At 43.2% G+C, this 124,712-nt stretch overlaps 2 protein-coding genes across 3 annotated transcripts; one reads left to right on the top strand and one right to left on the bottom strand.

The window, feature by feature from the left end:
• The first annotated feature begins 6,415 nt into the window (after positions 1–6,415).
• On the top strand, positions 6,416–54,424 carry SLK (STE20 like kinase). Of its 2 annotated transcripts, XM_024555656.3 has the most exons (19): positions 6,416–7,184; positions 18,518–18,682; positions 20,770–20,818; positions 21,141–21,290; positions 27,504–27,576; positions 27,722–27,916; positions 28,448–28,529; positions 29,973–30,101; positions 30,439–31,806; positions 34,354–34,484; positions 34,728–34,851; positions 36,714–36,893; positions 39,700–39,792; positions 46,687–46,816; positions 47,432–47,556; positions 48,071–48,259; positions 48,812–48,937; positions 49,817–49,930; positions 52,440–54,424. In XM_024555656.3, exons 1-19 carry the CDS (start codon positions 7,035–7,037, stop codon positions 52,584–52,586), a joined length of 3,720 nt encoding a protein of 1,239 aa, XP_024411424.1. In that variant the 5' UTR covers positions 6,416–7,034; the 3' UTR covers positions 52,587–54,424. The 2 variants fall into 2 exon arrangements, with proteins under 2 accessions (XP_024411424.1, XP_053779551.1); XM_053923576.1 differs by lacking the exon at positions 39,700–39,792.
• Positions 54,425–57,503: 3,079 nt separating this feature from the next.
• On the bottom strand, positions 57,504–106,023 carry COL17A1 (collagen type XVII alpha 1 chain). The gene is made up of 53 exons (XM_024555655.4): positions 105,825–106,023; positions 101,814–101,876; positions 99,771–99,815; positions 98,639–98,743; positions 97,554–97,685; positions 95,115–95,162; positions 94,232–94,267; positions 93,085–93,132; positions 91,516–91,659; positions 90,093–90,248; positions 89,459–89,530; positions 88,116–88,187; positions 87,303–87,371; positions 86,161–86,322; positions 85,690–85,770; positions 84,324–84,368; positions 82,859–83,071; positions 82,083–82,301; positions 81,753–81,782; positions 81,357–81,383; positions 79,973–79,999; positions 79,808–79,870; positions 78,940–79,044; positions 78,139–78,201; positions 77,465–77,500; positions 76,788–76,841; positions 76,501–76,536; positions 75,987–76,022; positions 75,274–75,336; positions 74,034–74,069; positions 73,714–73,785; positions 72,863–72,889; positions 71,950–71,985; positions 70,006–70,041; positions 69,654–69,734; positions 68,229–68,264; positions 67,647–67,721; positions 66,682–66,735; positions 66,321–66,374; positions 65,565–65,624; positions 65,249–65,290; positions 64,575–64,700; positions 63,903–64,040; positions 63,361–63,420; positions 62,860–63,000; positions 61,529–61,618; positions 61,316–61,426; positions 60,643–60,789; positions 59,999–60,352; positions 59,345–59,482; positions 59,021–59,083; positions 58,796–58,876; positions 57,504–58,473 (listed from the first exon to the last, which is right to left on the bottom strand). Exons 2-53 carry the CDS (start codon positions 101,863–101,865, stop codon positions 58,421–58,423), a joined length of 4,350 nt encoding a protein of 1,449 aa, XP_024411423.2. The 5' UTR covers positions 101,866–101,876; positions 105,825–106,023; the 3' UTR covers positions 57,504–58,420.
• Between the last annotated feature and the right edge of the window lie 18,689 nt (positions 106,024–124,712).

The raw sequence follows: 124,712 nt of genomic DNA, 5'->3' as shown, positions 1-124,712 counted from the left end.
ACAGGGTTTGCCCACCTGAGCTGGATGATTCCTTGCTGGAGCTGGGGGTGGGGAACTGTCTCGTGCATTACAGGATGTTTAGCAGCATTCCTGGACCCTACCTACCATATGCCATTAACCCCTGTCCCCTCCACTTATGACAACCAAAAAAGTCTGCAGAAATTGCCAAATATCCCCTGTGGGGGGTGGGTAAGCAAAGTCACCCTCAGCTGAGAATCACTGGGCTAGAACATCTAGCCTTTTATTATTTGTCCACACCCCAGTTAACCATTGAGAATATACATTCCAAGAGGCTGCAGTTTTTTGTGTATTTGCTTGTTTTTTTAATATTTTGACACTGACTAATTCTCCAGTCATCCGTACTGGGGTATATAGTAGGATACTGCCGAGCATCCTACTATAGTACCAAATAGTACCAAAATTGAGACCATCTGTTAAGTGAAGGAGTGCATAGGAGGTGGCAGTTCTAGAAAATTGAGGAGTCAACCCTGGAATATATATTTTTTATTCAGCTGAATCTTCAATCACAAGTCATTGGTTCATTTTTGTTAGAAATGGCCATTTTATAAAGTTCACATGAATTAAAAAGTCGGAAATAGATAGGACTCTAATAGGAACCTGTATGGGTTAATTTCCTCCTGCAGCAGCATGAAACATGAGCCACAGAAATAGAAGACTGTGATTTCCCAGACAAACAGGCAGTGTTACAAACTTCGGTTTCTAATTGTGGCAGCTTTGTGAAACAGGAATGTGCAGTAATATAGTTTTCATTAAAAACCTGCTGCTCAGAAAGATTAGAAGAGTTGAAGGAGGGCACACAGTGCAATATACAGACCTTGTATCCTAGCAACACACACTTGAAACCTATATGGTCCTATTAACTAATGTCACCCTCATAATTGAATAAAAAATAGAAAAAAAGAAAAGAGTTAAGGAGGAAGATTATAAGACGGTGGTAAGAACCTGTTATTTCCTTGCAGGGAAAACTTGAACATTTCTTTTGGAAGATAGCTTCTGACATTACTCTGAAAACATCCCCCCCTCCACTCCCAAGGCATGTGTCAGGCTTTCCTATCTTAGGGTAAATTTTTGAAGGGTTATTCCAATAACAGTTTTTGGTAGAAACAGGATTCTCAGCGAATTTCAACACACAAGTCCTTCTTTTTAAATTCCTAGCTGCATTTATTTATTCTTCAGTCACAATTGCATCAGAAAAAATGGACACAGTTACTAGTATGTGTGTAAGACACCTAAAGTTAGGGGCACCATGAAAACAGAATGTTACCGTCGTGAGGGGCCTTAGAGATCATGTTGAAGAAGCAATCTACTACCAAAATTGTCCCTTATTTTCTGAGTCATTCTGAATTGTTTCGTCTCCCTGAAGCCACCTCTGTTAAAAGTGAAAGTCAGAGAGCAGTGACTTGCCCACAGAACTAGTTAATGAAGGGACAAATAATTTTGAGCCAGTGCCCAAAACTTTCACATCCAGCTTGTTTTCCTTATGAAACAAAGATAGAACTTCAATATATAAAAGTATGGACACGAATAGCACAAAATCTTCATTAACTCCAAAGGGTTGGCTGCCTGACCACTGCACCTAGTTCATGTCTGAATGAAATAAATCCAACATTGAGCACTCAAGTCCTTCAAGCTCAAAAGATCTAGATTTTTAACCTGCAGTGTGAGTGCCACTTGTAAAATAAGTGTGTCTGTACAGTTTTTGTTTTTTAATTCCTCCAGATTGGAGAATGATGTTAAGTCTTGACATTCCACCGCCAAATGTTTGTGACTCATTTCAGCTGAAGCAGCTAAGGATGAGGAGAGGGTGGGAGTGAGAGTGTAATACTTCTGTGTGACGCAGAAAGAGACATGAAGTCAAAGGGAAGGTATTTTTAGATTCTCTTTTTGAAACAAAAATAGCTTATCAGGTGATTTGTTTACTTTTAAAGTAGGAAAATAATGACTAAAAATCCGATTTGGAATTTTCTGAATGACATACAATCCTATTTCAGGAGTATAATTGTCATGATTACAGGTTACTTTTTAAAACTGCCTGAAAAAAATTCTTTCTAAAAATATGACTCCACAAGTATAGACAAATGTATTCCCACCACCGTCCTTGTACACCAGAGGAATGTGCCACTTCCATGTAACCTTCCCAGTAGCATTTAAAAACTTACTAGTAAATTTGCTGCCTAAATTAGAGATAAGGAAGGGAAAAGAATTGGCATGTAATTTGAGTTGAGTAGGTATAAAGTTCTTTCAATTTCATTCATTATTCAACACAAATTTATGGAATAGGAAGATACGTGGCTAGTTGCAGGGGTTGTAGGGATGAGCAGGACACAGCCGCTGTCCTCAAAGTGCTCCCCGTCTAGAGGGAGACACATACATGAGCTCACAATGCACTCAGATATACACATGCCTACACACGAGCGTACACTCAAATACTCGTACACACATATTCACACACACGTTCACACAAACATACATGCTCCCACACATTTACATATACTCACACATATTCACACATAAACATACACACACATATACACCTACACATACATACCCACACATACATGCCTGGGAGCTAACAAAGGGGAGACAGTGAGTACCGTATGTTTTCAGGTTAAGAAGGAAAGGAGAGAGAAACAGCCCTGGGTGGCAACAACCCTGTGAGACAGCTATTACAGCAGCTCAGCAAGGCTAAGGAGACAAACTCAGTTGTTCAGTGCTGAGGAGTTTGGGTTTGCAAGATGTGGATTCCAGTTCAAATCTGCCGTTACTGTGTCTGAGTAACTGTCTCAGTTTTCCTCTTTTATGGGGGCTATCATAGTACCTACCTCGTAAGGTTGATATGAGATTTAAATGAGCTTTAACTGAGGTGTGTGTAGGTCACTTAGCACAGTGCTGGCGTGTAGTAGAACTCAATACATATCCAGTGAAAAAATTTGTTTAAAAATCCTCACCCAAGGATATGTTTATTGATTGTTTTTTTTTTAAGAGAGAGAGGGAGAAACAATGGTTGGTCTCTTTCCATGTGTGCCCCCAACAGGTTACTGAACCTGCACCCTAGGTATGAGGCCTGACCAGGAATCAAACCCGCCACCTTTTGGTGTACGGGACAACATTCCAGCAACTGAGCCACCTGGCTAGAGCAGTACATATTCAATTTTTAATTTTTAATGGTGTCGTTATTTTTAGTGAAGGTTAGATACCTGGCAAATTGTGAAGATAGTTCTCCCCTCACTAAGCTGTTAGTGAGCATGTTTTGAGGGTGAGTGGAACCAAAAAAGTGTGTAATAAATAAATACTTTACATGGTCACTGGTTAAACTTCACTTTTACAAATAATACAAACATATATTTATCAGGGCCATTTCCCAGTGGGCTCCCAGGGCCCGCTGGGAAAATCTGTACCTGTCTAAATGATATCTCATTGGTATTATTAAATAATGTCTGTGGCTATAACATCACGGAAAAAAATGTATAGGCTACTACTAACTCCATCACCATTTCACCAAAGTATGTTAGACTTGATCACCTCATTTAGACAATACTACCAATACCATTTGATGTTATTCACTGATGAGTCAATTCATAAAATCTAGAAATAGAGGTGGCTAATATACATATGAAAAGATGTTACATCACTAATAATTAGAGAATTGTAAATGAGAGGTTATTTAGGGCTATCAGCTTGACAAAGATTAAAAAGATGAGATAATACGTTGGTGCTATTCAGGGTGTGGTGAAACTGACATTCTCATATATGGCTAGTAGGAGTATGAACTAGTATAACCTTTCTAGAGGTCAATGTGGCCATACAGGTAAAAGCATTGTGACTATGGTCTTTGACTCAGCAGCTCTACTTCTTGTATTTTATCTTAAGGAAATATAATGAGACAAATAACCAAAGATGCTTGTATACGCATGCTCACCGCAGTGTTGTTTATGATGACAAAAATTTGGAAACCACCTAAATGCCTACCAACAGGGAAATTCTTAAATAAATTATGGGACGCCCTGGGACTCCACGCACCTGTTAAAAAAGATTAGATAGATCTGTATGTAATGGCATAGAAAGAAACCCATGATCCATATTGGATACCATTTTTAAATTAAAAAAGTGTACGCATAGAAAAAATCTAGTTAAATATCTATAATATATCTCTATCTCTTTATCTAACTTTTTAAAAGCAGCTTTATTGTGGTATAATTTACACACCAAAAAATTCGGCCACTGTTAGTATACAATTCAATTATTTTTAGTAAATGTCTACAGTTGCACAGTTACTACTACTAACAAGTTTTAGAACGTTTTGGTTACCCCCAATAGTTCCCTCATGTTCATAGGCTTACCTTTCACAGTGGTTAGACTGGGGCTGAAGTTGGGTAGGGGAAGGCAGGAGGAAAAACTACAGACAGCTTCCTAGTTCATTTCTGTGTTATTTCAATTAATTTACAACAAGGATATACTATCTTTTAATTTGAGAAAACAATAAACGTTTTTTCCTATTTTGAAAACAAAAAGGAAACAGACGTAAACCCTTTGACCCAAATTTACTTCTGGTCATTTTTCTAAGGAAATAATCAAATATGTGGAAAAGGATTTGTAAACAGAGATATTTATCAGTGTTTTGTCTAAAATAATCAAAATATCTCAGGTTTGAAGAAAACAAATACTAATGGTATAATGCAAACCTTTATATGCAATGTAATTTAGTTCACATAAAAAAAAGTTAATCCACAGCCAAAAAGTCCTCTTTGGAACTATAATATAATCTTACCAATGGTAATATCTGGGTGGTAGAATTAAAGTACTTTTTATTTTATTCTTTGTGAATTTATTAGTTTTCCACAATGAGTAGGTATTACATCTAGTGCATCTACCTACATAAATGATAATAACTAAAGATAGATTATTGTTTTCACAGGTGTATACAACTGCCAAAACATAAAAGTGTATATTTTAAATATGTACAGCTTATTGTATGCCAATTATGCCTCAATAAAACTATTAAAAAATAGAGGGATCTTGAGAAACAAAATCATTCTAACCTCGTACTGGAAGAAGAGTTTTGCTAGACCATTTTGGGGCTGGAGGGCAAAATGTTTGGGCATTATGCAGATAGTAACTGGGCTTTTGCTCCAGATAACCTCCATTCATTCAAGGGATCTGCCTTCCTATTGTATGCCAGGAATGTTGTCAGGTAGTTGGATACAATGAAGAGCAACCACTGCTCTGAAAATGTTCCCTTCTGGGGGAGGACAGGAAGTCAGGTCACTATCTGATAGATTCTAGCCTACGCCCACAATGCTCAGGCAGTCTGCTGGTGTTGTCCCAATGGGCCTGGAGGCAGATCAGGAAGCCAAAGCCTTAGTAGGTGGTTCAGGTGAAGTCTCGAAGGGTAGCAAGGGATTACAGCTGTGGAAGTGGCAAGGAGGAGGTAGATTGTCCTCAAGGAGGGTCAAGAAGTGGGCTTAAACAATTGAAAAAAATTTTTTTTTTTAATGTTTAGAGAGAGGGCAACGGAGGGAGAAAGAAAGAGAAACACTAACGTGTGATTGCCTGTATTGCCTCTCGCACACGCCCTACTGGAGACCTGGCCCTTCAACCCAGGCACGTTCCTTGTCTGGGAATCAAACCAGTGACTCTTTGGTTCCCAAGCCCGCGCTCAATCCACTGAGCCACACCAGCCAGAGCCACTGGTTGCTTCTTTATGTGTTCTGGCGGAGATCTAACCTCCAATCTTAGTGAATGCCGACAGTTTTCTAACCATCTGAGCTACCTGGCCAGGGCTTAAATGATTTTTAATGTATCTGTGTCTATCTTACCTAAACATTTGTAACAACAGCAAGAACTAAAATCAAGCGTTTGCTGAGGCTGCAGGTACCGCGTAAAGGGCTTACATCCATTGCGGCATTGACTCCTCTCCATAAGGAAGAAACTGAGTTTGGGAAAGGTTACTGCCCAGGGTCACAGAGCTGGTAATCTCTGGCTCCAAAGCCCCCAGCCACCACACATAGTCCTCTCTCACTGTACTCTTGGACCCTTTTGAGAGTGAAAAATGTCCACTTTCGGGCCACAATTGGGGCAGCTCAAATTTTCCCAGATCCAGAATGGAAGCAACATCCTCTAGCAAAACCAACAGGGTCGTGCCCGCTGAGGGAACTCCACCAAAGTCGTGGGCTGATAGGATTTTAGGGCTCAAGGGGGAAAACGAGGGGCAACCCGCAAAGAACGACAAATGCCAAGCGTCCACGTCGCACCCAGCGCAGCACGTTCGTGAGCCCCTCAAAACCGTCAGCAAGCTGAGCGCAACGCGATGAGCTCAACGCGCGTGCGCGCGGCCAGAGGGCACGCCCCCGCGCCAGCGCGGTGAGTGGGGCGCGCGACCGGGGGAGCGCGCGGGCGCGCTGCGGCATTGGCGTCGGCGCGCGCTTGGGAGCCAGTGGGCTGGGGAGGGAGAGAGGAGGCGGCGGCGGCGGCGGCGGCGGCGCCCCAGAGCGGAGGGGACGCGCGGGCCTCGCGCCACGGGAGGAGACAGCTGCGGAGGGGACCCCGGGCTCGCAGTCCGAGGCGGGAGAGCTCGGTCTGTCGGCTGCGGGCTTCAGAGGTCGCCGGCCGCGTCCCTTGCTCGGAGTGGCCGCCGCCCCTGGAGACTCGTCTTGCCACGGGCCTAAGCCGCGGCGACCGCGGGCGTCCGGACCGCAGGGACCCGTCGGGCCGGGCTGGATTGAGGCAAAAATCCGGACGAGTGCCGATCCCTAGGGCCGATCGGGGGCAAGTCGCCCACTGCGCGGCCCACGGGCGGGGCTCGGCGGAGGGACCGCCCGCACAGCCCCCCCACACTCCGTGGGTCGGAGCCCGAGTCGTGCCCCGCCTTCCCCGGGGACGCCCGACCGGAGCGGCGGGAGCCGGGAGAGCCCGCGCCCGCCGCCGCCAGCCAGGCTCACGCGGGAGAGGGAGGAAAAACTTTGCCTTTTATTGTTGTTTTAGTCCTTAAGTGTCAGGAACTATTAGCAGGAAAAATGTCCTTCTTCAATTTCCGTAAGATCTTCAAGTTGGGAAGCGAGAAGAAGAAGAAGCAGTACGAACATGTGAAGAGGGACCTGAACCCCGAGGAGTTTTGGGAAATTATAGGAGAATTGGGTGACGGAGCCTTTGGGAAAGTGTACAAGGTAAGAGGGAGAAAACGGGAAGTGGCCGCTGGCCGGGAGTGGCACGAGGATCTCTGCCCCTCTCGTCCCTTGCTCGTGTCTTGCCCCGTCTTTTGACGTCGTAAACGTGCGTTGAAACTTCAGGCTATCGTCCAAGGAGTGGCTAAGACGGCAGGGTTTCGGGTAGGACAAGATGGGGCCTGGATGTAGTTTTAAAGAGCGATTGCTAAAGGGAGGCGCGGTTCCACAGGCTACACTGTCCAACTTGAAAGGAAGGAGGGGGGCGTTCTTTAATAGCCGGGGGTCAGGTTGTGGCCTTCGAGTCTTTAAGCATCGTTTTACTAATTATGAGTTACTTTTCGGTGGATTTGTATTTGTGTGCTAGCTGTCTGCAATCGTTATATATGATTGCACTAAGACAGCTTATTTTTGGGGGTCCAGGGCATGCACTTGGTTGTGTCTATAGCTAATACATAACCAGTCCCTTGGGATGAGGGCACAGTGATTGCCACTTGCAGACTGTTCTTGAGTTGGCTGCTGACAGCATACTATGAAATGGAGTGGAATTTCTGATAGAAATTTCAAGAAGACCGGCATCTGGTATTGGTTTCAGAGTAACCATTGACTAGAAGTCAATACCAGTGTTTAAGAAATTAAAAACACTCACATATTACATATACATATACAAACATATATATTTATTTCAGGGGAAAGGCTTAATGTTTCAACCTGAAGGCATCAATGTTAACTGTTTCCTACCTGATATGGGTAAATGAATGATGTCACTGGAATATTTTCATCCTGAAGGGTGAGGTTTTTATGAGACACAGGTTAGAGGGGAAGAGCCACAGGGTTGCCTAGAAGTGAAAACACAAATAATGTTTGTCCAGGACTTTGCAGTTTTCAAAGCGTTTTCACATGAGTTGGCCCCGCGAAAGTCCTGTGAGGTAGACGGGTCAGTAGTATCTACATTTCACAGAGGAAATGGAGACACTGTGAAATCGATCAGAAATCGTTCAGTCACACCAGTCATGTTCTAGATTGGAACTCAGGTCTTCTGAACCCATATTGAAGGTTTTTTACTGTAATATCCATTGGTAAAAAATGATAGAATTTTTTCCTCTTCTATAAACACCAGCACACTCCTGCCTCCGCCTTGCCTCAGATGCATCTCACGGCCCCTTGTCTTTCTGGTTCCTTTCCGGGGCTGAAATAGCCACTCCTCTGTGTGCTTTAAGAACGCATTGTTCGCGTGGCCACTGTGGCACTCGTACATGTTACAGTTAATGTTTATGTTTTTATGATAAAACCGGGAGCCAAAATAACGATATACATTGGGTTTGTCAGTTGCCTTAGCACATAGTGCATCTTTATATTTGTTGAAAGAGTGTCTGTTACCTACATGTGAGTGCTATTGGAGTTAACTGTATGCTATGAAGGTTGGCAAAGTAAACTTTGGTGCTTGTGTGGGGCGTATCAGTGCTCGTGGCGAGAATAGATGTGAGGTAGGAAGGAAGGGCTTTTAGTGCAGTGGGAAGATCACTCTTGGGAACCGCGTTTTAGTGGTGGCTGTCACAGCCAGCTCTGTGGTCTCCACAGAACACTTCTCTGGATCTCCATTGTTTTTTAATCTAGAAATCATAGGTTTCCCCAAATGTTTGTTTAGCTTTCTTCACCCATTAAAGTTCTGTTAGTGTGGATTTATCTAGGACAGGCAGCAACAAATCCTTGAGGCATCTGGAATGCCGTGGTTAGATGGCAGTCGGTAGCGATGGGCAGTTGACAGGGCACGAATGGTTTCTGGCATAGGGACACTGCCGTGTTAAGACACTGGGTCAGGAGTTGTACTCTCTCTTGGACCCTCAGGAGCGGCCTTTCAGCTTGGACACATTGATTGTTCAATGTCTCACTTCCCTCGTCAGTAAGACTGCTCCTCAGCGTGTGAAAAGTAAAGGAGATACTAAATAAAAGGCACATAAGAAGGGCTCAGTAAATGGTAGAACTCAGAAGCAAAATATAGGAGGACAGGAAAAGGGACCTACGAAAATAGTGTACTATTTTCTTTAAAAAAATATTTTAAAAACATTTACTGATTTGGGGGGAGGGTGAGAAAGAGAGAGACAGACAGAGAGAAAGAGACACATCAGTTTGTTGTTTCACCTATTTATGCTGTGTTGGCTGATTCCTGTATGTGCCCTGACCCCTGCAACCTTCGTGTGTGAGGGCAACACTGTAACCAGCTGGGCTACCTGGCCAGGGCAGTAGAGAACCGTTTTCCTATTTTCCCATGGCACAGGATGATTGTGGACATGACAGTGCTGTGTGATTTAATTATTTAATGACTCTGCAAAGTATAACATATCTTTCTATAGTAAGACATCAATTGAAAATTTTCTGAAAAAGAAGAGACACTGTGGAGTTGAGCCACCATAAAATCGTGTCGAGAATAATTTTTGTGGGCTCCATGACTGTGTCAGTGTGATATTTGAAGAGCATGAACTCTTTGCATGTTTTCATTTCACTATTCTGTGCTTCCAAGGCTCTGAGATTTCTTTAAAAGAAAATTTAAACTCACCTGGCCTGTTTTTCATGAAAGTTTTTGTTTTCCAAGATACTCTAGAAATTTTAAATTTATAAACTTCTTTCAGTGTGGGGGGAAAAGCTATTAAACCTTAATATTGTATGCAGTAGAAAACTATTTGTTAAAATTGGCTCTAACTATCATTTACTTAGGGAAAGTAGTAACTATTACAAAGATTAAATAATAAATAGGCAATCATTTTGTATACTTAGTTTATTTGAAATTTTTCTAATATATAGTTGTATTCTTTCCACTTACTTCAGCACTACAGAACTCTGTAACAGTTACTTTCTTGCCTGACAACCTTCCATATTTTGATTTATTCCTTTTTTAAGTCTGTGTTTTATCTATTTATTTTTTATTTTTAAATTTTCTCTTTTTAACGTAGTATTTATTATTCCTGGCTGGGTATCTCAGTTGGCTAGAGCAGCATCCCATTATGCCAAGGTTGCAGGTTTGATCCCTGGTCAGGGCACATATAAGAATCAACCAACAAATGTGTCGATGAGTAGAACAACAAATTGATGTCTCTCTCCCCCACCCAAATCAATAAATAAGAAAATTAAAAAAAAATTAGTATTATTTGACATGTAAATGAAGATATGTAATATCCCTCACAATTTTTTTTTTTACATTTGGATTTCTGTTGTGTTTAACAGGAAATAAAAAGGAGTGACATAAAATTAAGTATGGAGTTGAAGCTGACTTCCTGACTGTGCTGGATGCACGTGCTTCTTTTTATGGCACTGATGAGTGTGCACCTTTCAAAAAAATAGTGAAATATATAATCTTTGTTTTAAGAAGTACAAAAATGTATGTGTACATTTAGCAAATAATAATAAAGTGAACTCATGTTAATCATCCGAGTCAAGGAATTCTGCCAGAATCCCAGAATCTGTTCCACCTCCCTTCTGAATTGTTCCCTGTCTCCCTCTAAAGGAAACCACTGTTCTATCTTTAAGTTATTTATTTCTTTGCTTTTCTTTATAGCTTACCATCTAGGTATGTACCCTGAAATATTATACTTTAGTTTTGAATGCACTTGAACTTTGTGTGAATGGGATCATATTGAGTGTCTTGCCTCCATCAAAGTCAGCGTTCTGTTTGTGAGTTCATCTTTGTTCAGTCACCTAGAGCTGCAGTTACCTTCATTTTCTTTATTGCATAGAATTCCATTATATGATTATATCACCAGTTATTTATCATTGTACTGTTAATGGGTATATTAGTTGTTTCCAGTTTTTGGCTTTTATACACAGTGCTGATGCATATATGTATGAGTTTCGCTAAGACTTAACTCGGGTACAACTGATGGGTTATAGGGTGGTGTATCTTTAATTTTACTAGATGATGCCAAACTATACCAATTTACACTCCTACCAGCAGCATATGAGAATTTACTTGCTCTGCATCCTTGCTAACATTTGATATTATCAGAATTTTTCAGTTTTGACAATCTGATGTTGCTATATTTTTTATTTTGGTTTTAATTCATTTTTCTCTGACTTCTAGTAAGTAATTCTTTTTCATAGGTGTATTGGTAAGTTGGATTGCTTTTGTGTTTAAGTCTCTTGTTCATGTTCCTGTTGGATGTCTTTCTCTTGTTTATTTGTGTATTTTGGATTTTAACCATTTTGCAAATCACTTTTCTACCTTGCCAGCTGTTCACTTTTAGTGTTCACAATTATGGAGCACTAGAGGGAGGCTGTAAGAAAGAGGAGGAAGAAAGGACTTGCACCTTTCTCTTTGTTTCCTGTGGGCTTCCTGTCTGCTTTCCTGTTGCTATGATCATCATTCTAGTGGAAATTCCTCACCCCAACAACAGAAGTTGAATCCAGTTTGTAGGTTTTGTAACACACGCACACAGCTAGCCTAATCATAACCCTTCATAACACCAGCTCCAATTGGCTGGTCTCCGCTTCCTCAAAAGGTACCCTAGTCCCATTAGACCCCTCTTCCAAGTTCAGCTGACCAGCACTATCTCCTCAGGGATCTGAGTTTCAGCTCTGCAGAACCTTTCTTCCAAGCTTCTGAGTTTTAATAATTCCCGACCCTTCCTTTGGCTCCTCTGGTCCTTGGCTAGTAGCTTTTTCCCGCGGTTGTTACCTCCCAGAAGGGTAACAACTCCCTTTACCTTCTTTTTTTATCTTTTTAGTTAACTAGTTACCAACAGAGTCAGTAATTACTTATATTAAATTTTCTGTATTAAAATGGTCAGTATGATTTCTTTCTCCTGGCTGGACCCTGCTCGGTACAAAGATTAAATAAGCTAATAAATTATGCAGAGAACAGTGTTTGGCACAAGGTGATTGCTCAGTGAATAATGTCATCTCATAGCATAATGGATACTATTATATAGAACAGCATACTTGAAGCTTGAGATTTTATACCCCATTTCTTTGCAAAGTACTAAAATTTCCAATTTAACAATATAGTTCAAAAAAACACAAAAATAATCATTGGACTTTATTGATACTGATATGCTCAAATACCATCTTCTCCGGGAAGTCTAACTTAATTACCCTATTTAAATTGTAACTTCTTCCCTGTGTAACCCCATCTTTTCCTCATCTTCATTTTTTTTCCGCAGTACTAATCACTTACATACTTTTTTTTTTTTTTTTTTTTTGCCTAATGACTGCCCTCTGCCCACAGTAATAAGTATCATGAGGACAGGCATTTTGTGTATTTTTTATACCATCAACATCTGGAACAGTGCCTGACATATATAGAAGGTACTCAGTATGTATTTCTTGAAAGAATGAATTGATTTTAGCAGAGTGATTCTTGAGCATACTTTTTTTAAAAAAGAGTTTATTTATTTTTAGAGAGAGGGAAGGTAGGGAGAACGAGAGGGAGAGAAATATCAATGTGTGAGAGAAACACTGATCTCTTGCTTCTCACACAAGACCCGGGGACAAGGCCCGAAACCCAGGCATATGCCCCGACCAGGAATTGAACTGGAGACCTTTCTCTTTGCGGGATGATGCTCAACCAACTAAGCTGTGCCAGACAGGGCAAGCATAGTAGATTTTTATATTGTATTTCTTTCTGAGAACAGATTTTCGTGGGGTGTTGGGTTTGTCATTGTGTTCCCTCAGCTTCATCTAGCGCCCTGCATGTAGTAGATGTTGATGAACTGTGCTTCGGTTTGTTTAATTTTTAGATTATGGTTGGATTCATGCACTGGACAGTAAGGGACCTCTTGTCTCGGTGGGACGAAGAATACCTTTGAGCTCAAATAAATCATCCACATCAATAGAATCAGTCCCAGTGGTTATTGAAGTGATTGAGTTCATCTCTTTTCTATTACTCCTTGTCTTTTAGATTTGTTTTGTATTTATCTTACTTTTTTTCCTTCCCCTTTTGATTCACTAGTGACTTTTGGTATCAAAGTCACTTATATTTTGTGTGCTAGTCTTTCAGTTTCCAGCTGAGAATTTAATTAAAGTATATTTTCTATTACATGATGCAGTGTGCAAATGATGTTTTATTGGAACCTTTATGGTTTTGCAAACCAATGTCACCCCAATAAATTAAATTAAAAAAATGTTTCCCATTATGAAAGTATCAGATAGTCTTAGAAAATATGGAAAGAAAATAAATGAAAATGTAAAAATGACTTGTGTTCTCACCATCTAGGAAAGTAGCCACTGTTGAAACAAGAGTAATATAAGAGGATGTAGTTTTTACTCTACTTCATTTAGAACATGAAATCAGTACAGGACTCTTAATAAGCTATGTTTCTCTGTAGCTTCCTATTTGTTTATGTAAAGTGGCCAAGCCGTATTCATGATTTATGAAAATACAGTGATTTTTACTACATTTTTTTTCTTTTATTGATTCTAGAGAGGGGAAGGGAGGGAGAAAGAGAAAGAGAAGAATATCAGCCTAAGAGAGAAATGCTGACTGGTTGCCTCTCGCACATGCCCCCGCTGGGGACTGAACCTGCAGCCCAGGCGGGGCTCTGATTGGGAGTCAGCGGGCTGCCTTTCAGCTGCAGCTTGACTCCCGACCACCTGAGCCATGCTGGCCAGGGCAGCAGTGGTTTTTGAGAGACCATGACTGATCTTTGAAAATAGTTTATCAGTTTAAAGTAATGTCTCAGTATGTGTTACTCCATTCTTGTTTTTATTAACATTTGTTTAGTTATTTCATTAAGTCTTTATGTGAAGAGTTTTCATGCTTTTAGGTAGCAGTTAGATGACACTGTTTCTTTTTAACACTAATACCCATTATATTTGTTTAAAATAAAGTATCCTGTACTTATCAGTGTTTATTAGATTTGATTTTCTGAGTTTTCTAGAACTAGGTCCTTATGAAGAATCAAGTTATTTTCAAGCAATAATGTAGGAGGCACTATACTTTTCAATGTAACTTCTATTTATTATTTACATTAAACCAAATGGTACCACTGTTGGTTTAATCAGTATATCCTGGGGAATGGAATAATGAAATTTGTTACTGTAAATAACTTTAGAGGTCATCTAGTGTTATTCCCTATCCTGCCCACCCCTCCCCCCATTCATGCTATTCCATTCACAAGTAAAAGACACATCTTTAAAATCTCTCAGGACGTTAGTAGAAGCACGCAGAAGTAGGATGCTTTTAACTCCACTCAACAATAGCCTTGGTCTCCTACAAAGGCTTATATTTTATAGTGTTTGTCTTCAAAGACAGTTCTCTGGTCTCTTTTCTTCCCAAAGTGTTACGTTAGAATGGTGAGAGAAAGGCTTATCTCTCACTGGCTTATTTCCTCTCACTTAGGGGAGGGTAAGTTCTAGTTATTTTGGCTCAACTGTGGTATCTTTCTTAGAGATACAAATTAATGCTATATTTTCACCAGTTATGACAGGCTTTTTGGTTTTTAACGCCTCTGAAAATTGGGGTGTGTCCTTTATTGATTGATGCCATGGTATTAGTTTTGGCCAGGTAATCAGAGATCATGATACAGCTATTATTGAACTTAGTTGTATCCTTGTTGTCATACAGTTAAAGTCCCTTGAATTTCAATTAATAAACTGTTTAAGGACTTTTCAGAGAAAGAATGGGAGTCCTGGTTGTTACCCAAACATCATTTAGCACTTGTGGTAAGATCAAGAAAGTAGTATCATCATTATAATTGTACGGTGGGAGACAGTGGCTTTAAAGAAAATTTTGGAGACAGTAGTTAAGGAGCAGTGCTATATCAACAAAGTTGTTTTTATTTTTTTTTAAACTTGATTGATTTTTAGAGAGGAAGAGAGAGAGAGAGAGATTGATTTGTTGTTCCAGTTATTTATGCATTCACTGGTTGATCCTTGTACGTGCCCTGACGGGGGATCGAACCTGCAACCGTGACATAGCAGAACAATCCTCTAACCAGTTGAGCCATCCAGCCAGGGACACCAAAGCTTTTATTGACTGGAGAATGATACTGTGGAGAAAACACATAAAATAGGTAACTTTGAGTGAGAAAGTAAGAAGGTTCTTTGATTCAGAAGAGTAAAACCTAAATACAAGTATTTAAATTTTTATGTATGAACAAGGACAATAGATAATAATTTTTGTCTAAATATGTCCACAAGAGTTCTTAAAAAATGTATATCAAAAATTCTAAATGATAAAGTGTTGACATAGTTTAATTGGCAGTTTTTTGTCCTTAGTGGAATATAACATAATGGCATATCTTAAAGCATTGTAATTTGTTAAAATCTGGTAGTTTAGAATATTCTTCTACAGTGGTACTGATAATCAGTATGACGTTATCTTTTGTGCAAAACATATGCTCTGAACCCTAAACATTAGGGTTGCTTAATTAGTAATTAGTATTTTTGTCCCCATTTTTCCCTAGGGAAGTAAAACATAAAGCAGTAACGTACTTAGAAAATGTTAAACAAAAGACTTCACAGCCAAAGTTTTCTAAAAGAAAGATTTTATCGAGCCAAGTGCTAGCCAGGAAAGGACCGGTTCTGGGGCATGAAGTCTAAACCACCAGCATCACGGCTAGATGGAAAAGATGAGCGTGTGTGTGGTACTGTTGGTGTTGGGGACTTTTATATATTCTACTTTGAGGAAGAAAGATTGAGTTGTTTTGAAATAATTTATTTTGGCTACAGATCAGGTTGGGGGGAGGTGAAGTTGGGGCAGTTTTGTGGTAGTTACAACATCTGCAAGGAAGAAATATTTGCTAGTTTTGATTGGTTATAGGCAGCAGTCCTGAAAGTTTATGCATCTGTTGCCTTGTGGTTGGCTGATGGACCCTGGAAGTTGATTCAAAGTCTGGACGTACATTCAGGAATGTGAGCAGGCTTTTGTTAATTGGCCCACAGCTATTAATTGGTTAATTATTCCAGTCTCTTTCTCTCACTCTTTTGCCCACCTGTAATTTAATTTAGGGCATATCAGAATTTTCTCTTGATAAAAAATTCCCATATGCAGGCTGATAACTATATTCTTCATCATTGCCAAATTTAGATAATCACTAAGAAATCTCCCATGTACTGATTTTTAAAAATACTTCGTTGCCTCTGTGATAATAATAATACATGTCCATTTTTAGAAGTTCAAACAATATGATATGAAATACAAAAAAAGTAAAAAAGCACCTGAAATTCTACTGTTCTTACTAATGATATCTTTCCAGATACTTCTTGGACAGCTATCCATACCTGAACATGTATGTGTAGTTTCTGTAAAATTACATACCTCTCATATTTAATAAGTTGTCTTTTTTCCCATTCATTGATATGTGAGAAAAACTATTCTATCTTAGGAAATGTTAATTAATTAGTTAATTTTAAGGCTATATAATGGTTCATTGTAGAATTATATTGGATGATTTAAGCAGGTTCTTGTGAGTGGGCATTTAGGTTGATTCAGTTTTCCTTACTGTAAATAGTGCTTTGATGGATATTTTATAAATGCATATTTTTTATTTTGTAAATTACCTTCTTATGATAAATTCTTAAAAGTGGGGTTTGGACATTTATTATAACCCTTATTAGTAGCTTTAGTTTGATTTTTTTCTTAAAAAAAAGAGATTTTATTATTTTTAGGGAGAGGGGAAGGGAGGGAGAAAGAGAGGGAGAGAAACATCAACGTGTGGTTGCCTCTTGTGTGCTCCCTACTGGGGTCCTGGCCCTCAATCCAGGTGTGTTCCCTGACTGGGAATTGAATTGGCAACTCTTTGGTTTGCAGGTTGGTACTCAATCCACTGAGCCGTACCAACCAGGGTGCTGTTTTGTTTTTTTAAGGTTATAGATGTAGTTATGCTGATAACATATAATATTGAAATATGTCTTTAAAAAACCTAATTAGTATTTTAAGATATGATTAAGCACTTAGCATGGTGCATAACATGCATTAGTTAATATTTATGTTTAGGCTATCTTTTAAAATAAGTATGTCAAAATAATAAGACAAGCCACTAACTGGGGGAAAAAAAAAATACAGGATCTGGCACAAATAGCGCCCCTTTTTATTACAAAATCATAAGCATGTAATTCTGTAACAATATCACACTCAAGCACACCATGTGACGTTTTAGGTGAAATGTTCAAATTAAAACTATAAATTATTACACCTGTATTATTACACTACCAACCACACTCAAGCAGGCATTAATTCTGCTGGATGCTATATTTGCAATGGATATCTGATAAAGGACTATTATTCAAAATATATAAATAACTCAAAACTTAACAATTAGAAAACCAACAGTCTGATTAAAAATGAGCAAAAGATCTGGGCAGACATCTCACCAAGGAAGATTTATCGATGGTCAGTGAGTATATAAAAAAATGCTTAGCATCATATGTCATTAAGGGAATTGCAAATTGAAACAGGGAGATACCACTATACACCTGTGTTAGAATGGTGAAAATCCAAAACGCTGACAACACCAAATGCTGGTGAGGATGTGGTGCAACAGGAACTCTCATTCGTTGCTGGTGGGAATGCAAAATGGTACAGCCACTTTGGGAGACAGTTTGGCAGTTTGTTAGAAAACTAACCGTATTCTTACCATATAACCCAGTAATTGTGCTCCTTGGTATTTACCCAGAAAAATTGAAAACTTAATGTCCACACAAAAACCTGCAAATGTATGTTTACAGCAACTTTATTCACGATTGCTGAAACTTGGAAACAACCAAGATGCCTACAGTAGGTGAATGGATACATAAACTGGCACATCCGTGTAATGAATTATTATTCAGTGCTAAAAAAAAAAGAGAGAGATCCAACCATGAACAGACATGGAGGAACCTCAAATGTGTGTTACTAAGTGAAAGAAGCCAGTCTGAAAATGCTCTATGTACTACACAATTCCAACTATGTGGCATGATGGAAAAACAGAACTATGGAGTAAAAGATCAGTGGTTGCCAGGGGATAGGAAGAAGAGGGGTGAGTGGATAGAGCATAGAGGATTTTTAGGGCAGTGAAACTATTCTGTGTAATATAATGGTGGATACATGTCATACATTTGTCAAAACCCATAGAATGTGCAGCAAGAGCGAATCCAAATGTAAATATGGTTTGGTCTGTAGGTGATGATAACGTGTCAGCGTAGGTCTTCGATTGTAACAGATGTACCATTCTGGTGCAGAATCTTGGTAGTGGGGGAGGTTGTGCGTGTGTAGGAACAGGGAGTATGTGGGAACTCTTTGTATTTTCTGCTCAACTTTGCTATGAACCTAAATCTATTTTTAAAAATGAAGTTTATTAGAAAATTGAAAATAAAATTTAAAAAGCAAGTATGCATTGGGACATTTTTGATACTTGTATTTTTAGGCCCAGAATAAAGAAACCAATGTTTTAGCTGCTGCAAAGGTGATTGACACCAAATCTGAAGAAGAACTTGAAGATTACATGGTTGAAATAGATATTTTAGCATCATGTGATCACCCAAATATAGTCAAGCTTCTAGACGCCTTCTATTACGAGAACAATCTTTGGGTAAGTATTTTCTATTGATCTATAGTAGTCAAAATGAGTTAATTGTCCTAAAGAGGTTTGTAAGTTGTGAAAGCCTATTTGATGTACCGTATTTTTCAGGCTATAAGACACACTTCCCCCGCAAATTTGGGAGGAAAATGGGGGTGCATCTTATAGTCCGAATGTAGCTTACCTGGCTCTCGGGGGCGGGGCAGGGGCAGTGGAGGTCAGAGGGGTTGGCAGTGTGGCAGGTTTCTTTTTCCTAGTTTCCTCTAAAACCTGGGTGCGCCTTATGGTCCGGTGCGTCTTACAGTCTGAAAAATACGGTATAACCTCTTTTGTGTTACTTGTGTTGAAAGCTGATCTGATGAGAGGAGGGTCATTAATAACATAATTACCCTTAGCTTCAACAGATACAGGGTGGGCAAAAGTAGGCTTACAGTTGTTCATGTGGAAAAAACCATGCAGGTCGTGACTATTACAGTAGCCTGTGTGTTTGGTGTACTCACCACTGTAAACCTACCTTTGCCTATTCTTGTATTCAGATGTGTATTTCAGATTGTGCCATATTTCATGATTGTGTGCCATTGGACCCAAATGGAGAAACTTGGTCATGAATATTAAATTTCCTAAACTATGAAATTAGATGGTCTTTTCTTATTGGTAATTTAAATTTAAGCATTTACTTAAAATTTTAAGTTTCTTTTGTTTTCCTAGGAATTGTTTATAATTTTCTTACCCAAAACTTCTTCTAAATCATGTAATAAATTATAAAATGCTTACTAGAAATGTTTAATATTTATCTTATAAAATCAGGACCAGCTTTAGTACATAAGTGGTGTGAGCTGTATGTATAAATTATGTTTATTTTTTTGAAAATATTAGGTAAAAATAGATACGGGAATAAAATACTAATATTCATTATAATAGCCAGTCACTTGGTCTGCATCAACATCAATTTCATCTATAGGACTTTTTGAAATGGAGTTTTTGTTTTTCTCCTTGAAGGAAGAAGCGAAGGGTGTGAGAGACGAGTAAGTAGGACAAGTAATACCTGACTGGGAGTTAAAAGGTCTATAATTTTTAATCCTGTTCTTGCTAGGTAGGAGCTTAAATAGTCAATTAACCTTTGTAAGTCTGTGTACTCACTTAAAGGATGAGTAATGATCTACCTCCCAAGTTATTTTTCAAATGATATAATGCATTTGAAAACAGTTTGTAATTGGCATCTGTAAAAAATAAAGTGTTATCAAATAGAGGGAAAACAAACCAGGAAGCTATACAATTTGTTAAGATATGTAAAAATTGCCTGTAGTTATTTTTAGTGTGGTATCTTCTAATATAGTTATTCAGATCTCTAGCAAAATGTTTCCAGAGATTTTAATGAAAATGAATTCCTAGACAATTTAATAAATAGATAAGATCTTTACTCAAGACTGTTACAGAATAAAAAGTTAGACAGCTGTGAAGGGACAGTCTAGTGGGAGAGGTAGATATTACTTAACCAAATAGAAAATAGAAAATAGTAAATAGAAAACTACAAGTGTGATAAGGTTTAAGAAGGAAAGGTACATGGTGGTATGTAGGTACCTGGGAGGTCTGGGAAGGCATCCATCAGGAAGTGGTGATTGAGCTAGGATCTGAAGCTTTTGTGTATATTTTTCTGTTTTTTTTTTTTTTTTTAACTCAAGTCTCTATTTTTTCAGGATTTATTCTTACTGGTGAAGCTAAAAATTACATTTGCTCACTTAAATCACAGAAGTTACCTTAAAAATGAGAGTAATAAAATCATTCAGTAGTCATGAAATGGATATATAACACTGTCCTGAAGGAAAATTCTGTGCTTGGTTATTTTAGAGAAGCAGGGACACTAAGAATGGTGATTAACAAAAACGCACATACTTCCATAATGTGTTCTCTTTGTGCTTCCTCAAATGCTGTCATTAAGACTCCTAACTTTTGACCAAGAAAACTTAATGGTTAGCATAATATTGTTTCCATAGCCTAGGTTATTTGATAAACATCCTTTATCTTTTTTACTAAATTGAAGAAAAAAATACTGAAACACAATGTTGTGTTAGACACACGCTCTTTTTATTTGCCCGCAGATCCTCATTGAATTTTGCGCAGGTGGAGCTGTGGATGCTGTGATGCTTGGTAAATACCTTTCTTTGTATTTCTGTCTTAAATAATACTTAATAAAAATCAATGGATTTAAAATATCTATACATATATCTTACTGTTAAGTGGCATTCAGTTAGTTAAGAAGTCAGCTTAATTATAGTTTTATATTCTTGGGTAATTGTAATAAATTCTAAAATTAAATGTGGAGTATATTATGTTAAGAAAGTAATCTTTTAGATATTTAGTTCTAAGATAAGTTCACTCTATATGATCTTTGACAGTGATGGCAAAAGGCAAGAACCTGCCAACATGTTCGCAATGCAAAAATGCAGATTTGTTTATTTTTTCCTTACAGAACTTGAGAGACCATTAACTGAGTCCCAAATACAAGTAGTTTGTAAACAGACCTTAGAGGCTTTAAACTACTTACATGATAATAAAATCATCCACAGAGATCTGAAGGCTGGCAACATTCTTTTAACCCTAGATGGAGATATTAAGTTGGGTAAGTTTATTCTCGTAAATAAAACATTTGCATTTGTGCTATGAGATTCCCCTTTGTATGTATGTGGCTTAATACAACTTGTTTTGTTATGACTCAAATATGTGAAACGGAGTATTACTACATATTAATTTTTAATTTTAATTTTTTTATTTTATTGTTTTAAGATTTTATTTATTTATTTTTACAGAGAGGGATAGGGAGGAAGAAAGAGAGGGAAAGAAGCATCAGTGAGTGAGAGAAACATCGATCAGTTGCCTCTCACACACACATCCCAACTGGGGACCAAACCCTTAACCCAGGCATGTTCTCTGACTGGGAATTGAACCGGCGATCTTTTGATTTGAGGGACGAAACTCAACTAACTGAGCCGTGCTGGTCAGGGCTTCATATTAATTTTTTTAACTACTTCCTTGGATAAATAATAATTCATTAACTTCAAGAATTCCTAAGTGTAGTGTGGTTATCTGATATAAAGACACTTTAAAAAGAAAGAAAGGCTGGATGTTTATTTTCAAAAAGCAAGCTTTTAAAAACTGGTTCATTCTTTTTCCCTTAAATTTTTGTATGTAGACTTAATACTTATTAATATAATACATATAGAGTATGATATATTGTAGTATGTAAAATTGCTAACTTAATTTTTAATTCTAAAACTCAGGTCTAATGTTTAGTTTACTACTCTATATGTGTGGTATCTTGGCTAAACTAACAAAGTAACCAAATCTTAGGTCTGAAAAGGATGCCTAAAATAACTATAAGTATAGTTTTTACTTTTTTATGCTGAAGGAATAAATAAAACTTCATAAGGAGAAATAAATGTAGATTTAAATGGAAAATTAATTTCATATATATACACAAATGGAAGATATCTCTTTAAGTACTCCCAAGATAATACATTTTTTAAAAATCTGGTAATGGAACCTAAATTTGTGTATTTTAGAAGGACATTAAAAGGATAAAGTGTATTAAAAAAACATATTGATTCCAGTGATCATAGTCATTTTACTTTACTTTGTTATGATACTTAAACAGGTATAATTTAATATACTAAATTTTACCCTTTTTACTTTGAAATAAACGATATAGAAAACCACCACACAAACAACTTAGCTTAAGATAATGAATTGGTGCTTTCTCATCCTTAGTTGGTGACCAGTATTTTTAAAAATGCCATTACTGGCTGGTGTGGCTCAATTGGTTGAAGCATCATCCCATAGGCTGAAAGGTTGTGGGTTCAATTCCCAGTCAGCACATTCGCAGGTTGTAGGTTTGATCCTGGGTCAGTACGCATGTGAGAGGCAACCAATTGATGCTTCTCTTTCTCTTTCATGTACCCTCCCCTTCTCCTTCCCTCTCTCCCTCCCCCTCCCCTTCTCCTTCCCTCTCTCCCTCCCTCTCTCCTTCCCAAAAGCAATGAAAAAATATCCTCTGTTGAAGATTAAAAAAATACCATTACTCATTCATGAATTTAATTTTATAAGTTTCATATCTATCACAATTTTTATCCTCATTGAAGCTCACATTATACCATTTTTGCTCAAGTTGGCTTGTTAATCTTTTTGACATGAGTCTAGTCTTTGATAGCTTCCTCGTTATTTGTTAGGTTGAGATGTTTCAGGCTCTTGTTGTATATTTCCTGCTTCAGACCTGTAATTAGCCATTTCTTCAAGAAGCCCTGGTTTCTTTTATTAGGATATGGTATTTCTTTTTCTTTTTTTTTTTAAGTCACCTTTTTTTCTTTTAACAGATAAAAACGATATTTTATTAGCTTGATTTTGTAAGTTCAAATTTGTAAATTTCTTTTTTTTTTTAATTGTTGTTCAGGATATGGTATTTCAAGACCACCTTTTGAGTGTTAGGGATGTTTATAGTTTCTTGATTGGCCATTCTTGTAGGCCAAGGGTGTCCAAACTTTTGAGACACCACACTGGAAGAAGAAGAGTTGTCTTGGGCCACACATTAAATACATTGCGACACATAATCGCAAAAAAAATATCATCATGTTTTAAGTAAGTTTACGATTTTGTGTTGGGTAGCATTCACAGCCATCCTGGGTGCCTGGGACCCATGGGCTGCAGGTGGGACACCCCTGCTAGGCCTTTCCAAAGCACAGAGTTAGACTCGATGAATTCCTACATATTTTCTGTTCAAATTCAGCATAAAGGTGGGTTCCCCCTACCCACCACCACCTAACCTCTTCTGTATTACATCTCTGTCTTCTTTCTTCTGTCCTGCTTCTCAAGGACATTGATGATAGATTTAGAGTATACCATGATAACTCACTTTAATCCTCATTTCTATATTTAATGCTGATCACTAGTCCATATGTTGATGTATCTTTGTTCTTGTTTGTTGTCTGAAGTTCATTGCCTGGTAGATTCCTCTGGAAGAGCTCCCCGAGTTTCTGTATTATCATAACAGTTTCACTCTTTATACTTTGAAGGTCAGTTTTGCTGGATAGAAAATCTCTGGCTCACATTTTTTTGCTTGAGTATCTGAAATACGTTCCTCTGTTTTCTTCTGTCATAAAGTGCTGAAAAGTCTGGTGGTAATACGATTTTCTTTCTCTTACAAGTGATGTGCTCTTTTTTTCTAGATGCCAAGGAAATGCCAATACTAATAATTTGACTAGACTTTTTAAATAAAATAAGTGTTCTTATAATATTCAAGTTTTTTTAGAAAGATTTTATGAAATTACTGATTTGAGTATTTGTTCTGTTCCCTTGCATTGACTTTCTTCTTTAGGGTTTTTTATCTGCTTCTGGGATTTGCCTGTTACCAATATTTATAACTTTCTCTCAAGTTCTTTTTACCTTTATTTTTTAAAATTTTAATTTTTTTATCTTCACCTGAGGACATTTTGTCATTGCTTTTAGAGAGAGAGGGTGGGGGGGAGAGAGATAGAGACAGAGAAACACTGATGTGAGAGAGAAACATTGATTGGCTGCCTTCCTGTGCACACCACTGGGGATCAAACTCACAATCTGAGTATGTGCCCTGACCAGGAGTCGAACCCGCACCCTTTCGATCTACGGGACGACGCTCTAACCAGCTAAGCCACACCAGCCAGGGCTCTTCATTTTTTTATTATGGTGAAATATACTTAATAAAATATACTATTTATCCACTTTTAAGTGTACAGTTCTGTACCATTAAGTACATTCACATTGTTGTACAACCATCACCACTACCCAGAACTTTTTCACCTTCCCTACTGAAACTCTGTACCCTTCAAAACACCTACTCCCCACTCCCCCCCCACCCAGCCTCTGGCAACCACCGTTAACTTTCTGTTTCTAAGAATTTGACAACTCTAGGTACTTCTTATAAGTGGAATCATAAATATTTGTCCTGTGTCTGGCTTATGTTACTTGGCATATCTTTAGGGTTCGTTCATGTTGTAGCACGTGTCAATTTCCTTCCTTTTTAAAGCTGAATAATATTTTGTAGCGCGCGCGTGCACACACACACACATACACACCCTCCCACATTTTGATTATCCTTTCATTCATTCATGGACACTGTGGTTGCTTCCACCTTTTGGCTTTTGTGAAGAATGTTGCTATGGCCACAGTGTACAAATACCTGTTCGAGTCCCTGCTTTCAGTTCTTTGGGGTGTATGTCCAGAAGTGGGATTGCTGGGTTATGTGGTGATTCTCTGTTCACTTTTTTGAGGAACGAGCATATCATTGTTCCTAGCAGGCGCACCATTTTACATTCATACCAGTAATGCAGAGGGTCCCGGTTTTTTACATTGCCTTGCCCAAACAGGCTATGTTCTGTATTTTTCACGATAGCCGTCCTAATGGGTATGAAGGGTAATTAATGGGTATGAATTTGTTGTGTTTATCTGTTCTTGCATTCCTCCTAGTTTAGTCTTTTTTCTAAAATGATTTTTTATTTCTCATTTTCTCAAGTTCTGCCACCTCATTTCTGAGTTTTTGTAATTCTGGCTTAGGTTACTCTTTTATGACTTCCATCATTTTTTGAAGTCTCATAGCTCAGTTTGAAATAATATAGTTATGACCCATTTTTAATTAATGTTTTTCTGTAAATGTATTAAAATCTTATTTGAATATAGGAACATAAAGTATAAAATAATGTAGACTTTAAAAATAAGTATATATATGAAGATTTAGGAATGCCAAATAGTTTAAAGTTGGTTGACATTTAAAACAGTTTCAGTTTCTGTTTTATTAATTTGTAAATACAGCCTTGGCTGGTGTGGCTTAGTGGATTGAGTGCCATCCTGTGAACCAAAAGGTTGCCAGTTCAGTTCCTGGTCAGGGTACATGCCTGGGGTGCGAGCCAGGTCCCCAGTTGGGGGCATGCAAGATACATGAGGCCATCCACACATCTCTTGCACATCGATCTTTCTCTTTCTCTCTCCCTTCCCCTTTCTCTGAAAGTAAATAAATAAAATCTTTAATTTGTAAATACAGAGAACCTTTAATTTCAAATTTTCACACCCTGTTAAATGTACACAGAAGTGTAGAACCACGCTGTCCTCAAGAACCATACTACAGTACCGACATTTTTATTCTTACTGGATCAGGTCATTACAAATGGGTCACGTCATTACATCACGTCTTTAATAAGATTCACCAGTGTGTACATGCCACGTCATTGTAAGTAGGAATACAGAGCACAAGGCAAACTTAATTTTCCTCTTTCCACAGAAAATAAAGATGCCTTTTGTCCCTCTTTAGTTTCCCTCCTGTTCGTTAGAGTGCTTAGAGAGGTGTTGACACTGGACAGTTCTTGTTTCGGCCTCTTTCTGGACCTCCTTCCGCAGTCGTGTTGAGGGGAGAAAGTTAAAAAGGATAGTGTTAATACATTCTAGGAAAACACTAGAATAAGTACTGTGGTGACTTTACCTGAGTACAGAACCTCTTCTGGCAGGAATCTCATATTGTGATCTCAGCTCCTTCCTCCAGAGTATAAAAAGCCTCTAAGTAGAGGAGGTGGGGCAGGTACTAGGGTGAGGAGTCCTGAATAAGTCTGTGTTGCATCTTCTGTAAATAATGTGTTCCAAGTATAACGCCGTATTTTGCCATGTATAATGTGTACTTTTTTTTGCTCAAATTTTTGACGGAAAAATAAGGATGTGCCTTACACATGGGTATAATAATCCCGTGTATCATGTGCACAGAAATGTAGGTGCATGTTATACACAGGAGTACAGTTTACAGGCAAAATACGGTATGTTCTGTTTGCTTATTCCTTTAGTAGTTATAAAACATTAATTATCTCACGTAATGAAGGACTTTGTGCATTACATTAGGAAACTTGAACTTCATTCCACAGGCAATAGGTAGCTGCTTATTTATATTTAAGCAGGAGAACTGCATGGTCAAAAAAAAAATACACAAGAGCCGTATAATAAGCACATAGTTAGAATACAAAGCAGGGTTTAATGAGTTTTAAGGGTTCTGTCAACAAAATATCACAAAGGTGAGAATTATGGATATGGTTAAAATAGTAGCTACCCTTTACTGAGTGTGTATTTGGTGCCAGGCCTTGCGGCGTGAGCACTAAATGCTGCATTTTGGTATGTATTTGATTCTGAGAACTGTGTCATTTCCAGCATGAGACTAATAGGCACATGTATGTATGGTGTGAGGTAATTTAGGCGGCCGTAGCAGTTCTATGTTGCTCTTAGTGGTGGTGGTCTGAGCTGTAAGCTTCAAAGGTGGGGTTTAACAACTGATCGTGCCATATTGTTGCTTTTCTGTAATTTAAATTAGAAAACATGTCTTCGAACTTTTTTCTTTGTAATACAATTTATGAGGAAGTTAGCAAGCCACATGCTGTCATAAAGCTGCTTTGGTATAGTTTCGTTTTTCACACTACAACAAATGTGTATGTGTGTTGATTTAATTGTAACGTAGCGCGAGTGGCATTTGTTTGGAGTGGATAGGCTGGTCTATTTTAAAGTTGGTATTTTTCCTTCAGTTCTGAGAATTTGATCTGAAGGTGTATAAAGATAGTGGTATTAAGTGTATTAATGATGAACTCTTTTCTGTGGCAGTTTTTGGGGGTGGGGGTGGTAGAAAGAGGGTGGTCAAAATTAGGATGGTAACGAAGTTATTTTTCTTACCCTTTAACAAGGATGGCCTTGTGAAAGACTTGATATGCTTTCCCCTTTGTTGACTACGGTGAACTTTGCTTAAAACTGTAATTAACACTTTTGTATGATTATTTATTTCAAGCGGATTTTGGAGTATCAGCTAAAAACACAAGGACAATTCAAAGAAGAGATTCCTTTATTGGCACGCCATATTGGTATGTGTTCATTTTTATGGATTTACAGTGTTAGTGATGTCAGCAGTTACTAGATTCATTAATTTGTCCACATAATTGGTGATACTATCTCTTATGTGGCTTTCTTAAGTTAAACATCGTAACTTTCAGTTCTCTGTTTCCATAGGATGGCTCCTGAGGTAGTCATGTGTGAAACGTCGAAGGACAGACCCTATGACTACAAAGCTGATGTCTGGTCCCTGGGTATCACTTTAATAGAAATGGCTGAGATAGAACCACCTCATCATGAATTAAATCCAATGCGAGTGTTGCTAAAAATAGCAAAATCTGAACCCCCTACATTAGCACAGCCATCAAAATGGTAAAATACTCTAAACAAAGCTTTTTAAGAAGTAAAACTTGAAACTTCATTTTTCCAGCTTTCCAAGGGAATTTCAATTTGTGGTACAAAGACTATATGAAATAGAACACTGATTTTTGGTATGTTTTCAAGATTTAAGGACCATATAAATTCTTATAACTAATTTTTTCCATAAATTTGAAAATACCAGGGATTGGAGTTCCACTGAAAAAGGTGTTTTCTGTACCATGAGAAAGTGAGGCATATATTTGTTTGATCTTATTTGTGGAAGAATTTTTGTGATTTTTTTTTTTATATACTTGTGAATATGTGGTTATTTCCCAATGGTTAATACCGTGAACCAACCTACATATATGTCTAACTTGTATTTATAAATGAATAACTTACAAAATCTTAATGTTCTTATACTAGTTTTCTTATGTTGACTTGATATTGTTGGATACATAATGAAATAAGCATAATTTATTAAGTTTTGTTTGTTTTTAATAATAAAGTAAAATAGAATGTCATTGTTAAAATTTTATTTTGAAGGTCTTCAAATTTTAAGGACTTTCTAAAGAAATGCTTGGAAAAAAATGTGGATTCTAGGTGGACAACATCTCAGCTACTACTGGTAAGATAAGAGTAGTATGACAACAAGAAAGCATATAATTGTTTTAACATCTTTCAGAGAACAGTACAGTTTCTCATTCACTCATTGCGCCCTCCTCGCGCTTGAGTTTTCCCTGTGGAAACCCAGAGTACGTTGTAGTAGTAAACTTTGCTTTGCCAACATGGGTGCTGCCATTGCCAAAAGGCTTTCCTCCTGTGCTTTTTTGTTTCAGTTTGTGTTCTTTTTATTTTGTTAGTTATTTCCACTTTGTTAGTTGCTCCATTTTCTCCCTTCAGTTACTGGAAAGCAAGCAACTTGGGGGCAAGGGCACGAGCTAATGAATTTTTTTATGTCTCTTGAGGGTAAATATTTAGTAAATGTTGCTGACTTTACTAAATGGTGTTAAAGTGATTGGCTAATTTTGTTTTATAGCAGGACCTGTTTAAATATTTGAAATAAAACGTTGTCAAATAATTAATATTACAGGTGAGCAAAAAGATAGGCAAATCTTGAGGCACTTAGGCTGAGTTACTGTTTAATTCCTGCATGACAGCATTTTAGGTTGATGTATTTACATGGGAGAAAGCAGGAAAAATTGCCTTGTTCTGTGCAACAAGTGTATCCCTAGGGCACACTTTCATTCTTTTACTGCCCCCACATTTGAAGACTTTAGTCTACGACAGACACAGTTTAGTGCTGAGTACGCAGAGATAAATAAAGGGTCTTACTCTTAAGAACATTAGAATCATGTCAGAAAAGCAGGTGTCTGTAGACACTGTTAAGAGAACTTTAAATCTTTTTGTTATTCTTCTACTGAGGCTTTATACTGGATTTATATGTATTGTTACTTTTTAAGAACTGGTAATGTACAACTAATCTGAAACTACTTTAAATTTTATTTTTTTGATCTTTACCTGAGGACGTTTTTTCATTGTTTTTAGGGGGTGGGGAAGGGAGAGAGAGAGAGAGAGAGAGAGGGAAACGTTGATGTGAGAGAGAAACACCAAATTGGTTGGTTGTCTGCGTACCCCGACTGGGGTTTGAACCTGCAACCTGGGTATGTGCCCTGACCAGGAATTGAACCCTTGACCCTTTGGTCCATGGGATAACGCTCCAACCAGCTGAGCCACACTAGCCAGGGCTTTACTTTAAATTTTAGATTCTGAGATTTTAAAACATACATAAAAGTACATGTTCCTACTATCCAGATATGTTAGTATTTTTGACATATTTCCTTCAGATTCTTAAAAAAAGGTTAGAATAGGGGTTGCAGGCCTCCGCTATTCCATCCATCTCCTATACCTCCTTCCTTTCCCAGGTGTGACATTATCTGACATGTCTGTATTTTTCCTACCTGTATATTCATATTTTTGCCAAGTAATAATGTGTTTTATATTCTTGAAACTACTTTACAAGCAAGCATTTCAGGTGTTACTGAGTGTGCTCTTTTTAATGGTCCAATAGCACCCCTTCGTTACTGTGGATTCTAACAGACCAGTCCGAGAGTTGATTGCAGAGGCAAAAGCTGAAGTAACAGAAGAAGTTGAAGATGGAAAAGAGGATGATGATGATGAAGAAACAGAAAATTCTCTGGTCAGTATTTAATAGAAAGGAAGTTGTATTTAGGTAAATTTTAGAGTTGGTTTTTGAGGTATGATTGCACCTGTGTCTAAGGGTTAATTGATGAGTAGCCGAACAAAGCCTTTAATTTTGGAGGTAAAGATTAAGCAAGTTTACTCTTGCTACCTATTTTTGTCATATTTATTATGTGAAGACTTGTCAATTCTTTAAATTATCCTTATAACTTCATTAGATTTACTGAATAAAGATTATACATGAATAAAATAATTTTAAATATAAATAAGTAAATAAAATGTTGTTTTGGTCACCATTTTGTTTTAACACTAAAAATGTATAAAATCTTTTCCAGCCAATACCTGCAAGTAAGCGTGCCTCCTCTGATCTTAGTATTGCCAGCTCCGAAGAAGATAAACTTTCACAAAATGCTTGCATTTTGGGATCTGTCTCAGAAAAAATAGAATGTAATACTCCTGAAGATAAATTTAACAGCAGAGTTATTAATGAAAAACCCACTACTGATGAGCCTGATAAAGTTATGGAGGGTATTAATGAACATATTAATGATGCTCATTTAGAAGCTGTGGCTGAACTCCATAACAAAAAAGTAATAATCAAGGACAGTGAGAGAGAGGAGAAGAGGCCCAAGCTTGAAAATCCACCTGACACAGAAGACCAAGAAACAGTAGACATGAATTCAGTCAGTGAAGGAAAAGAGAATAATAGGATAACTTTAGAAACAAATGTGGAACAGAATATGAAACCTGAGGAGGAAAGAGATCAGGAAAAGCAAAAGGTATTTGAAAATAAGGTTATAAAACCTGAAGAAGAAATTAAAGATACTACTATTCAAACAATGGTTTTAGTTTCTCAAGAGACTGGAGAAAAAGAGGCAGATATTCAGGCAATTGACAATGAAGTTGAGCTTATAAAGGAGGAAGACGTCGAAGAGAATTTGGGAAAAGATGAGAAATCTCGAAAAGATGTGGTCAGCGCTGCAAGCAATGTGATGGGGCCAGATGAGGCAGTAGCTGCTGCTCAGAAGCCTGTGGGAAACGATGCCGAGGACACCCAGAGTGACGATGGGAAAGACACGGTTGAAGCAGGCCAGGACTTAGCAAGTAAGCCGACGGAGGGTCCTGAGGTTGGTGGTGCTGAGGACGTTTCTATTGGAGAAATAGTTGATACTAATGAGATAGATAAAAGATCTGTGGAAGGTAAAGGGGAAAAACAGTTAATCAACAGTTCCGAGAACACAGTGGAGACCAGGACAAATGAAGCTGAGGAAATTACTGAGTCAAGGAGCACTGAAGAAGTAGAGGTCAGAAGTCCAGTGATTCATACTGACCACAGAGCTTCAGGAAGTGAAATGCAGGATGTTCGTGAAGCCACTACTCAGACAGATACAGAACAAAAAGAAATTCCATGTGAGGTGCCAATTAAAACAGAACTTGAAGTTGCTGCTGCTTCACAGCCCAGTGAACCTCCGCCTGTTCCAATACCTAGCATTAACGTCAACTCTGAAGATGCGGAAAATAAAGGGGAAAGAGGTGCTTTATCAAAAACTGAAACCACGTTGCTACCAGAATCTGAGAATCAAAAGGAAAATGATACTGATTCAGGCACTGGTTCCACTGCTGATAATAGCAGCATTGACTTGAATTTATCCATCTCTAGCTTCCTAAGCAAAACTAAAGACAGTGGATCCATATCTTTGCAAGTAAGTGTGCATGGGTCCTTGTTTGAGTTTTTCTTTGTCATTTTGGCAATTCAGAATTTAATTGGAACTGATGTATTGAAAACAAAACAGCACTAAATCAATATAGTATTGCCCCTGTAAAGTTCTTTTCTTTTTTCCCTATAAAATTCTTAAGACCTTGAAGGAATCAGTTAAAAAGAACCAAGAAGAGAGGTTCCGAATGTGACCTTCAAATTTGTTGGTAGTACCTGCTTATTTTTGCCAACTTGCTATAAACAATATAATATAGTTGCTTATTATGATTTGGGTTCTCTTATTGTACATATCTGGATACTGTTTTAGCAAGAATCAGTAATATATGAGGTAATGATCTTTGTAAGGCATGTTTAGGGTCTGAAGAGCCCTTGATTTGCTCGGACCATACCGATGACCACTGTTGCTTCCTCAGTCATAGCTGTCACTACTGCCACGAGAACCACTGTGGGAAAACAAGCAATACTGAAACCTAACACCCAGCACACTTGCAGTTTCTAGAGAATAATTCTCAGATGTTAGTGTGCCCAAGAGTTAGCAGGTAGAGCTATGTAGAAGTATGGGGTGGGTCCCGAGAATCAGTATTTATAACATAAGATCCCATGGAATTCTGATAGAGGTGAGCCATGGACTAACTAAAGACTTCGGATTGACAGGTATCAGAAGAGAAGACTGTAAAAAGCAGAAACAACTTAGGGAAACTGACCTTAGGGACAGGACTCTAGTGCATGACTGTTCAGCCTGCCTGTCTGCCCCAAATTATTGCATGTCTTGCTTTGATTGTCTTCAGTTTACTTTGTTTCACTGGCTGAAATTTTGTTAATGTAACATCCATTCACTGACTTAGTAATAGGTACTGTAATTATATTAACTTTCAAGTTACATTATAAAAATATACTGATATTTTTTAAGATTTTATTTATTTTATTTTTAGAGAGAGGGGAAGGGAGGGAGAAAGAGAGGGACAGAAATATCAATGTGTGGTTGCCTCTTGCCTGCCCCCTACTGGGGACCTGGCCTACAACCCAGGCATGTGCCCTGAGAATCGAACTGGCAACCCTTTGGTTTGCAGGCTGGCACTCAATCCACTGAGCCATACCAGCCAGGGCAAAATATACTAATTTTTTTAAAAGATTTTATTTATTTATTTTTAGAGAGGTAAGGAAGGGAGAAAGAGAGGGAGAGGAACATCAATGTGTGGTTGCATCTTGCACAACCCCAACCAGTCCCTAGCCCACAACCCATGCCTGTGCCCTAACTGGAAATCGAACCAGTGACCTTTCACTTTGCAGGACAAGGCTCAACCAACCGAGCCATGCTAGTGAGAGCCTAATATTTATTTAAAATGCAATAACTAATGTGAGAATTAAGGTCATGTTAATTATGGATATTTTAGTAGGAACTGAAGAAATGGAAAGTTTGGAGGTTATAGGGAGGTAGGTATAGTTTGGGGGCGTGCCCACTTTAGATTTTAGAGGAAGCCTGGATAGAGTGCCGCAGTCCAGGGCTCAGGGACAAGAGTGTGAGGATACGGGAGCCTGGAGAACAGAACGATAAGAGATTGCAGAAAGGTGACTAGAAATGCTGAAGACAAACTTTAAAATTCTAATGCATTTTGAATTTAGTATTTTCACATTCCACCTTTGCTGTCTTTGCTTTCTAACCTTCCCCTCCATATCAAAACCAAGTAATTATCTGCCCTCAATATTCACATGTTTATCAAATGTAAGTGTTACACTTCTATTACTTTTATTTACATTTAAAAAGCATTTGAATACTGATTGAGGAAGAATTTGGTCTTAAAGAATTGTAGGCAATAACTAGGAGGCAAATGTGGTTCTTTTGAGGTACAAGTAAAGCTGCTTTCTAATAACTAGATGAGATCGGGCACGTTCAGGGTGGTATGGCTGTAGACTGCTTTCTAATAACTAAAATCACACATTCATCTCAGGCCTTGAGATGGAGGAGAGCTGTTGATACTGTTGCTGATGAAATAGATTTTGATTCTCAGTCCTGGAAGTGTTTAAAAATTACCTGGGAATCCTTTTCAAAATACAAATTCTTAGCTACCGTCAGCCCCGTTGATTTAGATTCTTTATGGGATGATTCCCAGGAATTTACTTTTGTTTTGTGAGTGGTTCCAAAACTGAAAAGCAGAGGTATCATCTGAGAAACCTGCAAGATGAAAAGAGGAAGAAAAAAGCGGTAGATGTGTAAAAGATTTACTAGTTGGTCATTTATGTGAATTGCTCCGTACTATTGTGCTTGATTACGATGTGGTATCATAAAAATTATATATGTACACCATCAAAAAGCATAATTTCACTTGAAAAAATTGTGATTTCGTCTGTAAAGTCATGTGAAAGTCGAATGAGGTATAAGATGGTATAGCTGGTTACACAGGTGAGCCTTACTGCTTTATATTCTTCATATGTGTAGTCTTCATGGCTGTTCAGATTTTTTTTTAAAGAAGAGAATGTATTCTATCTCTAATATTGCCCATATAAAGCCTAACTAAAATAAAATCTCACTCAGGAAACAAGAAGACAAAAGAAAACATTGAAGAAAACGCGCAAATTTGTTGTTGATGGTGTAGAAGTGAGTGTAACAACATCGAAGATAGTCACAGATAGTGACTCCAAAACGGAAGAATTGAGGTTTCTTAGGTGAGTGGAGAAACAACGTAATTAACACTGGTTTTGTGACTTCTTTTCAGTCTGTGTAAAATCTGAAGACTAGAATCTTGGCCAATTAGGGATTACTCTTTCATTATACATTCGAAAAAAATATTTTAAAAGTTTTTTTTTTTTTTAAAAAGCATTACTTCAAAATAATGCTTTAAAGGTGTAATTACTTCGGAGGTATAATTTTTGTTACTTTCCTCTATCATTGCTGTTATATTTTATTAGACGCCAGGAACTCCGGGAATTAAGATTTCTTCAAAAAGAAGAGCAAAGAGCCCAACAGCAGCTCAATAGCAAACTGCAGCAGCAACGAGAACAGATTTTCCGGCGCTTTGAGCAAGAAATGATGGTAAAGTCTTAGATATTTGTACCAATTTGTTAGTTACAAAATTTGGTGCTTTAAGAAAAACCCACTAGCGGTTACAGCGTATTCTCTGATGACTAGTTTTTTCAGACTTTGTGATATGATGGCCTTTGTCTCTTTGGTGTTCTCGATGCCTCCTCCCCCCTCCCCCGCTTTGCCCAAAAGGGTCTTCCATCCCAGTCTTCCTATCACTGGCTGATAGTGTGATGGTTGTCTTCATTTTTCTTTGATTAGCATCTGTCATGAAAACCTGGAATCATGAAGCTAGTAGACGATTTACCACGTTCTTTGGTGTGCCTGTTGCTGGGTAATTTTTCAGGGTTACAATTTGATCCTTCAGATTTGGAGTCCAAGATTTTAAGCCAGTCTAAAGCAATTGTCTTTAAACCTTGAGTATTAGAACTTTCTGGGGGCTTTTTCAAAACACAGTTAATTCTCTGGCTTCTACAGTTAAGCTTCTACATCCCTGTTCACAGCTGTTAGAGAAGTTAGTGCTAACTAGTCAAGGGTAATTGGAACTGGTTTTTTGGTTTTTACCTTGTGTCCAAAGTTAGAAAAGGAATTAGTAATATGATGTAAGTTTTTGTGGCTTATGTTGAATATGTAGCTTAATGTAGGTTAGAAAAAAGATAATTTGAAATGTTGTAGTGCCTATGTTTTGAATATAGTTCTTTTACTATTCTTGTAATTTCAAGTGCTAAGAATTCTTTTATGTGAAGAGTATATTGTTGATTACATTTGTTTAATCATAACTGAGAATTCCTAAGAAAATAATGAGCTTTTTTTCCTCACCGAGTATTTTTATGATACTTACATTCTATTTTCCAGAACCTTATAAAAGCTGGGTTTCTCCCCACCCAACCAGATAATTTTCAGAATGTTTTGCTTTTTAATTTGTTTAATGAAAACACCCTTTACAAATATTAACTCTACCGTTATCCAAAATTGCAGTATTATTCAAGTTTTATATAAGCAGCGATCTTTTGTTGAAACATAGATTTATAATTCCAAAAGACTTGTTTTAATGAAATAGGATTTTTATTTTAAGAATCTTGATGAAGAAGAGTAAATCTGAAAATGACAATGGTTCATAATTAAGATAGACTTCAGATAAGACCTTTGATTTATCAAACATTTTATTGTATAAATATTGAAATTTTTCTTTAGTACTTTATAGCAACTGGCCATTCTTCTGGATTGTGTAAAGATTTTGAACATTCTACTACTTGTACAATAGAAAAAAGTACAGTCAACTCTTGAATAATGCAGGGGGTTAGGGGCGCTGACCCCGCATCTGTGTACCCCCTCACTGCCCGCCCCCCCCCCCCCGTGCAGTTGAGAATCCATGTTTAATTTTTTAACTCCCCCAAACTTAACTACAATTGTCCCTCGGTATCTGCATGGGACTGGTTTCAGGCCTCCCCATGGATACCAACATCTGCAGATGCTCAAGTCCCACGTGTAATACGGTGTAGAATAGTGCATACAATAAGGAGGCGCTTTGCCTCCACGGATCCCAAACCGGGCATCAGAAAAAATACTGTTTCCAATTTGTGGTTGGTTGAATCCGTATGTGCAAAACCTGTATATTTATTGAAAAAATCTGTATATAAGTGGACCTGTGCAGTTCAAATCTGTTCAGGTGTCAGTTGTATTTTTTTGCCACGTTAGAAGAAATGACGTGCTTATCATATTTTAGTTCATTTGACTTTTCAGTACTACAAAGATTATATATTACATCACTAAATTAAAATGCTAGTTATGTGCTCTTAGTAAGCATCTTCATTATAATGATTTAATATGGGTGATAGGAAAGTTAAGTGATCATGAGCCACATTGTTTTTCAGACCAAAAAGCGACAATATGACCAAGAAATTGAGAATCTAGAAAAACAGCAGAAACAGACTATTGAACGTCTGGAACAAGAGCACACAAATCGCTTGAGAGATGAAGCCAAACGCATTAAAGGAGAACAAGAGAAAGAGTTGTCCAAATTTCAGAGTATGTTGAAGAACCGGAAAAAGGAGGTAAGTGTCACTACTGTTTTCAATTACTAAAGCTATTATTTTTAATGCACATGTAAGGATGTCAATGGGATTAGAAATAGTACTTGACAGTAATAATAGTTAAATAGCATTCATTCTTTTTTTTTTTTTGGTCTTCCCAACAGTCATGTGGGGTAGTAGTAAAGGCAGCTGTTATCCCATTTTACTGCCAAGGAGACTGGAGGAGAAGAGATTTTAATGGCCTGTTTAAGGTCATGAACTACCGTTAAATATCCAGCTAAATGTTGAACTAAGTCTTCATTTTCCTTCCATGCTCTCATTTCTCTTCCATTAATGCATTCAGGGCCTGTCACAGGAATATTTTTTCAAGAAAACTTACAATGTTGTGTTTGCAGGTGGCAATGATAATTCATCTTTTTATTTATTTGTAATATTTCATTCATACTTAATCTTTTTTTATTAGCTTGGTTGCCTTTCTTGGTCATCGTGCCAAAACAAAATCTGAGTAACCCGAAATCTGAAACAATATCTATAAATTCATCAGATTGTGTGATGCTTTGAAGAATCACAGGTAGAAAGTATCTATAAAGTTATTTGAGTAGAAAGAAATTTTTCATTTTTACTGAAACCGTTCCATATCGTGGTAGAATCTATATTTGTGGCATGAAAAATTGTCATTGATTGAGAAGGAAGATTTGCAAATTGTATTAGCGTGTCTTTTTCTCCCCAAGTTAAATAAAACTAAGAGAACTTTTTATATTAGCAGTTTTTAGAGATAATTTTATGATTTATTCTGTACCTTTAGTGTAGGAGGAGCATTTACCTTTTCATGATTATAAAGATCCCAGGGATAATAATTATGATTACTTCTATTAGATTGAAACCAAAATATCTCAGCCGAACTAGTGAATGTATTTTCACTTCTGTATGTTTCGAATACCCAGCTTCATTGACTTTAACATTTAAATTATGCAGAAAATTGAACATCATGTTACTGAACTTGAGGATCTACTCTAAAAAGGATAGAATTATACATTAATACAGTGTATTCTATGATTTCTTTAGGTAAAGATGAATGAAATGGTATATAATATTATTTGATGTGGCTACTGTTTCTAAAACTTACAGTGTTGCCGCATTATTATGCTTTATGTGGATGACTTTTGCTGAGGCTACACGTTAATTCTCTTGAAACCATGGGCAGTTTTCATTGAGAGGTTATTTTTAATATCAGATTAAATAGAACAAATTTTACAGGTAAATACATGATTTAATCCTAAGTATATGAAAGTCTCTAGTTATCACTGTTTTGAGTAGGAGAGTTTTAGCCAGTGAGTATGTTTGAGATCATGATATGCATATTTTAAATAATTTTATTATGTATTTTTTCCCTTGTCACTAAACTTCTTGCATTTGGGGAGTCTCTTCCTTTTAATGGTGATTTGGTTTCATGAGGAATTACTGATGGGCAATTTTAAATACACTGTGTTAAATCAAAATCAGTCTCTTTCACAGACCATCAGCATGTGGTGATTTGGAATCTGGTTGCTTTTGGTGCTTCTACTTATAAATACATGATCATTTATTCAAAGTTCGTCTATTTTTAGGTGGAATATATGTCTGGGATTTTGAAATTTAAAAGAAGGAGCTCTAAAAATACTTCATTTTATAATATACTTTATCTGGTATAATAAATCATAGCATATTAAACTTATTTTATGAGTGCTTATGTTACTAATTTTAAACTTGACAGATAAGTTTGGCTTAAATTGTCAGCAAAGGAGAATGCTGTTCTAATCCAACACAAAATCATCAGATATGTTCACTTTTATCACACCGTATGTGAAATGGTGTGTTTAAAAAAAAAGAAAATGTAGTATCCATTTATTTCTCCTTTGTATTGTAAGGCTTACTTTTCCTATTGTTTTTCTTTTTTGTCTCATTTAGTAGATTTTATTTAAAATCATTTTTTTTTAAATCCTCACCTGAGGATATTTTTATGGATTTTAGAGAGGGAGGGAGGAACATCGGTCAGTTGTCTCCTGTACACTCCCTGTCCAGGGATTGAGCCCACAGTCTGGGTATGTTCTCTGACTGGGAATCGAGCCCATGATCATTTGGTGCTCCAACAACTCAGCAACCAGCCAGGGCGAAAATTATTATTTTTTTTGTTTTATCAATAAAATTATGAAGTGTTTTACTTTTTTTCATTTTTTAAAAGATTTTATTTACTTATTTTTAGAGAAAGGGAGGGAGAAGGAGAGGGAGAGAAACAGCAATGTGTGGTGGCCTGTCATGTGCCCCCAACTGGGGACCTGGCCCACAACCCAGGCATGTGCCCTGACAGGGAATTGAACTGGTGACCCTTTGTTTGCAGGCCGGCACTCAATCTACTGAGCCACACCAACCAGGGCAAAATGTTTTGCTTATATAAGTGGCATTAGCTTTCCTTATGTCCAGTATTTCAGTGTCAATAGATACATTTATAATTTTACGAACTTTCAAGGTTAGGTGAGTTTATTACCATTAGTTCAGCATCAGTGCTATAAGTAACCCTTTACTGATTGTCTTTGGGTCTTTAAGAGGGAATGATATATAGGGATAATTAAGCAACTAATTAACTTCTACATGGTGTAATGTCCCTTTTCTGCACTGAGATTAAGCATGTTCTGTCCTTTCATTCTTTTTCACCAAACTAACACCTATGCTAATGCATGTTGAACTTTTTAACAGCTTTAATATTTGACTTGTAGCTTGTCTGCTCACATAAATGCTTGCTGTAGAGAAAGTATTATTTCCCCACCTCCTGCATGCTTATACACTGTAGGTTATAAATGAAGTGGAGAAAGCACCCAAAGAGCTGAGAAAAGAGCTTATGAAACGCAGGAAAGAGGAGCTTGCACAAAGCCAGCATGCTCAGGTAACAGCAGCAGCTTCATGCTACTAAAAACAGAAAGCAGCATTATTCTCACAGCTCAGCAAACCATGGCTGAAAGGGTAAATTCCTAACTGTACTCATATGATGTTGACTTTTCCTCATCAAAGGTTCCCAGGTCATTCTTTATGTAGTAATAAAGTGCACACTAATGGTGACATTTAAGTTGCTAATGTGAAGTTAAGTGGAATGTTTGGAAAGTTGATGCCAGATGAATAAACAAGTATGTTAATGTATAATCCACTGTATTCTTGTTTTAATTATGATGGAGGCTTATGTTTGTTAAGTAGTAATGCCAATGTTGGATAAAAGTCTTTTAGGACAGAAAAATATGGAGGGTGAGTATGAAAAGAATGCCTGTAAAAAGCCGTCATTTCTAAAAAGTTCAGTTAAAAGACAAATGGTCAATGGTAATATTAAATGGTGCATCAGACATTTATTACTGTTAAACTCAACAACATAAGCAACTTAAAACCTGATTTTAAATATTAAGTCTGTTCTTTTTGATTCAGAATCTAGCAGTTTAAAAACTAGACTATTTTTATTTATATATGTGTATATATATAAAAGTTTGATTCTGGATTGTAAGACTGAGCCAGTTGAGATGGGTAAATTCTTTATAAAACTAGATAAATTAAGTATTTTCAACGTATTCTTCTAGAGTTACTTCACATGACTCTCCAAAGCTTTTTTATGCTAGGAATCATCTTTTTTTAAATTAAGTTTGCACTCAGCCTGGAGGCAAAGAAAGGTGAGCTCAATTTGTAGTTACATATATCACGAAAGGAAGAATAGACATGGATTATATATTAACTGTTGCTTTATATTATCTTTTTAATGTGGTTTTATGTGATTTAAAAAGTGGTTCCCAGACTTTTAAGTTTTGCAGACCCATGAAAAGAAACATAAAAATAACAAAAAACATTGGGGACCATGATAAATGGATTTCCATTAAATTTTTTTTTGTTTTTGCCAAGTAAGGATATTTTAAAAACTGCCATTTACTTGTCACCATCATTTCAAAGGGGAGGCTATTTTAACACCATGGAAAATAAAAATATCTCAGGATTTTAAATTTTAATAAAACTAACCTCTTTGAACAAATTTTGTGCTGTGAGCCAGTGAAAAAATTTTGTCTTGGCCGTTGTAGAGATCACTAAATAGCAAACACGACATTCACTGTGTGTCAAGCACTGTTTAAATGCTTTGCATGCATAAACTCACTTAACCTTACTGTATACAAGGTAGTTACTCTTATCGCCTCCATCCTACAGTGAGGGAACTCTAAAGCACAGGACAGTTGAGTGACTTTCCCAGGGTCACACATCTGGTTTATAATAGAACCAGAATTCTTGTCCAGGTGAGTTTGGTTCCACATTTCATACACTGAACCATCATACCACGTTCCCCTCCATATGTAAGCTACCCTTTCTGTGCCAAATCTAAACTCTTACCAGCTTAGCTTCGTGCTTGTTGGCCATGTCTTGTTATAGGTGGAAAGGAAGTGCTTGCAGGTTATCCATCTGGTTCTGGATCATTTGGATTTCAAACCACCTAATAGTGATGGTAGTTTTGCTTTGTGAAGGAATATAGACTTTTTAAATTCCAAAAGGTAATTATATCAGACTGTAGAGTTGAAATTAAGAATTTAGTGTTGATTGAATTAGGTGATCTTATGCTTTAATAAAACTCCATTGGTGATTATTCATATAATTTTGGGTGCTAGCCTGTATTTTCCAATGAAAGCTGAAAGCAATAATTTCTTTTGTACATTTAATGAAGAATTTAGTAGTCTAACAAATTTGAAAAGTGTTCCTCTTCAGGTACTGCTTTTATTGGAGGTGATAAAACTTGATAACTTCACAGAGTCTGTTTTAAACTTTTTTGAGAGGTTATAAATAATAGCCGTACAGTCATGGAGCTAGAAATGTTCGATCATCTGGTCCAGTGGTTTTCAAACTGTGCTTCCAGGAGCTCTTAAGTTTGGAAGAAGCACCTCGAGAGTCCTTCAAAGTAAGGGCTATGGGGCTCCACGCTCCTGCTTCCACTTCAGCTCAAGCAGCACCACTTCTTATCTGTTCCGTAAATGTTACATACGAGGTCTGTCCAGGAAGTGTCCAGCCATGTGTTATGAAAAATGGAGACATTTATTGAAGAAGATACAAGATACAAGGAGCATTGTACAGAGGACAGTGATGCCTCAGTCCCCTTCAAAGTAGGCACCTTGGGACCTCACACGGTTCTCCCAGCAACTCTTCAGCTGTTCAAAACATTCTGCAAAATCCTTTGTTGGGACTGCTGTCAGCTGTCCCGTTGCATTATCTTGAATCTCATCAATGGTCTGAAATCCCTTCCCTTTCTAAGGTGATTTTAGTTTTGGGAAAAGCCAGAAGTCGCAGGGCATCAAATCTGGGCTTTGGGGGGCTGAGTCAGCTGGGTGATTTGATGTTTCACCAAAAACTCTGCACGAGGCATGATGTATGAGCGGGTGCATTGTTGTGATGAAGCTGCCCATCACCAGTTGCCCACAGCTGCAGCCTTCTGAATCATCTGAATAGTTTTCACAGAGGAGTGTTCAAGCTTAATGCAAAATTTAATGCACATTTGTTGCTCTACTGGCTCAGTCATTTTGAAAGCGATGGCCACACAGTGCAAATGCTCACTCAACAGCGTCTACTACCCCCAACGACTATTACAGTGAAGTTGTCATTGTTCACACATGCGCATTCCAGTCCACTCTCCTTGGCTGCCAGGTTACATCTATGTTGCACAAACCATTCTTTTTATATTAACAGTGGCTAGACTTTGTCCAGACAAACCTCGTATTTTTGGTGAGTTTTTTAAAAAGGGTTTGACTGATTTAGAAAACAATGCCAGCATACTAGAGTTTGGAAACCATTGATCTAGTTCAAATCTTTCATTTTATAGAGGAGAAGGAGACTCCTCTGTTTCAGGCCTCAAGAAACTCAACATTTGTATAATTATTTTTCCATTTACAAAAAGTCATTCAGCTGTGTTCTCACCTGGGAGGTGCATTGTATTCTGACCCACAGGGCGTTGCTCAGGTCATGATTCAGTCTTTTCAGTTGTCGTCTTGTGCAGTCTTCAACGCCCAAATACAGGACGTAAGTCCCGCGTGCCTGTAGGAGGGTGCCTTCTCCTGTTTTACTTGCTTTTCCTTTGGCTCACATGTGCCTTTTCATTGTTAGCTTTATTTGTTAAAATCTTAGAGGATCGGTAGATGACAATGTCATTAATGACAATAACAGTGATAACCTGACATGACCGTGATAGTACAATATTCTTCAGAGTTTTTGCATTTGGTCTCCCTGCCACCACCCTTATATGGGGATGGAGTATATTATTTTGCAGATGAAGACGCCAAGGCACAGAAGTCTAACTGGTCCGCCTAAAGTCACAAACGCATTGATGGTAGAGGTGGAGCTAGAACACTTCCTACCCAGTGTTCTTTTTCACCTACCCGCCACAAATTGCAATTTGAGATTTTCATATTTTTCAAGGAATATCTTCCCAATAGTATTTTATGAGCTTTGCACATGTGAGAAACTGAATGCTGTGATTAGACTTCTGTCTTTGTGTGAAGTGACATTTTGATTGCATATATGTTTATATAGATGTTTTAATTATGGATATGGTCAGAAAAGCCATATTAAAAGTGGTGATTTTAGTTTTATTTAATTCTAGTTTTCACTATTCAAATTGTGATGAATAGTGAGTTTGCTATTCTTGTTGTAGTTTAAATTGAGTCTGGAATTCAAGACTGTATTCTTTCTCACAGTTTCTATCTGGGAGTGACTAGCTCATTGAACACTATTACTTTCGTTTGTGATGTTGGAGATACACAACTGGGGCAGACAGAATACAGCTTGGTTTCAGCCTCTTCTTTCCCCTCTCCTGAAATCAGACTTATGTTTTTATTATTGGCAGCTGTTGGGCTCTATAATTTTCTAAAAATATAAGCGAAACAATTTTTTTTAATGAGAGGGAGAAATCATGTATTACAATCACTTTTCTGATCATTACCATTTTTAGCTTTTCTTTTGAGTTAAAATGATAAAATTCCGTACAAATAGCCCAATATATCATAACCCTTCCATATAGTTGTTTGGAACCCAAAGTTGTATTTTTCATTTTCATAATTATCTGATTATATGATAAAATTACTCATAAAAATTCAAACTTACACATTTAAAGGGCACTCATTTTATAATTTATAGGTCCATCTTTTAATTATTTGTTACTCCTAGTGATCAGATTAATCCGTTAGTTTTTTATCGGATGAATGTAACTTGTACAGTCTTTTGGAATGTAACATCACTTTTTATTTAGACCCCAAGAGTAATGTTTTTTCAATTGAACGACATAATGCATTTGGATGTTATTCTAAGAGTAATTTTTAATTAAAACTGGCATTGTGAACATATTGTACTTATCTTTTGAAGTTAGGAGATTTAATGAAACCACAATAACATTAAAGTTTCTTTTCTTCTGAGGTAATAACATATGTTAGTTAGGATGTAAGGGACCTTTCAGGTCCATAGGTCGGTCAGATAGCTGGCGTCTTTGCTAAAACTCTGACTGTTAGGAAGCATGTCCGTATGTTGTCTACTTTGACTCTCACCTGCTGACGCCCATTTCCCCTCCTGGGGCAGAGCAGTGCTCCTTCTGCCTGCTTCTAGAAGCAGTCCTAGCTCTTCTCTTCCCCTCGTTTGCTCTTAGCCACTTCAGGGCATGCTGCCGCTCTTTCAGTCAGTCGTGTGTAACCTGGTTTCTGGACGCTTCATTCCCAGGTTCGGGTTTCCTGTGGTTTCCTTTAGAACTTTTGAAAGTCCGATACAAAGGAAGGGGGGCCCACTACTCTTTATGTGAACTGAAAACCAGTTTGGGACCAATAGAGCTAGCTCTTTGAAGGCAACACTGGCTTTCTTCAGATTTAGTAACCCTATAACTAGTACAGTGCCCAGCATTGTAGTAAGTGCTTAATAAAGGTTTTCTTTGAATTGAATTCTTACACTGTGCATCTAGACATAAATATATTATAGTACTGTGACCAAAAATTGCATTGATAAGAAATTACATTCACTTTTTTAGTGGCACTGGCTTTCACCTTTTTAATTTTCACACAAATGTTTATTCCCCCCATCTTGTACTTTTGCACTTGATCTCTTTGAGCCTAAATGTAATATTTATATTTATGCTAGTTAATTTGGACCCATTGTTTCTGTCCACACAGATATTTTTAAAAAGTTTTTTATGCAAACCAATCGTAAAAATGTTGAGCAAAAGAAAACCCATTGATATATCTGGATATTATAGTAAGTTTATTTAACAAGTTTGCATATAGAAATTTTATAATGAAATTAGAAAAACAATTTTATTATAAGTGATACTTACTGTAGGACAAAGAAAAACTTGAACAACTTTCTTTGTTGTAACTGCTTAAAAGATAGACATGGAGATTTTCCGTCTCTAAATAATACTAAAAAGAAAACCACTCCAACTCAAAAGGTCTTATTTTATAGAGTTGGATTTAAATATTCATTTAGTTTTATTTGCTTTTTGCTGTGATGAAGTTAGTAGGTGTCTGTAAGTCAAGTTGGTAGTTGTATTTTGTAGAGGCAATTCACTCGTCTTTTTGCTACTGCCCACTTGTATTTGTGCTACAATACAAATTATGCGGAAAGACAGTAGCATTTGTGACTCCGAGTCGCTCTAACAGGACATCATGAGCGGTGAGACCTGACCCTCACCTGCAGGGGCGGCAGTAAGGCAAGCATCCTGAGGGGCACTGCCCGAAGGGTAGGCTGGTAGTGGTCTGCATCCTGCAGGACTCTGTCCGAGGCCTAAAAAGGAGTTCCCCTGAGGATCTTGGGGTTTTATCTTATCTAGGGTGCCCAAGAAGAGGGATTATAGGCGAAGCGGTGCTTCAACACTACATTTTAAATCCACACTCCAGCTGATCAGAATGTCCCTGGAGCTAGTCACGAGCTGCAGTAACTGCCGAGAGAAAGACGGCAATCCGAACAGTTACTGGGAGACATTTTTTCAGCTTGAATATTGCTTTTCAATATTTTTTCTGTAAATGTATGTTCTAGCATAAAGATCGTAAGTCATTTTAACATTTCCTTTCTTATACTGTAACCGAAGGATATTTTTAAAGCAAGGATAAAGTTAGCATTTAGGCAAATAGGATGTGTTAATAAGTATTTATTGAATTAATGAGTAAATCCCAAACATGTTAGCAGCGTCTTCTGATTACGAGGAGTTTTGTTTCTAGATCTATAAAATGTAGCTCACTTTCTTACTAGGTCCTCAAACTATTGTTCTTTTTAGGCACCAGCTGTGGATATAGGAATGGTCTTTCTCTGCGGGTATAGGCGTGGTGTTTCTTCCTGACTCTTTCTTTCTTAGGGAAATAGAGAATGTAAAATTCTGATATCTGTTTTATTTATTTGCTCCTTATTGCCTTTCTAAAAGGCATTTCTTGTTTGTTCTCATGTATCCACACCATAGTGGACCAGATAGTCAGTTTGAGAGGATATAAATTTATTACTTTCCCAAAGATGACAGTGTAACAGGGCATTTTAATTATGGGTGAATAATAACCTATTATATATTTTTTTAATAATGAGTTTAGAATAATATGTATCCTAGTATTTTTTTTTTCTGGGCTTGAATTGGGTGTCTAATGCATTTTTATGTATATGTACACTATATAATTTTGGTATTTTTTAATTTCACTAACTTTAGAAATTTGGTTTAGAAGTCTTGTTAACTACTAATATATATAGTCACATAGATAAATGGATGTTTTGCTCAGTAAATACTTACTGACTGATGGTTAACTATGTCTGATAGGAACAAGAGTTTGTTCAGAAGCAACAGCAAGAACTAGATGGCTCTCTGAAAAAGATCATCCAACAACAGAAGGCAGAGTTAGCCAATATTGAAAGAGAGTGCCTGAATAACAAACAGCAGCTCATGAGAGGTACACGAAGTATGCGGAATATGTAAAATGACATCTCAGAAACATTGCTGAGATATACTTTGAAAATTATTGGAATGCTTTCCTTTGCTAGAGTAATAGAAGGAAAGGTAAATAAAGTTGAGGTAAATAAGAAGAAAAAATTGATAAAATTAAACACTGTGAGATACAGAATTCCTTTTTGACAGTAGAAGTGAACATAGACACATACTCCTTAAAACATCTTGTCCAGATGATGCTAGAAATGCACCCGAATAACTTTATATACTGATTATTTCTTATAATTGTCGGTATACTTAATGGCTACATGATAGAATGGGATTTTAAGCCCTTATTTGCCCTAAGAAATAGCTTAGGTTTTTTTTGTAATTGCCATGAAGATGATTAAATGGAATTTTGGTATTGGGGGTGGGGCATTCTGTTATAGGACATCAGAACAGAACTGAAAGTAATAATTGATGTTATCTTTACATTGGTAATATCTCATTTATGGTTCAGAATGTCAGTGCGTAAAAGTTAGTGTATATAGAACACATTTATGTAAATATTAAAATGAAGACCAAGTTGCATTAGTGAGAAGATCAAAGTGACATTTTGAAAATTGCTTTCTTCTTCCAGCTCGAGAAGCTGCAATTTGGGAGCTTGAGGAGCGACACTTACAAGAAAAACACCAGCTGCTCAAACAGCAACTTAAAGATCAGTATTTCATGCAAAGGCATCAGTTACTCAAGCGCCATGAGAAGGTTAATGAAAGGAACATTTTTTTTTGTTCATTTTAGAGTTTGCAGAGTGAGAATTTCATTTTTGAAACTTATATTTCTTAGAGAATGCATTCAGATTTCTTTATTTGACCTTAAAATGTCTCTGATAAAGTTTGGAGTAATGAATTGTATGTCGATCATGATTGCAGAGTTCTTTTTTACCAATTCTGAGGAAGGTACTAATTACAGTGCTCAGTGGCCTCTGATAACATCCATCTTGGTCTCTCACAGGTAGCTGTTGTGGGTCCATTTATGGTTCAAGTATCTCAGAATTGTGGAGTCCCTGTACTTACTGAGAGTTTCACCATAAAACTCATTCCCGATAACTTTGTATTTTTCTTATGAGTTATTTTTTGCCTAATATTTTGCTGGTTTGTATGCAGTAAGGGAGAGAGTAATTTTGGGAAACAGCAACAATAAAATGGCACGTTTGAACATCTGTGTAGGTCCTGAGTATTATATCTGCATCATTGGATTCTGTTTAACACTTTCTTAGGAAACGGAACAAATGCAGCGTTACAATCAGCGACTTATTGAGGAATTGAAAAACAGACAGACTCAAGAGAGAGCAAGACTGCCTAAGATTCAGCGCGGTGAAGCCAAGACTCGAATGGCCATGTTTAAGAAAAGTTTGAGAATTAACTCAACGGCCACTCCAGATCAGGACCGTGAAAAAATCAAACAGGTAAATAAGCGAATTATTCTCTTTACGGTTAAACAAATTCGAATGACCTTTAGGAGTGCCACATAATTGTGATGTAAATATTTAGAGCCACCTTGCACCTGGTGATGGTCACTTTGGCTCAGTGGGTTGGGGCTAGATATATGGTATGTACCAACTTAGCCTTCCAAGGGAGGCAGCCGCAGGGGGCAGAGCCCTCCCTCCCATGGCCCATCCTGGATCTTGGGCTAGACCGGTCCTAACGCCAGCCCTGGGAATGAGGTGACTTGGGCAGCTCTTTAAGTGAAAACACGTGGTCTCACTATATTTCTGTAATCGCAGGTCTCACACACAAATTAACTGAGGTTACTTAGCAGATAGGAAAGACAGGGTTTTAATCAGAGGTCCTCCCTTCCCCCATGATATAAACTCCAGCTTTGAGTCACAGTATATTATTACTTGCAGCTTTAATTTATTGTACTTTAAGTTCTGTTAAATTCCTTAATTGTACCATTGGAAGATGCAGAAATTACATTGCTTGTTAACCATATTTACCTTTGTCTTTCCTATTTATAGTTTGCTGCTCAAGAAGAAAAGAGGCAGAAAAATGAGAGAATGGCTCAGCATCAAAAACACGAAAATCAAATGCGGGATCTTCAGTTGCAGTGTGAAGCCAACGTCCGAGAGCTGCACCAGCTGCAGGTTAGGCCCGAAGCGCGGAAGCAAAGCTGACAGTGTGTGGGCAGCACGGGCTGGAGACGCTTACAGTTAACACCCTGAGCTGCTCCTAGCTCGCGGCCGTGCCGGTGTTTGTTTCCTGTATAGACCAAGTGAAATATCATAGGCACTTGTTTGGATTTTACATAACTATGGTAATATCATATGAGACAAATTATAACCTGAGAAGTTGAGTCTTTCAAAAGCAGTGTTGAGTATTTTTAGTATATTTTTCAAAGAAGATGAACAAAGTTTTCAAAATGACATAGGCAGCCCTGGCCGGTGTGATTCAGTTGGTTGGAGCGTCATCCCATAACCAGGGGTGTCCAGCCTTTTGCGTCTCTGGGCCACACTGGAAGAAGAGGAGTTGTCTTGGGCCACACATTAAATACTTTTTGACACGTAATCACAAAAAAATCTCATAATGTTTTAAGTAAATTTACGATTTGGTGTTGGGCCGCATTCACAGCCGTCCTGCATGTGGCCAACAGGCTGCAGGTTCTACACCCCTGTGGCCTAAACCGAGAGGTCGTGGGTTTGGTTTCTGGTCAGGGCACATACCTATGTTGTGGGTTCAGTCCCCAGTCAGGACGTGCACGGGAGGCAGCCAGTCGATGTTGTTCACGTTGATGTTTCTCTCTCTGTTCCCCCCTTCCCCCTCCCTTCCTGTCTCTCTCAATCAATTAAAAAAAAATTAAGCTGTGACCCATTTCATAATTCCTGGCCCTTGGTTTTTAGAGGAGAATTTGAACCTCAGTCATAGCCTAGTGTTTGATTAACTTATTATTTTGGAAGATAATTAATTGTATTTGTGAAAAATTGCTTTGTTGATCTGAAGTTTTTTTACCCAAACTTTATTTTCAGAATGAAAAATGTCACCTATTGGTTGAACACGAGACTCAGAAACTGAAGGAGTTAGATGAAGAACATAGCCAGGAGTTAAAGGAATGGAGAGAGAAGTTGAGACCTAGGAAAAAGGTAATTTTAAAAACTTTAATTCAAATGTTTGTGTCTGTCCGTCCCTCCATCCATCCATCCATCCACCCATCCATCCACCCATCCTCCCATCCCATCCTCCCAGCTGTTGGCTCTGTACCTACTATGTGTCAGGTACGGGAGATTCATAGGCGAGGACCCAAAGCCCTGTGCCCCAAAGGTTCAGAGTTTAGTGGTAAGCAGTTGTAGATCAGTAGGATTATTTCTCTGAAGGAGTTAAGTTCAAGATACTGGGGATAAGGAGGTTAAATGGTAATGGAAAAAGTAAAATAAAAAATTTTTAAAAAAGATACAGGGGAGCAGAGCACAATGTGCAAGCAGAGGAGGAGGAGTGCTGAAGTCCTTTTTCTTACCTCCATCTTGCCTTTTTCCTCTCCAGTTCCCTCCACCAACACGTGTTCTCACATTGCTGCTCTCTTGACGTCTAGGCTGGAAACCTGAATTGTTTTTCATTTCCATGATAACCCACATTCAGTCACAGTACTTCTCTTTTCCACATTGTCATCCTACTACTTGCTTAAAACTGTTCAGTAATGTCCTAATGGGCCTTCTGGGCCCTCTCCTTTTTTCCTGCTTGCCTGCCACCACCAGATCATTTATCCTGAAGAACATCTCTGGTATTGTCACAGTGGTATACAGGGGGGATCCCCAAGAAAACACTGGAATTATCTTCTGCGGGGTGGGCCCCTTGTAGTACAGGCTTCCCCTGCCAGGTGAGTGTTCTAGGAACCCCTCTGTACCAGTGTACCAGCTGGCGTTGTTGTGAGAGGCTGCATTTGGCTTCAGTGAAATTTGTTTTAAAAATTTTTTATTGTTTATGCTAATACAGTTGTTCTACTTTCTCTCTCTGCACCCCCCTCCACCCAGCCTGCCCCCCACTTCCATAATTAGTCCCCACACTGTTGTCCATGTCCATGACCATGGGCCCTTCATACATGTTCTTTGACTAATCCCTTCAGCTTCCTTCAGTCCGTCCTCACCTCCCTCCTCCCCTCTTATAGCTGCCAGTCTGTTCCATGATTCTCGGCCTCTGGATCTCTTTTACTCATTAGTTTATTTTGTTTGTGAGATCATAGGGTATTTGTCCTTCACCGCCTGGCTTATTTCACTTAGCATAGTAGTCTCCAGTTCCATCCACGCTGTTGCACACGTAGGGTTTTTTTGGATGACTCTCAGTGCGTTGGCTCGCTTCCTGATGGGTGATTTATGAGCGCATCTGCATCTGCCCACACTGCGCTGAGTGTTCACCAGTTTTTGTCTAAAATGGTATGACCCCTGTGCCCCACCCTCCCTATTCACCTGTTTTTGCCCCAAGACGCTTTCTTTTGTTTCCTTGGATGAGAAAAGTCCTAAGAGGGAAACGTTTTGCTGGTGTGGAAGAGGTGAAGCAAAAAAAATGTCCAGAAACACTAAAAGGCATCAAAATTGATGACTTAAAAAACTTTTTGAGCAGTGGGAAAACGTCTCAATAGGTGTATTACATCCAATGGAGAGTAAAGGTGACTGATGTTTAAACATGTAAGAATACACAATTTTTAATAAAAATATTCTGTTTTGGGGTCCCCTCATAGATAAATCTTTAGTTGTATCAGAAAAGAGTGTGAATGCCTCTATATATGACTTTGAAACCTTCATAGTGCCACACGTTGGCCGCAGCCCACCTCTCCAGTTCATCTCCCACTGACCGCTGTACCCCAGTTCACGGTCCAGTATCGGGTCTGATCACCGTGACTCGCACCAGCTTTGCAGTTCCCTGCCTCTGTGCTGTTTCGGCTCCCTTTGTCTGGCATGCCTTCCCTGTCCTGTCTCTCATCTTTTTATCTTTCCTTCGAGACTAAACTCATGCTTCATTTCTTCTGAGAAACCTTCTTGTATCCCTCCATCTTCTTCTAGACTTTGCTTGTACCTCTCCAGCCACACTTACCCCTGAGCCGCTCGTCCCAGGGCCATTGGTGCTTCAGACGTTCATCAAGCACTTGTATTTGCTCTGTGTCGTGGGGATGGAGAGGCGAATCTGGTTTAGGTTTTACCTTCAAACAGCATATAGTCCAGTGTGGGAGAAAACATACGCACATCAATAGTCAAAATAAAATATAGAAAATGGTAAGTTCCAATGGGAGTGACAGATAATAGTTAATAATAGGCGCAATCTATTGAGTTCTAAGGTGTGTTAAGTACATCATGGTCACATTTAGTCCTCACGTAGCAGCCCAGTGCGGTAGGTGGGTTCCCCCTATTTCTAGCAGCAGAGTGAAATGATTCTGCAATACAGAACAGCTAAGTGGCTGACCCCAGTTAGACGTTATTACGGCTGAAACAGGACTAGAGCCCAGGGCTGAGCACAGCCTTTCATCTTACCTACTGAGCAGTCTGGGCTGCCATAGGCTAATGTGCAGGGAAAGTGTTTGGGGAGAAGAGTGTTGTCTTGGCTGTCAGAATAAATTCTCTTTGTAATACCAGTACATGATTTTCTTTTTCCTTCCTTTTTAAGACACTGGAAGAAGAATTTGCCAGGAAACTGCAGGAACAGGAAGTGTTCTTTAAAATGACCGGGGAGTCTGAATGCCTTAACCCATCAACACAGAGTCGAATTTCCAAATTCTATCCTATTCCTAGCTTGCATTCCACTGGGTCGTAACAGTGGGAAGCATCCTGTGGTCTGGTTTGGCTTTTAAAATGTGTCATTTTGTTCTCTTCATCTTCTGCCACAGTCTACATTAGAGGGTGCACGGAGACAATCATCTGCCTCAGCTTCCAGCTGGTTGTGTGTGCGTCGTGTGTGTGTTTAGCGAAGGCGAAGGAGAGGGACTGAGATGGATGCTGGGCCGTGTTGGCGTGCAGCATCTTGCAGTAATTCCCCAAGGCGATTTTGTGTATCAGTCTTAAATTGTGTTCTTTAGACACTGTTACCTAAAAACAATTCATAGAGATGGAATGATTAAAGTTATTTTTTAAAAAACCTGTTATGTCACTGAATATTAGTAAATACTGGTTTTCCTCAATGATGCCTGAATTCTATAGTTGAAACTCTGCTGTGGAGAGTTGGAATAACTTTCTTTTGGTAAATCGGCTCTCATGAAAAAGCTAGGAGTTTCTCAAAATATGATGCTGATTTATTAGATACATCTATTTTATCTTTAAATAGCAACAAATTCTTTTAAAAGAGAAAAATTGTTTCAATAATCTGTCTAAAATAATTACCTGTTTAGGCATGAGCTAATAATACTCAAGGGTGCTAGTTTTATTAAGACAGTGCCTAAAACACTAAACTTTAACCGAGTCTAAATAGGGTTTCCTTGTTTGACTCAACAAAACACCCTTAGCATTAAGCATTATTGTTTTTTAAATCTTGCTTCTTTTACCATTTGATAGAAATTGTCATTCTAAAACATATGTTGTACAAAATTGGGAACAATGAAAAAAAAGTAGCTTTTACATGTTCTAATTGGAAATGTAAAACTCAACAAATTAAAAGAAATAGAAAGTTAGCTATCCCAACTTACTTTTTAAAAATAATCCATGAGCTGGTTGAATGATTTCTCCCATCTTAGCAAATTTTATTCATTGAAAACTCTGTCAGAAGCCTGCTGGCTCTGAGTTATATTTATAAATGTATTTTCTGAAGTAGATCTTAAAAGAGGCATTTGTTCAGAATACTTTTTAAAAAAATATTAGGCAAATGTTGGAAATGACTTAGTTGTTTTGAAATAAAGTCATTTATATTTTGGTTTTATTTTGTTCCATGTTTAAATTATTTACTTTGATTTGAGTGGGAAAAGCCTGAATCCTTTATCATGTGGTTGCTGATATGTGTAATTATTAATGAAATGCTCACTGCTAGTCCCTCTTGAGGCTTAGAATTTCAAGCACGTGTCAGGTCGAACAGTATTATGAACTGCACTGTGGTGTGTGAGACATCACATTTGTAAGTGATGCTTGCTGCCTGCCATTTGCAACCTATTCTCTTTTAAGAGTACTAGGTACCAACTCGTACAAGTTTCAGTTTTTGTTATATTACATTTGATGCTGGTGAAAAATTTAAATGTAACTGTGGGAACACTTATCATATTAAGAAAATGTAAATATCTGTAGCACTTTCTTGCAGTTAATTTGAAAACTTTGAATACTGAACCTTACTTCGTCAATGGTTTAGGTGATTTAAATGCATGTGTGATCTTCATTTTGTAATTGTTTTGACAAGCATAATTTACTTGGACAACTTTGTAGGTAGCCTTAACTTCTGGCCAAGTTTGTTTTTTATATAAATATATATATACATATATTATGTATGGTTGTAAATTCATACACTTATCACATGAATGTGTTACTGTATACAAAACTCCTTTAATGCTTTATTCTCAAATGCTGGGTTGAAAAATGTTTTGAAAGCCTTTTAAAAATATATCTTTATAAAGTAATATTCAGGATGAAGATGGAAATTGTTTATATTATGATAAAAATGACAGTATAAAGTTACTTAGTGTATTTAATGATTTATTTTAAGAGGGAGAGGAGTGGAAGTTCTCAAACCACTTTTTTTTGAAATTTTCAGGTTATTGGCTTTTAAAAAGTTAATACTTTAGGCAGCGACTTTTTCAGTATCATTTTAATGATATTTTGTGTGCTAGTTTGTGGCACATAATCTTATTTGATCTGAATATTTGAGTCTTTTTATTTCTTTGAGCTTGACATTCAGAGTATGGAGTGAAGGAAAGAGGCTCAGAGTAGAACGGTTGACACTCTATTAGTTTATCTTCAACTGCCGCGTCTCCCTTAAAACTGCCCTTTGGATTCAGTATTTATGCCTGAGTCCTCTTGCAGATATGACCGTATTCTTGTGGGTGCAGGACTACAAAACCGTATACGGAGGTGAAACATTCATTACAGTACTTAAGTTACATAAATACTTTCAAAAAGTGTTTTCGTGTAGAATATGTTGTTTGCACCCATCCCTGCCCACTTCTTCTTAGGCCCTCTATTCAAATAGGTAACAGTGATCTTGCTTGCATGAAGTGTAGGTGGGGAGTAAGGGAGGGGCGCAGACTTGTTTGAAATCAAAGATTATAGTCACATCCATTCCTGATTTGGTCCCCGTTGCTGTGGCAGAATGTGCTATGAAATGCGTAAAAGAAATTCTTCACGTGTGTGCCCTGATTACCCAGCCCCCTCCTCCCTGCGTGCTGTGATACACCAGACCGCCACGCTTCCGCAGGTCTAGCTCACAGAGCTTGTTGCACCAGGTTGCCTTTCCTCGTCCTGCCAATCCATAGTTGGGAGTGAATTGCTGAATTAGCTGCTATTCTGTATAAGGTCACAATTAAGCTTTTTCTTACCCTTTTCTATGGGGAAGCTATAGGGTGGGTAAGGAAGAAATTGAGTGCTTATACTTGGCTGAAAATACTACTTTCCTCTGACAGGATACAGCAAATTGTAATTAGATATAAACCAGAACCAGAGCTACCTCTAAGTAGTGTTTCCTCAAGCACAAAGCTCTCAGGCATATGAGATCCACTCTAATGGAGGGTCTCTGATTTCTTGAGCATCAGCGAGTTTCAGAAGTGACTGTCTTTTGTACTCTTTTCAGTTCCTTTGTAACTACACACTTTTTCCCATTCCACACTGTGCTTAAACGACAAAGTCTCTTCTGAGAAGCCAAATTCTGTCAAATGATTAGCTAGAGATAGTGTTGATTAAAGGAAAACCTAGAACTGAGATGAAAGAGGAGAGTTAGTTCTAGTTCCAATAGTCTTCTGATTAAATAAATCAATTCTTTTCTGGGAAATGATCTTTTATAGGGAATGGGATATTTTAAATGCTTTTCTTAGGTTGAGAGCACAACAGTTAATGCCTCTATTGTTGCTTTTCTGTGGCTGACATGGTTTTGATACAGCTTTAAAATTTCTGCCTCTAAGCTTTGGATAGAATGTTACACCAGTTTTAAATGTTGGCCGCAGCTTTCTGTGATCCTCTCATTTGCAGTGTAATAACTTCACAGGCTCAGTTTTCAGAAAGAACTTTGTTGCAGATTATGCCTCTTGTCTACTTGGGAGCAATGTGTCTTTTCAATCATGGGATTGACAAATGGAACAATAAAGTTATTTCTTAATCTGTGTTGAGAAGCAGTTTGTCATTGAGAACCCTTAGAACTGAATTGTCGTGCATGAGCACATCTTGCAGCTTTTTTGGTCCTAGTTCTATTTTGACGCTTGCAGTCCTCCGGGTCTGCTGACCGTTTCAGACTTCACGAGTGGCACTTTGCATATTCCCACCAACATATGTATGCACATACATTTTTATTTCTTTTTCCCCCTTGGGATATACTACTCTTCTCACCAAACATTTCACAAGCCATATGACGTCACTCTTGCTAAAAATACCCTCATTCTTAATGGTCATACACGTTTCAGTAGATACTAGGCAGCATCGTTCGCTAGTGTTCTTGGCTGGAGAGAGAACACGTCACTTTCTAATCCAGGGCCATTGCACACTATCGAGCTCATCCTTAACCTCAGTCCTCTCTCTCTCTCTTTTTTTTTAATAGAAATAAAAGAGGCTCTGAGTCATTGCCATCCAGCCGAGGACATATCTGCCCATTTTTTTCCCTGGCTCTGTCCTTTCACTCATGTCACGTGGCCTTAGAACTCTGGAGACTTTTGGATAGCTTAGAAAGGTAAGCAGGGGGAAACCTCATGTCTGATTAACCGAGGGAGTATCATCAAACAGAATAGAATACTTGAGCCCTTGAAACCATTACAACACTAGAGACTCAGACTTTAGGTAAAACTAAAACATTAAAAAGGCGCAGTGTAGTCTTGTATTATATGCAGTGAGTTTTCATGAGAAAGTAAGAAGTTGTTCGAAATTCTGAAGGCCTTTTGGACTTGTTTTTCAGAATTCCTACATTGATTCAGAGCAGGTACTAACGGGACACGACAGAGCAGGCAAACAGACCGTGCGGAATGTGTGGTGCGAGGCTGGTGGTTGCTGCTAGCAGTTTGATGTTGTGGAATTAAGCGTGTGAGAGTTGGGAGAGGCCACATGAGAAATAAGCAATCCAGTCTTTTAGAAGAACAGAGGTGCAGAAGATTTCACTTAACTCCACTTTAAATTATCCAGCAATTGAGCGTCACAGTTTGTAACAAATTCAAAAGTTAGCCTCTTTTGAATTTGCACGTCTGGTTTTACCCTGCATTTCTGTAGGGCATTTGATGTTTGTGCGTTTTTCCTTCATAGGCACTTCGGTATTCCATACTACTTGCTGTGTAATTATAATTCCTTTTCCCCAGGGTAAATCACTACCTTAATTGAGAACAATTCTGTTGCTCACCTGTTGTATATATGCTTATTTCAGGTGACTCAGGTGTATGGATTGTAATTGCCCAAATTGAATTATTAGTTACAGATAAAGGGCTGCCTTTAAGGATCTCAATGATTTAACAAAATGCCAGAAACTATGTCCGAGAATATTGTGTTTGCGGTAGTGTCAGAGTCAAACCTAAAGTGTTTTCTTTCTTTTTTCTTAACTTTGGTTACATGAATTAGATTGCACATGATATTAAAAAAGGGGAAAAATCCTTTAATTGGAAGTTTTACATTTGAAATGACTTTCATCTAATAGACCACATTAATGTTTTTAGACATTGAAAAGTGCTTTAAAAATCAACTGTGCCCCGTACCCAGTGCCGTTGCCTAAGTGCAGAACAGAGGCGGCATCTTGCCCAGCAGCAGGATTGCTGTTTCCCCTCTCCTCCTCTCCCTCGCCCTCCGCCTCCTGTTCGCTGCAGTCCTGTGGGTACAGATCATAGCTACAATCAAACACACTTTCTAAGCAAGTGGGAATATGATATGTAGAGAGAAATAACTATTAGAAAGAAACCCTGTCGCCACCTTCAGAGGAAGTGAATTTCCTAACTTTCAGTTGCAAGAGTTGCTCGATAGCCAACTAACTCTTATGTGACTAGAGAATGCGGAGTGATTCAGGGGGGCAGGGGAAGGAGCTGATAGCACAGCTTTGAAGCATTGGCTAGAACACACCCCCACCAAGTGTTACCCCCAGGAAGGTGCCCCCCGCCCCCCAACCCATCTGCCATTTTTCTGAGCTCATTTTTAGGCAAAGCTCAAGGACTCCCAAGCCAACTTCTATGTGCCTGGCTTCACTAGGTTAGGGCTTGAACTAAGTGGTGAGCAGCCAAGGGCCCTAGGCTGGAAAGCAGAGGAGTCAGTCTCACGCCTCAGCACTGCGGCTGCTCAGGTCTACCCAACGATGACGACGCTGCTCCGATTGTGTGTCTGAATTATTTATGTGTGTCTATACTGTTTCCGGCTGCAGTGAGCGTTCTAGTTGACTGTTTGGCTGTGCTGTTGTCAGTAGGCTATTGGGATTCCAGCTTTCACCCTTCGGAGAGATTTTGACCGAAGAGCACCATAAGCCAGTGGAAGAACTGGTCTGGGGGCTGTTCCGCCAAGGGTGGCTCAAGGCTTCGTGGTGATACTTCTCTTTCTCCTCCCGACATAGACTTGGTCACCTGAAAGGTAGAAAATGAAAGTTAGGAAGTCAAAAAATATCTTGTGGCTTGCGGGTCCTTTAACTGGCTTGAAAGATAAACTCTTGTAAGACTATCAGTGTATTTAAATTGTTTACCCTGCTTCATTACCAGACTGGTCCTCCGTTTCCTCCCTGCATCGGCACCCTCCTTCCTTTCTCCCCAGCTGCCTGATTGTTATGCGAATTACGTTGTTGGCACGCTCTGCCTTTAGTCATTGGCATTTGCCTTAATTTTTCAGGCTTGCTATGGAACAAATCTCCTGCCTCTCAGTACTCCAGAAACTGTGGCAGCGGAGGCTTACCTTTGTCTCCTTTTTCTCCCTTGTGCCCTCGAGGGCCGGGTGGCCCAGGCTGGCCAGGTGGCCCAGCGGGGCCCCTCTGACCTAGGAGGAGAGAGAGATGCAGCATAAGCCAGGAGTGGGGCCTGGAGGAGTGGCACAGAGCCCAGCACAGCACTGGGACAGGGCTGCTGCTCAACACGAGCTTGTTATGCAGGATGCTGGTGGCTGCTGCCTGCCACCACTTACCTTTGAGTCCTGGGAAGCCCATTTCTCCCTTCTGTCCAGGGGGTCCTGGAATGGCTCCATAAGCTGCAAGGGAAAAAAAGAGGCCTTAGACTAGCAGTGCCTCCAAAGCTGGGAGATACAGGGACTCGTTCAAAGTAACACAGGCATGTAGAGTGGTAGAGTATGGGCTTGGAAGAGGAGAAGGAAGTTCAGAATCTGTCAGATTTTAAGCATCTCGAGTGTTAACAATGAGGTTTTCCAGGAGGCGGGTCTCTGTGGAGCAGGCTCCATGGGAGACTGTGTGGCAAGTTACGTGCTGGGAAAGTGATCTGGGGAGGCCCTTACTTCGGAAGAAGTCCATCAGGTCCTCGGTCACATTACTGTAGGCAGAGAAGACCTTGCTGATGCCGGGGGGCCCCTGGGGCCCAGGCCGGCCCGGTGGGCCCTGGACGGTGTAGGCCATGCCCTGCAGCAGGCCCTGACCTGTGAAACATGAAAGCGTGGGCACACTCTTCAACGTGGGGAGCCAGCTCCCAGGGCACTGAGACTAGGTTGGGTGAGGGGGAAGCCCCACAGCTTCCTTGTCTTGCCGCGGGGAGTGGCGCCAGTCTCTGCTGAGGCAGGCTTTCATCAGAGGCTTTAACCACCACGCTGATCAGCTTCAGGGAGGGAGGGCTTCTTTGCCAGCAACCTCCCCTCAGCCCCAGCAGAAACTGCCGAAGTCACAAAGACTTCCGAGACCCACACCAGTTAGTGGAAATCGAAGTACAGAGACCCCAGCGTTCTCTATCCCCTGCAGCAGAGGTTCCAGCCCTGACTGGGGGGCCCCTTGACCAAACGGAGAAAATAGTCCCTGTCCTCCTGACTGCAGTGCTGCAGGGCTCACAGCCTGAGCGCTACGAAAAGGAGAGAGAGAGAGCGTTTCCAGGGCCCAGATGTGGAGATGCTTATGTGCTCCCACTCCCCCCACAGCACTGGGGCCTGCGTCTCCCGACTTACGCTGCAAGCTCTCGGACACCCGGACAGCCAGCTCGTTGTAATCCAGACCTCCAGCAAGGCCATTCCCGAGCAGTCCGCCGTCACCACCATACATGCCACCTCCTGCTGTCCCATAGCCTCGGCCCAGGCCAAGGTCTGAGCCAAAGCCTCCCCCTTCACCCAGGGAGCCTCCGCTGGACCCTCCTATGCCCATGGAAGAGCTGTAGGACGTGTCCCGGCTGACCGACGAGCTCTGTGAGGAGCTGCTGCTCCGGCTGTAGGAGCCATCCATGGACCCCAGGCTGCTGTCTCCGGGCGGTCCCTGGGGCCCAGGAGGGCCTGGGGGACCCACGATGAAGCTGCGCACATCAGGACCTGTGGAGGGGAAGCTGCATGAGTGGGAGCTCAGGTCTGGGTAGAGAGGAAGAAGTGGGAGTTAAGGGGTCTCTCTTAGGGTCTCAACACTCCTAAGCTGGGTATGTAATCAACTTCATGGCACTTGTCCATTAGCAAGATTGTACTGGCTGGGAAGACCCTGGGCTTTCCCTGGCTGGTGGCTCTCACATACTGGTCCCCCAGGGTCCTTTGCCTTCTGCTCCCCTCCCAGAGAGAAGCAAGGCCAGGGAAGGGGGCCTGTGAGCAACAGCCATGTTAGGGGCACCTACTTGTCAGGTAGCTAATCAGTTCACTCCGGAAGTTGTCGGTGTTTTCAGCTGCGTAGGTTGCCAGTGCTCCTGAGACACCCGGAGGCCCACGAGGGCCTGGGGGACCCTGAGGGCCTGGGGGGCCTGGGATGGAGGACAAGCCAGCAGCTGAGCGGGAGGCAAGAGAAAGAGAAAGATAAGAGATCGCCCTGCTGAGAACACTGAATTTCCCACCCAGGGCCCCACGTGGTCCCTTCTTGCAGAGGAGGGGATGAGGAGAAAGCAGCTGACACCCAGAGCACCACCAGGGAATGACTGGTCCTCCCACTCCCAATTCTGAGCCCAGTTCAACCCAGATCATGTCCCCTCACCCTCAGCCAGTCTGGCACTGAGAGTGGGAACCCCGCCTTGGCTCCTGATCACACTGGTACCACACTCACTGGCTTGTGAGTTCTCTGAGGGCTGCACCTGGGCATACTGTCTCTCCCCACTTTGCCTGCTGCTGGGCTGAAGGCACCTCAAAGCTCAAATGTCCGTCCCCAGGGCCCCAGGGCCCAGCCCTGTATGTGCCACAGGAGGACTTGGTAACAGGTAAATGGATTTAACACCACAGCGACCCTTACTAAAACCCATGGAGCTCTCAAGCCCAGACTGCAGTCCTCTGCTCTCCTCACCCCTGCTCCCCATGCCTTACTATGCAAGTAAGATGAGAGATCCTCCATGCTGATGCTTGACCACGCGTTGCCTGGGACCCCTGGTGGCCCAGGGGGGCCTGGGGGCCCAACGATGCCTCTGAATTCAGATCCTGAGACACCAAGGAAAAGCAGGGAGTTGGTCATGGCCAGGACCGAGGGGCTCTGCCTTCCATCTCAAATAGCTTGGACAGGTGTCCCCTGCTCAGCCTTACCTTGGAGCAAGGAGAGGAGCTCCTCATAGGATGTTCCCGGCAAGCCAGGGGGCCCCGGGGGGCCAGGAAGCCCAATGCTGATTCCAGAACCTGAGGAACAAAATCCCAAGTTGTGATAGATTTAGATCAGATAGGGAAAAGACAGCAGGAAACCCCCTGTAAGAGGAAGCCAGACAGAAGCAATGTAAATGGAAGTGGGGGCAAGAAGGGGAAAAGAGAGGCAGCAAGAAGGTACTGGCAGAAAGAGGAACGCAGAGATACAATCCTGGATAACGACGCCAAGGAGAAGGGGCCCTGGGTCCTGGGAAAAGCAGAGGTCAGAAAAGGGCCCACACCCTTCATCCTGCTGGGTGTGCTTGTGTATATAGAGCAGTGTATGTGTGCGTGTGTATAGAGAAGTGTGAGTACAGAGAAGTGTGCGTGTGAGTTGTGTGTATAGAGAAGTGTGCATGTGAGTTGTGTCCGTAAAGAGAAATGTGTGTGTAAAGAAGTATGTATGTGTGAGTGTATGTATAGGGAAGTGTGTGTGAGGTGTGTGCATGTTCTGTGTAGGATGGTGTGTAAGACACACATTCTGGCTTCCCTGGCCAGGCTTCTTGACCTGCTCTGGGGCCACGGGTGTGAATAGCTCTGAAGGCAGCTCGCTCCCTCTGGGTTTGGTGGAGCCTGGCAGGAGAGGGTCCATGGGCCGTTTCGGGGAAGTTCAGCCCCCATGTCTATAGGAGACCATTCTGCGTGGTGTGGGCCCAGCTCCCACTTGGAAAAGCCAGTGGGGACCGAGGTCCAGCACACAGGACCCATGCCCATGGAAAGGTTCTCCTGTGGGGAATCAGGCCTGCATTGTACCTAGGCCGTGATGAGGCTTGCTTTTTGCTAAAACTCCCTCACCCTGAATTGAGACAGCAAAAGTTTACTGCATAGCTTTAAAGTAACTTCCTAAAATCTATGCTAAACCTTCCAAGGACCAGTGTAACCAGTGTAACCAGCTTAACCACTTTTCTCTTTGCATTTGCAAATATCCTTCCTCTTTTATGTAATTAGCAACACCCTCTCCTTTGTTTTCTGTAACCACCTAAAGCAAACCTGTGCATAGTAAGTGAGGGCCATCCTCAATGTAATGTGCCCATAAAAGCAATAAAAGCCTGTCAAGGCAAGGGTCAGTGTGCTCTTCTGTTGAGAGAGTGGCCGTGTTGTCCCTTTCCCTCCACAGGACTTGGGAATTTGCCTCATCTCAGCTACAATGCCATGGACACTGCTTGCAGATGCCCGCGTCACATGTCCTCATTCCAGGTCCTCCTGACCACTCTAGCCTGCAAAGGACAGACACTCACTCGACATGTAGCTGAGGATGCGATTGCTCAGCTCTGCGTAGTCCAAAGACTGGAGGGACCAATCTCCACCAGCTCCTGGTGGCCCCGGGGGACCTCGAGGACCCATGAGGTACTGACGTAGGTACTGACGCACATCATCCCCTGAAAGGAAAGGGTGTGTTAGCATGGACCCACCCAGGCTCTGGGACAGCCACAGCCTGGTCTCCCCACACAGACTGGCTGGTGAGTGGCATGCGAGGCTCTCGTTCTCAGGCCCATCAGGGATCAAGCAAGCTCATCGGTGTCTGGAGGGGTGCCTGCCTGGCTGGCTGGCACTGGGCAGAGGGGATTGCTGCCCCCTTTCCAGTCAGTGGTTGGGAGCAGTGAGGGAGCGGCTCCTTGTCCTGAAGGACCCCCTCCCCTTTGCAGCCCTCACGAGGCTCCGAGGGACAAGATGAGCCTGACAAGGGCAGTCAGGAAAAGGCAAACGGGCCCACCACCAGTCCGCTGCAGGAGACTCACGCTGTAGTGCAGCCAAGATGTCTTCAGAAGTGACGGACGAGCCGATGCTGTGCCCCGAAGCTGTCAGGAGGGAACCCCGGGGTTACCTGCATATTGCACTGAAGCAACACCCCATTGCTCCAGAACCACAAAGACCTGGGCAACTTGCTGCTTCCATTTGGGGGAGATGCATGAAGGAGCATTAGGAGGCTATTTTTAAAGCATGAAAAGTCAAGCACTATTTTCGTTTTTGCTTGGTAAGAAATGGGTGTGTTTTCAGGAGCATGCTTCAGTCTAAGTCCTCAGAGACCCTGCCAGCCCAAAGGGTCCACTTCCCATCTCTAGGATGCACTCGTCACACGTAGCCAGAAGGCTCACTACACATGGCTCTGCAGTGTCCCTTCATCTGAGCAAGCCTTTTTTGAGGCCCGATCACCAGGAGTTCAGACTTGAACATCACACTGAGAAGACGGGCAAAGCCAGCAGCCAACAAAGAGATAAGATTCCTGGAACAAAACTGCACTCTGGGGGGAAGGGCCATTTCAGCCGCGGGAGAGGCTTACTCTGTAAGTAGCTCACGACGAGGCTTGCCAGCTCTGCGTAGTTGAAAGTCTCACCCCCGATGGTGGTGACAGGCCCAGGAGGACCAGGAGGGCCTGGAGGACCCTGAACTCCAGAGAGATAAGACCTAACACTGTCACCTGCCAACAAAGAAAGAAAGCAAGGTCAAGCCTGTCCCCAAGTGGGCATGTCCTCCGCGTGGAGGGGACCTGAAGCACTTGATGAAGCGCCTGCCCCAACCCCACAGGCCCAAGGCAGGGCCAGCAGGGAGCCTAGATGTCTTGTTACAGATGGAGAAACTGAGGCATATGTTGGGGCAGGAAGTACTCGAGGGCTGTGGACCAACAAGAAGACCCTAGTCAGCCACCCATTTGACAAGCTCTGGTGCCCACATTTGTGGGAATCGCACACATCCATGAAGAGCACAGGGATGGGGTCAGGGGAGTGCACACGTGAGAGCATGAGTGTGTAACTGCATATGCATGTGGACAAGCGTGTGGGCATGCAAGTCTCCACTGGGGCAAGGCTGAGGTCATCTGTGTGGGCAGCTGGAAGGCAGGAGCTCACGGACCTGCTGTCTCAGCTCCAGGGGAGGAAGACCTGGGCCTGGCCATACAGACACTGACCCCCAGCACAGATGTGCACACACACAGCCCGCCGGACCCCACACTCACTCTGCATGTACTCAGAGATGTACTGCTGAATCTCCAGGCCTGAGCTGCTGATGGAGCCTGGAGGCCCAGGGGGCCCTGGTGGGCCTGGCGGGCCCGGCATGAACATGGTGCTGGATGATGATCCCCCTGGAAGAAAGAAAGCCCTCTGAGCTGGTTTCTCTACCCTAGGGTCCGACAGAGGGCCCCAGGCACTGCTCCCACAGTCGGAAGAGGGGTTCTTCCTCAGTGGAAGAGAGGACAGTGGCAAAGAGAAGGGCCCCTGAAAGAGGCAGGAGAGCCTGCAGCAGCTGCTGTCTGTGAGGGGCACAGCAATGGGGGCTCTGCAGGCCAGACCCTCCCTCCTCTCCTTTGGCAGCCAGCTCACTGCCCGGGTCTCCCTCGTCTCTGCACCCCCCTCCCCCAAGCTCCCAGGGCCTGCTCTGTCTCCACCTTCTGTCACTGGCATTTTTGGTCATCTTTACATGCGGGGGTTATCTCCTGCCCCCACTAACATGTAACCTTCTTAAGGCCCCTCAGAGATCCTAGTGTGTGGAAAGTACCTAATCAACATGGAATCATGGAGAAATGGATGAATGAATGAATGAGTGAATGAATGAATGAATCCTTGTTCTCATTAGCATGATCAGCCTTGCTTGAAGAAGGGGAGAGGAACTTTGGTCACCTTTGGTACTTACCTTGAGAGGGACCACCAGGAACGCCAGGGAATCCGCGATCACCTGGAATCCAAAATGAGAAGCCCTGTTCGCATCACCTCCCCTAATCTGCATGTGGCTCAAGAATTGCTTCATGTCTCTGTCTCTGCAGTGACATCACAAGCTCCCTTTGGGGAGAGCCTGTGTGTGTCCCCACATCCCCATCCCTTCCTCCCTCCAGCCTCTCCTTTCTTCCCCCTCGTCTTCCCCACGAGGCTTCAGCACCAGTAAGTACATGCTGCTTTGGGAGCCAGCATTACTCCTACTCCTCACTGCCTTGTGGCGCTCCCTCACTGACCTCTGTCACCTTTAGGGCCTCGGGGACCAGGTGGGCCTGGAGGGCCGGAGAAGAAGGTCTCTGCAGAGGAAAGAAATAGTTTTGAGTGTGGACACAATGATTCTGTGAGGCAGCAACACCTAACACAGCATTCGTCACACTGCAGACTCCATCAGTATTTATCAGATGGTTGGTTATATGGATGGATGGACAGATAGAAGTAGATAGACAGGTGGATGGGTGGATGGATGGATGGAGGACAAATGGTTAGATGAATAAATGATTGGATAATGGATAAATGGATGGGTGGATACATGGATGGTTGTATGAATGAATGGTTAGGTGAATGAATAAATGGATGGATGGATGGATGAATTTTCTACGAGGGCCAAGTTCTGGGCTACTTGCTCTAAAGCTATTGCCCTATGTTTCTATGCTGCACTGTCAGCATTTCTCTCATTTCACATACATGTGTCCTGCCTACTTCCTGAGACCTGGGCTCCCCAAGGACAGGAGTCAGGTGTTCGCAGTCAGTCCAGATCTCCACAAGGGCAGAACTGGCCCTTTCCCTCAGGCTAGGTTGTCCGCTGGCTGGGTTATCATCATTTACCCTCTGTACATGCAGCAGGCGGCATGGAATTTATGTGACCACACCCTGGTGGAGAGTCAGGAGGAAGAAAGGTTGTAGGTCAGGAAGACCGAATGCCTGTGACCATAGAGCGTACTGGGGTTAGGGCCGAGGTGGAGAACAGGTGTGACTTGACTCCATAACATTACCTGAGTTGGCCAGGAGAGATCCTGGTGGGCCTGGTGGACCTGGCAAGCCTTCCCCTAGAGAAGAGAACCCACAAGATTAATTAATGCCAAGAGGTGGGCCAAGAACCCTCTGCTCAGAAGTGGCGGGAAAGCCCTTTTCTAAGAGCCAGCCCAGAATAAGCCTGAGCTCTGGTCCCATTGTCTTATGCCTCCCCCCTGCTGGGCCTTGGGGTCGTGGTGGGCCTGGAATGGAAGGTCCTGCAGAAGAGAGTGAGGAAGAGGCAATGCCAAACCTTGGAGCAGGACCTGGCTTCCTTACTAAGTCCTTGAGTCTCCTATTCCCCATGATTCCTCTCCTTCCAAAGATCCCTGAGATGCTCACCTGGTGGCCCAGGTGGTCCAGGTGGGCCTGGGGGACCTTGTAAATCAAGACCCTCTGTAGAGAGAAGAAAACAGAAATGAGCAAAAGCTGACATGGGGCTGCTTTCCGCCAGCTTCTCCCCTCCCCAAGATCATCAGTGTCAAGCACCCCAGGCTATATTTACACCCCACACATCAGGCCCTGGGTCATGGCACACGACCCTCAAGCACCCCCTCTGCTAGGAGTCCCCTTGATCAGAGGCAGGGCAGGGCTAAAGTCAAACTCCCTGAGAGCTAATACGGGTGTATTGAGTGATGGGTAAGAACATGGCTTCAGTGTCAGAGAGCCTGAGTGCAAATCCCTGCTCCACCACCTCTGGCTGATGACTTTGGCCAATTCTCAACCTTTGTCAGCAACAGCACCCTCCTCTGTAAACCAGAGGCATAAGACCTATGTCACAGGGGCCTTGTGAAGTCTCAGTGAGATGCCATGGCATTGTGTCTGGTACATGTGACCGCTGGACCAGGGCTGGCCAGGTGCCCAGGTGCTGAGGTGGAGGCCCAGCAGCCCCTCTGCCCGGGCTCTTTAAAGGACAAGGTCCCGGGAGTCCGCCCTCCTGGGTCAAGCCTGAGGCTGAGAACCCACAGACCCTTGTTGCTGCTCCCAGTGGGTGGGGGAGGCAGTCCTCCTGCCAGCGACACTAACAGTGTCTGGCTCCCCCGGAGGACCTGTGTGACCCTGGTCCCCCTGGAGTCCGAGAACCTCTCTGATAGGTGCCCCATCCCCAGCAAATAACCCCCTTGCAGCTGACAAAGCCCTTGCTGTTCGGTCTCTGCTGGCATTGAATTCCAGAGGAACTGGTCATCCTCACCCACATCCGGGGCTCCGGATGACTCACTGGTGTAGCTACCACAGGCCCCAGGGTGCTGACCTCTCTCCCACTCCCACCCCTACATCACCTGCCCTGGAGAACATGGGGCACTCACGAGCAGAGAGGACATCGGAGATGGAGCTGCTGCTGATGAACGATTCACCAGCTAGCCCTCGCTCCCCTCGGGGGCCTGTGGGGAGACACAGGATTAGAGTGGGTGCCGCAGCAGCCCAGGTGCCTGGGGCATGGTAGGCCAGAGAGTGACTGCAAACTTTCCTGCTGGGGAGACACACCCCAGGAGGAGCACATTAGCTTTCCCTAAACCTGACTGGGTTTTTTTCTGGGTATTTGGACAGATCTCTAAGTGGTGGCATAATTATTAGGGTCTGGCCACAAGAGGCCCAAGGCCTGTGAACATAACTGAGCTTGACCCTGACCCAGTGGCCACAGAGCTTCAATCCCCTGGCCAGTGGACCCCTGCTTTCTTGGAGACATGGAAGGGGGTGAGAGCAGGCATCTCCTCTTGCAGCTGAGGCTTCGCAAAGCCCTCAATGCAGAACTGTTACCCCCCTCCCCGCCCTCACCCCCCCAAAGCCATATCTCTCACTTCATTTACAGACCAGGGCCCAAGTCCTGCCCAGGAAGGAAGCCCTCCCGACTGAGACCACAGTCATGGGTCCCTTCAGGCATGACATACCTTGTTGTCCTGGGAGACCAGCTGGGCCGATAGGGCCTGGAAATGGGGTTGGGGAAGAAAGGGCTTTGTCACACCTCTAGGGTCACAGTTCTAGAAGGTGCTGAGGGAAATGCAAGTTTGGGGTGCACACGTAGCTTCCTTGCAAGCCATGGAACAGTAGCCCAGAGGTCAGCTTGCTTATTGGAGAGCAATGCACAGTTGGAGGCCAGCCCGGAGGCCCATTCAGGTGAGAATTCCTCTGCCAGGTGCAGGGCCCCTGGGATGGGCCGGACCGCCCTCTCGGACACTGTCCTTCAATGACGAGGGACTTCTAAACGCTCCCATTGTCCCTCTCTCACTGGAGCTTATCAGGAGGAAAGGCTAGTCAATACTTTCACCAGTCATGTGAAACATGTGTCTCACTCACATGTGAACATTTTTAAATAGTTAAAGAATAGATACAGCTGTCCCTTGAACAACATGGGGGTTAGGGGCTGTGACCCTCTGCATAGTTGAAAATTTGCGTATAACTTTTGATTTTCCAAAAAACCATACTAACAGCCTGCTGCTGACTGGAAGCCTTACCAATAACAGTCAATTAACACATACTTTATATGTTATATGTATTCTATACTATATTCGTACCATAAAGCAAGCTAGAGGAAAGAAAATGTTATTAAGAAAATCACAGGGTTTGTTTGCAAGCTGTTTCAGGTTGCCACAAATCTCCCAAAAAACTTCCAATATATTCATTGGAAAATATTTGTGTAGAGGTGAACCTGCCCTGTTCAAACCCATCTAGGCAGCAAAATAACAGGCGTCTTGGAAAAACAGGAGAAAATTATCAGCCATAATTCTTTAACTTGTAACATTTTATTTCTTTCCAGCATTTTTTGCATCTTGTAAAAATATTGTTGTAACCACAGAGCACACTTAAGGAACATTCTGCTCTTTTAAATAACACTACTATCTCCTAACAACTTTCTTTTAAGCCCTCATATTTTTGGAACGATTTCATTTTTGTTGGACAATTTGGGGATATTTTCTTCAAATAGATCCCTGGCATTTTTGTTGCCCTTGGTGCCTGTTATCCAATTGTTTTCCAAGAGGAAACGATTCAAAGACCGAGGGCCCTCACCAATCAAACACTGGCTGTGGAGGCAGAAGGACCTGGGCCAAATCCTGGCTCTGCTACATCTTAGCTGAGCCACCTTGGGCAAGTCATTTACAAGCTGGAGCCCATCCCAGTGCTGTGGGGTCTGGAGAAGCGAGGCCTGTGCAGGGCTTGAGATGCTTGCTGGTGTGTGATGAGGGCTTGCTGGGCCACCTGGGAGTGGATGTACTCCCCCCGCCCCCAGCCCCCCAGGATTTGAGCAAACACTGGCCTAGTCAAATGCAACCTAGGCCTGCTGCTGATTTGGGAGCAAAGCAAGAAAACAGACTAACCTGGGATACCTGGAGGACCTGGTGGTCCCATGGGTCCAGGAGGTCCCGGGGGACCTGGGACAGTGAGAGTTGATGACCCCTCTGAAAACAGAAGACACATGGAGCATTGAACCCCACTCTTCTGGCTCAGAGGCGCTGGGACCCAGGCCCGGCTGTGGGTTGGGCTGAGTCAGCGCCTCTTCGCTCTCTTTGCTTCAAAACTCCCCCCACTGCCTTGCTGCCAACCCGAAGAGCCCCGCATTGCATCCTGCCCAAAGCACCATGTCCACAAACTGGCGCTTCCTGAGGGTGTGAAGGCAGAGCCAGGGCAGATGCCCTGGACCTGAGAGCGCACAGCACAGGGCCTGCCTACCTGCAGTAACAATCCTGCCTGCAGCTCCTGGTTCACCTGGGAGGGGAAGAAAAGGAGAGTGGTTGTTCCCGGGATCAATTAGTGGACCAATAAGTCATTTCCAAGGCTTCTGATTGCATTTGAGACCCACTCTGGGGCCTCTACCCCACAGGCTAATGGTATTTTAATGAATTGAGGGGCATGTTCAGGTCGCATTAAGCACTAGTCTCTGCACTGGAGACCCTGGAGGCTGGAGCATCAATCTTCTTGGCTCACATTAGCTTTGGGAAGAAGCTGGGACTCCCTGAAGGTGAATTTCAAACAGTTTGCCTTCCAGTGAGAGTGACTTGAGAGTCATTCCCACTCCCACACTCTTCTCCCACAGGGGGTGTCTCGGGATCTTCCTGGGGATGGGGCTTGGGTGGGAAAAGTACTGAGAGGTCAGAGGACAGGGGCATGAGCCTCCAGGTAGAGCCGGTTCCACAGTGCCCCTCAGGGGCTGCTGTCCTGGGACAGCAGTAGGGCCTGCGTGGGTAGAATGCGGTTTCTGTGGCTGGTAAGGTGGGAAAGCTATGTAAGGGTTGACAGGTCTCTCTTCTGCCAGTGTCTCTGAGGGTTGAAAAGGCACATGTGTGGGGCATGTTCAAGAGGGGGCTGCCAGGCTCACACTTCCCCATGGCACCCAGCACCAGGCGCCACCTGAGTGAGGCATCTCTTGGGACTGGAAATGCACACGGCCTCTGGGAACCGAGTGAGTGAAGCCAAGGACGGAGAAGCCTCCACTGGGCACTTTCAGGGGCCTCTTTTGTCATTCCCCTGGTCTGTGAGCAATTCAGTCACCCGCCCATAGGGCTGCTATTGATGTCCCTCTCAAGGGAAGTGGAGGGCTGGTCTCCGCTTGTCACCCACCAGCCGCTGGCAGTCAAGGCCAAGAGAGGAGAAAGTACTTGAGTTCATTTCATTGGAGCATAGTCCGGTATTAGGTAAAATGTCCACCTTTTGTGCACATTGTCCTGGGAGGGTCCCAAGTCCCCTGTGGACAGGAAGTCACAGGCCCTGGAAGGTCAGGGTGCCGGGTGTTCTTGAGAATCTCCAAACCTATGTGTCTCACTATAGCTCCCATCGGTCCATGAACATATCTGTGGACCCAGAGAGTCCTGGGATGTGTGAACTCAGTTGTTATTATTCTGAATTACATTTATTTGTCCTAAAAGAACTCCTTGGCCTGACCAGTCATTGGAAATAGTTTCCAAAAAGTATTTATTTTGTGCCTCGGGTCCTCACAAGGTGACAGTGGCTGGTCATGACGGAGCGCAGCTGCACAGCCTGTCAGGGTTCCGGGATGTGAGGTCGCAGGGATGGGAGGAGGAAGACCGTCCCTGAGCACCAGTTATCCCTGGACTGGCTGGGGTTTGGGGCCTAGTTGTGCGGAACTGGAGAGCTCCATCTATGCACAGCGGTCACTCGGCTGGCCCCAGTCAACCCCTGAGGGTTGGCCCCTCCCAGCAGCATCTTAGACTCTCCCACTGCCTGCATTAAAGGCCCCATGTGATTGATAAAGTAAGGTGGCGTGTGACTGATAAAGTAAGGTGGCTCCTGGCCGGGGAGTCACGTTACAGGGCACCAAGCCTAAGCGAGGGGGCTTGAGCACTAGTGGGAGGTCAGGGGATGGATGAGCTTTTGGGGGTAGGAGCAGCAGCCTCCAGCTCCTCCTCCAACAACGGCCTGGAGGCATGCAGGTACCACAGTGAGGCTCCCGTTTGTGGGGCAGGGAGGTGTGTGGAGCAGGTTTCAGGGCTCAGCACTGATCCGACTCCCCAACCTCCAGCCTTCCCCTGAAGCCACTAGATGCCACTGTTGATCCAGGCTCTGCCCAGAGAGGGGCTTCCCTCTGGCCAATCCTTCCCTTCCTGCACAAAAATGACTAGTGAAAATAAAGAAAATGTAATTTGGAAAATCACTCACCTTTAGTCCCTGGTCGGCCGGGGGTTCCAGGAAGTCCTGACGTGATTGGAAACAAGGCAGACAGGACAATTCAGGCCTGGCGATTCCAGATACCCTCTATAGTGACTAGCGCTCTTCCCTGTCACTCAGCAGAACCACCTGCCTGGCTTTGCCTTCTGCTCTAGTGGAGGTGTCCCGAGGGGAGCCTCTTGCTCTGAGCCCTTTTGCTTCTCTGGGAAATGGGCAACAGTGGGGCTTGAGGGAGACAGAGGCCCAGGGACTCAGCTTTAGGGGATCCCTGCCCTCCTCCAGCCTGCGAAGCAGCTGCCATCCCCACCCGACCCTCCAGAGTCGGGGGTAGTGGTAGCCTTCCTGCAGCTGATGCTTTTGTCCGCTGAACTCCACCAGGGAGCCCCTGAAGGGGTCCCTGTGCCCTCATCTTTTGGGGGAACATGCTGCTTGGCTTCATTTTGCTTAATTTCCTTTAGTAGTTGGGGCTGGGTATGTTGACAGTGCACATGGGTCCAACTATAGGACAGACTCTGACCCCTGGGCTGTCCCAGAGAACCCGGGCCCCTCTGGGTGAGGTGAGCTCCCACTCCCTGCCAGTGGGAGCTGGGGTCCGCTGTGGGGCCAGTGCAACCCCTGGACCCTGGGCCGAAGGGGAGCAGGGCTCGGGCAGGCAGAATTGGCACATGAGCTAACTTCATTTCTACCAGAATGGCTTTCTAAGTTGTTCTGTGCATATTTTTCCTTTCTAAAACTTCTCAAGACTCACAGTAAAAGGACCCGAACCTGTGTTCACTGGGAGAGTGAGGGGAGGAGATGAGGAAACTCAAGGTGATTGGAGGAGAGGCATTTGCGGAATGCTGGAAGACTGGAATGGGGGGCTTGGCGGGTGGTGTCTGGAAATGGGAATGACCCAGTGACTCACCTGGAGGTCCTGGAGGTCCTGTGAGACCTACAGGAAATAAAACACAGGAGGGGAGAGTTGAAGGGTTGAAGAGCCACACCCTCGGCTGCCGGAGCAGGTGGGATTGGTGGGGTAGGAGGGCCAACTCTGAGTCTGGGGCAACCAGACTCCAGGGTCCTCCCAGCACTGGACCAAGAACAGTTCCTGGACTTAGCAGTGAAGTGACCCACTGCTCCATCAGGTGATGGTTCCTCGGCCTCTTGGGGTCACAGACTCTCTGGCACCTGAGATCCGTGAACCCAGAAAACTCACACCCTCACTGAGCCCTCAGGCTGCCCCCAGGCTCCCATCGTGTTGCTCCTGACCTGTGCACCCAACAAAGGAGCCAGGAGGCCCCCTGATCATCCCAGCCCGCTGATGAAGGCCTCGCCCCTCTCAGCTTCCTTGGCGTGTTCTGATCTCCTGCAGCCCTGAGGACCTTGCTCCTGTTGGGCCTTCTATGGAGATGCTAACAATGGCTTCTCTCATCAGACTGGTGGGAATTAATGAGGGTTCAGGTATGGCCCGAGGGGGAGGGGAGGTGGATCAGAGGGGAAGGCTCAGAGGAGCAAGGTACTGAAGTGGTATTAAACTCTGTGGTTTTAAAGAAGACTCCTTGCCCCTTTCTACAGCCCCTTGCTTTCAGCCATTAAGCCATTTCTTCCCAGTTGCCAGACTTGGTGACTCCGATGAACCATCACAACAGCCACTGCACTCAGCACGAGCCAGCAGTCCCTTGCTGAGCTGCTGCAGGAAAATGGGATAAAGGCACACGCACACACATGCATGTGCACACAGAGCAGGGCCCTGGCTCCCTCTTTCTGCTTTGTTACCTGGCTTTCCTGGGTCTCCAGAAGGTCCTGGTGGGCCTCGGGTTCCAGGCATCCCTGTGAGACCTTGTTCACCTGGAGAGAGTACGACCAGTGTGCAAATGTCTCCCTTCTGGGAAAGCTGAACCAGCTAGCACATCTGTGCTGAGGCTTTCCTGAGTAACTTTCAGGCAGGTGGGAAGGAGAAGGCTAATGAGACCTGGCTTTGTCTGTCTCTACATGACACATTGCCCCTCTGGCACTGTGACTCGGGGACGTGGGCGGCTCAGGGCCTAGTAGGTAGGGGAGGCAGTGAGAGGGAGGAGAGCCAATCAGTGACCAACCTCTTGGGCCTTGGTGTCCATCGGGGCCTGCGGGTCCTAGGAAAACAGAACCACAGCTCATCAGTGACTCTGGGAGCTGTTCTTGGATGCACCCCCTCTGCTGCCCATCAGGTTCACACCACATTGTCTCCCAGGTAGGGAGCCTATGGGTCCTTCCCATGGCCGGCAAAAGCAGAAAAAGCCCAGTCTCTGTCACACCCCCTGGATACAGCTTTCTCCCTGCCCTCTCCTCCGGAACCAGGAGCCTGTTAAGAACCTCCTGTTCTCTCCTGTTAAGAACTGCTCCCTGACTCCCTGTTGACCTCCAGTGCCCTTGGCAGGACTCCGCACACAGCAGATGCCGAACAATGCTGGCCTCATGTACTCAAGGCCCTGGAAGTCAGGGTCTTCCAAGTTCTTGTCCCCTCTTCCCCAATTATCTGACCTTCTCGGAGGTCCTTCTGGGACCAAGTCTTGCTTTTCTTCGCCTTTCCTCACTTATGTTGTTGTTTCTCATGGAATTTTCCAAATCGATCATGATAAACATCTTCCCTACTTTTTAGGACAACCTGAAATGCTACCTCCTTCACGTTCCTGGCTGGAAGAAAACTCTCTCTACTCTATCCTCCTTCCACTCTGTGCCTTTCATGGCACTTATCACTTCATATGGGCTTTCTCTCCCCTTGAGGTGGGTGAAGCATCTTACTTGCCCAGCACAGAGTGAGCACCTCCTAACAATTTGTTAATGAATGAGAAAGTGAATAAATCACATCCCCCATTGGTAGGGCTTAAGCCCTTCTGGGACTTGGTGCTAAATGCCTGGCCCTCTGAGGTTCCTTGGCCAGCTCCATGTCCTGGCTCACAGGCCCCTTGGTGAGGGTCAGCACTAGGGATGCACCCTGGATCCGGCTGTGAGACCAGCCCTGGGATGTCAGGGCTATGTCTGGAATACTTTGGATCCCAAAGGACTCCCACACAGCCTGTCCACCTCAGGGGCCCAAGTGGCTTGGGGGCAGGAACCAGGGTGGAGGCCAAGGCTTGCCAAGTCTCCCCCAGAGCAGTGAGAAACCCAGAGAGGTGACTGCTGCTCTCTGAGCCCCAGGAGGGGTGTGCAGGCCCAAATGGCCTGTGAATAGAGCCCCTACAAGGGGTGGGCAGGTCAGAGACCAGGAGAGGTGGCTCTGGAAGGATCTCAGCTCTAGAGCCATGATGACACCAGAGTGGGGGAGACCTGTTGCATTTGCTCCCCTGGGACACTTACCCATTGCTCCTTTAGCTCCAGGCTCACCCACAGCACCAGGCAGACCTTTCAAGCCCGGTTCACCTGCAAAGGAAGTGGACTAGCTGGCTGGAAGCTTTCAAGCTTTGCATCGTTGATGGTGGTAGAATGCTATACCCTCCTTGCCCATCCCCAAGCCTGCCACTTCCCAACCAGATGAGCTTGGGGTGCCAAACAGCAATTGGGGACACAGTGTCTGCTTAGATTCTATGGTCAGGGCCACCTGGGCAGCAGGCATAGACTGCCCGGAGCCACACCTGGGCTGAAGTTGCACATGTATGAGTCGTATTTCCTTGGCAACAGAGAGCTATCCCTTGTAGCCAAAGTACCATTACTACTAATTTCCTTTTTAATCATACAAGTTGGCAGGAGGTGAGTGAATGAAGGGGGACAAGTAGCGCTAACTTTCTGCTACTCTGGAAAGAGCTTAATTTTCTCAACTGATTCCCCAAAAGAATCAGTGACAATCATAACTCCCTTTTCTCCCCCAAACATACACTGTCTGGACTCTATGTCTTGATGCTGGCTTATACTGCAGTTGGGGCTTTATCTCGTCTGTGTTTTGCTAGACTGCAAGTTCTCTGAGGTAGACGGAGATTCTGTCTCATACTTCTGTGTGTCTTTCCCCCTCCCGTGCCTAACAGATTTACAGAAAGTCTTTAAATAATCAACGTGGATTCCCATGTAGGACTGACCTGTGAGGCCTCGGGGTCCTTTCTCACCCTGGTCACCTAAAGCAAACATGGGGTGGGGGGGGGGACAGGAAGCATCAGTAAGTAGCAAGAAAAACATTCCCACCTATGCAGAGGAGCCTGACTGCCAAATGGTTCTCATTGTACCTGGAAGCTACTGTCAGCAGAATCTTTTCAGGGAACGTGTCCTTTGTGAAGCCCAAGGGGCACTTTGATGCCCGCCCTCCAAACTAAGTCCAGCTGCTGCTGTCATACAATGGACACTGTGGGCACAGGAGGTCCTCCACGCCGCGCCCTTACCACCCCGAGGGCCACCCGATCACAGCGCCATGATGGTGGTGCTTTGTGACCCCCTGTTGTGCCTCAGTTTCCCTATCTGGCAGGCACATCCTTCCAGGCCCAGGGTCCAGGAGCCAGAGCCAGGTGTGTTCCTGGGCACTGGGGCCTGAGTCATATTTGGGTTCCCAGGAGTCAGGCAGGCTCTGGTGATGTCCGAGCAGAAGTAGGAGCAACATACCTTTGGGCCCTGGTGGTCCCATAGGTCCTCTGTCACCTGAAAAAGTAATGGACAAGTTGGTATGAAGAGCAAGTTGGTATGAGGAGGACCAAGAAGGGCGGTGTCTGTGTGTGAAGACAGGCACCCCCACCCCACCACCCTGACTTCCCCTTCTCATCATGTTTCCGTCAGCCTGCACAGGCTGTTGGTCATGTCCATCTGACCCTCTCTGTCCCCCCAAGACCTTCCTCTTGAGTGACCGGCACCTACAGGGTAACACCTCTCCCAGCTCCTCCGCACCAGCTTACCTTTGACCCCGGGGCTCCCTGCTTCACCTCGGAGCCCTTGGAGACCTACAGGGCCTGCAGGCAGAGGAGACCACACAGGCAGGTGAGTGCCATGGCTTTGGAAGGGATGGACATACACACAGAGACACACACACATGCACACATACAGGCACACGCCCAGGTACATACCCTTGTGTGCACACACACACCCCCCCAGGAGTAAAAACCAAGGGCTGCTCTCTGCAGACTCCTCCCCACGTCCCCTCTACATTGTCCTGGTGCAGGTCCTTTGCCCCTGTGATTAGCAGGCCCTGGTCATAAGGACACCTTTGGGACCCTGGCAGGGACCTTGGCCTACATTACAACATGGGCTGTAACTCAAGATTCCCAAGACAGCAGGATGGGCCCCGGCCCCAGGGATGAGGCGGAGGCAGGCATGGCTCAAAGGGGGCAGGGTGGAGCGGCCTGCTGCTGGGGCGGCGAGAGGGCCTGCAGGCCCCACCTGGGCCAGAGTGGTTCCACAGGGCCCACAGGCACCCAAACTCAGCCTCAGGGGACACAGTGTGGACGTGAGTTTTTGTCCCCAGGCCCTCTTTACAATTGCTTCTTTTGCTTAAAAAAGGTTTGTTTTTCCTTTTAACATCCTTTTCTTTGCCCCAGAAATAGCATGTATTAATAGGAGGGAGCAGTGCACTGACCTGGTGGGCCCTGTGGGCCAGGAGAACCACTGGCACCTGGGAAGAATGACAAAAGAACAACGATCAGAAGGCTCAGGTGCAGGCCGGGGACATGTGACCCCACAAGGTATGGGTTCTTGTCAGGACCCCGGGGCCAGTGGGTCCAAGATGACCCAAGTCCAGTGCAAGTATTCCTCAGGGAGGAAGCTGAAGCTGGTGGGATCACGAGACCCCTGCTCCTTTCTAGTCAGAGTAAAACATCTGGGCTGGGGTGAGGGAAGAAGGAGAGGTGACCAGGTGGCTTCAAAAGAAGGCCCATTCTCCTGGGTCATTCAGACAGGCTGCTTCAGAATGTGTGCACCTGGGCCCCAATGCATGGAGACAGGTGAGGAAATTGTCTGACTTCTGAGTTCCTGATCCATCTATTCACTTAGGGGCCACATAATGGTGCCATTGAAAACAGATGAAAACACAGCCCCAAATCCACCCTGCAGCCAAAACTAGCCCCTATTCTGACCCCAGGCACTCCTTTGTGGGGGCCCTCTCAGGGCCCATTGACCCTACACAGACCTGGGATAGGGGGTGGTGGCCGCCTGGGATGGGGGGTGGTGTCCACCTGGGACCCCAGCACCTGGACCTCTGTGATGCATTCTGGGCATGGTAAACTTGGGGACCATCCTGGGACCTTGACTTACCTTTGGGACCCACAAAACCTGGGACACCAGGTGGGCCTGGAATACCCACCTCACCAGCAGGCCCTGGGAAGAAATGAGCACTCTGAGAGAGTCCCCCAGTGCAGTTGCTCCCCAGGATGGCAGTGTCATTTGGAGGATGGCTCCCACCCTGCCTGTGACCCCTGATCCACTTGGTGCCTCCCTGAGACCACGAATCAGCAAAGCCTTTATGCTCCATGGCTGGCACCTGAGGTACTCGATAAACCCTTGTTGCCTTCTTGAGTAATATTTTTAAGAGAAAGGGAAGCTAAAAATAAAGCTTCTTGCTCATGATCTGTTGGCATTGAGAGGATTTCTGGTATCTGTACTTGGTTTTTCTTGATAAAAACAGACTCACGTTAAAAATCTAATTGCAAAATCTCCCCAGACTCCTCCAGGGCTGGGTCTGTGTCTGGGGTTTTCCATGCCCCCTTCCCTGACTAGTTCCAGCCAAGAGAGGCCCAAGGACCTGAACCCTACTCCGCCTTCCATCAGGCCCTGCCACAAGCTCTTCACCTCAGCCCTGACTCATCCCTGCCCCACGCGAGGAGACCCCTTTCTCCCTGTGACCACGTTCTCCGTGCATTCTGAGCTCTGCAAGGTTCTTAGTCTGAGGCCTGGACCAGCAGCCTGGCCCACACCTCTCTGTCCCCACCAGGCTGGTGCAGACCCTGGCTCAAGGTGCCCAGCAAATGCTAGTGAAAGGAGGGAGGGTGAGGGAGGAAGATGGAAGAAAGAAGAATGAATGTAGCTGACCCTCCTGGGGAAGGGATCGCCTCTTACCTCTCTCCCCTTTCTCTCCAAACCCAGGTGGCCCTGGTTCACCACGAGGTCCCATGGGGCCTTCACGCCCTCTCTGGCCCACAGATCCCTCCAAACCAGGCTCTCCTAAAAACAGAAATGGCCATATCAGACTTGGGACCCTGAGTCACAGCTTCGGGCTCCACAAGCAGCATATCGCTGGCAGGACACCTGCCTGGAGTCTCTGTGCTGGTCCCCTGCACCTCCCCTTGCTTCCTGTAGTCCAGGCTCAACCCGGAAGCCAGAGCAACCCTTTGAAAATGCCAGAGGATTGAGAAGGCCATCGTGTCCCACCCCTGCCCCGAACCAGCAAGTGGATTCTCACCTCACTGAGGGGGAAAAGTCTTTACAAAGGCCTCCAGGGCCTGGTCAGCCTCGCACCTTGCCCTCCCTCTGGACCCTCTGACTCCCTCCTGGGTTCCAGCTGAGGCTTCCACCACCTCCTCCTCCTCCTCATTGCGCCTTGACCAGTGGGCACACCCTAGACCCAGGGCCTGTGGTTGCTCCCTCTGCCTGGAATGTCTTCCCCAAGATCTCCTCAAGCCAGGCTCCCTCACCCTCTTCATGTCTTTGCTCAAACGGCACCTTCTCAGTGAGAGGCCTTTCCTGACAGCCCCCTCGGGACTCCCAGTGTCCTGCCAGCCTCCATCTTTCCTATTTCCGAACCACCTCCTACTCTGCTACGTACTTTACTTATTTAACATGTCTGCTGTCTTTCTCCCCGACTCAGACATAAGCGGGGGTTTCTGTTTTGTTTACTGATGTCTCCCCAGCACTGAAAATGGCCTGGTACACAGCAGGCACTTCATAAATGTTTATGGAAGGAAGGGAGGAAAAAATCGGTTCTTACCCATGCTGCCTTTTTGTCCCTTTGGTCCTTCTGGCCCTGGGTGTCCCAAGAGCCCAGGGATACCTGTGGATACATGAAAATCCCTCAGCCCTATTTTCCTCCCAGAACCTGGGAGCTGGGACTGAGCAGCCCGTGATACCAGCCACCCCATTAGAGGTTACTTACCTGGGGTCCCAGGGAGCCCTCGATCTCCTGTGGGGACAGAGATGAGAGAGAGAGGTCAGCCACAAGGCCTGGGCTGCTACGTAAAGGAGCCACCGGGTGGGATTCAGGTAGGATTGCCAAATGTAGCAAATAAAAATACAGGGTGCTCAGTTAAGTCTGAACTGTTGATAGGCGTGGAATACATTTTAGTATAAGCATGTTATATGTAATACTTGGGACATACTGACAGTGCAATATTATTTGTAGTTTACCTGTAATTTGAATTTAACTGGGCATCCTGTATTTTAAGTCACCTGCTGGCTCAGGGTCCCCAGGACCATCAGTCCCATCCCCAGCATGGTCAGGAGGGGGTGGGGAAGGGGGCTGGGGTGGTGACCCAGGGTGCGTGGGTAGGGACAGGGGATCCTGAAGTGAAGAGGACCACCAAGTGGAGGAACCCCAATTCCTGCACAGGGATCTCTTGGGAAGGGAGGTGGAACTCAGAGAGGTGACCCAGTCACCTTAAAGAGTGATTTTCAGAATAAACTGCACCTCTGGCCTCAGAGCCACCTGGGGTGATCAAGCCTGCAGGCCCCTGGCCCGCCCACCTATACCTGCTGAATGAAGGGGGGCCCAGAATTTTCTGTCAATTCTCACACATGCAGAAGTTTGTGAGCCCCACGCGGCTAGATCAAGGGTCCCTGGGATCTCTTCCTCCCATCCAAGGGCCTGTCCCATTGGTTGTCAAACCACTTTACTAAAGAAATACATCAATTTCTTATAGCACATAAGTGTGTGCCACACACGTTAGCATGAGATTGTCCCCCAACTGTGGGACGCCTGTTCCTGTGACTGTGCCCTGCACACCCCCTGAAGGCAGGTGCTCCTACTGGGTTCACCCCCGGAGCTCAGTCCCTGATTGCTGGGTCTTATCCCCAGCCTCCCTTGGCTAAGACCCAGGGAGCAGGTGGCTCACTTGGAATGGTGGTTCCTGACCTGACTCTTCAGAATTAAAACCTGGGGGAGGGGTGAGTTTATCCCCAGAGCTCTGCTTCAGGAACTTCTGATTCTTGGCAGGGTCCAGGAATCTGTATTTCTAGACATCTCCAGGGGTCCCTGGGGGCATTGTATAGTAGCAGGCCCTTGACACAGGCCACCTGAGGGCCCATGTTTTGGGAGTCCCTGGAGCCTTGAGAGGGGGCGAAGGACGGTGATGTAGAGCCTGCTCTGGCATGATGCCCCTGCCCCAGAGAGCACAAGGGTGTGCGGGCTGCTCCACAATTCACAGTCCTACCACCGTGGGGTCAGGGTGGGGCGGGTGGCCAGGAGAGTGAGAGGTGGGCTCTCTGACACTCGCTGATTGCTTCACACCATCGACCTCACTAATATTCACAGTAAAATTTACCTTTAGGGCCTTGACTTCCCATGTCACCTAAAATAAGAAAGATGAGAAGACTGTGAATGCGGTGAGAGCCCAAGGGTCCTTCTCTTGTAGTGTTTAAGACCAGCTGCCAGCAGGTGAGCCGCACATCAAGGTGAGTTGGTGTGGGGTGTGGGTTCCTCTCAGTCCCCATCTGTGCCACTTGGCACATCACTGGGCTCCTCTTAGAGGAGGCCTTCAGTCCCTTCCCATTCTGAGTTAGTCTGACTATAAAGTCAATTCTCAACCTTCCCAACAGATAGTGTAAGACTTTTCTACTGTTCATCCTTCAAAGTTTGGAGAAAAATTTTTCAATCCACCCAGAAAACACAACTCCAAGTTCAAGAAATTAGAGGGAAAGGGTTCAATTCACCACAGTACCTTTAGGGCCAGGGCTTCCTAGGAGGTTGCCTGCAAGAGATAGAAAACCCCGTTAGCCACACATCTCTTGTGTCTCACACACACACACACACACACACACACACACAGACGTGCATAGGGGGCGCGGGAGGGGGGCGGGGTGCAGGGGGAAGAAACTGAGGCTAGGACTGGCAATCAGATACCAAAATGTGCCAGTTGTGTGATCTTGGGCAATTCTCTCCTGGTGTCAGTTTTCCCAGCAGTAAAATGGGTCACGGTACTGGTCCTCCCTCCCTCCCAGGACGATGGAGAAGACTGAGAGTGGACAGAGTGTGCAGCCCCTGAACTCACCGTTTTCCTGCTCCATCATCAGCTTTTTCCTCACAAAATGCCACAGCTCCTCCTGACTGTAGCCGCCCAGGCCAGACTTGTCCATGCTTGCGCCCACGCTAGGCGCCTCCCCCTGCAGCTCGCCCGTGCTCCCCCTCTCCATCTTCTCATACAGCTGCATCCTGCCCCGCATTCGCTCCAGCTCTTCCACACGAGCTTTCAGCTTCCTCACCTCCTCCCCTGAACCACATCAGGGAGCGTCAGCCCGGGCACAGGGCCAGTGCCCTCCCAGTGCACACTCACTCCCCACTGGGAGCCTCAGCTGGGTGCTCTGGGGTCTGTGGCAGCTTCTTCATGATGCCGCCTCAGGGACATTTTGCTGGAATGCTTATGGCTACCAGCTGGATTAGCTACTGAAAGTTGTCACTGAGCCTTAAAGAAACCCAGCCCGGGGGTTAGTCTTCTCATCTGAAATGATGAAAGTGCTGGCCCTCACTCTCCCTGGGAGCTGGGGTGAGCCCAACAGGGCCTGGAGTGCAGGAATGCTAGGAGAAGGCATGGCCTGACCACTCAGGGCAGTCAGGCGCTCAGAGAGGAGCTGCAGGGACCGGGGCTGGGGGTGGGGAGCCTGGTTGGCGAGGGTGTAGGTGGGTGGGTGGAATCCCAGCTCTGCCACTAGGTGGCCTTGGGACCTTGGCCAGGTGCCTCCTGGAGCCTCAGTTTTCTCATCTGCACTGACAGTGTCTGACCCCTTAGCCCCAATCCTTGCCCATTGAATGGGCAGCAGGGCCACATACCCAGAGCAATGAGGCCGAAGAGCAGCCCCAGGAGCAGCAGCCAGGTGAGCAGCAGGCCCAGCAGCCACTTCCACCAGCTGCAGCAGGAGCTGCAGGGGCACCAGGCTGGCGCTGCCCCCAGTGGACCTCCGCCAACGCCTCCGCCCACACCTCCTCTGCCACTGCCACCTTTAGCGCCACTGACACCGTTCTGTCGGTCATAGCCATGGATTTCTGTGGAAGAGGGGGGAAGGGTAGGGTGAATGCAGGTGGCTCGTGCTCTATGCCCTCTAAATTCTCTGGCTTTTGGTGACTTCCTGTGGGCCCGAGTGAGCGTAAGTGGGTCTCTCAGGTTCCTGTGCAGCTCGGTGAGGGATGAGTCGGGCCCTGGAATGAACACGGGGCCATGCTGGTGAAGAGCAGAAGTCTGACAATCCTGGCCTTGAGCTGTGTGACCCTGAACCACTGTTTCCTTCTTCTTCTTTTTTTTTTTTTTTTAAATAAAACAAGGTTAAATGATTACTTACTTCATAGGACAGATATGGAATGAAATGAGAGGTGTGGAGGTAATTAGCAGAGGATGTAACATAGATAGCCAGATTTCAAAACCTCAATTAGAACCCTGGCTGGTGTAGCACAGTGGATTGAGCATAGACCTGTGAACCAAAGGGTCGTTAGTTCGATTCCCAGGGCACATGACTGGGTTGCTTAGGCCAGGTCCCAAGTAGGGGGTGCACAAGAAGCAACCAACACTTTGTTTCTCTACTTTGTTTCTCTCTCCTTTCTCCTTCCCTTCCCCTCTCTCTAAAAATAAATAAAATCTTTAAAAAAAAAGTCTTGATTATGAACTTTAATCTTCTGCCACCTCCTGCATTTTATTAGGCCCATACCAGAGGTGTTCCCATCTCCATGTCTCAGTGTTCACCACTCTTTCTTTGTAATTCCCAAGTGCCTAGAGTTACACTCAGCACTTACAGGGTGCCCAGTACATTTTTTTTTCGTCTTTTTACAGAACTGTTTTGGTTTTTAGTATCTAAAATGGAGTGCTAAGCCTTGCTCTGCCTCTCTTACTAGGCTACAGGAGGAAGAGAGGAGACTATAAAGGTTGGAGACGTATGTGAATTAGTGTCGCCTTGAAGCCTGTGTGTGTATTGGGGGCTAAGGGTGGGGTAAACAACAGCGGCCCTGCTGTGTTGCTCCTGTTCTGTGGGGAGACCCTGGACCTGAGGGCAGACAGCCGGTGCCTGGAGGTGAGGGTGGGCGTGCTGTGAGCAACAGCCCCTGAACTAAGCTTCTGCAGCCAGCTCTAAGGGGCCTGCCCCCTCCACTGCCCTCCACTTTGCTTCCCTACAGCCTTCAGGGACGCTCTTCAGAGTTGGGTGGCTCAGGTGTGCACTGGCTCCAGGCTAGGGGGCCTTATCTGTTGCATTCACCATAACTGGCCTCATGGGCTTCTGTCACTGCAGGACCCTCTGGTATCACCTACCTGCAGAGGCCATCTTGCCCTTGGTGGACGCTGTTTTCAAGTCTCCTGAAAGACAAACACCGAGAACAGAGGTTTTGACCTGAGTGTTTGAATGTGAGCAGCCCACAAGACAGCCTGTTTGCAGAGTTTGGGCAGGGCTTTAGGTAGATATGCCCCCACCTCCACCCCCAGGCACCTCGAGTAATCACAGTAATTACAATGATGCAGACTTGGCTTGGCAAACAGTCAATGGTGGGAAAAAGCAGTGTCATAACCCTTTTGTGACCTGAAACCTTTAAAACCCAAGACATTTTCAGAGGATCATGTTAGGTGACCTTGCTTTCAAACAATAAATGTGCTTATGAGAAATGACTCTTAATTTTTTTTGGTTAAGGGACTTTGAATGCAAGTTCTTAACCTGCGGTGGAGGGAAACCAACAGAAAGGATGGGCTTGGAGGAGGGCTGTTCGTAAGTTCCTGATGTTATTTGACCATTGAGTGTTGTGGGCATGTGTATAATTTTCTGGGAAAATTGTGTGTAGCTTTCATCAGATTCTAAAAGGGTCTTTTGGCTCCACTTTCCCACTTCTACCCCTAAAATGTAAGGAACTGCTAACTTAGAAGATTTAGAGTTAGGCATTGTCAGGACAGTAGCTGATTTCACTTGCATTTATCTAAAAATGTTCTATGGGTCCTGGCTGGTGTGGCTCAGTGGATTAGTGCTGGCCTGTGAACCAAAGGGTCACTGGTTAGATTCCCAGTCAGGGCACATGCCTGGGATACAGGCCAGGTCCCCAATGGGGGATGCTCAAGAGGCAACCACACATTGATGTCTCTCCCCCTCTCTCTCCCCCACTTCTCCTCTCTCTAAAAACAAGTAAATAAAATCTTTAAATAAATAAAAATGTTCTATGGCATACTTTTCCTTCCTTTACTGACCCCTCTGAAATCGGATTTGGAGAGATCGTTCAGGACACAGAGCAGTGAAGCGATGTGTTTAACTAGGAGAGGATCCAGATATTTGGGAAGAAAAAAAATAAAGCTAGCAAGTGCTTTGCAAAGCATTTTTCTATTAGTTCTGAAAATTAGGGGAGGATGAGTACGGTGAGAAAAAAATACCACTGTAGACCTTACTTGTATCATGGGAAAGCTTTTGATTCAATATTGTACACACATGAATCAACCAGAAGCTTGTTAAAATGCAGCCTCTGACTCAGCAGGTCTGGGCTTACACCTGGGAGTCTGCGTCTCTAACATGCTTCCAGGTGTTGCCACGACTGCTGGTCCAGGAATCACATTCTGAGGAGTGAGGTCTCAGGAGACAGATAAATAAATGAAATGTGGATCAGCTGAAGGCAAGGTGGACAGCGATCAGATTTGATCTTACCATTAGTTTCCAAGATCAGGTTGGTGTCAGCGGTGTAGGCAGCTTGCTTTTCCTTTTTCAGGGTGTCCTCTGAAAAAGAAGCTGTGCACACAACCAATGACAATCCAGGATATTCTCTCCCCACTCTCCAGCCATACTCCACATCCTGGCCCCCTTGGGGAGGTAGCGGTTAGCCTGGTAGGAAGAGGACTCAGCTTTCCTAAGGTTAATTCCCCCTTCTGTATTTGTGAGTGGGAGTCTTATTTTTGTTGCTCAAAGACCCCTCTGGGAGCTCTTTTCCAGAACTTTCCTGGACTGTCTGCATTCAAGGCAGACCCTAGGAACACCCTATTAAGGCAGACCTTTTTTTTTATTTGAATGGGTGACTGTGCTTTCACTATTAAAACATCTCTAAACACCTTGCCAGGACATTTGGTCTCCTGCACTGCCTGCCTTTCTTCTGAAACCCGAGTCACTTGGGCTCCCACATACTTGCAGCGATGCTGGCGGGGGAAGCAGTAAAGACCTTCCCGCTGTCCTTGTTCATGATCAGCAGCTCCACCTCCTTCTTGGCGGGCGTGTTTTCTTTCTCGAGGATCAGGAATTTACAGTCCTTGTGCAAGAGGTCATCATTCTGGACGCTTGTGGTACAGGCTAGAGAGGGAAGGAGTGGGTGAGGAGGAAGGAAAAGGTGCCAGGAGAAGGCAGAGGGAAGATATGACCAGCAGAGGAAGGAGAAGGAAGAGAGAGGAGGAAAAGAGAGATTAGGGGGTGTGTCCAAGGGTCTTGGTCTCCCTGACAGTGGCTGCTAAGAAGCGTTTTGGGGACCAAAGACAACCGCCCCTGCTTGGCTGAGCCTGGTAATGAGGAGGTTGGGTTCATGTGAGAAGTACTGGGTGGCTGGCTTATGACTGCCTCCCACCTGGATGTTGCAGAATCTTTAGAGAATGGACAAAAGTCCCTTTCTCAGACAGGCCCTTCTTAAACTTGGTGGGTTCATTTCTATTCTTCAGGTCTCACGTTAGCATCCTGGGTTTTTTTCTTGACTACCCCGTCTAATACACACACATTGCCTTTTCTACCACCTCACCTATTTCTTTCCTTCAAATTGTCTTGTGTCCTTTGTCTACTTGTTTATCTGCCTCCACGGCAACTGTTAGCCTGGGGAGGGCAGGAACCTGGCCTGCCCTGCTCACGTCTGTGGTCCATGCACTTAGAACAGTGTCTGGACGGAAACACACTGGGGTCAGAGCAATGGGGGAAATAGCTGACCCCGTGCTGTGAGCCCAAGTTGCTAAAGATTCTACAGAGAGTAGGAAGGGTGTGGCAGCTTTGATCGGCTACCCGGTCCTTGCAGTGGGTGACATGTAACAGGAGGAGCAGGACAGGGGCTTCCAGATGAAGGTGGGAGCTGGGGTGTAAATGTCTGACTTGAGGCAGGTGTGTGGAGCTTCCTGACCCCCTTGGACAGAAAGGTCAAGGTAAGGTCAGGGAGGTACTTATCTCTGCTCACTTCTGGAAATAACCAGGAGGCCCATTTGTGGGACTTAAACAACCAATGGGTTATATCCCCACCTCCTGTATGCCTTGTCACCTCACAGCAATTCTCCCTGGCAGCGGGGGACAGCACTCACCAGCAGAGGTGGACACGCCAGTGCTCACAGTGGCAGGGCCCTGGGGTATGTTTTTCTTCATACCATACGCTGCAAGAGAGGAACCACTGAGTGAGTGGGACCAGGGTGGGAGGGCAGCTCCATACAACTTAGAAGCAGCCTGACTGGTCCTGGCAGACAGACAGCCTCCCCATGTGAGAGGAAGACAATAATAATGAATGAATAATGAATAATGAAATCAACTCTCTCGAGCTATGGGGGCAGCAATAGAACTTTCTTTGGTATAATTCTCACCCTTCTAGGGCAGGTCTTTAGGTTACCTCCTCCATGGACTCCTCCTAGACCCTCCCACATCACCTTCCCTTCTGATTCCTGCAACCTGCATACCTGCTCTGCTCAATGGCATTCGTGTTGTCTTACAGAATCCCCCAACCGTTTCACGTTTATTATACTTTCTACTCCAACTAAACGGTAAGGAAGTTGAGGACCTGGGCTGACACTCATGCCTCTTCTGTCCACCCTCCCCCAGATGTGCACAGGGGGTGAACCACGAAGCGACAGCGGGCTGTCAGAGACAGCAGTGAGTCATGGGGATACACAGGTGACACCCACAGCAATGCCTCCCTGTGGTTTCACATGTTTGAGACAGCAAATGATCGAGGTTAGCATCTCTAGGGTGGGGGTGGGGGCTGTTTCTTTGGTGGGAAAAGTCGATTGATTTTTAGGGACATCGTTGTCCCTTGGATTCAGCTGTTGAAAAGGAATATTGTGAGTTATAGCTGCACAGAGGTGTTACTACCTCCCAGTCCTAACCTCCAAACCTCAGCTACTGACCTGTGGAGGTGGTGGCTGTGCCATGGGACAGGGTGGCGGAGCTGGGGGCCAGATTGTTCTGCATGCCAAACACTGTGAGAGGAATTGAAGACAGCTGAGCACAGGTGCAGAGAGGAGGGTCCTCAGCTTAAGGAACCCTCTGCCCCCACCAGTCCCCAACACCACTTTCGTGATATATGCCTTCACGTATGACAGATCCCCAAACCTTCTCAGTTCTCATGTTCTAGGTGACACAGCATTTTCTTTATCCCCCACCTCCCCACCCCAGGCCAAAAGTTAGGAATAGTTCCAGTTTTTGAATAGTTATGTCCACACAACTTGTAGTGGCAGTTCGAATAGGGTCTGACAGATTTCACTGTATTTAAAAATACCCTTGAAATTTAAAAATAGCACAGGGCTCCCTGTTCCCTATGGCACCCTAGGGTGCCTCGGTGTGCAGTGTGGGAACTGTGGGCATAGAATACAGACACAAATGGGCCAGGAGGTGTAGCCTTGGCAGAGCCCTTTTTTCCCCTTGAATTCTTCCTTCGGACTCAAACACATCAAGCTCCCCTCACCCCCATTCTGATTTCAAAGGCTGGTTGTTTTTAACAATGTGCAGAAGCTCACTCCTCCCCAGTTAGTGGCTTCTCTTATTCCATCCCATCTATTGTTTAGGGTACAAGATCATGATCCAATATCCTTGGTCAGGACTTGGCAAAGCAGAATAGCAAAGGCAGAAGAAGTGAAGATGAACCAGGTGTCTTCTGGGTTCAGTGGGATGCTAGTCAATCAGAGGTGTTGAAAATCAGAATGCTTAGTTTACACTTGGAAATATGCCAGCCAAGTAAATAAGGAGGCCCACATCATTATATTTACTAGTCATGATATCACAGGGAGAAGCAACATTCCTTAAAAAAAAAAAACAACAGATTCGGCTGGTAACTTACATCCAGGCAGTTGCAATGTATGTGGAACTAGAGTGAATAAATTTGAACTCTCAGGGAACTACTATATTTATAAAAAGATCTGAAGTAAGAACCTTCCAACTTAACAATGCTCTTTATCTGGAATGTCCTAAGCCAAGCCTCACAGAGAAAATGAGTACGTGAGATCTCTGGCCCCTCTGCCCTGAGGCCTCTCCCTTGGGGACCAAGCTGTGTCTCTGATGGAGATGATGGGCTCTGTGCCTTCTACCACTGCCTGGCCTACAGCACATGCAGGAGCATCCTCATGCTCCGGGCAGAAAGGACATCTTCTCTAGAAACCATTAGATTTTCCTCACCAGGAAGGAACACCCTTATTACTGCTATTTTTTAAAGCAAACCACTGGGAAAAGGCAGCCGAAGCGGGACAGCACTGACCTGAGGAGCCGGTGCTGATTCCAGGGTGCAGAGTTGGGGAGCAGGACGCCATGTTGTTGGGAACTCCAAAGACTGTAGGGGAGGAGGGAGGCTGGTGAGAGAGACGTCCAGTCCAGACCAGGGGGAGCCACAGAAGCTCCGGAAGAAATGCCAGGGTTGTATTTTTATATTTTGTTAAATTTGTTGTTTGGAAAATCTTAGGCTCTTTCTGTTGTGCCTTAGATTGTAGCCAAGGTGTGGTCATAGGTTGGTCAGGTCTCACGTGGACACTGGCTCTGGCCAAAGCCCCACTTGTTAGGGACCATTTTACAGAAAGGAAACTTGAAACCCAGAGAAGTTAAATAACTTGCTCAAGATCACAGTTAATGCATACGAAGTGAAAGTAGGTTCTTGCATCTATTTTCATGTTGTTTCCTATCCCCTTTTTTCTGATGCACTTTTATGGGGGCCCACCAAAAGCAACCCCTTTGAGATTGGACTGAACTGGAGTTCCAGTGGAAACACCTTCGGATGTTTGGCCACAGAAAGCCTCTCCAGGAAGCCGTGAGGACGGTGCATGCCAGCGGGGTCACTCAGCTCAGGTGAAGGTGTGGTGGGCTCAGGGTGGGAAGGGTGCGCACCGTGTGTCACATACCTGACCCTGCAGAATAGGCAGTGTTGAGGAGGGACGAGCTGTGGGTTGTCATATTGTTGTGATAGGTCCCCATGGAGGACCCCGCTGGTAAGGTGGAGGACCACATGTGGGAGGGAAGGTTGGCATCCAGAATGGTTGTATCGTAGGTGCCAGACACTGGAAACAGACAGACACACCCCCTCAGTGAAGAGACAAAGCAGCACTCTGTGCTGGGGCGACCCGGTTGGCTCGGTTTGCTGGGGCTTTCCTGGTTTGTCCCAGAAGGTCCCGCATCCAAGCAACATCCAAGGCAAACCAAGGACTTTAGTCACCCCACTTCTGTCTGGAGGCTTAGAGCTGGTGCAAACTTGATCTCTTGGTTTAGAAATTCTTGCTGGCTCTTGATGAAATCTAAAGTAGGTAACTTTTGCGTTGGGGTCACCCATTTCTCCTTTTAAGTCTCCCTTCCCACCTCCTGGTGTGCCGTCCCCACCAGTGCTCTCACTCTCTATTTGTTCCTGTCTCCACCTTCAAAGATACCGGGGAGCAGCGAATGAGACCCCACAGCCAATGAGGCCCCACAGTGAATGCGGACAGTAGGATTCCAGGCACCCGGCCAGCACCTGTAGGGAGCCATCGCTTCTGGGGCCACACCACATGGATGGCAGCCTTCTCTGGTTCAACTCTCCTTACTAATGAGACCCAAGGGGCACTCTGTCCTCATAGGGGGTTTTGGTGCTTCTTCAATGCTGCCTATTTCTTATATGAAATGGAGCTAGCCATACAGGTCATAACATGCTCTGAGGTTACAGTTTTGTATTCAAAAACAAAAGGAAGATCACAATATCAGGGTCTGGTTTTTTCCAGTAGCAAATGACAGGAAAGCTTCTTTCCTCACCTCCCCCCAAGAATCTTCTTATTCCTCTTTGTGCCTCCCACAGAGCCTACCTTATACCTGGTAGGCACGTGATAGATGAGTGTTGAACAACACTCATCTGACCTCACTGCGATCTCTTGGTTGTCTGACTCCCACCTGAGGCCCTCACCTCCACGAGGGCAGTGGCTGTGTCTACCTTGTTTGTTGCCTTTCCTCAGTGCTGGTGCTTGGCATGGAGGAGGCCCATAACAAATATTCACTAAATATTTGAAAACATGACAACTTTTCCCAACAGTCTTCACTTGGGGAATCTGGCCAGCACATTCCCAGATGTCAAGAATCTCCAGGAGAGACTCTCTAGGATGTAGAGCCTGACTCCAGCATGCACATGGGATGGCCGACCAGACGGGCATAAGGAGGGTACAGGGTACATTTTCATGCTGCATAAAGGGCAGTGTTTTGCCACAGCCAGAAAGGCCTGCCAGGGTACAGTTGAATTCCTGGGCCAGGACAGATATGCCACCTTGTTCCCTTCCCTCCATATTAGCCCTGGGTTTCGGGGCTTACCTGAATGGGAGCTCGCTGTCACGGTTTTGGTCTCCACGGTGCCTTTCTTAGGGATAGGGAGTGTGTTGGAGGAATTTCGGGTGGGGCTCACGCTTGCCGATCGGCTCCCCTTGAGCAAACGTTTAACTTCATCCAGTTCTGTCCCTGTAAAAGAATTCTCACATTTTTCACTGGGCCCAGGATTTTTTCCAGAGTCCAAGTGCAGTGGGAGTTACATTTATGGCATTCTGAATATGAGGGAGGGTGGCATCTGCTTCATATGCTGGGACACTTTTGGTTAGCCTTATAACTTTTACATTTTGTCAATTTATAGCACTTATTAACCTGGCACTTTGTAATATTAACAGCCTCATAAATCTAGTGCCTCTACAAGGAGGTCAAAGTCGTCGGTAGACATTTTATAATTATACCTCATCAGACACCACAGGGATGACTCTGTGGCTGGAAGACACTGTCATCCTGGATCAAGGGAAATTTATACCCCGGGCAGTGAGAGAACCAGACCCATTGAAACAAGTGGTTCGATTGTGATTTCAATCTCTGCACAGGACGCCGCAGGTGTCGGGTCCCTGACTTTGTATGCTCTGTAGTGTCAAAGGAATTTGTGGCCCACTCCTGAACATTATGTTGCTTTGTGTGAGTTAATTTCAAGTCTGTCTGGCTGATATTATTTGTAGTGAGGTGATACAGTGGAGCAGACTCCCTGTGCCTCCCACCTGGCAAACAGGACAGGAGGGAGGTGGGGAGGGAAGCATGGTGCAAGGACAGTGCATAAGAGGAGACCAAGAGATTCACAGACAACTAGGGCTGGAGGACTGCCCAGGACTGCTTCCCCTGAAATCCCTATCCTTTGGACTGAGCAACCCTAAGCCTGGAAGGGCTCCGGGGAGACAGCATCCTCGGGCCTAGGGTGAGACCCCACAACCCCAGACACTGAGTGAGCTTTTTGGGCAAGTGCCCATCTCTGATTCCTGAGCCACCCATCCAGCTCTTTCTCCTCCTACTCTTGTACTTGGCTCCCTTCCTAACAGTTGGGCTCATTTCAAAATGTCATGTAACCTTCAACAAGAACAACAGAAATCTAACACAGTCAGCAGACCGAGACTGGGGAATCCCTGACATTTGAGGTCGAGTTAAAACTCTCTCACTCTGCTTCCAACCTTCCCTAATCTTAACTATCCCATTAGGTCTCCTCCTGCTGCTTTTCCTTCAGCCTCACTGAGTGTTTCTCCAGTGTCTCATCATGGGTTCCTCATATGTCTCTGCTGGTTCATCCTGTGGAGCCTGACTGACCCGCCCTTCAGACACCAACCCAGGAAGGCTTCCCAGGACCCCGGCTCCCTCTGCTCCCTGAGCTGTCATGATTGGCTGTTGACTCTGTCCCCATTAGTCTGTGAAGGATGAATAGAAGGGATGGTGACTTACTCAGCTCCTTACCCCCTGCACCCAGCCCAGGGTGCCTCTCACCAAAGACCCTTGGAGACATTTACTGATTGAGTAACTGCACGCACACACACGGAGCCCTGGGTTCCCCGATCCTTTCTTTTCAGCAAGGCAGTGACCACTTACATCGGGTGGATGGGGACGCACTCTGCAGTCGCACTCGGATTTCACTCTCTGGACAAGGGGAGACAAGGAGAAGGCTGTGAGTGAAGGAACTCAGTGTCAGGAACAGTGCCTGACACTGAGCTCTGAGATCTCTGTGTCCTGGAAGTGGGAAACCTAGGTATACCCAGGATGAGTACTGCTAAAAGGAGATGTCCTTTCCCTACACCCTAACCTGCCCACTGCACACCTCCAGCCACCCGGAGATGTCCTGATAAAACCCCAGGCAGAACAGGGTAGCTCCATCACAATCATCAATGACCAACCCCTTTCCAATCACCCATTTCCCAATTGCCAGAACCAAGCTGCTTCCTGCCTCCAGGGTCTCTCAGGGAGCTGTGAGGGAATTCTAAAACCTATAGTGTTTACTTAGCCATTCTGGCCTCTTCAGAAATGAAAAGGGCAGAGTGTAGGTAGTTTAATGTTATTAGTTTCAGATGGAAGACTGGCATCTTTCAACTCTCAGCCTAAAGTTGTGGGTGGTTGGTATGTTCCTAATGTTCAAGTCACTGGTGCAATAAGGCCCGTAGGAAGTCTAGGCTGGTCATCGAGAACTCCCGAAACCTAGGAAGGATTCTGCCTTTCGCACGGGCCTGACACCTGCTCCTCATCAGATTCATCAAGGGCAGCTTTCCTGGGGACCACATTTTTCTCCTACAGCCTTATCCATCGGCAGATGTGGAGAGTGCAAAAGTGTCACAGAGCCCTTTGTCCCCTGGAATAACTGGAAGGAGAGGAGCTTTTGCTCAGTTTGGTTGCATAAAGGCAACCATAGCACATCTTGTTAGAGTCAACCAGCAGTCAGAAGTGAAACAAGATGGAGCGCCAGCATCTTCACGCAATCCACAGCAGAACCATTGCTGCTGGGGTGGTCACCTCGAGTCTTCATTCCTGCCTCATGTGCTCGTTAGACTGCCCTCAAATCTACCCTTCCCATCCTGGCAGAGCCAGTGGAAGATTCCCAGGATGCTGTGGGCTCCTTGAGGGCAGAACTGTGCCTTATTTATCCTTCTGCACTCGTTCCCATTTCCTGGCTCAAGGCTGGACATACATTACACGCTCAGAAAATACTCGTTGAACAAACTGAATTGAACCCAGAGATAGAGCTCACCTCGTGTTTGACTTCGTCCTCTGGTTGAAGAGGATGCTGAGAAACAAAGAAAAGTTATGTTGAGCACATATAAGAGGTGGCCTGCTAAATATTTTTGACATGGGACTAGATCTTTTTGGGTTGGGGGAGGAGTTTGTTTTCGCAGTATGTTTTTTCCAGATAGGAGTCCTTATGGCTAGTGGACGCTTAATGAATGATGACCACAAAGTCAAAAGGCAGAGAAAGCTTTGCAAGGCCCCAGTGCATTTAGGGTGTTAAGGGAGATAAATGAATGTTAAGTTAGCTCATGCCTAGAGTGTTAGGTTAGCTGAGGCAATCCATTTGGGAGCATGATCCATTTGGACTGGCTGACCATACACTCATCAAATGTATCGAAAGACAGCCAGAACTTTCCTGTAGGTTTTGTTGTTGTTGTTGTTAGAGATTGCTGTGGTTTTCCCACTGAAAGTAAATAAATAAAACTATAACTACTGTATAAGCAGTGACCATGTCATCAGTTCATATGCACAGTGAGAATCCGAGAACATGGATGGAAGACTTAAGGCCAAGGGAAGATATTTGGATTTCACGCAGCATAACACGTGCTCCTTTGAAGCCACTATGGTGACAGTTGCTTGGCCTTAGGGCTTCTCTGTCCCCGCCTGAGCCTTGTAGGAATAGCTTGATGTTTCAGAAGCCTCACGAGCAAAGGCTCTGACGGCAAGTTAATGTGGTTGATAGTCCCCTTAAATGTTTCAGGATGAAAAGCAAAAGCAAAACAGGTCAGCAGAGGTTAAACTCTTAGAAGAATCCATTTAAGTCACAATGCTCCCTCCTCCCTCACCCCAGGCCTTTCCCAGGGCCTCCTTTGACCAGCTCTTCAGAAAATAAGGAAAGCACGTACCCAATTCCTTCCGAGGGTACTCTGGAGAAGAGTTGCCGCTGGAGCTCCCTGGAAAGAGGATAAAACACTCAGTGTTGGCACACCTTGCTTTACTGTGCTCCACAGGTGTTGCATTTTCTACAAACTGAAGGCAAGACCCTCCACCAGTGAAAAGACTACGACTCGCTTTATTGCAATTCTGGCTTTATTGCAGCGGCCCGGAAATGAACCTGCAATCTCTAAGGTCTGCCTGTACCAACGGTCACTTGAACCCGAACAGCTTCCAAGAGGGTGGTGCTGGGTCCCTCCTTTCTGAGGATGACAGGTGCTCTTCAGCAGGCTCCCGATTTAAACCCACTTTGCCTATTGGACGTGGCTGTGGCACTTCAGTCTGGTCCCTGATCTACCTCAGTGGGGCAAGGTTTGCACAAAGGAAGGCAGGGGGAGGGGTTTATTTTTTTTTTATTTTTACTTCCTCCACTGTTTGCCCTATGTAAGTGCTGGTGCAGGTGGACTGTCCGTGGTCGAGTGAATATGCTGTTCGCCCTAGGGTATCTCTGACCTTCTGAAGGCCGTCCTGAGTGTGGACCCTATTAAAATGAAGGTACCAGCCCCCATGCAGACCTAACGTCAGAAAGTGTTGTGGTGATACCACCCTCCTCACCTGGATTTGGGGCTCCCCAAAGCCTCCTGGCCATTCTGGGTCTAAAATCACTTATTGGGGGTACCCATCCCTAATCCTACTTCTCCAGTCACTATTGGACCCATTTGCTGCCTGACTGGTCTGTTTTGCACTAAAACTGCTTCCTCTTCAGATCACCAGCAGCTCCAGTTATCTGCCTCCTGCCTTCTCCTTGTGACCCCGAGCCCTTTCTTGTGCTGACTTCAATGACACAGCCTGTTCCTGGGCTCCCACACCCCTCAAAGACTCTTCTTCCTCTGTGTCCTCTGGCTCTTTTTCTCCTTCTTCCCCCAATTTATCTTGCTTTGCTCTCTTCTACTTTTTATACTCTTCCTTGGCCAGCTCCTTCTGTTTTCCACCTCCTACTAATGACTCCAGATGGAGTATGTGGCCTTGACTTCTTCCCTGAGCTCGGGTCCTATGATCCCACCACCTGCTTGGTTCTCCCACCCGAAAACCACACCAGCAGGTTTATTTCAGGACCAAATAACTGAGCTCATCCATGTAGGCTCCCTGCTGAGATTATTGGCACTAACATGAACCCAATCACCTGTGTTTCAAATCTCAGCAGAATCACTAACTCCTTTTTTTTCGTGTAAAAATAAAAAACAAATGGAGACCAGCCTTAAAAATTCCCTGAGCAGACGAAACCAGTTGAATCATTCAAGCAAAGCTTAATTCAGCTGATTTTGTAAGATAACTTAACCTGAGTTGCTTCTGTCTTATGCCTTTGAAAATCATAAGCGAAACTTAGACTGTTGTCCAAGGTTAGTATGAGGTAACCACTGACCAGTTCCCTATCACTGAAGAAAATTCTAATAATATAACCAGTCACTATGAAGAATACATGAGCTGCTATGTAACAATATACCTTGGAACCTCATTCTGTGTTTTTTTTTAGTGCTCCCAGTCCTCAAACTGTCTTTGTGGTGTGCACACAATAAACTTGGACTAATTACTATTTTAGTGATTCATTGGTTTTAGTTCTGTTATTTCTGAACTTTTGACACCCCCTTTTCTCAACATTAATCAATTGTCAAACCTGTCAATTCCCCTTCTGCAAGCCCTCTCCCACTGACATCACCTTAGCCCCAGCCAAGTTTTCCCTTCCCCGGACAATGGAACACAGTCTAACTCATCATCACATTCAGCCTCTCCCTGCACATGGCTGTCCAGAGTGCTAGTCCTGGACCTCAGATATGATCAACTCTTTTGCTCAAAAATTGCTGTGGCTTCTCACTATATGCAGAGTCAAGCCCAAACATCCTAGCCTAGCACTGATGTTGAGTCCCTCAAGCCCTCTTACCTAAGCACCACTGCTGCTTGCTACTTAGGCCCCTCTCCTGCCTCTCTCTCCTGCTTGTCTTTGCTGTGCTGCTGCCCCCACAGCCTGGAGTGCCCCATCTCTCCACCTCTGGGTATCAAAAATCTTACACATCATGAAGGCCCAGCTCAGATGCCACCTCCCCCCTAGACTCTTCCCTGGAGACTCAGCCAGAGATGATAACCCCCTTATACTTTGCATTATAGTTTTTATCTCTTGTTTTAACTTGTCTATTTAGACTATAGGCTCCATGTCTGATTCATTTAAGTGTCCATCAAGGCATTCTGTATGGTGTCAAACACATAAAATAACCACATGAGAAAGTGGTTAAATGAATGAATGAATGAAGGGGTGGGTAGATCATCTAAATTTCCAAGTAGTGTGAGTCCTTAAAAGAAACAAAGGAAGAGTGGAGAGAAACGTGAGGGGCAGACAAAGTCTGCGGGACTGATACCTTCATATGTTCCATGGCGGGTGATGTGAGTTTTCCTTTCAAAGGTTGAGCCTGGTGAGTTGGGCAGAGTGGAGGCAGGGGAGTGAGCCCTCCTGTAACTGGAGGTGGTGGCATTGCCCCGGGTGCTTCCAGCTGCAAGCGGAGAGAAGCGTCAGTCCTCATAGCACTTGAGCAGATTGCTATCTCTTATATTAACTGAGTACAATAGGCTGCTCATAATGAAAGGGGGCCTATGGAGGAGCTAGAGGGTATCAGCACTGAAAGGGTCCCCCTTAGCATTCCCTTGGCTGCTTAGGAATGGCAGTGGCATTACTGTTACTGCCCTTCCTCCCCAAGCTGACCCTGGAAGGCAGGGGTCCTTGATGCATGGGCTGCCATGTATGGGAATGGAGGGGCTCTAGTAGGACTGTTCTTATGGACCTGTCGTTTAATGGGAGCATGCTGCTGGAGAGACTAGAACAGAATCCAGGGTGGAAGGTTCCTCAACAGATGAGGGCAGGTGCTTCTCTTGGTCAACCTGACCATTGGCTGGTCTTGGGTCTTCTTTTCTTTTTTAAATGGCTTCATGGGTTATGTGTGTGCTTGTTTTTTCCCCTTGCTTTGTTTTGTTTTATTTCAGTATGCAAGCTAATATCAAAGAGCGTTTCATGGGGAACAATGGCCCTGTGTTGGATGCTTGCCCAGTGGAAACTTGCACAGTGGGGGTCAATTTCCTTGCACACAGTGAGCCAATCCTTCAGTTTCTTTAGTTGTCGTTCATTGAAATTGTAAACCCTGAGATGTGCACGCCCTTCACTAAAAGAGAAAGCTTAACTTGAGTGATTCAGTGGGAAGGGAGGCACCTCCTCATGAAGCCCTCCTTAATCAATTATGGTACTTATATTAGGGAACCAATGAAAACTGGTCCCACTTTAAGTAGGTATCAAATGCAGATGATTTGGAAGTCTTGCCTTTCCTGGGTTCTGTGTCATTTACACAGCCTTTTGGGTCATGTGGATGGATAACAGTTTTGTCCCTCTCCTTGCTGGACTCTCTCTCTCCCCCTGTCTGCTTTTCCCCAAACCCTCCAACCAGCAGGCACTTACTGGAGTTTAAGTAGCCGCTGCTGCCATGGGTCAGGCTCTGTTTCTCCAGCCGGCTTCCTCCACTGAGAGAGCCCGTTTTAGCATAGCCATTGCTGGACCCCCCTTCTGCAGAAACAAAGAGCAGGTGACAATTTATGGGTGGAGTCAGCCCAGAGGGCCCCCTCATCCTTTGCCCCAGGAAGCCTTCCCTGGCTTCTCAACCATGACCCCCTTGGTGTGGCTCCCTTTCACATCCATGGTGCAAGTTGCCAGGCTCCCATTTTGTTTGCTTCTGATACAAATGTCTACAGCAACTCATCCACACCATTTAAAAGGAATGTATTCTGGGGGAAGTATAGCAGGTTGTTTATTAGGAAAATTTAAATATTAGAAAAGGTAGTGAGTAATGAAAAGCTCCTTGAGGCCAGGGCCTGGGATGGGCTTGCTGTTTTCAAAGGCCTGGTTAGTGCCCCAGCTCTGGCAGCCCATAGAAGTGTCAGGGGGATGAGTGACAGCTCTGTGCTGCTGGTGTTCTATCTGGCAGCCCATCATGCTCCAGCCTCGAGTGCTATGGATGGGATTTCCACACACACACCCTCCTCTGTGTGCCGGGCTTCCTGGGAGGGACAGGACTTACTTTAGGGCTCAGATCTCTGTTATCGAATCCACTAAACATAAGGGACCTCTTGAGGGAAAAGTGGACTCAAACAGAAGCCTCCCTCACTGATGGTTCCCTGCTCCCACCCCATGCTCAGGTTGCATGAGGTTTCCAACACTTTAGTGTCCAGGTCAGGCAAATCCATAGAGACTGAAAGTAGATTTGAGGTTTTCAGGGGCTGAGGAGGGGGGGAGTGTGGGGAGTTACTACTAATGGCCACGAGGCTTCTTTTTGGTGTGATGAAAATGTTTTAAAATTAGATTTGTTGCCAAGGCTGCACAACTCTGCAAATAAACTAACGACCATTGAATTATACACATCGAACTGGTGGGTTTTGTGGTGTATAAATAGATGTCATCTTAACTGTAAAGAAAAAAGAGGTTTCAGATATTCTGGGTTTGTTCTACTGGAGCGTGGGGGCCCCTGGGAAAGGTTGCATGCAGTGTCCTTCACACATGACTCACTGAGAAGAACGCTCTCGAGAGTGTCACTTACTTGGCGGTAAGGATGTAAGTCTTGTAGTTACTGTTTCGGTGACAACTAAAAAAAAGACAAGGCAAAGATGAGATCTCATGTAATGCACTGAAAGCCCTGTATTTTGCAAAGTCTCACATCTGTCATAGGCGCTGTAAATTGGCTTTGCCAGAGAGTTTTGTATACTGTGTGTGAAGGTGTGTGATCTGCCTGACTATATGTGGAAATATGTGCAATAACAATGGAGTTTAGTGTGTCTGGAAAATAAGTTTATGTCCCTGTGGAACCTACAGGAAGCAGCTACCCATTGATTTGAAAAATAAGTTGTCTTGGAGTCAATGTCACTCCTTTAGCAAATAGATCCAGTCCAGGCCTGGATTTGCCTTTGAAGAAGGACCAGGACCTCCAGTCGTTCTCAATGCCTCATATCACACTCTTCTTCTACACCGCGCCTTCCAAACGGTCACCCAGTTCAGCTGGGGCCAGTGCGTCATCCTGCTTGGTTTCACTATGAAGTGGATAATTACTTTGACTTTTTAAAATGAATTTGGGTGTGTCTCAAGGGCATCATAATTCATTCTAAAATCTGCAGGGCCATTTCTGAGTGTGAGGAGGCACAGGAAGGAAGAGGGGTCGGGAAATCACATTTGGTGTTTGGTGAAATCAGGGATAGATGAACATCAAAGACAGACTTGAAGAAACAGTCCCTTTGCCTCCCGAAACTGAGTTTCTCAAGACTCCAAGTGATGGTGAGTCTATGGAGGTCACAGCTTATGGAGGTGGTGTTGTTGTTGGTATTTTTAAACAACAGAAGAAAAATCTCATGACTTCCTGGGTCACCCTCTCCCCTGCAGCTACATGGGAAAGGGGATAGAGTCTCCAAACCATAGTGGGGCCAATTTTGTACTCTGACCCTCACCTTGACCCTCACCACTACCGACCTCTGTGTTGGTCCAAAAGGAGCACCTATCAGCTTTCTGTGTGTGTGTCGTGCACAGCGTGTGCAAGCCCAGGTATATGTGTGTGTGTAGTGTGCATGTGCATGTATTCGTGCATGTGGTTATGGGGTGGGGGTGAAAGGAGAAAAGAAGGAAGGTGGTGAGGGATCTTTCTGTGCCACTCGAAGCTGTGCTGCTCACAACTGCCGACCCCGTGCCAGTCCTACTGCCAGCCCCTTGCCCTTTCTGTCTTCACACCGCTTTTCCCTGAGGAGTCTGGTTGTGCCAGCAGGAGTGCGGCGTGAGGAATACAGCAGAGACAGCACAGCACGCACAAAAGGAAGTGGCTTTTCAGACTAGAGTGGCAGCTTGATTCGAATAATGGCTTTGAGCTTTCACTAAACTCTCAGTGCATGGACCTGTGGGATTCTTCGACACATACAAAGAAATTATTACTTAACCTGAAGTTCTAAGTCTGTGGAACCAGAATTTTTTTTTTGTATGAAAGTCACAGGATGAGTGAGAGTTAGAGCTGTTTAAATGTCTTCGAAGTTATTTAGGCAGTTCCATGAAAGAAATGTGTCTGTTTTCAATTTTCAGTGTAGATTGCAACCATGACACTATTGTTACTCCAACTTCGTCCCTTCAATAATGGGGATATTAATTTTCTGGTTTTCTGTTGCCCCATATCCCTAAATAAGGAAATGGTTAAATACATGATAGAGAATTTGTACAAGAGAATGTTATCAACCATTAAAAATGCTCGTTATAAAAGCTATATATCAAAGTGGCAGTTTTCATCTTTTTAATTTAAGTATTTTATTGTTTATGCTATTATGGCAGTTTTCATCTTTGAAGAAAAAGCAGAATACATTTTGATTATGAGCATACTAAAATAAAAGTAAACAAAAGTCACCCTGTGGGAAGGAAGAAAGTCTTTTTAGGAATACCTTTAAAATGATACAGTTCTTTAAAAAGCAAGAAAAAAAATCCCTAAAAACAAAAACAAAAAAACTAAAAAACAGGAAAAAAAATGATACAGTAGTTATGGTGGAATTAGGGATGAATTATTTACTCTTTCCATATTTCTATTACTTTGATAATGACACATATATCATGCTCTTACTTCTTTCGGTTACTTCAGTGCCTTCTCGCTTGTTTTTCTTGGTCACATCCATACCATAGCCACCTGTGGAAAAAGCCAAAAACCATAAACAACCATGCCTCTTGCCTTCACTTTTCAAAAGAATAGATTCCTACTATTCAAGCTGAGAACCTGAAACTTGATTCCTGGAATCCAAAGCACAATTCTTTCATGCACATATTCTTTATGAGTCATCCTACCTCTTGTATTAGTTAAAATAGAGAGTAATGTCGTAGTTCCAATGTAGCCTCTATTCCTTGTACTGAGATCTTATTTTTCAGGATCTATGTGAGCAGGCTTCCTGCCCCCTGCTGGGTGTTAAAGGGCTTACATAGAAGAGGTGCTGCCCTGATCTTTGACCATAAAACCTCCATTCTTTGCCAACCTAACAAATGGCTGAAGGATATCTACCTGTCAAAGCACTTAGTGCTTTCAGCTAACTCATTTTGATGTATCTCATAACGTTCAGTGTTCTGTATGGAGCTCTATGAATACATGACATTTATGCTTTGTTATTTAGAGTGCAGGCTTCAGAATGGTGTTCAGTGGATTGAAATCAGGATAAAATCATTACGGTGGTCATACTTCTATGGAACTTTACATTTTCAACAATACAAAACGTTCTCTTCATAGCAAACCAGCCCTAGTGTGCTCTTTTGAAGATATAAATGGAAAAAATAGATGAAGAAAGTATGTGTAAAGTCTATTGAAATATGCAGGAAACAGTTATTCATAGACGTTAGCTATGTTCTCCCCTCATGCTTACTGTATTTTTGGGAAGGAAAGTCAGTGAGATCTTGTCCACTGTGTCCTGGAGTGTGGATGGGATGAGGCAAGGCTGAGGTCACGGGGTGGCTGCAGATGGGGGTCAGGCCTAAATGCACAGGACTATACAGCCCAACTGGGCTCCTTTGACTGTAGGCCCCTGTCTCAGGTTCTGGAAGGATTTGAAATCTGATTTTCCGTTTAGTCCTCTTCCTCCCACTGCCCCACCCCCCAACCTTCCCTTCCTCTGAGGTTATTTTTGGGATTAAGTTCAAATTGGGTTCTAGAACTCTAGGGCAAGCTACTTCTGCTCAGGACAGCCCATAGTTGAAAATCTCTTCTTCTAAGCTTTTTTGTTTGCCTGGTGACTTCAGTACCTAATCCTGTCATACTTTTAGGTGCCCAAAAAAGTAAAATCAGAAGGAAAAATGGACACAATCCAACCTGGATTACCTTCTTTGAATGCAGTTATAAAATAAATACAATTTTTAAAAGTCTCTCTCTGTCTTTTTTTTTTTTTTAATGGAGAAAGGGGGTCCCAAAGGCAAGAGTGGTGAGGGCCAATGAAAGTCATAATATAGTCCTGAGTAACTTCCCTGTTTGAAAGGCAAGACTACATAAGACCAGCTGGTCAAATAGCCAGTAGAATTGACCAAGGCTGGCACAATTAGCTTCAGAGCCTGGCTGAATGTGCCAACTTCTTGCTCATTGAAGTTTTTAAAATAAACCCAGCTCTAGGCAAGGAATGAGGCATCATGGAAAAACTCCTAGGTGGATCTCAGAAGCCACAGGAGGCCTTTTTGCAGGTATGTGTCTCAGAGCCATGAGGAGAGCTCCATAAACAGTTTAACAAGGGAGTCCAGCCTCATTGGAAGGCTAGACCTGGTCTGGGACTGTCTGTGTTCCAGCAACAACCTGCGTGGTTGATGCCATGCCAGCCTACACACAACCAAACACCCTCTTTGAAATTCTTTGTTGAAGCATTAATTGCCTTGGTATCTCTGAAGTCCCTCTCCATTTTTTTAATTGGTCATTAACTGTGAACTAGGAGGCATCTTAGAGAGTAAACATTCAAATGCACCTGGTTGCCTGTAGGTGCACCTAGAATGGCACCTGAACTGACATGAAATATTATCCTGAGAGGAACTGTTCATAACAATCTATGGAAGCTTTTACTTCCCACAAATTATCGCTTATTTTGATCCTTTTAAAAACTTTTTTGACTTCTTTTTTAAAACATATTAAGTGCCGGTAGTTTTAAAAAATATAACTAACATTAGGGAAAGGAAATTACATGCCCAGGCATGAGCCTGATCCTGTCTTTCTCAGCAGTCCTCACCAGTGTGCTCTCGTCTCAAAACACTACATAATGGAAGCACAGTCAAGTAGAATAATTTTTAACTTCTTGGGTGTTTGGGCCACTTCACTAGAACTAAGGATGAGCAGATCACTCAAGTTCTCAATTCTAAAAGTATGCTAATTTGCATCCATGGTTCTCAGCAGCAGCTTCGTGGTTATTTCCTAGTTAATGCTCCATTGAAGGTGTTAAAAATGATCCCATGTGTCATTTTCTGAAGCAAGAAAACGCAATTCAAAATCATTTTCCTACTTTTATGAGTTTTTCCTTTCCAATTCATTTAAACGATGTGACATCCACCTAAAACTGGTCCAGTGGTAACAGGGTGTAACACACACAGCAGCAAGGATGGCGGCAGTAAACCATGACAGAGACCTAATCTTATTCTAATGCCTCATTAAACACTTGGTCTCTGATATAAAGAAGGGAATAGAGAAGCTAAGTGTCTTTCTATTTTCTATTTAAAAAATAAATGTCCCTATACCCTGCTAAGGTGTCGTAAGTATTTTTACAGCTCCTATTACTCCAATCTTTGCACACTTTAAACTTTAAAACAAAATAACAACAAAATGGCCAAAGTGCAAGAAAACCATCCACTAGCTATTGATCTGTGAGCACAGGAGGACCAAGCAGTTTGACAGCAAAGAAAACCAGTGCCCTGGGGTTGATTGTCTCAGAAGCTTTTGTCTCCACCCCAGCAATGGGCTTACCCACCTGCAATATTTGGCATCCTTGATTTTCATAGCTTGGGAGGGAGGAAGCTTGGGCACCACCTTTGTGATTATGCCACTTGTTTGCAGCCATGTTTGGTTAAATCCTACTGCTGTTAATAACAACAAATGAGCCAAATCACGCAGACACAGATTTCTTTTAGCTCAGGACCTTAGCTCTGGGAGAGAGCATACAGAGGTGGAAGGAACAACTCTGCTTTTCAAACGAAACTCTTCATAAACTTTTACTACATTTTGTGGGCATAACGAATCCAAGCTTTTGTCTACTGATTGACTGCTTCTGAAAAGCAGTGATGTGCCAGAGGCTTTGCCTAGAACTTAAAAAGTGAAGTGGTAATTTGTCGGTAGTTAATGTGGTACAGTGAGACACCTAAGCTGGTAATTCTAACCCCAAAATGATTTTGTGGGGCCAAATTAGCCACTTAAAGTGTGGACACATGCAAAATTTCTTTTCTTGTTTTCTTTTTTCTTTCTTTGTTCTACATTTGCCTCCAGGAAATTCCTGGATTAACTATATCATTCCAGATATTTCACTTTACTTTAGATTAGAAAGTAGTAATTTTAGAGCATGATAAACAACAACGTTCACTCAGGCTCGTGAGCTTAATCAGAACCTGCCAGCACCGAGGTCTGGGTAGCACATCAACACTTAGCGCGCAGGGGCTGCTTCTAGAAGGCCCCCCTTACCTACACCTCACTGTGCTGTCAAGGGGAGAGAGGGAAATAGAGAAAGTGGGAGAGTGAAAGAGAGAGAGAAAAAAAGAGAGAGACAGAGGCATGGAGGGAGAGAGAGGAGACATTATAAACTCATCATATTCTAAATGAAATACCGTAACACAAGCCATTTTATAATACTGAAAATAATACATAAAATCTGGCCACTAGAGCTTAGTTTATCTTAACTAACCTTTCTTCTCTTTCCCATTGATGCATCTTTCTTGTTAGTGCTTTAAAAGACCTATCCTAAGTAGAATGCATAAACCAGAGTAATCATCTAGGTCAATTAACCACTTTACCAGAACACTTGAAATTCAACAACTTTATCTTATTTTCTCCAACAAACATTCAAGTTCGAAATGGCAAACTTCAAATCAGAGTCTCAAAACAAGGGAGACAGGTCAAGTTCTTCCTGTTACTTACCTTGTTTGTGATTTTGAAGGAATGGGAAATAACTCTGAATAAATCTCCCCTCTCTCTTCCCCTGATGTTTTCTTCTAGACGTTTGCAGTTCCCACTTTTTTTATCCAGACCCAGCCAAGATGTGTTAAAGCTGAGTGATCTTTCAAAAATGTTCACTTCTTCTCTCCCCCTTGTTTCTTTCAGTTCTTTGCTTCCAGACAAGTCCTGACAAAGGTGTGTCGTGGTTTACTGCGTTACTCCACCCTTCCAATTATCTGACACTTGCTGGATTAAAAAAAAAAATCTGCCTCCAGGAATCAAACTTTTATATGAGGCAGAAATTTTCTCCTACCCATTTAGGAGGGTTAACCATTTCTGGGTCCGTGGGGAAATAGAACAAAGGTCATTGTAAAAGGAGTTCTCTTCTTTTTTTTTTTTTTTTTTTTGTTTTGTTTAAAGATTTTATTTACTTGTTTTCAGGGAGAGGGGAAGGGAGTGAGAAAGAGTGGGAGAGAAAACATCAATGTGCAAGAGAAACATCAGTTGGTTGCCTCTCACATCCCCTCAACCAGGGACCTGGCCTGCAATCCAGGTATGTGCCCTGACTAGGACTCGAACCACTAACCTTTCAGCTCACAGGCCAGCGCCCAATCCATTGAGCCACCCATAGTTCTCAGGGGTAGCTTTGTAGTTATATTCATGGTGAGCCACACCAGCCAGGGCAGAAGTTCCCTTTTATTACTTCTCTATAGCCAGAGAACTACCACAAATTGGCATTTCCCTTCCTTGCTGCCATGGAATAGTCAAAATCCCAATGTGTATGGTTTGCAGTGTAGCTAGGCATTTGGGGGCATGTGGTCAAGAGGTCTGAGCTCTAGAAAAGCTGTGATGTTGCCCTCTTTCTCCCATTCTGACCCAAGCCAGGTCAAATCCACCTGGAAGAAACAGTGGATGAACTAAATTCAGAATAAGATCTTAATGACTGAAAATGTGGAGTAATTTTTGCATAGGGATTCATTTTTTAAATGATGTAACCAGATATATTAATGTTGACTCCCAAAAGTGGCATGTTAGTGACAGGATTTTAGGCATGTAGCCACCTAAAAAATGGATCGAAACATTGTTGGGGAGGGTTAAGAATCTTCTTGCCCTTCAAATCAGCAACTACAGAGTCTCCACACACATGTGTAGACTCCCAGAGGCCTGGTACTCCAGGTGCATCCATGGAACATTGGACTTCCTTAGAAGATCAATTTGCACCAATCTAGATAATTCTTATGAATACTTGGGGAGCACCTGGCTTTCTAGGACTCCTAAAGACTAGCTTGTGGGCTTCCAGTCAAGATGGCAATGTGGGCAGACATAGCCCATCTCTTTACACAATCACATCAAAATTACAACTAAAATATAGAACAATCATCACTCAGGAACATCAGAAATCGAGTTGAATGGAAGTCTGACAGCTACAGAATTGAAAAAACCACGTTCATCCAGATAGGTAGGACGGGTGCGGGTGCAGAACAAGCTGGCCCCAAACCCACATGGACAAAAATCTAGGAAAGGCATCTAGGGAGTGAGGAGTCCCAGATCCATACCAGGCCAATATTCCAGTGCCAGCAAATAAGTCCCAACAATTTCTGGCTGTGAAAACCAGCAGGGATTGAGTCAGTGGAGGAGGCTGCTGGAGCCCTAAGCAGTTTCTCTTGGGGAACCCATACATGGACTCACCTACTCAGGCTCGCTCCCTTTGAGCACCAGCACTGGGGAAGCAACTTGAAAGGCACCAGTGATATATAGGGAGAGACTGAAGTGTCTGGCATCAGGGTGAGCAGAGGCCATTGTCCCTTTGCTGAGCCCTCCCCACCACAGAGTCGGTAGGCTGGTGCCATATCTGAGACTCCATCAACCTGGCTAAAAATGTGTGACCCACCCTGGAGATCCACAGAGGCTCTACCCTATCCAATTTACAGGCCCACCCAAGCTGCATTTCCATAAGAATGGCTGGTCTTGACTCTTAAATCCTATCAAACAAGCAACAGCTAGCTTCAGTGAGCCCCAGCAGCCAGAGCAGAGTCACAGTTCTGCTTCACCTGAGACTCAACACAAGTAGCGGCCATCTCAGATTGCTTTATAGCTCAAACAGGGTGCCCCAGGCAAAACACAGGTGGGGGCTGATCTTGGCCTGCACCCCACCCTGGGAAACCCCAGGGCCAATGCACACAGGGCACAGCTACAGACCATGTCAGAGCACTATCACCCTGCCCTACATGTGGAGGCTGATCCTCCACAAAAGGTGAAGGTTGGTGGTCAGTGATCAGACCTTGTCCTTGCAGCTGACTGGCCTGGGTAAATCCCTCCTACTGATCTGCCAACAGCAACCAAGGATCAACTATAAGAGGAGGGTGTTCTTAGCCCACACAAAGGGCACACCTTGACTACTCAGCTTGGGTGATAGGGGAGGTTGTGCCACTGGACCCTACAGGACACCTACTACATTAGGCCACACTATCAAGACCCAGAGTCAAAGCAGCTCTACCCAATTCATAGAAACAAACACAGGGAGGCTACCAAAACAAGGAGACAAAGAAACGTGGACCAAATGAAAGAACAGGTAAAAACTCCAGAAAAAGAGCTAAATGAGATGGAGATAAGCAATCTATCAGATGCAGAGTTCAAAATGCTGGTTATAAGGATATGCAAGGAACTTAGTGAGGACCTCAGCAGCATGAAAAAGACCCAGTCAGAAATGAAGGATACACTGATTGAAATAAAGAACAAGTTACAGGGAAACAACAGTAGAATGGATGAAGCCAAGAACCAAACCAATGATTTGGAACATAAGGAAGCAAAAAACAACCATGAAGAACAAGAAGAAGAAAAAAGAATTCAAAAAATGAGGATAGTATTAACAGCCTCTGGGACAACTTTAAGAGGTCCAACATTTGCCTCATAGGGGTGCCAGAAAGAGAACAGAAAGAGCAAGAAACTAGAAATCTATTTGAAAAAACAGTGAAAGAAAACTTCCCTAATTTGGTGAGGGAAACAGACATGCAAGTCCAGGAAGTACAGAGAGTCCCAATTATGATGGATGCAAAGAGGCCCACTCTAACACACATCTTTATTAAAAAGGCCAAAGGTTAAAGATAGAGACTCTTAAAAGTGAGAGTAGTTACTGGAAGGTTGCCAGATTGGACGGGGGAGGGGAGAATGGGTGAAGAGGTAAGGGGATTAAGAAGTACAAATAGGTAGTTACAGAATAGCCATGGGGATGTAAAGTATAGTATAGGAAATGAAGTAGCCAAAGAACTTATACATAAGACCCATGGACAAGCATAATGGTGGGGAGATTGTCCTGAGGGAGTAGAGGGCACTGGGTGGAGGACGGCAAAGCGGCAAAGATCAGAACAACTGTAATAGCATAACCGATAAAATATAATAATAATAAAAAAAACTAGCTTGAGACCCTTGGTGTAGGTAATGTGGGAAGTGTGAACTTAGAACTCACTCAGGTGGTTCTTTGGAGCCATTCTCAGCTTTGGATTCCCAGTTCTGAGGCATTATTCCAAGAGCCCGGAGGGAGCCATGGAGTTGCTTTAGCAGAGCACCAATATCTGCACACTGGTCTTGTGGGCACTCAAACCACATGGAAGGGTTTGAGCACCAACTGTGGGGTTCTCACACCAAAGCTCCCCATATTCTGCTTTGGGGTCACACATTTCAGAACCCTTTCACTGTCCTAGAATGTGAGATTCTTGTTTTCTGGGATGCTCCTGCCTTCCCCAAATAAATACTTATCAACATGCCTGCTGTCAGCCTCCTAGGAGAAGAGCATTGAAAAATCTAGAAGACAGCATGAAATTGACACAAATGTGCATCATTCATTCACTCATTCAGTAATTCACAAATGAAACGAAAATATATTAGCTCCTGCTTAGAGCTAGACATTGAACTATATGCTGAGAGTTCAGTGGTGAAATACAGACGCATCCTCTATCCTTAGGGAGTTAGCAGTCTAGTGGAGTAAGATAGGCCCTAAACAATGTAATACACTGCTAGGACTGCCATAACAAAATTCTGGTGGCTTAAACAACAGAAATTACTTTTCTCACAGTTCTGGAGGTTGGAAGTCCATGGTCAAGGTGTCAGCAGGTTTGGTTTCTCTCCAGGTCTCTCTCCTCAGCTTGCAGGTGGATATCTTCTTACTGAATCCTCACACAGCCTGTCTCCTTCCTTCCTTCCTTCCTTCCTTCCTTCCTTCCTTCCTTCCTTCCCTCCTTCCTTCCTTCCTTCCTTCCTTCCTTCTCTCTCTCTCTCTCTCTCTCTCTCTCTCTCTCTTTCTTTCTTTCTTTCAATATTATTTCTTTATTTATCCTTAGAGAGAGGGGAAGGGAAGGAAAAAGAGAGGGAGAGAGAAACATCAATGTTCTGGAATATTGATTGGTTGCCTCTCTCATGTCCCGCTCTGGGGACCTGATCTGCAACCCAGGCATGTGCCTGACCAGGAATCGAACCAGCGATTTTTGCTTTGCGGGACAACACCCAACCAGCTGAGCCATACCAGCCAGGGCCTCACATGGCCTTTTCTGGTGTCTGTGTGCACCCCTGGTGTCTTTCTCTCTACAGATCCTAATCTCCTCTTTTTATAAGGACACCAGTCAGATTGGATTAGGGTCTATCTTAACAGCCTCACCGTAACTTAATTACTTCTTAAAGGGCTATATCTCCAAATACTGTCACATTCTAACGTACTAAGGGTTGGGCTTCAACCTTTGAATTTTGGAGGGGACACAATTTATAACAAATTATGTACACAATGAATAATTATGTATCAATATGCAATTAAGAATGTGATAACTATTATGACAAATAGATTCTGGATACTATGAGAGAGCAGAAGAGGAGACATTATCTTGAGGAGGTATGTAAGGGAAAGTCCTGCTAACAAAGTGACAGTTAAAGAGGTAGATGAAGGTTGAATAGAGAGTGCACAGGTGAAAGGAGGGGTTGAGGGCATTCCAGAATCTAGACAGGGAAAAGAGTATTTGAGAAGGTTCTGAAGTAGAAGAAGCATGGTGACTTTGAAGAACAGTGGTGGCCATACACTGAAGTGCACCAAGTGAAGGGGGAGGCGTTGGAAGAAAAGCTGGAGATAGGCAGGGGCTGGATCACACAAGGCCTCGTAGGTCATGGTAGGGAGGTGGTTTCTGGCACTTGGCAAATGTTTTTAAATTGACATTTGGGAACAACTCTATGTAGGCATTGTAGGAATGTTTGGATTATTAAAAAAGTAGAGAGACCGGAACTAAGGTTTTCTAAAGTCTACTGTGTCAGATATTTTATGTAATACATTATCTTATTTAATCCCTACAGCAGCTCTAAGAGGTGTGCATTATCTTTATTTTATAACTGAGAAAAGTGGAATTCAGAGAAACTGAGTAACCAGGCCAAGATCTTACATCTAATAAGTGACTCCAGAGAGGGGTGAGGGACTGGAAAGGAGTTAATGATTGATCACTCCTACATGACGAAGCCCCCATAAAAATCCCAACAGATGTGCTTCAGAGAGCTCGCAGGTTGATGAACACATCTGCGTACTGAGTGGGTGACATCCCCACTCCACGAGGATTGAAGCCCTGCACTCAGGACCTCTACATCTTTTCATCTGGCTGTTCATGTGTATCCTTTATCATATCCTTTAATAAATTGCTAAATGTAAGTAGGAGTTTTCCTGAGTTCTGTGAGCTGTTCTAGCAAATAATTGAATCCAAGGGATAGAGGGTCATGGGAAACTCCAATTTACAGTCAAATTGGATAGAAGTTGCGGGTAACCTAGGGGACCTACCGCTGTGCTTGGCCCCTGAAGTAGTGGAGAGGGCGGGCTCCTGGGACTGAGCCCTAAATCTGTGGGATCTGACATTACCTCCAGGTAGAGAGTGTCAGAATTAAGTTAAATTAAAGGACATCTAGCTAGTGTCACTGAGAATTGCTTGGTGTCACATTGTGAACCCCCCTCCTCCATACCTGGTGTCAGAAGTGTTGTGAGTGTGGCAGTAGTGTGAAATTAAAAAAAGACACAAGAGGAGGACTGGAGATGTTTTTCTTTACAGTGCAGAGCCTATATTCCACTTGACTCTTGAACCCTCGTGTGCCACTGCCTGTGTATTATTAAGACTTAAGTACGTCCATAGCTTTAAACTGAAAGGAAACAGGCAATATCAAAATAGAACAGGCTGAAGGCAAAAGACAACTTAAATAAGAACAAAAACCATCTGAACAGTGGAGATATTTTCAGTCAACAGCATTCTGGTGTTGGTATAATATATTGATGATTTTAGATAAAAATCTGTATTAGGAGTTGGCAACCATATTATTCAATTTATATATCTACTACATGAAGCCAGGCATGCTAACCAACCATTGGAATCAGCATGGCTGTTTTTTCCTCCTGTTAGGGTCCTGTAATGACAGGTATTCTCCAGGAACAATGGAAAACTGAGACCCAAGATAGATAAACCCCAAAGTAATTCATCCAGGATTGTCTAAGGCAACTCAATAGCCAATAAGTCTGTGTGTGTGTATACTCCCACGTATTTATATATGCATGTGAGTGCTGTTTAAGTGTCCTGTGTTATTAGGCCCTTCGGGGAAGAAGAAAATTAAAAGACTAAGAGTTTATATTCTAGTTACTCAAGATGCATAGTTTATTGTGCTTGGCAAAATTATTTATAATAATATGACTTGTCTTGGTAAATGGAGTGAAAGAAACCTGTGTTCATTCAACATCCATATGTTAACTTACCATATCCTGGTACCAAGGGAATTGTCTTTTAAATGTTTCAAATTAGCCAGAAAGCAACAAAATTCTTGCTAAAATTAAGGAACAGAGTCAGATTTAGGAGATAGCAGTGACTAAGACACCGGAAAGGTGTTTTTTTGTTCCCTGCTCCATTTGGAGCTGTGTTCAATGAGTCACATTTAACCAATTTTTGATGAACCAGAAAGAAAATTTCCTTAAGTGGCAACCAGAAAAATATTCATCCTCCCAAAATCATCTACTGACTTTTAACCACTTTGGGGAGAAAAGGTGTCTTTTTACATGTAGCCCAGACTGGTACCTGGCCAGACTCTCATTGCTTGCTGTGCAACGTGAATGAGTACAGGTGTACCCCATTTCCTGTGGCTAATTTACATGTAACTCTGAAAAGTGACGTGTAAATCCAGTTTGGGGTGACTAGGGTGGATGTTGTGAACACAGATTTTTCTGTATTTATTTGGTTTAAAGGAATGTACCCTGAAGATGGATTTCTACCTATTCTGTGACCCTCCTACCATAGAGTACCACATGATAGTGATATGTTTTGATCATATTTTCATCCAGGGATCCTAAAGCTTTGAGACACATTTGCTTTGCATTCCTAAGAGACAATAAGAAGTGAAGTTGACTAAAGGAGAAAAATAATTTTATATTTAGTGAGATAATTTCACTATTTTAATAATTGATTCAGCTTTTTTGTTGAACAGTAAATCCACCGATTTAAAAAAAATTGAATTCTTATATATTAAAATAAAGATAATATGATTATTTGTTGCAGGTTGCTGCTACATTTCTAAGACTAGAAGACCATATTTCTGACTAGCTTTCTCTTTGGTTAGCATGTACTCCTGGATAATAATATTTCTCTGTAAACAATTATGACAAAAGCAAATGTCACAGTTTAGGAGCATTTGGCTTTTGGAAGGCTGCAGTTGAGAAACAGTACCAAATCCTGAACTTCATACATGGGCTTAAGGTCTTCACCTGCTTTTCTTGTCTATAATGGTTCTTGAATTGTTCCTGCTGCCTTTATTATAATAACAAAACACTCTGGTCTCCTTTCTTCCATCTCCAGTTTCAAATCTATTCATTTATCCACTCAAAACTCATACATATTTGTTGAATGAGTAAACAAATACCTATTGAGGATCTACCATGAACAAGGCACTGGGTATAGAGATACAAGTAAGGATGAGAAGTGAAATTATGCCTTTAAGGAGTTAACAATGTAAAAAAATGATACATGGGTGTATTCACCACATATAGAAATAATTACAATATAAAGAAAAGTGTAAACCGTTAGAGATTTAGGAACCATGGAAATCCACTTCCAGCTGTGGGCATCAGCCAATGCTTCATGAAAGAAGTGTCATCTGAGCTGTACTTTGAAAGATGGGTGGTAGTAAGAAGCCGAGGGTGGAGCTGGACTTTCAAGCAGGGAGTCCAGCATGAGAGGCACAGATACAGGAAAAAGTAAGGCTCAGGTGGAGAATGGAGAAACACAGTGAACACGGAGTAGATGGGGGGAGGTTGGAAGTGTAGAAGGTGCCAGTTGGACCGTGGGAGTCTGAAATGCCAGCCTGACAAGTGTCTATGTCGTTCTGTGGGTAAGGGGGATTTATGGGAAGATGGAAAAAAAAATGAAATGATGAGAGCCAGGCTGGACAAAGATTAATTTGGTGACAATGTAGACAGTGGACCAGAAAAGAAGAAATGAGAGAATGAGACTGATCAGGACCCAATGACAATAGTTCTGGTCCAAGATAACACAGGTCCAAAGTCCAGCAAGGCAAGAATGAAAAAGGAAAGGAATCGAGGCGGCAATATCAGTGAGGCTGGGCAGAGACAAGGCATTTCGTGATTACAGTTAGGATGAGAGAGAGTGCAGGGCCCGAGGATCACAGGGAAATATTCTGAGCCAACCCCAGACTACAACTTCCCTTCTCTTTTCTGCCAAGTTAACTTCCTCAATGGTCCACCTGTTAGAGCTTACATTTCTGTGGAGGATTAAACCCTCTTGGTTTGAACTCGTCCCTGTGGTAGACAGACAAGCATGAGCAGAGCAGGACAATATGTCAGGTATGGAGTATTACCAGGGAAGAAAGTCCAGGGCATCTAGCAACAGGCAGGGAGAGCAAGCATTGGAAATAAGTATTATAAGTTAGGACCTTGCCCCTGAGTCACCCCTTCCTCCTCTAGCTTGTCATTGGTCATATGGGTCAGACCCTCCCCTGACTTTTCCTCCCCTGGTATGTAGCTAGTCATGTGGTAGACCCTCCCCACCCCCCCAGAAGAAACAAGAGGCTGGAGAAAAGTCCCACATGATTTCCATACAAGGACAAGAGATGGCAGGACAGGTCCCAATATGTCAGCTTAGAGAAGGAAGTAGTTAACATACTCCAGGGATTCAAAGTAACCCTTGCCAACACCTCCAGTAGCTCTCTGGGCTGCCTGCCTGAAATCTTCTTTTGCATGTACCTTTACTTCGCTAGCTGAATAAACTTTCTCTCCTAGTTTGAGGCTTGCCTCTGAATTTTTTCTTAGCCAGAACTCAAGTACCAAGGTTGCTGAACAAAGGTCTGGCCTGACTCCACCGGTCTAACACCTGGGACCATCTCGCCACCAACATTCCCCACTCCCATTTTGTCCTGTTCTTTACCTAACATACTACAAATGTGAGGTTTAAAAAATGGTTTATTTAATGTCTTGGACAATTTAGATATGAAGACAATAGGACAATATTAGAATATATCATCAGTAGGTGATACATTTGTTAGTTTAAAACCACTGTTTCCTAATACATGCCCTACTAAATTATCTGTAACTTGTTTCTAACCATTTAAATTTATAGATTAATTTTATCAAAAGACAGCAGTGACCACAGAAAAATATATGAAGTGTTCATCTTAGCGGTTTCTACTCTTTTATAATCAGAGAAAAAAATATCCCTTGGGTTCCAAAAGATTCCCCATTTATGGAAGAAATGAAAATCCTCCTGTCCAGGAGGGAAGTCATTTCTAGCCTCATGTTTGGCAATGTTTACCTGCCCACACTGGCAGTGTTAAGCCTCTCTAAGAACTGGGGCAAGCCGAGTTACTTGCCCTTTATTTGCTTAGAAATGACAGGGGAAGAATGTCAAAAGCATCAGAGATGAAAAGTTAAATATTGCTCACAGAAAAAAGATGTGCTCTCAAAAGTGAATTATTTAATACAAATAGACCAGTTGTTTAAAATGTATTTAAAGCTTGATCCCTACTGGGGAACAAGGAAAAACAATTCAACAAAACAGTAGGAAGCTGTATGACAGATGGTTTTATTACTGGATTTTAATGGTATTTAGCCCAAAGATCTGAAAAGTCTGTGTCAGGTGATGAGCATTCTCTGTACTGTAGGCCATGATTCAGAAGACAGGCTTGGTTCTCACAAAACATGTCCACACAAGCACTGTCTTCATTAAGATGAAGACTGCACCCTGTTATATGGTTTGTGGTTAGCGCTGTTTTCCTCACAAGTATATCTCTAGTACCTGGACTCATGCTGAAAATCAGGTCTTGTTGCCTGACATCCTCATTGAGTCAACATTCCACTGAGGATAACTCATCTAAGAATTTCTCAACTATTGCTATGCTCAGCTACAGCCATTTGCCAGAATCACATGTAAATCAGACAGCTTAAAATCTGTAAACTTTGCCTTTTTAAGTGTGAGTTTTGACAAATGCATATAGTCAAGTCACCACTACCACTCTCAAGATCTAGAACATTTCCATCACATCCCCACATTCCCTTGTGCTCTGTTGTAGTCCACCCCCCTCTCCAGCCCTGGCAGCTACTATTCGGTTTTCAATCCCTATAGTTTTGCCTTTTCCCAAGTGTCATATAATAGAATTATACAGTAGATAGTCACTTGAATTTGGCTTCTGAGATTCTGCTATGTCATTATGTGTATCATTAGTTTGTCCCTTTTTATTACAAAGTAATAGTCCATTGTTTGGATATCCAATTTTATGCATTCAGATGTTGATGAACATTTGGATTGTGCCCAATTTTTGTCAATTATGAATAAAATTGCTATAAACATCATGTAGTTGATGTTGATTTTGTATGAACCTAAGTTTTTATTTCTCTTGGGTGAATATCTAGGGGTGGAATGCTGGCCTAGGTAAACATACATTTAACTTCATAAAATACTGGAAAATTATTTTTTTAAATGTTTATATCATTTTGCATTCCCACCAGCAAATTGTGAGAGTTTGTATTGTTCTGCATCCTCATCAGCTATTGGCATTTCCATTTATCTGATTTTAGCCCTTCTAGTAAGTGTGGAGTGGTATTACATTATGGTTTTAATTTGCATTTCTCTGCTGACTAATGATGGAGATCATCTTTTCATGTATTTGTTTGCTATTCACATATCTCCTTTGGTAAAGTGTCTGTTGAAATCTTTGCTCATTTTCAAGTTGGGTTGATTCTTATTATTGAATTTTCATATTTCTTTATATTATCTCATATATTTTTTCTAAATATTTTATTATTTTTCAGCTTTATATTTATAACTATGAATCATTTTGAGTTAATTTTTGTGTAAGGTGAAAGGTATGGATTAAGTTTCTTTTTTTAATGTAAAGATGTTCAGTTGTTCCAGCACCATTTATTGAAAAGATCATCTTTTCTTCATTGAATTAGCTTTGTAAATTTGTCAACAATCAGCTACTCATAAAAGTATTTCTAAGCTCTCTATTGTGTTCCATTGGTCTATGAGTCTGCATTTATTGCTATGCTCATGTGATTTTTCTTTTTTTAGCCTATTGATGTGATGGGTTACATTAATGATTTCCAGTGTCGTGCCAGCTTTGCATACCTGGGATAAATCCCACTTGGTCATCATGTACAATTTTTTTTGTTGAACATTGTTGAATTTGATGTGCTAGTATTTGTTAAGGATTTTTGCATCTATGTTCATGAGAGATATTGATCTGCTTGCCAAGTTTTGAGGAGTATATCGGCATACCCTCTAGTTCAGAGATTTTTTTCTTCATCTGGGTCCATCAAAGGCATTCTTCATTTCTGTTCCATTTTTCTTATTTTTAGAATTTCTTTTTAGTTCTTTCTTAGGATTTTTATCTCTCTGCCTATATTGCCAATCTGTTCTTATATACTGTCTACTTTATCCATTAGAGTTGTTTTAAATTCTTACATACTATACTTATATACTTGTTTTAAATTCTCAGTTGAGAATACCAATATCTCTGGTTCTGATGCTTGTCTGCTTATTCAAACTGTGTTTTTGGCCTTTCAGTAAGCGTCGTAACTTCTTCTTGATAGTTGGACATGATTTCTTGGCTAAAAGGAACCTCTGTCAATAGGCCTTCAGTAATGTGGTGGTAAGATGCGGGCAGAGGGAAGCCTTCTGTAATGCTATGTTTACATCTCAGTCTTTTAGTGAGCCTGTGCCTCTGCACTCGGAATGTCAAAAACGCTTCTCAGTTTTTTATCCCCTCTGTAGGTGGGAAAGGATAGCTAGAATTGGGTAGTTCCCTTCCCACAGGTTAGTTAGGCTCATAATAATGCTCCAGCCGGTTAGACTCTAGTCAACAAATTTTCCCTAAGTGCAGACCTTGTGAAGAACAAAGTGCTCTATTGTATTTCAACAGACTCCTTTTTTCCTCCTCCTGCCAGAAGCAAGAGAGGACTTTTCCCCAATATTTTCTGTGGGAATGTGGTTGAACTCTTGGAGGCAAATCTCACAGTATTGTGGGGACCCTTGTGACTGGGTCCCCTGGAGTTTTTAAGCCTCAGAATTGTCCCCCATGAGCCTCCAGCAATTCGTCAGATGCAGTTCAGGTCTTCCTTCCCAGCAGTGGCTCCTGTGCAGTTTCTGTTGGTGAGTCTCTGCTCCATTAAGTCTCGGTTCCCTATATTGGTACTGGCCTCTAGTCTTGGGGACAGTGGTTTGCCCTTTGTTCTCCCCTGTCTGAGGGATCCAAGGAGAGCTGTTGCCTTTTCGGTCTGTTTATGGTTTTGCTTGTTACAATGAAGTGACAACTTCCAAGGTTCTTACCTGTGGAACTGGAAGCTGGAAGTCACTGTTGTTTTCAATTTCATTGATTTCTGTTTTTAACTTTATTATGTCCCCCTTCTGCTTGTTTCTAACTTTGTTTATTATTTCTTAAGATGGAAGTTTAGAAAATTGACTTTAAATCTTTCTTCCTTTCTAACATTTACTGCTATAAATTTTTTCCTAAGCATTGTGTTAGCTGCACTCCATAAATTTTGTTATGTTGTGTTTTAACTTCCATTTGATTTAAGATATCTTCTAATTTCCCTTGTGACTTCCTTCTTTGACACATAGAGTCAATAAGCAGCCCTTCCCTTTTCCCAAAACTAACAAGAAGCAGCTTTATTTTCAGTATAAGTATTTCATAATAATTCTGTGTAACTTACAAGAGTATCATAAATAAGTTTCAAGAAATGATTAGTTAATAACATATCACCATGATTTAAATAACATTTCAACAGGTAATTTTGGAAGGAAGTTAACAATCTGAATTGAAAACCTGAATAAACAAACACAGACATCACTGAGAAGAAATATCCAAGTCGATGGCAGCCATACTGACTTACCATGTATAGAACCCCACACCAGTGGTCAAGGCTGCCTGTTTCCGTAGCGGTGACTTGTGGCTAGACAGCAATGTTCTTGGCACAGGAAAAGCACAAAAGGAGACTTTTCCTTTAAAGGGATAAAAATAAAGCAGGTAGGTGACCTTTGGGTTTCCATTTTTTGTTTGTCTGGGTTAACTCAGGCATCTGAGAAAAGACTGTGAGAGTTAAGTTGTTTTTGTAAACCTTAACTTACTTAATCAGCCCACAGAGATTTTTTAGGTTAGGAGAAATATACACGAGGAGTAACTGATGAAAGAGTAGAGGATTCTTCCTGTTGGTCACACAGATGGGGTTGGGAGTAGGGTAGTGTGGGATGGGAGGGAATTTCCATTAGTTCTAAGATCTGTGAAGTAGATAGCCAAAGGGATTTTATCACAAAAGCTGGGAGGCTTCAGAAATAGGAAGCTAATTTCATAAGATCTCATAGACAGAGAAGCTCCAGGAAGTTCTTGCAGCCCATTAGACTGGCAGGTTTATTAGTCTGTGGACTCACCCTGGAATATCCTTGGGCTTGTTCGAGGGCCCAGGAAATACATTGGAAGAAATGTGAAAGATCACTGGCTATTTTGGAATTCACCATAGTGTTAAGCCTAACTATAAAGCTAAAAAGTTCAGGCTTCTTGTAACAACTTGGGAAGGACCTTTTCCAGGTACCATAGATTTTCCTTCCTGTGTAGAGATGGAGACTGTTCTGGTGCTGGGAGATCAGTATCAAGTTAGAAACATCCCAGAGGTGAGAGTGGCTGGAACAATTTGGTATCAATAGAGCTTCAAGAGCCATCCCCAAATTTAATTAATGCTTATGGAGACCACGCTGGCTGATCTGCTTAACGAAACTGAGGGGCTGATCACCCCATGCCCCTATCTGGGATACATCTGACCACTTGTTCTTTGCATCTCCTCAGCACCTGCCAGTTCTGTTACCGCTGTGCCTCTAACCCTTGAGTACACTTGTTTGTGTTCTTAAAGTCCTTGGAGAAATGGGCTGGGTTTTATCTTTTCATGAGAAGCCCAACACCAAACACAGTGCCTCTAGTACAAGAGGTATGCAGTAAAACGTCCTCTCTCCTGAGCTCCTGATTGACATTTCCAACTATTACCGTGTACCCCTTGGACATCCTGCTGGCACTTCAAACTCAACATAGTAAGAGCCAGACGTGTTCCTCTCCCCCGCTTTCCCTGCTCCTCATCTATGGCCCTGGTGTTGTATCCATCTGCATGTCTGCAGGGCCTGGTCCGTATCAGGCACACAGCAAGTATTCAGAAAATATTCACTCAAAGTGGAATGAGAAGTGAGGACAAAGAAAACAGAAAAGAAGTATGAGAAAAAAATAGTAAAATAAAGAAGGGATTTATTAGGCAATAAAGAGAAAAGAAGGAAGAGGAGAGGTGGAGTGTGGATAGGAGGGTGAGAAAGATATTTTAAGTTGCTTTTTCTCAAATCGGGGGCATAGAATGCACCTAGAGACCTTGAAAGAAGAGCTAGAACACTTTTCCACGTTCTCCACTTCCCTTCCAGTGTTTTCTTAACGGCTTCCAGTTTGGGCTGGACTCTCAATGTTTATGAGTGTGGTGAAAGAAGGGACTTGAGGGCATGTCTCCACCTCTGCAGCCGTTCCTGCATATGCAGGTATCAGAAGCAGGGCTACTTTCCACTATGGAGCATGTCTGTATGTAACAGTTGGCAAACATTAACAGTGTGATTAGACTCCTTGTTTTTAAACCTCATAGTTCTCAGGATGAACTATGTGAAATGAAGATCTGGGGTTGAGGTTCATTTGTTTTCCCCATGGGGAATGATTCCCTATTTTGCGTTAAGTAGGTAAAGGGACAAGATCTTGCTTGCTCTCCTGGTCCTGGAGTTTTTACAGTCTTGTAACTTATTGTATGTTTTCTTTTTGGGTTCTGTTGCCAGATTATTTTAAGTCAGGTGCGCTAATCTCTTTAAGTGATGGCATGTCACAACTGTAACCCCAAGACATTTTCAGGTAAAGGCAAGATACAGGCACACCTTGATTTTATTTGTGGGAGGTACATTATAGCCCACAGGGAAATGGGTAAGATATATTCCATCATATTAAGGGACTTGATAAAATCATGCTGACACCTGGAGGTTTTCAAGGGTGCTTAGATCTATGAAAAGAGCATTTTCCAGATATATTATTTTTTCAACACTTATTCCAAAAAAGAGGCTTAAAGGACCCTTGTGCTTTTTTTAAACAGGTGAAAGCACCCCCTATTCCTAAGGCAGCTGTCCTCACATGCTGAGTATAAATCTATGCACCCCACATTCCTGGCATCCCTGAGAAAGGGTTTTCTACTGGGATGGAGAACTGTACTGAAATTTAAATGGGCAGGAGTGTGTGAACTAACTCCTTCAGTCAGCACATGAGGCAGGATGTGAAAACCAAAACCGGGAGGTCTCTTCCTGTTGAAGTCCCTGGCCTAGAGACTTGAAGCATATTCTTTTTTTGCCAGCTTTTAAATAAAATGGTACAAACACTCATAGAAATAAATTATTTACATGGTACAAACTCCATTAAGAGTCTTCTGTAGGTTTGTAATGTAAGTGAATATTGAAAACACAAGTCAGCTTGTTCTCTGCAGGTATGGTGCTCATCAGGAAATTAGGCAACGGTATAGATTAGGGCTCAATACAACCCCCACACAGCTCAAAGAATTGTCCCAAACAATTGGAGTTCATGGGCAAGAACAAATTTCATGTAAGAAAAACAGCACATTCATCCTTAATAAGGCAAATGACACCCACCGCGCAGTAAAGGACGTGAGCACAGCTCGTTTTCAGATGGGTCCCAATATTCCACAGGTTACTAAACCATGGACGAACTCTGCATTCCACCACCACTGTTTATATTTGTGCAGGTATGTTTACCTAGACACATCTGAGAACCTTGTGCTTCAGAAAGCAGCTAACAGCATTTGTCAGAGGACAGACTTGGTCTCATAATGAGGACGCCTGTTGGTATCTAGGAGACCTTTCTAGCCGCACGGGTACCACAGGTCACGATGTTTCTTAGGGTAAGAATGTTATCAGAAAAAAAAATGTCTATATAATTGTTATTTGTAAACAAGATTGATCTAGTGGGTAAAAATCACTAAGTAACAACAAAGATGGATGGTAAGAAAATATAATTCAGGCTAGTTTGAGAATTTCCATAGTCTTCATGCAAAGGAGTATGTTCTAGGAGAAAACCTGAATTAATGAATGTAATGAGTTCATGTCTCACTTTGTAGTAACTCAAAGTCAGGTCACATACTGCTTTGTTGTAACTGTTGAAAGCACTGTTTCATTGACTAGGTAAGTATTGTCATGATTGGAGGTACACAAATAGATATTAAAGTTTTAACAATAGTTTTATTTTCTTAGAGCTCTAAATAATTCCCCCAAATATTATTAATATTTTCCATGAAGAATAAGTTCATTAAGCCTAGGGTCTTTTGATGTCACTGTAATCTTTCCCAATGTTTTGATTTAGTAAAATTAATATTATAATGAGACTACATTAGTGGTAATATTGATATTATCTGACTTAACATGTTGGGAAACCCATCCTGCCTCATGAAAACTTTAAGCTGCTTTTGATGTGATTCTTGACTTTGGATTCATTAGTTCTCTTTATGGACAGTGTTTATAAGACAAGTTTTTGGGTTGTTTTTGAACATATTTGAGTATATCTGCTTTCTCTTCATATGTATATGTGTGAATATATATGTGAATATATATGAAAATATTCAACACTCCCAGTATGTTGTTCTTGCCAATGACTAAAAAGTGGATTTATCTTTAATCCAGTGCTGATAATTATAAATCCAACAGAGTTAGAGGCTAAGACTCAAATGAAGTTAGATTTTCCCTGTCATTGCTGAGTCCTTATGGATGCCCCCACTACCTGCTTGCTCTTCGCAAACTAAGACAGGTGAGCACAGTTATCTTCCCACCCCGTCATAACCTTAGTCATTTCTGAGATGCTGGCTGAGGAATGCCAAGGGAGGCGCCGGGAAGAAATCTGCTGTCCAGACTCTTCTCCAGGTTGAGTGTGGTCCACATTCACGTTTTAAGGTATACTGAGTCTTTTGCGATGACTGCGCCAGGAGTAAGAGCTTCCACATCCTGTCCTGAGTCTTGTGTTGATTCAGAGCGTGACTCAGCAATCGTCAGCGTTGGTGCTGAGGGTAGAATGGCAGATGGCAAGTCCTTCCTGAAGCACTATGACAGAGTCTTTTACCAGAATGTTGATACATCTTCTAACCACCAAAGGGAGGCTAACTTGGACATTTTAGGCCTGGAAAGCCAATTCTTTTACCCTGACACTTGGTCCTAAATCCTTAACTTGGTAGTATTTAACTTAAGTCATTGGCTAATGGCACAAAAAGAAATTTACATCCTCTCTGGGAAATACCTATAGTGATAAAGAAGACAAAATCAATCAGCAGTGGGAAATAGTAATTTTCATGGAAACTGTATAAAGCCAAGAGATCAAATATGTACCAACTCTAACGAAAACCGTGGACTTTAGTTAATAATACCGTATCAGTATTGGCCCACCAATTGTGACATACTAATAGAGGAAACTGGTTTGTGGGGAGAGGAAGTGAGAGGGTTTATGGGAACTCTTTGTACTTTCTGTTCAATTTTTCTGTAACTTAAAAGTACTATAAAATTCTATTAATAAAAAGATTTTTTAAAAATTCAGTAATATAGCTAATATGTAGAAATGCTTGATGCTGCCTCAAAACTCCTGAACTCAAAAATGGAGCAAAACTTGAAACATGTAGAGAAAGTTCTTGATTCATGGGTGCTTGTCTTTTATTTTTATTGCTTTTTGAAAAAAAAATACACACACAGGAAGGTACACCAATCATAAATATACAGCTTAATAAATAATCACAGAGTGAACATGCCCACATAATCAACACCTAGCACAAGAAATAGAACTTCACCAGCACCTCAGAAACTCCACTTTTCAGGGGCTCTTAGTACCATAAATTTTGTCAGTTTTTTAAATTAATAAGATGGAATTATAAATTATGTGATCTTTTGTGTCTGGCTTCTTTTGCTCAACATTATGCTTATTAGATTTATCCTTATTGTGTGTAATTCACTTTTATTGTTATACAGTTCTCCATTGTATGAATATATTACATGCTATTTATATGTTTGTTGGCATTTCAATATTTTGAGACTGCCTATTATGAAAAATGCTGTTACAAACATTCTTGTATATGTCTTTTGTTGAATATGTGCCCAAGATTCCTGCTGGATCTATACCTGGGAGTGCACGTTCTGGCTAACAGGTATGTACACGTTTAACTTTAGTAACTAATGCCAAATATTCCACAGGAGTTACACAAATTTACGTTCCCATTAGCAGTGTTTAAGCCTTATATCCACACTAACATTTGGTATGTTC

Source organism: Desmodus rotundus, chromosome 4 (genome assembly GCF_022682495.2).
Source record: "Desmodus rotundus isolate HL8 chromosome 4, HLdesRot8A.1, whole genome shotgun sequence".
Lineage (NCBI taxonomy): Eukaryota > Metazoa > Chordata > Mammalia > Chiroptera > Phyllostomidae > Desmodus > Desmodus rotundus.
The sequence above is the reverse complement of the archived record's forward strand: the minus strand, read 5'-3'. Positions and strand labels throughout refer to the sequence as shown.

Bases quoted from the DNA above. Each gene is read 5' to 3' on its own strand.
- SLK (XM_024555656.3), top strand. From the start codon at position 7,035: ATGTCCTTCTTCAATTTCCGTAAGATCTTCAAGTTGGGAAGCGAGAAG. The intron at 27,577-27,721 runs GTATGTGTTCAT...CTGTTTCCATAG, and splicing joins TTTATTGGCACGCCATATTG to GATGGCTCCTGAGGTAGTCA. The intron at 27,917-28,447 runs GTAAAATACTCT...TTTATTTTGAAG, and splicing joins TTAGCACAGCCATCAAAATG to GTCTTCAAATTTTAAGGACT.
- COL17A1 (XM_024555655.4), bottom strand. From the start codon at position 101,865: ATGGATGTGACCAAGAAAAACAAGCGAGAAGGCACTGAAGTAACCGAA. The intron at 95,163-97,553 runs GTATCAGTCCCG...TCCTCTTTCCAG, and splicing joins CCGCCATGGAACATATGAAG to GGAGCTCCAGCGGCAACTCT. The intron at 88,188-89,458 runs GTCAGTGCTGTC...TTCCTCTCACAG, and splicing joins AATCAGCACCGGCTCCTCAG to TGTTTGGCATGCAGAACAAT.